This window comes from Uloborus diversus, unplaced genomic scaffold (genome assembly GCF_026930045.1).
Source record: "Uloborus diversus isolate 005 unplaced genomic scaffold, Udiv.v.3.1 scaffold_403, whole genome shotgun sequence".
In the NCBI taxonomy this organism is placed as follows: Eukaryota; Metazoa; Arthropoda; class Arachnida; order Araneae; family Uloboridae; genus Uloborus; species Uloborus diversus.
Window position 1 is genome coordinate 6,798 of NW_026558575.1, and position 144,179 is coordinate 150,976.

Here is a 144,179-nt window from a genome sequence, read left to right on the forward strand (position 1 = left end):
AGTTAATTTATCATTAGCTGTTTTATTTACATTTAGCTGTTTATTTTTCTTCTGTTAGCTACTTTTACCATTATATAATTCAAAAATAAATAATATACATTAGTCAGTGCACAGTCATAAGACATTTTCTTTTTTCGGAACAATGTTTAATATTTAACTGGGTACTTTTTAATATGAATTAAAATTGTTGCATTACCAATAATTTTATGAATATAAAATACAAGTAAAATAGGAATATTATATTAGTGTTATATTAATGATGTATTAATGCATCATAAAAATATAGTACATAACTTTTTGGTTGTTTTTAACAATAAATGAACAATATAACTGATTAGTATGCATATTATATTGAAAATACTGTAATTAAAAAAATGAATATCGAAAATAGCTAAATATTGTGAGATTTTCAAAATAAATATTGGATATATATCGTGATATATATCATGATACATATCAACGAACCCTGGTGAGAACATAGCAAAAGGTGTAAATACTCAATTAAAATTGCTAAATTTTCTCTCCCTCCGAAAAAGTCATAATCCCTTCCAAACATAAATCTTGGAGGGGAGTATCTTCTTCACTCATAAATTTGAATTTAAACCAAAGTTGTAGATACTTACCAATTTTAAGTTGAAGGTAATTTATAATCTCTTTGATAACCAGGAATGTACTAAATGTGAAAAAAACATAATTTTTTTGCGGAAAACCTACCCACAGTAAACTTCCGATTATCGGCGGTCGGATTATCCACGGGTCTTTCCACATTTTTTTTTACTTATGGTTATGTTGTTTGTTTTTAGATTTTACATATAATTTCTATATTCAATGTTAGAGGATGCAATGATTTTAGTTATAACTTAAATGTATCTGAGAGTATTATTAAGATTTTTTAGCTATTGTATACACTAAATATCGTTTTTACCTATTATTCGGATTATCCGTGGTTCTCGTGCCACCCTATTCCGCGAACAATCAGAAGTCTACTGCATATGTATTTTCAGATTACTAAGGAGCCCTCTTATCAATGCAAAACTTGTGAGTGTTAAGTAAAAAGCAATTAAATTCAACTGAATACTTAGCAATGAACAATTGCTGTGCCCTAGTAAGTTAGTCTGTGATTTCCTTGCAGGTTTTCTGGTCCGAAAGTGGTGAGCTGGTCAGCATTGCAAACTGATGAATATTTTTTATATTTTGAAATATAATGCTGAGGCAGTAAGCAAAGCAAAAACATTTCAAAACAGAAGTTCCAGAAGAATGGTATTGAAGAAGCATTTGATGTATGTTTGTTTTTTTAAAACATTTTAATATCTTGTATGTATATGCATTAATATTTCTTTTACAAAACCGATTTTCATCGGGCTACATTCACTTTCAAAGGTTGACACATTAACGCTCTTGCTCCATAAAACTCAATAGAATCATTTTAAAAACGAAAAAGAAAAAAAGTATATACTGTATTTAGAAAAGTCTTGCTCTAACACTTTTCTAAACAATGTAAACTAACACAAGCTTGCTCTAAAACAATGTTGGAATATAATTTTTAGAAAATTATACAAACCTATTTTGAGTTGCATTTTCAGCCTTTTTTTTTTCCTAAATTATTTATTGCATTCATATTCTGTAAAAGATACTTCCAGACCTTGTAAGTTTTGTGTTTAGGAAAACACATATTGGTGTATAAATATGGATATACAATCGGGCCCGCTTATTAGAATATCAGTTAAAAGAATATCCCATTTAATGTAATATATTTTCAATGTACCAAGCCGTTGATGTATGTATTTTTAATCCTGTTTAATGGAATATTCCTGCTTATTAGGATAATTTTTTGCATGGAAAATTGGCTATTCCATTAAGCGGACCTCGACTATATATACATTGAAATGCTGAAATATTTACCATATGCAATCTCCAACCTGATCTGCATGGACGCCTGATGTCTTTTTGAAGATGGGCCAATGGTAAAATTGTACCAAGTGTTCAATTAGTGGTCCAACACCAGGATATTCCAAGACAATGACGTTTTAGTTTTGAGCTCCCAGTCTATAGAATCCCTAATCTACTCAGTAGGATTAAGATCCAACTAATTTAGAGGCTTGCTGGCATCAAAATGAAAAATTTTTCCCACACTTATTCTCATATACCCACTGGCTTAAGAAACCAGAATGTAAATTATAAATAGAAATACACTTCTATGATACATTCAAAATGTCCCCATGTTTGTTGTGTGTAAATGATGGTGATCATGATTGTAATTGACATAAAGAAAACATTTTAAATGGCGTCTTTTGCGACCAGGAGAGGCAGAATGTACTCTGCTTAGAAACACTTCATTTACTCTTCCATCAGTGATGTTTCCATCAATATTTCTGAGGGTATACTCTCAGTAATCCATTATGCACAATATGTGTATGCAATCATATACTATGTCCATAAATTCTTGAGGATAAGAACCCAAGGATGATAAGAGTTCCAGGTTTTCCATGGAGAAGAAAAAAAACTGGTAAAATTTAAAGTTTCATATTTTTCGAAAATTAACTTTAACTACCGCTGTAACGATTATTAACAACTCTTGATGTGCAGCTATAAGGGTCCCTCAGTAAAAACTTTTAACCAGTAGCTTAATAATTTTATTGTTTTAAGAAAATTTTTAAAATGTGATGATAGGATTTGAATTACAGATGAAAGTTTTTGAAGCTTGATGGTATATGCTATGTGTCTAAAAAATGTTTGAGAGTTTTCAGTGTATATGGTGTATAAACCGGGAATACACCTGTCTTCCATTTTATTCAAGTATTAATTTTTTTGCCTATAGTTGATTTTATTTCAGCTAGTGGAGCTCACCTGATTTTCTTTTCTTGTACATGCTTGCATGGATGTTCCACTCTGTGACATCTATCACTGGTATTTGTCATCAGTCATCCGCGATGCAGTGGTACTTGCTATGATAGATTGCAAAAAAAGAAATTGTACAGTGGTACTTAGTCTCAGGATCTCCCCCCCCCCCCTAACAGTCACATGTAATTTTGGCGTGGTGACCTGATCGGTAAGGTATCGGACTTGTGACTGGAGGGTCTCGGGTTTGATGCTAGCTGGTAGAAAATCCTCAGGCTTCGTTAATGGTGATTGGGGGACGTTAAATTTGCTCATGGTCACAAAGTCCTCCAAGTGGAACGATACCTCTGGGGGTGCTGAACCAGGGGGTGATCTGGATCAAAAAATCAGAGCTGTCTTTAGGGGGAACCCTGGAGTAAAAAGTGAAAAGTCACATGTAATTAACAAACTGCATTGTTATCCACACCAGAAACTAGTGCTATTCTCACCTGATCATGTGCATTTCACTTTATCCTGGTGAGTGCATCAAACAGAATGGGAATGGTCATAATAGTTTAGCTGTTCAATATAGCAGTATTAATGCATGTTTTATTATTGGTTTAATTTTTTGTTTTAAATTTCTAGGTTCTTGGTATGCATCTGGAATGTGTTAAAACTGGATTGTGGATTGGCGATTGTTTCATATACACAAATTCTGTTAATAGGCTGAATTATTATGTTGGTGGTGAAATAGTTACCATATCTCATCTTGACAGGTAAATATCATATTATTGTAATTTAGTGTTTGCTCGATGAATCAAATATTTTTAAATAATTGGCTATAACTCAATTGTTAACAACTTTAATAATGTGTCCATTCTTTAGTGTGTTATATCTTTTTTTTTTTTTTTTTTTGCAATTTCATATTTAAGTTTGTTTTTTGACTAGCTACAGTAAAATCTAGTGGTGTAATGTTAAATTTTGTATTCCTAAGTGGAGATGAAATCAAATTTTCGCAAGAATTTAGGCTAAACGTTTTTTTTTTACATTATATTCTATTTTCCTTAATTTTTGTTAAAGGTAGTTATGATAAATATTGCATGGATTGATAATTGTCTCATGTTTCCTTGGTTTATTAGTGGGTTTTTTTTTTCTTTCTTTCTTTTTATTTATTATTTAATTATTTTTTGGAAGAAAGATTTTTGACCCCTTACAGAGTAGTAACTAAACTCAGATATTATGGAATCATGAAAAAAATTGTAATGTTCTAGAAAAGATTAAAAATTTAAAGAAAAAAATTAGCAAATTTGAAAGAATTTTCGATGAGTTTTTCCTCTTTCATCATTTTCAGCTAATCCTTAAATTTCAACAGTCATCTTGTTTAATATTAATCATTGTTGCTTTATTAAAATGTGATGCTAATGTTACTATACCTAAAAGTGCATTTGTCAAATGTTGAAATATTCAATTCTTTGCTTCCCTTCTGTTAGGTGACAAGTGAATTTAAAAAAAAAAAAAAAAATGTTTCTTCTTATTTGAAATATCATATTTAAATAATATTCTATGACCATTTTTGTGCAAACTTTTAGATGTCATCAAGTTAAACACTGAATTGCTGGTTTAAGTTTTTTTTTTTTCACTTTTTTCATGTTGTATGGAATAAATATTCTAGTTCTTCAAAAACTAAACTTAGTAAAGCATGAAAACATGAAAATGTAGTTAGATTTACTAAGACTGGAAACAAAAAATGGTTGACTATACACAAATTGCACTACTGTATTATAGAAAAGGGCCATTCTACACCCAAAACAGTTTCTTCATCACAATTAACTAGTGTGTCGAAAACCTATGTTGAATATCTCAAAGCAGTTGTGTAGTGCTTTTTCAATAAATAGACTAGGAAATTTTTGCTGTTTTAAGATTTTTTTTGGTGTGTTTAAAGGCATTTTTAGAGATTTAATAAGGCATCAAAATCTGCTTTGTTACTGATTATTACTTTTTCTTTTTTTTATGTGTATATATTTTAACATAGTGTATACATAGTAATTTGCAAAATATACTTATGAATTCTTATGTGAGAAAAATCTGCCATTTTGAGTGATGTGTTTTGTTTACATTTGTAGTTAGGGCAATTTTATGTTTTATTAGGGTGATGTATTTACTCGGGTACATTCCAAAAGACAGCAGATTATATCTTGGAGACAAGGAATTGAATGTTGTTTCTTATTCTCTTCTGCTTCCTGTTCTGGAGTACCAGACAGCAGTTATGCGCCGAGATTTTGAAACTGCTCACAATGTTCTGCCCTCAATTCCTTGGGAGCAACGTAACACGTGTTGCTCACTTTTTAGAAAAACAAGTAAGTTTGAATGTTTGTTTGATAGCTAGAATCCCAGTTTTTTTTTTTTTTTTTTTTTGTGATTGTTATTCTGGAAATTTTTTACTCATTTTGTCTTTAATTGCAATCAGAGCTGTAATTGAAAAAAATATTTGGGGGGGATGCACCTTTTTATTGGGTAGGTGTCATGATTGGTGATTTTTGTTTGGCCAAAAAGCACTGTTTAAATTACTTGTACAACATTTAATTCAAAAAGTAGACATTATTTTTTTATTAAAAAAAAAGTTGGTTTGACACTCCATTTACATTAAATTAGCAGTATTCTGACAATAATATGCAAATATTTTGGGGAATGTTATCCCCTTTCCCCTTTTCCAACTACAGCAAGAATTACAGCAATTTAATATGAAAAGATTAATCTTACACTGCTTTATCAGGTTAATTAAATTTTAATACAAGGCTCAATTGCATATATGGAACCAACACAAAGTGCATCTGTTTCTTAGTATTTGTAACTTGGCATCAGTGTCTAAATTATTTCCCTTAACAATCAACCATTATTTTATTTTTATAGAATGTTTTACAAGACTTGTATAACTGTATATTTTCTGAACTGCTGGGGTAATTGTTTTGTGATTGTTACATGCCGGAATTCTGTTCCTAGCCCCCCCCCCCCCTTTACCCTTGAAGCCAGGATTCCAGTTTTGCTGATAAATTTTTCAAATTTGCCTCAATATAGTATATCTTTTGACAGACTGATGTAAAAGTAAGAAACCAATTTTTCTTATTTTTTTTTTAAATGGTTATGTTCACATAATGAGCAAGTTCATTTAAAGAAGCTTAAATAGATTCTCTGCCAGTGAAACAATCCATTTACTATTTTGCATTGTTAATCTCAATAGTTGAAGAAATGGCATTACAGTAAGTTTTCTTCATTGAGAGTGGAGATTAGATATTAATGTACCCCCTTTTGAAAAGCTGAAAAATCAGTTTTTACAAACATATGCACACAAGTTTTATACCAAGGGTGAATTGGTGCTGGAATATCAGTCCAACACTGCTTTTGTGGATAATAATTTCTTTTCAAATAAATGTTTCATTTAGTTTTTGCATTGATTTCAAGTTTTATACTGAGCATTGCCTTCAAATCAAGAACTCTAGGAGCCTCCCCCCCCCCCCTAATGCTGAAAAAAAATAGACATTGCTCGTTGGCATTCTGATACCGTAAACTTTCTGAATTTCATCACTGGCAAGCACAAATTTTAATACTTTGCAACTATTACAGATGTTTTTTTATCAAATTAACCATCCCCCCTGAAACTTCATTTTGTCATATAAAGATGGGTTAATATGTGATATATTCGGACACATCATTTAGTAGTTTTTGTAATTCATGTGTTGTGACTAGGGTTCGCATGCTCCTTACAAACTCCTTATAAACTCCTGCTTTTTAAGAAATGAAAATCCCTTAGTCTAAATTTCTGACGATTATGTCAATAATTAATAATAATATACATCTTGTAGACTTGTTAAAGTACCATTCTAATATTTTTTTGCTTTAATAAATTCTATTACTTGCCGTTTTTGGACTTTTGAGGCTTTCATTTTGATTAAAGCAATTTGTTTGCATCCAATTTGAGAATCAAATTTTTCTGATTGTTGATGATTATTATGCTTTTTCATAAATGAAATTTCTTTTTATTCATGTAAAAATCACTAAGTTAAAATTTTTCTAAACGAAATTCTGTGTCCTTTATGAGAGTCAAAAAGTTAAAATCTAGAATCGCTGGTTTAATTTGATTTTTCCTTCGTTCTTTTTACTTTTAACATGTTCACTTAAAATATCCCAATCTCTTTGCATCCGCTATGGGAATAAAATTTTTTGCATTTATAACGCTTACTATCCCTTGTGAAGAGGCAAAGTAATTAAGTTGTTTATATTTTTATTAAAATCATTAAATGAAATTTTTTTAACAAAATTCATGCTCTTTAAGAGTGTTGAATGTCAGAAAGTTAAGTACGGAATCGCTATCTGAAATTAGTTTTTGTTCTAGCTATTTCAAGTGTTTTAATTCATAAGTAATATCTGTAGTTGACAGAGTTTGTGATTTTTTTAATTAAAAAATTGGGATTTTTGAAAAAATTTAAATCAAATTTTAATTTTTTTTTTATTATGTAGATATTAAAAACTTAACATTTATAAATTAACCTGTTATACAATAGATCAAAGAGCAACTTAATAGCTAAACAGTGGTTCCACTATTTCCTAGAATTAAATTTTTATACTTTTTAGAAGAAAAATTCTTAAAATTTGGCAGTTTTCTATGTTTATCAGCTTAGAGTCACATAAAGTTTTGAAATGGTCTACAAAATTTTGATCTACTTTGAAGATTAATATAATTTATACAATTTTTTCAAAAGGATCCTTAATATATAAATTAAATATTCTGTTTTCAGTCTCGTATGAGTAACCTTATGTTTTTAAAATATGCCAACATCTAACACAAGCTTTGCCAAAAATTGTTTGTTGTGTTTGAAGTTTGTCCTTCTGTGTATTGTAAATATTTTCAATTATTTTGATAGCTGGAAGTTATTTTGGCCTCTTCTACTTTCAGTGGACTTATTATAGTTTTTATTTTAACAGTTATTTGTTTTTTGGTTCAGAAATTGTTAGTAAGTGCTTTGTTTTTGAGCAAATACTCATTTTTAATCAATTTTACTTATTTTTTATTCAATTTCAAAATAAAATATGTTTCAATGGGTACCCCCCCCCCCCCTCTCATTTGAATTTAATTCTGAGTTGGCTCAAGTCTAAGAAGCAGTAAATGCATATTTTACTATAAATTTAGTATGTTTGTGCATTAAATGTTTGGTACAAAATAAATAGTATAAGAGTTGTACATAACTTTTTTGAAATTTTTAAAACATGCGTTTTTAAACAAGAAACTATTCTTTAAAAAGTAAATAAACTCCTGCAAAACTCCTTACTTTTAATTTTCAAAGGTGAGTATGAACCCTGTTGTGACATGTTTAATACAGAGAATGGTATCATTATCAATGAGACAACACACTTAGTATGGAACCTCTTTACAGCTGAAGCTACTCTTGGTTTTTGAGCTAGCATCCGTTTTATTCATTTATCAGTAATCATCTTAAACAATTCAATCTTAAAATATGAGAAAGATAACATTTTTTTTGCTAAAATTTTAGATGAATATCTTAATTTTCTTAAATGTGCAATTTATCTGTTTCAATACTGTTAATGAGATTCAACTGTTTTATGTGTATATATTTTCTTAGGGGTTCAAATCTCAAGCTTTAGTGGTTTCTAACGGATCCAGATCATAAATTTGAACTTTCTCTTCAACTTGGAAATTTGAAAGTTGCATATGGTTTGGCAAAAGAAGCAATGGTAAGCTTTGTTAAAAACATACTAAGAAATTAAGTGTAGATTTTTTTTTAATCAAATTACATGCTTAAAATAATGGAAGTGCTGTATTTTGAAAAACGTTATTATCTGCTTTTGCATTTTAATGTTTTTAAACTAAAGTTGGAATATCCTACAGTCTGAACAGAAATGGAAGCAGCTTGCAGAACTTGCCATGGCAAAATGTGAATTCCAATTGGCCGAAGAATGCTTACATTACGCTAAAGATTATGGAGGGTTGCTTTTGCTTGCTACATCATCTGGAAATGCGAGTATGGTGGAAAAACTGGGTCAAAGTTCTGAGTTAGGTGGCATCAATAATGTTGCATTCATATCATATTTTTTACTTGGAAAGTAAGTTTCATTTGAATTAAAATGTACAAAATTTTTCTTATCTCTCTTATGTAGATTATTGCATAAATGAGTAAACTTGGCTATGTAAATGATACAGATTTTTTCTTATTCAAAAAGTTATTTAATTCAACAGTTTTTCGAAATAGGCATTAGGCAAACTTATTACCAGGCTTCTAGTTGTAGTTGTCCCAGTGCTTTAAAAATAGTAAATTTAAGATGACTACTTTAAAAATAGTTATGCCTACCTAGTTTGCATGTACTATTCTGTTTCTGTTAAATTCCATTATAGTAATTGTTTCCTTAATTTAACCTGAAAAGCTTTTGCCAATGATTGTCACATTATTTTTTTGCATAGTATATTTTATTCACAAATGAAAACATAGTATTTGAAATTTAATTATTACTTGAGTATTAAGTATTGGGAACAGTTTTTGACTTGAATGTTTGTTAATTCTTCCTGAGTCCAAGTTTTGCTATTTTTTTTTTTTTTTACAAACTTTAATTTTGCGCATTTTTCTGATATTTTATTTTTTAAATTTTGTTCTGTATGTAGGAAAGAAAAGGCTTTAAATATGTTAATACAAACTAACCGGCTACCAGAAGCTGCTTTTTTTGCACGCACCTATTTGCCAAGTCAAGTTTCAAGGTAATTATTGATGACATGGATATTTATATTTATTGCTTATCACCAAAGCTGTTGACATAACAAATACAAAAACCAACAACAGGTTCTGGGCCCAACTAGGCTAGTTTTATGAATCCCCAATGAAGATTAATGGCCCTCTTAAAGCAATCTACCCTCTTGCTCTTAACAGCTTCTTGGGATAAGCTGTTCCAAGTGCCCATTACCATAATAAAGGAGTAATTTTTCCTAATTTTTCAGGTTAGCCTGACATATGAATAGCTTGAAACAATGACCTCTCACCATGCTTTCCATGAAAAATTTAATCCATTAGCATCTTTCATTTTGATAACTGTAAACAACTGAATCATGTCCTGTCTGACCCTCTTTCGCTCAATCTATACATATTCAGCCTGGTATCATAAGCCATATTCTGGTATCATAATCTGAATCTGAAAGTCCCCTTACTAGCCCAGTAGCCCTTCTTTGAACCCTCTCCAATAAACAAGTACAGAAAATAAGTAAAGAACAGAAAGTAAATAAACAAATACAAAATTATGTACATATATATTTTTTGTTTATGAGAAATATTTTTAATTTGCTCAGAAAGCTAATACAGTACAACCTCGTTATCTCGAATCTCTTGGGAAGAGAAAATAACTTGAGATATTGAGTTTTCCTATTATCAAGGTTTTGAAAAAATTACACATGCATTACCATTACACACCCATATGATAAATATATTTATATATGTACTATGAGACCACTGTGCATGACAATTAACTAGTTATTTTGTAATGAGTTGCAGTTTTGACTTTTCTCCTTTCATCTACTGACTTCAAGCCCATTCAAATTAAGCTTTTCACTAGCCATTTTGTGGAGTTAAAAATTCGGAATGATAAGGAACACGTTTTCCCATTTTCACTTGGGCTATGAAAAATTCACCTCTTGTCATCAAAGTGGTGAAACAAAGGAGTGTTCCAAAGAAAAGTACAAAGAGTCTAAGGTTTTGGGAAAACACTGAGATAAAAGTGAGTAGAGCACCCCCCCCCCCCCCCGACCATACCTACACAGATCTAGAGAGGGGCTATGACCCCTCCGAAAACCTTGTGAGTATAGGAATTTTTTTATGAAGAAAAAAAGAAAGAAAACATGAGAAAATACCAAAATTTAACTCCTTTTTTTCATTTTCATAGAAATTTAGGTTTTAATTGGGAAGGAAATTACATCCCTCTCCTCAAAACAAAAATATTTTTTTGTGTGTACATTTCTTGCTGCAACTATAGACACATGGACGGTTTATAAATGCTGCTGTCCTCTAAGTGCACTTATTGCTCACAAGGGCAAAGAGAGTCTAAACTTGCGTTTTATGGCTTTAATTTCGAAACTTTTTTTGAGGAGAAGGCTTATTATCATGCTCCTCCATAAATGCCACGAAAGGGAACTAAACATTGATATCTTTCAAAGCAATAAATTATGCATAAAGTATTTTTCGGTACTAATATCATAATTTTAAAAAATTCATTAATATTTCTGTTGTTATTTTAATATTCAAACTTGGTGTTAAAATTTCAAGATGGGTAGAAACGATGATTTTTCGGAAAAAATCAATGATCCGGCACTGTTTAACAGGTGACCATTAGAACAAACAACCAAAGAAAATTTTTTTAAAAAATACTGATGGCCCCTCCCAAAATGCAGCTAGATCCACCACTGCCTCATACCCACACTCCCCTATTATCTCGTCCAAAACCCCTATTCTTTTACTTTCCAGGAAAAGGGGAAAAAACTGCAAGCAGATGTCTCTGAAACTAGTTCTACTACAAAAATTGCCAAGGAAAAACAGCAATTAAAAGTTGCTTCTTTGCAAAAGTTTCGACATATCAAATTTCAAAAGAAAAGAGGTTTTAAAAAAAAAAAAATTTCGAGATAACTGAAAAATTCATACAATTTCTATGTAAATTGCAGGGGGAAAGTTTTCTTTCGAGATATCTAGAGTTTCAAGATGAGGAGGTTTGAGCTATCAAGGTTTTGCTAAATAGTTTGTTCCCAAATACCCAAGCTAATCACTGGAAATAATGGCATGGAAAATCTGAATCGTTCTTTCATAATTTAAATTTTACACCTTCCTTTTACATTGTGTGTAGGATGTCTCCCCCCCCCACCTGTCCTCCAAAGGCAATTGCTAACCCTCTCAAACACTACAAAGCACCCTGAATAAGAGATTCCCTAAAAAAGATGAACCCTTCACCCCTCCCCCTTAAAAATGCTATTCAATATGCTATGAAACAGCACAATGACTGAAGAGAATCACCATAATTTTTGTGATTAAAGTAAATTTATCTGAAATAAGTGTTAAAAATATATTAATGTATGAAGTAAATTTACTATGTTCTGCAAAATGTAAAATCTTTTAGGATATTGTTTACGTCAATACAATGCAATTTCAATTTTCTGAAATATGTCTGAAAGTTTACTAATAAAGCATTAATGTTTCTCTTTGAAATCTTAATCCAAGTAAATTGCTGTAAAACATTTTTATCATATTGTTTTACAGGGTTGTTAAATTATGGAAGGAAAGTTTGAAAAAAGTGAATGAAAAAGCTTCTACTGCCCTAGCTGATCCTGATGAGTATGAGAATCTTTTCCCTGCTCTGAATGAAGCAGTAAAAGCAGAACAATTTTTAAAACAAAGTCAAGTTCGACAACCTGCATCAAGCTATCCATCAACAACGGTAGTTTTTAAAACATTCTTCTTCATTTATTTATTTTTAAATCAAGGAATAATTTTAGGATGTGGCAATCAAAACATAAAAGTTGAACTATTATGAGAGTGCTAGCAAAATGTTGTAATTCATTTCTATTTTTTAGTTAAATAGCCATGAAACAGTTTTGTCATTTTTACAGAAATTGCTTTCAACTCTTTGAATCTCAGAACCAATATTTTTAAGTATTATTGCGTGTTCTATTCAATGGTAGTCAAAAATGGTTCATGTATTTATAAAGTGTGTAAAAGAACTTTTTCAAAAAAACAATTTTGTTTGTGTATGAAATTAACATTGCTCTTCTATTCTATTTATATTTTGTCTAAATCTAATAAATTTATGTTTTAAAACTTAAAAAATAAATAAAATTTCTGATTTTCTATCAAAGGTTTGATATTAAAAAAAAATAATAATAATAACTTCAATTGCATATGAAATATAGCTACTTGAGAGCTTCTTTTGAATACAAATCATTTGTATTGTAGATTATTGTATTTTTACTGCATTAACTAGTCCTAATGTTGATATTACTTAAGATCTATTCGTGTATATAAAAGCAACCCCCTCACAAAATATGCAATGTGCGTTGTTTTGCAATGTACATTATACATTACCATTAAGCAGTCTGCTTAAATGTCTAAATCACATTATGTCGTTTACATATAATTTACTTTTTGTCAGAAATATTTCCATTTTATTTAACTTTGTTACTTGATCAGTCATTGTTGTTCAGTATTCTCATCCGAAAATTTGTTGACACAACTGTACCTTTTTACTATTATTTTATTAAAATTTTTAAGCAAAATAATCTGCCCCCATGAAGAAATCTCTTAATGTCTTTGTCACCCCTTGGATTTCATATTTTTACAGTCTAACTATGAAAGGAATCCTGTTGAGGAAATGAAAGAAGCTGAAGCATCTGGTAAATTTGTATATATTGCTGAAGATGATGCTACAGGAAGTCTTCATTCACTGTCAGAAGTATGTACACATTTGCTTTAAAAAAAAATTTATATTTTACTTTCTAAAATTGCCTTTGATTTTGCCATACATAAATGTGTGCATCAAAAGAAATATGCTAGTTTTAATCCAATATTTAATTACTGTCTGTAAGCTGTTTTCTCTTTTTTATGAAGTAGATTCTTTTTTTTTTTTTTTCTAATGCCTGCATAATTTTTTTCTCTCTGTTCAACTATGAAAATAAAGCATAAGAAATTAGCTGTGACAGTTGTAGTAGGCTGTGGTTGATTAGTAAGTCGTTTAATTAGTAAATAAAGTGTTTCGGGGTTTATGTTAGCCAATCAAAGATCCCTTGTGCTCACTAATGATGATTTCTGCAGTTATATAAGCCACCCTGCTGAAATTCTGGAGTTTACTTTAGTAAATCTTATATCTGCCAACTCTTCCGAATTTCCCGGAAGTTTTACGCATTTTCATGTTGTTTTCCAGTTACAAGTAAAATCTTCCGGATTTTTCATGTTTTCTAGGGAAAAACTGTATAAACCCAATTTTGGCGCTAAATATACTTTTGCAGAACTAAGCACCACGTGAGAGGCCAAGGAGAGGTTGCCATAGGAGAATGACACGAGAAGATGTTAGGCGAGATCATGACGTCACACTCAGTGGTACAGTGCATGACCATATCGCTATCCAATCAAAGTAAGCGTTGTGGCGGGCAACTAGGGTAACAACTTCGGCACTGTTTATCGTTTTTGGTTTTCCGCTCAGTTCACGTTGCGTTTGCTTTGTTCTTTTTTTAAGATGAGTAAATGTTATATCCAAATGTTTGTAAAGAAAGCTATACGAGTAATTTTTACTAATTGAAAGTAAGTTCAAATACAATGAAGTTCATTAATTTATGTTATTAAATGTAAAGAGGTTAAGCTAATGTTTGAAAAATGTCTTGTTTGATTTTATTTTGAGTTAAAAATATTCTGGAAAAAAGAAAAAAAATCTTTCGGATTTTTGTCTTTCAGAGGTTAGCTGGTATGTTATATTTCTTGAACCATTTCATTTTTCAAAAGATTAATGTAATCAGGGCCCAGTATATTATTATCATCTATCAACATTTCTTAAATTGGGTTCCACAGAGCCCCAGGGGTTCCATGAAGGACATTTAAGAGTTCCACGTAACTTGCAATCTTTAAATATCAATGGAATAAGGTTTGATATTAAAATGATGATGGTAAGTATCAAAGTCAATTATGGAATAAAACCCATTTATTGCCAACATAAATTGTACAACCTTAGACTATGTTAGTACAAGAACTTTAGTGGAAGGACATCTGCTTCATTCTTGCAAAAGGAATTTAATTTTATGCCATTATCGGATTTCTGATGCACTTTAGAAGAATCTTTTAGTGTCAAGAAAGCGGTGTTGGCACTTTTTTCATAATACATATATGTGTGAAACAGGATTCTTAACTTCTGTATCAACAACAAATAGATACCTCAAGATACTTAAAAATGACCTAACATAAGAATTAAACTTTCATTGTTTAAAGACTAACATTAAGTATAATTGCAATAATAGAGTAAATACCAATCATCTAATTACAATTTAAACTTTGTTAAAAACAAAATTTTGTTTGAACTACTTTTTTTCAAGTTATTTTAAGAAATATTGTTGCATTAATCTTTGATATTACTTTTGGATTATATGAATATTATCAAAACAATTTTCATTTCTATTGCAAGTGAACCAGTTTCGGAATATTGCTCTCAAACTATACAAAAAAAAAAAAAAAAAAAAACAGGGATTCCACAAAACATAAGTGGACATTAAAATAGGTTCCACATCTGATTTTATATGGATTAACTTTAGATTCCTGCTGTTGCTAGTATAATGTGAACCTTTAAAAAAATGTTGATTAATAGTTATTATAATGGTTTTAGAAAAGTCTAAACATTTGGGTGAAATAATTTTCTCCTTTCTTTTCTTTTTATTATTTTATCAATCAATTGTTCATCATTATTATAGATCTTGTAGCCTGCTGTCAGTTCTGCCTGTTTTAATTAAATCATAGTGTGCTTAGTGTAAACAAACATCTTTGGGGTTTAATGTTAATTAATGATAAATCTCCTTGTAGATATGTTGCAAATGAATGCTTTTCTTACTTCATTATTGGTATGAAAATATTTTGATCTACCAATAGGTTACCTTTAAAATTATATAGTCAAAAAAAAAAAACCATCAATGATTAAAGTGTACTGAGGTAAACCCCAGTCAGTCAGGAAATGGAATAACGATAAAGTATGCTTTTTGAATAGTCTTTGTATAAAATCCTGTAAGTCAACTGAAATGTTTGTTTGGAAATAGGTGGTATTGGGAGAAAATCCCATCAGGCATTGGGATTTTAGCACATTTTCATGTGCTTTCTCTGTGGAGGTTTTCCCCCCCTGTACCAGGGGGTGCACAGAAATTTTGGGGCCCATCACAAATGACTTTTCCTGGCCCCCTCTGTATTGTTTACCCTTATATTTCACCCATACTTTAAAAAATATTGGGCCAACAGGTGAGTGTTTGTGTCCGTCCCCCCTTGTGCACTCCCCAGCCCTGTACCCTTCAATTTATTAAGTAAACGTTATACGAAAGTAAACTGAAGTACAGTCAATTTGAGGCAACTCCAATCTAAAGGGACCGCCGAAAAACTTCAACTTATCGGAAGTTCAGCTTACCCCTACTTTTGGTTTTTGACATTTTAATATTAAAAAACATCAAATATTTTGATTAATATGTACATTTAACAGACAAAGTAACAGAACTTAAAGTTTTTTCGCACAATATGTAGTTTCTCCTCAAAGAGTTCTGAAGACAAAGTTGTGTCTCGTTTTGAACTTCTCCAGCCATCCAACACTGGTGTGGAAATTTTCTATGTTCAGTAATATAGCTAAATTCGCTGCTTTCTCACACAGCAAAGAACCACTAATAGGAATGGCATGGTCTTGATTTCGATACTGTTGGAACCACTTGAATGGAGCTGATTCTACTTTTCAGGAAAGGTGCAAATCTTCATTCTTTTCAAATTCAGATTCATAGACTCTTACCGCTTTTGAAGAATCTTTCTTTTTGATTGTTGAATTCCTTTCAATGTCATAAGTAAGATTTACTTTACTTTCTAAATCTAAGGTTTTTAGCTTCAGCATCTTTAATAGTAAAGACAAATCGTTTCTCTCTCTCTCGGGAACTCATCAGCAAATAATTGAAGATCAAACTAAAGAATGAAGGTGAACGCATCTTAACTTAGGTCAGCCTTTGAATGAAGGTGCAATCAGTTGAGTTGACAAAACTTGACAGCTTAAAGGCAGATTCGTAGTCCAGCAACATGTCAAAGTGTAAACAGTGCTGTGCAACAAAAGAAAATAAACTATACTCATTCCATTTATTATCCAAAGTAAAGTTGGATGTGTTTTAAGTTTTTTTTATTTGTTCTTGTTACTGATAAAAAATTGTGTCACCTGAAATGATTTGTTGGATTCTTCTTTTAGAGTGGAGGAGATGCATTTTCGGAACAGTTCATATCTGCATATAAAGGCTCTGAAAGTATAGCAGTTGAGCAACAATATTCTCAAGTAATCAAGCCTGAAGCTGTGGTTTATACAAAAGAATCTGCTCCTACAGAATCAGTATGATAGAAATTTATCTGTATTCATTTATTTTCCTACTGTATAATATGTTCGTGTTGCTTTCAGCTTAAAAAAAGAAGTTCATTAATATGTATGAATGTGTCTGTCATATTTGTCATAAACTGGAAAAGCATACTTCATACTTTTAGTTCTATGTGTTACCAATGATGATTTGCATAGTTATCTCTTAACCATTTTTCATTCAATTCATTGATGCCCAACTTCATTTAAAGCATGAAATTAAAATGCTTTAAAATTATGTTCAAGGCATCGAAGTTAAGGTAAATATGAAGTGATAGTGCAATCCGGCTGGTAGATAATTGCTTTTCCATGAAGTATTCATTATATGTATTCGCACATGAAACATTTACTATGCTTTTTTTTAGTCTTTAAAATAAAATAAAGAGAATGCTTAGATTTACAAAAAAAAAAAAAATGTGTTAACTCAAAAACTGTTGATGAACTGTGCTTATGAGTCTTATTTACATGTAATCATGACTGAGAAAAACAATTTGTCCGAAATATGTTACATTGCTTGTTGCCAAAAATGCATGAAGTTGCCCCAACAACTAGAACTGATGCTCTCTGTTTGTCTCTTTTGCCAATTATGTGACCTTTCCAACTAATCTGACTGCATCATCATTTTCGTGTTGTTATTATAGTATGACTCTGGCAACAAGACTTTTGTCTGTGTATGAGTTCATTTCCCCTTAAAGAAAAAAGGAACTATTTTATTGGCATAAGGTCAATAGCTATCATATGTTGTGATAACTCTTTATCTATTGGAGTTCAAGTTATCAGAACCTAACTATATTATTGTTATTACATTGTTGAATGTGTTTTACTACGGTTGTTCTTCATTTATTGACTTATGCAATTGCAATACATAACCTCACAATATCTTTCATGCTTTTATTGTGATTGATAACTTGTAAGTGAAGTAGTTTTAATTAATAGCAAAAATACACTTAATATGATAGAAAAAAATCTAAAGAAGTATGTATCAATAAAACTGCTACTTGATTTAAAAAAAAAATAAATAAATAACTTTTAAAAAAATACACACACAGAGAAATGTCATTTCTTAAGAAAAGAATACTTCAAGCACTTAAATGTAAAGAAAATTCCATCTTGATGACTGAGTAGCATTAACGTAATAAATCACACTGTTGATAAAAACTTATGCTTAGAAAAAATGTGGTGGGGATATTCTTGAATACATCTGTTTTTAGAATCCACTGATGTTTTCTCCCCAAATCTTGCTTTAAAACTTGCTATTAATATTGCAAGTCAAATCTATCCATTAATGGTTAGACGACTGTAACTAATCATTTACCCTAATGTTTGATAATCTGAACAAATTAACATTATCTTCATTTAAATCATGTAATAAGTGGTTAATTGATTTATAAATTTTTCAGTTGCTTTAACATTGTCTCCAAAACAAATATATAAATATATTTTATTTTTTTTCGTTTTATCAATGTTTTCTCTGCTATTTTAGGCCAAAGAAGAATCATTTGCGGAGTTAAGTATTGATGAAAATGAAATGGAGTTGGAACTTGATATAAAAAATCTTATTCTGGATGAAACTATTGAAAATGTAAGTTCATTAAATTTGTTCTTGCAACTAATTTTCATGTTAAACTTTTAAGATGGCAAAATATTATAGTCATTATTATTATTTTATAGGAAATAAATATTGATGAAGACTTACTCAGTGAAGATTAAATACATTTTGTGCAAATTTTTAAATCTGTTATTTTTCTTATAAATGATGATTCTGCCATCAAGAATGAACATCAATTTGAATCTTCTTGGAAGCAGTTTGACAAGTATACAACTTGGAACTGTCTTGAACACCCATTCTTCATTTTTCACTTTTCACATACAAATGAAATAGAACTTTAGAAAAATGAAATTAATATTTATGTGTTGTTTTTTAAATCATAGTTTTTATGTGTAAGTATGTAAACATTACATTTATGAGGTGGAAAAATAAAGTCTATTGCTATTTATATATGGGGATGATTTACAAATGAGCCTAATTTTTCATTCACAGTATAACTACAATTTCAGTTCATAACTCGCATGTACATAAGATACATATTATAAATTATAAGTGCTTTGTACTGACAATATAACTGAAGAAATGCATACCTACAGTATAAATTGCTTTTTTTTTTTTTAAGAAATTTCAAGCAAAAGAAACAATGTGGCAAACATAGATAAACTTCATTTTTGAACATTGACAAAAAGATTTATAACTTTTAAGCCCATTTATCCATAGGCGGATTTAGACTGTGAATTCTGGGGGTGCAACAGTACAGGGGATATGGAGGATGGGATGCACCGCTGCCCATGGCGACTAAAATTAGTATTTTGACGTCAAAAGTGACTATTTTAGTCAAAATATGAGGAACAGTCACTATTCTACAATCAGTTGTTAAAAACGGCGATTATTTTAATAAGTAACTAAAATGCGTAAAAAAGCTAGATTTTTGTTTTTCTTTTTTCTCTAGGAGAAAAGCATTGTAAAAAAAAAAGAAATGAAAAATCGCTTTTTTAAGTTTACCCCCTAATTACCGGGGGGGGGAGAGAAAAGTTTTACCGTGTTTAATTTTTGAAAACAATCGTTTTAAAAAGTGGGAAAATGAAATGTAATAAAACATTCAAGACCAGAAATGTGATGTTTATATTTCTGTATGAAAAAAGTTTCGCTTTTACCCCCGATCGCAATTTTCGTAAAGGTATCGTTTTTGTGAGTGCGATTTTTGTAAAGGATTAGTTTTTGATAGTTTTTGCAATCTCAATTTCTGAAAAAAGTTGTTTCCGCTCTTCTTCTTCTTCTTTTTTTTTTATTTTACTGTTTTTTGTTTTTCAATTTCTTGCATCCGTAAGGAACTATACATTCATGTTTTTAAAACCAGAGCTAATTTTCTTCCGATCGGAAATATCACGAATGCAGCTCTTCGAGCTCTTTTTATACAGTCTTTTGCTGTTGTCTTTAATTATCAATCAAACAATGATAAATTATATTTGAATGTGTCAGTACTGGTTTCTCTAGTGCTTATTCAGAATCGGGCTAAAGTTTGAAAAATGTTTTTTAAAGTTTTCCTTTTCAAAGGTTTTTTAGAGAAAATTTGCCCAACGTAGGTCTATCCCACTTCATGGTAATAGTTATTATTATTTTTTTTAATGAGAAACTATTTTAGAAACTATAATCTGTATCAAGAAACGATTTTGGAGACTATTTTTCATATTAAAGGCAACTATTTTTAGTTGCGAAACTCAGTGACAGCCCTGGAGGGGGGGGGGGGGGAGATCTTCCTTCAGAAAATTTTGAAATTTTACAGTGGAAATGTTGATTTTTAGTTGATTTCAGAGTGATTTTATTGCACTGTTTACAGGAATGATGAGTAAGGACTTTATATCGTTTTTGAGGAAGTATATTACAATAGTCATATTCTTTGACATTGTCAGCCATGGTTGTGTCAAAGAAAAAGAAAATTGTAATGTTATACCAATACATACCCAGTTACAGAGCATAAAATTATTATATAATGCAGCACTGAAAATAATTAAAGGTATCTTTTTATTGATTTATGTAAATATTTATTGTCTTTTTGTTTGTTTTTTTTTAATGTAGAAATACTTATTTTTAATTTGTGTAGCACAATTTCAAATACAAATACAAATGTAACGACCAGCAACAGGCTCTTGGCCCAGCTAGGCTGGTCCTAGTCATTTTATTAGTCCCCAATGAAGATCAATGGCCCTCTTAAAGTTATCCACCCCCTTGCTCATTACCACTTCTTTTGGTAAGCTGTTCCAAGTGCCCACAACCCTACTCAAGTAGTAGTTTTTTCTTATCCAGGTTAGCCTAAGATTTGAATAGCTTAAAACAATGCCCCCTCGTCCTGCTTTCCGTGCAAAAATTTAATCCATTAACATCGTTCATTTTGATAAATTTTAACAACTGAATCATGTCCCCTCTGACCCTCCTTTGCTCCAGGCTATACATATTAAGGCTATTAAGTCTGGTATCATAATCTAAGTCTAAAAGTCCCCTAACTAATCTAGTAACCCTTCTTTGAACCCTTTCAATACAAAAATATCTTTCCTCAGATAAGGAGAACAAAACTGCACAGCATACTCCAAATAGAGTCTTACTAAACTCCTATATAAAGGCAGAAGAACCTTCTTAGATTTGTTTGAAATCATGGGCGTCGCGGCCAGGGGGTCCGGACCCCCCCCCCCCCCCCAATATTTGAGGACTGGACCCCCTCAATATTTGAAAATCGAACCCCCTCGATAATTGTCAAGATGAAATTCATTATTTTGGGGAAATTATTTTTGCTTTGAAGACTTTAAACAGTTGCATAATACATAATTTACCATTTTTAATTCCTATCAAATAAAACGAAATGAACATCGAAAAAAAATGAACTAAAAAAAGCAAAATAGGTGATGTGTATAGTGAACGGAAAGTTGGAAAGTGAACTCCAATGACAAACCATTGCTCTGCTCTCTGCGCTCACTAGCTTCAGTGGAGGATGCTAGAAAGGGGACACTTTCTCTTTAGTGCAATGTCAACCATCCATAGTTGTGTCGCCGCCCCCCCCCCCCCCCTTTTTACGACTCTCGTGCTAATAAGTCAGCAGAAGTCAGACAGGGATCTAAATTTTTGTCCCTTTCTTTCTTATCTCGTTTCTCGGCTCTTCCAGGTTTCTGTTTCGAGTTTTGCAGTGTTCGTTTCTCCTATTCGTTTCAATTCATAGCGACCCCGATGTTACCCAAACAAAATGAGACACCAGACCTCTTTGACGGTTTTTTGCAGCTGGCAACAACACCCTGGCCAAAGGATGCACAAAAATTTAGAAGACCACTTAGCTGGTCAAAGGTTAAATTTGGGATAGAAAGGGAAAGGAGAGACGTGTCATGTGTTTGACATTATTCGACACGTGGCTTCAAAGTACCTTACCGAAGCGCGGTTTTTCAAATGTGTTTGCGGCATCTCAAATTTGACCAAAAAAGTGTTACGTTACAAAAAAAAAAAGGAGTAGTCAAAAAATTAACGTGCAATTTGAAAAGCAAATCGTAAGCCAGCATAACGATGGATACTGTGATGTCACTTCTGATAGACCAACGTAAAAAGAAGCGCAAGATGACCAGAAAAAAAAAAGACAAATAAAAGGAGCTTCCCTATTGGGAAACGTTCCAACAAAAACAAAGATAATTTCTTGTGGTCTTTTGGTCTCCTTGACAGTAGGTGACCTGAAGAGCGCTCCTATTTTGGTAAAAATACTTTTTTTACATATTCGATTACGGCTATGGAGAGGTGGCTTGAAACGGGAAAACGTAGCAAACCTTCTACATCAATGGAACCTGAGCAATTTTTAACTACTGAATCATCATCAACATTCACGGAACCGTCTTCAAAAAGTCAAAAGACCGTGATGGGTAAGCACCATTCTGTTTAGTGTAATACATGCGGGGCTCCCCGATTTTATACTATTCAGATGGGGGTTACTTCTCGATTTTCCGAATGAAATTCCTAATTACCCACATCACTACATCTAATGAGAATATCTTTTCAATGCAATATTTCACAAAAAAACTACTCGAAATTTGAAGACTCGTCAGACAAAATTTTCTGGGAAAGGAAAGTTTATGAAAGTTCACAGTGACCTCTCATCGAGTAGCCCCTGAATGCATGCTAATCAGGTATGCTTTACAGTCAATATTTTGACATTATGAGTCCTATCGGAGCTAATGAGTTCAACTTTCTCTCTCTCTCTCTCTTTTTTTTTTAAATGTTTCATCTTTTATAAATTTTAATGGAATAAATAATACTCCTTTTAGTTATTAAAGCTTAAGAGAAAATTATCCATTAATAATCCTACTTTACTGAACAAATTTTATTGAAATAACCATTTTAAAACTTATTGTCACGTGCCAGAAAAAAGCAGTTCATTTCTCTATCTCTTTCCCGTCGTCCGCTGATCAGAGTTCAATTATACACCAAATGCTGTTTGTTCTCTGTGTAGGGCAGTACTTTTCAATCTGTGGGATGTGCCTCTTAAGGCAGGCCTGTCACTTAAAGAGGATCAGGAGGGGCGCTTTCCCTGCTGACTTTTGAGAAATCAGAAATTAATGTATTTACATGGGCATGGTTTTTGCTGTTTTTTGGTTTCATATGCATTGAGTGTATGGAGGATTCAACAAAAAAGCAAAATTTTGGTGCATTTGTTACAAAAAACCTGAAAAAATTAAGAAAATACTTTAAAAGGTTGCATTATTAAAATATGATATCATGAGAGCTCAATTACTAGTGTCTTATTTTATTTTTGTAGTTGTGTTTTTCGTTGGTTTGTGAATGTCATAACGGAGAATTATATACTTTACTTTTTTAATTAAAATACATCAAATCATAGGCGGATTCAGGCCGAAAGATTTGGGGGTGCAACAATAACAGGAATCTGGGGAGGGGGGGATTCCCGGAATAACAAGGCAGTGGCGAAATCAGAAAATAATTTTAGGGCAAGGCTCACTTTTAAGTCTAAAAAACGCGATGTAAACCATATTTAGTAAATTTAAGGGGATGGGTAATTCTTAACATTTCAAACTGCAGAAAAAGTCTTAAACGAAAGTCGATATTAGAAGCAATGGGTGAATCCAGCTACTGGTTTGGAATGGGATTCACACCCAAGAAAAAATTTTAAATAGTAGTTTTGAAAACGCAGTTTTACAGTTCTTGGTGATATTTTAGGGGCAAGAAAGGTACGTGTGGCTCCAAGGCTATTCTTAGACATTTTAGTCTTATGAATGATTATAGTCCATATTTATAGTTTGGGTTAGGAATGAAACTCATAGACTGTCTCCATTCGATTTTTTGAAAAGCAGATAGACATACGTACCCCCCCCCCCCCCCCTCCCTCCCCCACGCTACCTCTTTAATTTTTCGTAATTGAAGTTCCAAAAATACTACGGAGGACAATTTTTGATGCTGTTACGGGACAGGGTGTTCTGGAGCTCTCCCCTGGAAAATTTTCGAAATTGAAGTCCTAAAAATGAAGTTCTGCAATACTCCATGGTATTAAAAAAGGATTCTCCCACTTAAATATTTCGAAACAGTAGTTTTCAAAACCAAAATATTAACACTCTTTGGTAAAATTAGAGGAAGGGGTCGGAGGCCCTTGTTCGAATATTTTCCAAAATTAAAGTCTTAAACACATGAGTGTAAGACCATATTTGGTAACGTTAGGCACACTGCAGTTTTTCAAAACTGAAGCTCCAAAAACGCAATTTTAAATGATTTTCGATGTATTTAGGTGATTAGAAGATCTTCCTTGGAAATTTTGCGAAAGTGAAAAATAAAGAAACGAAATTTGAGGTACTCTGTAATAACTTTGGCTGGGAAAGGGCTTTGGAGAAGAAACATTTTGAGGAATAATAGAAAAAATGAAAACATAATAGAAAAAATGGAAAAAAAGAGAGGGGGGAGATATGAAAGAAAGAGCACTGTGCGAGGAGGGGGGAGGAGGCACACAATTCGCCGCCAATAATTTGAAGCTGTTGAAAAATTTAAATGTCAATATTTCTTTTTGAAAGAAATTAAGAATTTTTCCCAACATTATTTTTTTTCGTAAAATAACTGCGTTTTCCCAAAATGAAATATTTTCTTCTCTTCAATAATAAAGAATATTAAAAAAAAAAATCTACTCAACATTTTGTGGGGAGGGTCACCAGTCTTGTGCCCCCTCCCCCCTGGATGCACCACTGCAGCAAAATGTCTGGGAGTCTTCCTTCAAAAATTTTTGAAAATTTACCTTAAAAATGTTGGTTTTCGGTTGATTTCTATGTAGATTTTCTTGATAAAGTTTCTTGCAATACCCATGGGTTTTTTTTGGATTTTATTAGACATTGTTGTTTAAAAATAGAAGAATTGATATTGATATACGAATAAATACCCACTTACAGAACATACATTTATTCTATACAATAACACAGCACTGAACAATAAATTGTTTGTGAAGTTTCTTTATTTGCATGAAATTATTTATTAGTTTTTTTTCCAAATGGATAAAATTACTTTAATTCTTAATATCAGCACAGTTATGTTTTTCTTGCACTAGCGACGTGTGGTGATACACTGGATTCAAGTAAATTTACTAGTATAGCAGCTATGAAAATTTTCCCCCAACTGCGTTTCTGAGTGAAATATACTAAACTATTTTTTTTCAAAACCCAACCAAAAATTTTGGGGGTGCGATGCACCCCCTGGCACCCCCGTAAATCCGCCTATGCATTTATCATGGCCCCCACATTTATTTACCCTTGTCAGAGCATTTTATGGACCCCTCACAGTTTTGTCAATCTTCAAAGTATTGTATAAAGATTTGATAAGCCACCATCTATAGAGTTATAAATATTTCTTACTCATTCAAAACTGCTTGTTTGCAAACCACAAACATACCTGAACTAGTGATGAAATTATAGTCTGTTGTTAGCAATAGGGATAAAAACCATTTTGAACTAAAAGCAAACAAAAGCTATTACTGTTCTTTAGGTAGTCTTAGTGATTACAGCAATACATCAGCAGTACATCAGGTATTAACTTATTTTTTTGTTTGTTGTTTCATTTCTTTTTCATTTATTCCTTATATCTTTTACTTTCTCACTTATTTGATCAAAAATATCTTTATCAATCAAATAAAAAATATTTCATTAGAAAAAAAAAATAATTTTTTGCTTTTTCCCCACAAAAAAGTGAAAAATTTTGAAGGTACAAATTTACACTCGATGTTAAATCCCGGTTATCACAAATTTGCCATTTCAACTGCGCTTGCGCGCAGACTTTGCTGATTTCGAAACTCTTGCTCAAACTAATGAAAAACATTTAAATTTGTTAATATGAGATAAGAACAGATAAAAATTAGAAATTACAAAACTTGCTTTGATTTAGTTTTTACGCCTCTGTACAGATTGAGTTTTGCGTCTTAATTATTAATGGATTCGGAGTCTGATTTTTCTATCAAACAAAGGCCCTTTTCAGGGCCAAATTTTTAACCTCAGAAGAGCGTACTAGATCTGCAGCATCACTTCCAATATAAAGCCGAACCCTCAACCTAAATACAAATGTATAATACTAAGCTGTTTACGCCTAACGTAAAATATCCGCAAAAGACGGATATTTGTAATATTCCGATCATTTTTGAAGTACATAACGTGTTTTACGTTTACGTTAAATAAATATTTCCAAACCAATAAATATTGAAGTGTATTTTTCTCTTTTCCTTATAAAGATTTTCAGTTATTCATATCCATAGTTTCATATAATGTATCCCGAAATTGCTGTGAAAATACTCTAATCGCATTCATTAATTTGTTGGGACTCTAGCACAGCCTAAATATAAACAAGCAACACGAAATCTTAAAACAGAAAGCCCAAAAAGCTAAGTCCGTGCGCAAGCGCAGTTGAAATGGCAAATTTGTGATAACCGGGATTTAACATCGAGTCAAATTTACTGCCAGAAATAAAAAAAAATGTTTCAGTGCAAGTTTTATTTTTAAACACATTAATTTCTTTGTATACCGCGATTTTGAGAACAAATTTCCAATTTGTTCATTTTGAAAACAGTAAGTTATCTTAACTATTTTACTTTGTTAACATTCCCCAGAGAAAAAAGTGTCTTAAGAGTTGATAAAAATATTAAAATTTAATTTTCAAAAAACTGCATATAATCAGTATAATCTTGACCACACATACATGCATCCATTTCTTTAAAAATATTTTTGAAAAAGTTTTTTTAGCACATTATCTACTGGCTGCCATGCATACCTGCATCTATTTTGTTTGAAATATAAAACAAAATATAACTTATTTGATACATTATTTGCCGGATACTACTGATGTTAAGTAAGGAAATTTCCTCTGGTGCCGGGTGAAATTCGAACTAATCACAAATAACACATCGACATGGTGTGAAGTTAAATAAAATGCACATGTGTGGTCACGGCAGGTAATGTGTAAATCAACATACAATTTTTTTTTTTGTTCAGCCAATAAATTGTTGCTCCTGAAAATGAGCTGCTTAATAAAGTCAAAAGTAATCTTAATCTAATCCTGAAAATCAAAAGTGAACTCTCTTTTCCACTTTCTTCTATATCTAATGTATAGAAGAAAGTATTGGATTCGTGCAAATTTTCTAATTTTGACGGATTTGAACGTTTTGAGGTGTGCTGAGTCCATTTCGACAATTTTTGAAAAATGTTGTGTGTGTGTGTCATGTTTGTGTGTGACCAGTTTTTGTGGCCGCTCTACAGCGAAAACTGCGGCATGAAATCGAACGAAATTTGGTACACATATGTGCCCCTATCTGAACTTTTGCCTATTGTTTCTTGGCGCGAAATCCTCCAAGGATGGTGGAGCAATGAGACGTTTCTTGAGTCATGCGTGCCTGCTATTCCCCAGGAAATAACTGGCGGAATCAAACAAAATTTGATTCATATGTTGCCCCTAACAGGTACAGGTGCTGATTCAATTTTGGCGTCGATAGCTCAAACGGGGGTTGAGCTATAGAACGATTTTCGTCATCAATTGTGACTGCTGTATCTTAAGAAATAATGAACAGAGTCAGACAAAAATTCATCGACAAGTTGCCCTTAGAGGGTATAAGAGCTGATTCTATTTTGGCGTCAATAACTGAAAATAGGGTGGTGCAATCCAAGGTTTTTTTTTCCTCATTGTGAGTGCAATATCTCATGAAATAATGCTACGTTTTGGATCAAATTTGGAACAGATGTGAATCCATATGTAAACAGGCATTGGTTCAATTTTCGTGCCAATTACTCCATGGAGGAGCTTTTTTTTTTTTTTTTTTGAATAAAAGTAGCTTTATAATTGCAACAATAAGAAAGATAAATCGTAATAAACTGTTGTCTGCATATTTCGCATGATTTCAACTTTTGGAAAAACGTTTTAACTGTTGCCGTCTTGTGTTTGTTAACAAATAAATGTTTGTAACTATTTCAAGCAAGGCTATTAAAATAATTTTCATTCTTTGCTTTGCTTTTGAGATAATTCGGGAATTGGGATGGTCGTCAAGTTTTGGCGTGTGTAATTTTGTTTTTGTTGGGAATATTGCTTCCTCGTCAAGTATGGGGAGGGATCAGAATTATAAGAAAGATATAGAAGAAAGTTTCGTGATAGCCACAACATATTAGTTTTAAATGTTAATGAATAATTTCTTCAGTAGTTAATAAAAATTTTGAACCAATTTTAGTTTCTTTTTAAAATGTTCAAAGGGCTAAGTACTGAAAAAGTCTTTAAAGTTTGAGGAATTTTTATATATTTATTTTTATTTATTTATTCAAGATTTTATTTGTTAGGGCAAGGGGAACCTATTAATAATTCAAGTATTAAAAGTAAAATTTCAGATACGTGTGCAAGATGAGAGGGTTTACACAAGGTTTATAAGTTTGGTTGTGTATGTATGAATAACTTATCAATGTAATGGTTTTTAAATTATACATGTTGAGGTATTTAACATGTTAAAGTATAAAAACTTTTACTTCTAAGTAAATTAATTCATGCAATTAAAAAATGCAATTAAATTTTTTTTGTTCAATTCTTTCTTTTGAAGAAATGTTTTCTGCACCCAAAAACTTTACTTTTTAAGTCAGCTAATCAATTCCAAAAAAAGTTTTCTTTTTACCAAGGTAAAAAAGAATCACACATCTTTATATTAGAATCTCCTCCCCTCCCCCTCTCTCTCTTTTTTTTTTTTTTTTTGTAATAATTAGAAACTGCTAATCAATATATTTTTTAAAGGTTTCTTTTTTCTCTTTAGCTTTGAATGTAATAAATATACAAAAGGCATTTTTAAACTGGATATACTATAGACGTTGTCTGTGTCATGTAATGCTATGTAAATAAATATATGACAATTATTTGCAACAACTGCTATGAAATAACTAAATTAAGTTTCTAATTAGGTATGTATTATGATTAATCATACATATACTAAAAGTAGTTTTTACACTTTTTTTAAATGACAGTGTTGCTATGAAATTAGGTTTTAAAAATTATTTATGTACTTTGTTGCTACAAATGTTTTGTATTTGCTTCAAACTGTGTAGTGACAGTGTACAAAATTAAAAATTTTGTTACCAAACCGTGAATTTACCTGATACAAAACTGTGTTTTTACTGTTCGTACTGATACAAAATTGGCATTTTTGCTGACACAGAAATGATTTTTTAATTATCCACCCCTATGATTGATATGATGAATAAATTATAGTTCAATAATTTTTTAGCATCAGGAAATCATATGGGTTCATACAAATATCACTATGTAATGATTGTATTTTACAATAATATCAGTTTTTGACAGGTTTTAGACATCAAGAATCCAACCTTGGTTCTGTTTGAGTTGAATGTGCACCTTTAATTTGAAAGTTTATGTAGCAGCAGATTGCTTTCTTGCATTCAATGCTCAGGCGTGGTTACTAAAAATTTTTGATAAATTTTCATATGACACTTACCACTATTTTCATCTTACCAGAAGTCAATGTTTCATTTTATTAATCAGAAATCCCTCAGAATTCTTGAAAGGAAGAAATAATTCCATTAGACTTCGACAGTTTGTACCAATTCATGATTTCATAGAGAAAAATACTTTTTCCAAGAAGAAATCTACCTAGAGAAAAAAGGTAGTGTTTTATGAAAAAAACACTTTTTAGCATTGTTCTATAAGTTATACAATATGGAACGTAAGAGATACATTTCAATTTTTCATGTAATTGTCTTCATAAAATGTGTTGAATTCACTTTAAAATCATATTGCCCCAAAGTTTATTTCTAAAGCTTTTTTTTTATTTTGATGTTTTTTAGCGCCCAAAAAATGAATAATCAAAAGCAGTTGTGAAATTCATGTTAAAATTTAGTAAAAGATTAGATGATGCTAAATGAAGTAAACGCAAGATATTTTATCAAATAATTAAACTAAAGACGTTAAATAATTGCACTCTCTACGGTCATCATAACTACATTTTACCATAAATAACATCAACACTGATTTCATTTTTAAAAAAAAATGCTCCTACTACTGGCTTTTCATGCACGCTTTAAGTTCTTGATTATTATGGTTGAAGAGCTCGGTGCAAGAAATGGAAAGCTTCACTTTTTGCTGGTTTTGTGTTTCAAATTTAAATATATGAAAAAAAAATTGTTACATTCTATAACAGAAAGAGGCAAATATTCCATTAGATATTAAAGAAAAAGAGCTAACCCAGACTAACTTTCAGGAGAAGGAAGAAAAACTTCTATATTTTGTTGTATTATTTTGAAATGAAGTGGTTTTTATCTCTAAGTTCTCATGTTTTCTTATTACGTATAACAAAATGTATTTGAAATATTAGTAAAAAATCTCTTTTTCATTGTTATATGTGTATGAAACAAAAACAAGACAGCTTCACTACATAGCATATAAGTATAAACAAATACTTTTGTGCTGAAAAGTAAAAGATAATAATACCATGTTAATATGCACAAATTTGCAGGAATCTGTGGACACTGCTTCTGGGGGGGGGGGGGAGTATGGTTTTGTGACTAAGTGTCAAAATTGCTAAATAAGCATTGTATAAGTCTTTGAAAGCCCTGGTATTTAAAATACTAACTTAGGAACAAACTATTTAACAGTTATTGTCATTGTTATTAAATGTTTCATACAGTCGAACTAGCTTATAACGAGCCCTGATTTAATGAGAACCTGGATTTAGCAAGGAAATCAGAAAGATTTGGTTGGTATAATGTTAATGCCTACTCAGCTTAACCTATGTTATACAAATTCCTTTGACACACTGGAGTCAAGTGCGTTTGCGACGAGTTATGAATCCTGAGAAAAAATGAGGATGGCTCTTTTTTTAAATTTGTGGAGTGAAGAAACATTTGAAAGTCATATATTTATTGACACCAATGTTGTCATTTCTGAAATATACTTCTGAGGAAATTGTAGCTTGGATTCAATCAAATGCAGATAAAAAAAATTATGAAAGCAACATCGATAATGATAATGTAAAGAATTTGAAGCTGAATCTCCTTCAACTTAATCAAGGGCTTTTAATGTGCAGAAAAATATTATCCCTTTTTTGAAGCTAGAGGAATTAGTGTCAGTTTTTTTTTTTTTTTTTTTGATGCACAAAATAGATACAATAAGGCAATTCAAAGCAAATTAACCAGCAATAATAATCTTTATTAATAATAAAACTGAAAGTCTCTCTATCCGGAGGATGTCTGGATGTCTGTGACACGCATAGCGCCTAAACCGTTCAGACGATTTTCATGAAATTTGACACAAAGTTAGTATGTAGCATGAGGGTGTGCACCTCCAAGCGATTTTTCGAAAATTCGATGTGGTTCTTTTTCTATTCCAATTTTAAGAAAAAAAATATAAGATGGACGAGTAAATTACGAAATTATCAAAACGTGGAACAGTAACATGGGCACAAGCCAATTGGCGAGGTACGAAATTATCATAACGTGGAACCGTAAGATGGGTACAAGCCAACTGGCGAGAAAATTCACCATACATTATTTGTAAATATACAAGCGAACCAAAAGACCTTTTGATTTTTCTATTAGGGGCAAAGTCAAGCGGGTATCACTAGTGATAAATAAAGATAACAGCAAATGTGTATAGTATTTCCTGACTTTTCCCCAAACATGTTTCGCACCAGCACTGTTATGGCGAGCAAACATCGTGGTCACTTCATGCTCGTTATAAGCAAGTTCAACTGTATCTTTTAAATTTCACACAATATTCGATATTTATGATTCCATGCGACAAACTGATTTTTATATTCATTGCAGGATACATTAAAATACAGATTAAGAACTGATCCAATCTGAAAATCTTTTGTAAAGACAAACATTGTGCCAATTGGATTATAAATGGCGGGGGGGGGGGGGTAGCTAAAAAGAGGGCCATTGATCTGCATTTGGGGACTAATGCACTGACTAGGACCAGTCTAACTGGCTCCGGAGCTGTTACTGGTCGTAACATCTGTATTGCAATTGTATTGTATACCATGTCGCAATTGTGGGGAACTCCCCACGATCATAGGTACCCCAAAGTGAATACAAAGAGGCTAATAATAAATGTTTTACCTAGCTCTGTAATAGACAAAAGAGCCCCAAAACCTGTAAATTGATTTTCGGTTACGTCCTTGCATTCTGGATTTTTCTGTGAAGAGCTTTGCATTGACTCATCAAAAAGCTCAAATTCATCTAAAGGCTTGTCAAATCAGTCTAATTTCCGGATAAAAGGCAGTAGGTTTCTCTTTTACACGTATTATCCCGACGAAATTACAAGTGTAGGAGAGCTGTTCTCGATTATCCACTGGGATATCAAAATGATTTTTTTTTTCCTTCTTTATGTGGAGGGAAGTTGTTAAAAGGGGACGCTTAGGTCAGACGCTTGCGTTTTTAAAATTTAATTTAAATAAAAAATTTTGGGGGTAAAATTGCCATAAAAACTTATTTCATTTGCTTTGAATCGAAAATAAGCGACAACAAACAAAAAAGCATATAGGATATTGAGGGAGGCCATTCTTTTTGTCTTTATTTATTTATTGAGCAATCACGATTGCTTATTGCTTTCATTTGACTGTTTTTGGCCTGCTATCATTTTATTTTCCCACCGTCACCCTCCGCACCATCACCGTCGACGGGCTCCTCACGATGCTGCTCCTATAGCGAAAGTCTTCTCCAGGTTGCATCCATGTCCTACACACGCGCGCATACATACACACACGCATACATACAGACACCTACACCTATACACACGCATGCATACAGACACACAACTACCCGCACATTCATGCCTGCACACAGACACAAACACATATGCCTACATACACATACCCCCCCACACACTTACACACAACTACCCACACTTATGCCAGCACACAGACACAAACACACATGCCTACTCACACATACACATACCCCCTACACACAAACACACATACCCCCACACACAAACACACACGCCTGCATACACACACTTGTGATTGCGAAAAACATAATTTGAATTCAAGATGTCAAAATTCAAATTAATTTTTTTTTTATTTATTTAGAAGCTAAACAGCTTCATATACATAGAAAACTGTGTGCCAAGTGCCTTGCCTCTGGACACACACAGGAAAGATTTACAACACAAAAGAAGGAAATAACACCTTAAAGAAGGAAATAACACCTTAAGCACTGGCGGGAATCGAACCCACGACCTACGAAGCTTCTGCCACGGAGTCCCCTTGTAATCTTTTGCTGTGTAAAAGACAAACTATTCGTACTGAAGAGTAGAGACTCTGTATCCATTTTCTCATCTAATTACTGCGCTTAAGAGTCTAATGAAATGAAAAGCCGAACAAATTAAAGTTATATAATGGCAACACCTTTCTGTTTGGTTTCATATTTACAATTACACGTCGGTCAATGCAGGAACGATCCTGGGTCCATGGTTACCATATTGGCGACTTCATCTATTTCGAGGCGAGTTCTTATCAAAATGACGAACATGATGCCAAAAAAAAAGTGCGATACCATAAGCAGTACAGTTGCAGTTTATTTTTCCTTTTTGGAAACACTTCCTGAAGGAGTATATTCTTTCCGATTTTAAGTGTACTTTTTTACATGCATTTGGTATTTTCAAGAATGGTAAACATCATTTAATGCAAATTAGTTTAAGAAAATAAACCGGTTCGTTCTGTATTCCAAAGTTATATATTTTGAATTATAATAAAACAAACTGAATGACGTTACAGTTTTTCCGCATTTTTTATGAAATTCCATTTGCACCAGAAAAAATCTTTCCTAAATCAGAGATGCTCCTCCTCCCCCTCAAAAACAATGACGTACCCTCCCCTCAAATGCATCCCCAAAATGAGATCCCCTAAAAAAAGCAAAGACAACTTTTAGCAAACCCTCCTCTCCCTAAAAATTTCAATCACGCTGTGTGCTCTGAAGTCCCACTCGTTGCACTTTATTTATCTATTTATTTAGAAGCTAAGCAGCTTCACATAGATAGAGGACTGCGTGCCAAGCGCCTTGCCTCCGGACACACACAGGAAAGATTTACAATAGAGAAGGAAATAACACTCAGGGCACAGGCGGGAATAGAACCCACGATCTCCGGCTTGGAAGACAAAGCTTCTACCACAGAGCTACGGAGGCCCCCTCGTTGTACTAACTACCTTAATTGTGATAACATATTAATTGACCCACTTGAGTGCCCACCCAAGGGGGATCGTAGCACGAACCGTACCATAGAAATTTTAAGGGGTATCCTGAGTGCTGCTCCCGATTGCGGGGGGGGGGGGGGGTAACTACGAAAAACGTAGATGCAGAGGGGTGCCCACCTTGGGGAGGTCATGGCGCACTGCACCATCGAAACTGTTACGGGGGGGGGGGGTGTATTTCGAGTGGTATTTTCCCTGTAATGGGGGTCTTATTTTGGAGGGGGTGCACCCTTGCTCTTAATAGGAGGGGGAAAACCCTAGATGCAGTAATTAAATGAATGCAGTATGAAAATACGAAGATTGCTAATGAACCACCAGTAAGTCCGTCGTCATTTAGGGGGTTCGGGGTATGGGCGCCCATAAGCAAAATTTTAAGGGGGGAGGAGGTCAGATATTTTCCCCATGGTTTAGCAAGATACTTTCCGCATAGAAACCGATTTCAGTACAGATTAGAGTTATTAAAATTTGACAGTTTTAATAACTAATTCATTAATGGGTGGAGAAATGTTTTTACTTTCTTGCTAGAAAAAAAAGCACTAAAAGCAAGGAAGTTCTAATTTTCAAGGTGGGGCTTGAGCCCCCCCCCCCCCTCATGTGGACGAAAGGGAGGAAGATCGAAAGTCCCCCTTGCTTTGGAAAAATGCTTTTTATTAGTTATAAGTGGCAAGCGGGCGTGTTTTTCGGTGTTTCCCCGAGTCAATTCCCATTGAGTGCACACCCCCCCCCTCCATGTCAAATTTCAAAATGAAGGACCGCAGAAAAATATTTCTAGTTGTGCTGCCCCCTAATAGGGAATATGTTGGAATTTTTTCCCCCTTCCACTTCAAAGAAAACGCAAACCTACCTGGACTTAAGGCTACCCACCGATTTGTAACGTTAAACTATTATTTATTAATTTATTGCAGCGAAAAGGTAAGGAGCAAGTTACTAACTACTTCATTAAGTTATTTACTTAGCCCAATTTATATAATATGTGCATATAAGTATACAAAGGGCAAATGTATGTTCAAACTAACAAACTAAAAAACTTCCTATCCTCTCCTACTCCATGATTAACAGACATTAAATTAACGTGACTAGGTGCGCACCCCCCCTTCCCCCCTTAGTTTAAAAATTCCCTACTCTTGATTTTCTCCTGCAATAGAAACTGAGTATTTTCCGCATCGTTCCCTTGGTTCTTTTTGAAATGACGAGCCTGTCAGGTGTTTGTACACTCAAAACAGCCTTCATTTAAAAAAAAAAAACTATTTATGACTTTTTAGTAATTAAAAAAAAAGTTTAATACAGAAAAATGTTCATATAAGCAAACGGATTAAGGAGAAAAAAAAGAAATAAAATAAACGATAACACTTGTTTAAAATAGAAAAGAATTTTCCAAGTAATGTGTTTCATATAATATACATGATAGAATTCTGAATAGATTAAAATTTGACAAACTCTTAATGAAACTCGATGTGAAACATAAGGTTAAATAACAATTCTTAATAAAACTATGTAATATATAAAGCTGAATAATTTTCTTGTAAATATACAGGCGTCTCTCGTATTCGTTCCGTGTAGTATCGAAATCGTTTATACGACACTTTTTTAAACATATTAACATATTTTTTACACTAATTAATCATGTACATAGTAAAAATAATGTAAATATGTATCGCGTTGTACCGAAACCGTGTTATATGAGACTTAGAAATAATGTAAATCAAAGCATATCTATCGTGTTATATCGAAACCAAGTTTCATGAAAAACAAAGTATAACCTCGAGTTATCAAACATTTACAGAATGTATTAAAGAAAAAAGAAATTTCTTCTTTATTAAAGATAACTTTCGTGTTATATCAAAACTATGAAGTATTAAATTGAAATTCCGTACCGTGTAATATCGAAACCGTGCTGTGCAAGTAGTGTTATACGAGGGACGAATGTACTACAGTAAATTTGTTAAAATCGAAGGTCAATTACATTGATTGTATTATAAAATAAAACCTGTTAAGTGTGAAGCATATGCAAAATATAATGCTGTGGTTTTATTTTAATTTAGAAGCAAAATTACCCACTTATAATTGTAATGTGTGTTGTTAAAATGCTAACACTAAAAAAGAGAGCAAAAAGGAAATAATTCATTTATTTTAATGTAAGATATAGCTCACATTGTAAGACAATTATTAAAAAGCCTGCAATTACAGCATATAACCAAATCCAGAATAAAACATTCTTAAAAATTTGTTAGTGTGATAAATTGAGGAATGTCTCCACATGGTTTTCAGCACTTACATTCACATGGTGCGAATATTTTTAATGCTCTTGCTCAAATGTTCTTGACATTGAAATATGAATATAGCTTAAAACTACTCCTCTGTTAATTTGAAAGAATGATATTTTTAAAACCCCCACGGAAAATACATGCCGAAATGACTGTCATGCTAAACATGTTACCAAACTATGTATATTTTTTCACCTTAATCATATGTATATTATTTTCACGATTACTACTAATATAGTGCTTTTGTAAAAAACAATCAATGTACAAGAAAAATATATTTGACCCAAAGAAAGACAATCATTTTCTTTTTTAAGTATAGCTCTGAAATGTAATATTAAGTACATAATTGAAAGAACTATATATGTTATTGCTTTGATGGGATTTTTGAAACATATCAATAACATAAGCATATATACCACTACTAATATACACTTAAGTTTTTGCTGATACCTTTTATTTAAAATGCAATGTTGATTCAATTCTCATTTTCTTTTGATTCCCCTCACTTGAATACTTTGCTTAATTCCAGCATGCCAAAGAACGTTTTGTAAATGTTTTCTTTTGACATTGATGAAACTTTTGCACCAGGAAAAACTTCAGACTACTGAGCTAACTACAGAAATAGCTTAGAGAAGCGTATTCATTCTTGGTGTGATAAAAGCAAGAATTTGTTTTAAAATAGAATAATACAGTTTTTTTTAAAAACCGGCTGTGTTACAATTCTAAGCAAAATAATTGTACCAGAAACCAGAAATAAAATATATCTGCGATCGAGTAAAAATGTTCAAACCAAACTTTTTATCTCGAGGGAAAATTAGCTTTAAAAATGTTAGCATTCATAAAGAGGGTTTTAGTCACAAATTAAGTGACAACATCCCTTTATATTAATTCCGTAAATGCTTTTTATTACATCAGCCACAGGAATCATATATTTACAGTCTACACTATACTATGAATGATGTTGAATGCACTTGAATTTTAAAAAGTCAGTTTTAAAGCATAATTGCCAGCAAAATTAAGACTTCACAGCAGACTTTAATATAGTAACTGTCATGCAAGGTCTAAATTCAACTAGTATTGTGCCTTAAGTTTCCATAAAATCATCCATCTTTTCACCATTCAGGATCAAACAATTGACATCTTGGTAAACTAACATGGAGGAACCCTTCTGAAAAATAGATACAATAAGCAAAAAAATGTATTCATAATTCACAGTACAAATTTTACATTCAACTTTGGGCACAATGAAATAATTATTTTTATACTTATCCCACAGGAAGTTTGTGCATCAGATTAACTTAATACTGATTTCTGACTGCAAAGCATAGACCCAGCATTTCAAAGATTCTAATGGTTGTTCTTGTTCATTGCAAGGTCCAGTTAAAGCATTATTACCAGCAAAATTAAGACTTTGCAGCAGACTTTAATAAAGTAACTGTCATGCAAAATCTAAATTCAACTAGTGTCGTGCTTTAAGTTTCCATGAAATCATCCATCTTCTCGCCATTCAGGATCAAACAATTGACATCTTGGTAAACTAACATGGAGGAACCCTTCTGAAAAATATACAATAAGCAAAAAATGTATTCATAATTCACAATACAAATTGAACATTCAACTTTGGGCACATTGAAATAATTATTTTTATACTTATCCCACAGGAAGTTTGTGCATCAGATGAACTTAATACTGATTTCTGACTGCAAAGCATAGACCCACCATTTCAAAGATTCTAATGGTTGTTCTTGTTCATTGAAAGGTCCAGTTAAAGCATTATTACCAGCAAAATTAAGACTTTGCAGCAGACTTTAATAAAGTAACTGTCATGCAAAGTCTAAATTCAACTAGTGTTGTGCTTTAAGTTTCCTTGAAATCATCCATCTTCTCGCTATTCAGGATCAAACAATTGACATCTTGGTAAACTAACATGGAGGAACCCTTCTGAAAAATATACAATAAGCGAAAAATGTATTCATAATACAAATAGAACATTAAACTTTGGGCGCACTGAAATAAAGCATTTTTATACACATGTCCGCAGGAATTTTGTGCATCAGATGAACTTGGAACTGATGACTGACCAGTGAAAAACCCACAATCTCAAAGATTTCAATCATTGCTCTAACAATGACTGCTCACTGAAAGGTGAACTTATACTTCAGGTTCTATTGACAAATGTACCAGGTGCCCTACTTATTTAATAGAATAGTGTTTCATGCTTAAATAATTTAGCTCTTAGCAAACTACAAAAATCTTTCATTTGTTACTAGACAAAGTTAAAGTTCAGTAGAAATTAAAAATCTGGCATATAATTTTAAGTAATGAATTAAGCAGCTAAATAGTTTAATTATGTACGGATTAGGAAATAAGTATTTTACTCATGATAAACACCTATTTGTTACACATCTATAATGCTGGATAAGAATAATACCTAAAATGCATGAATTTTGACAGTAAATTAAACAGCATACTGATTTCTGACACCAAGAATATGAAAATTAATAAATGTTAATTTTTGGAACACCCGGGAAGGCTAATAGGGAGAATATTCAACAAGAAGACAAGATATGATGGTTGAAGGGAAGGGGACTTAACAGGAAGAACCTTTACAGAGTTAATTTTTGAAGGAAATATTTTGCCGGGAAATTGAACAGTTAAAGGCTATTCCACGGAAAACGGTAATTTTTTTCCTGCACGTGACGCTTCATATATTTCATAAAAAATAATAATTTAAAAGGGTAATGAACAAAATTTTGTTGCTTAAGACATCACAAACGCATATGTGACTTCTTTAGCCAAAACCTCCTTCAAAAATTATTTCTTTTTTATGAAATACAGAAACCGTCACGTGCGGGACAAAATGACCATTTTCAATGGAATAGGCATAGACATATTTTTTTTTTCAATGGTTTAAATAATTATTTCTAAACTTATGAGATATGTTTCCTTTACATTGGAACCATAGCTTTCAAAATCTGCAATTTGTTTCGTCATTGCTGTATTAATAGAGCAAAAATATTAGATTATCCACAAGCAAGTTACCAGAGGTTGACTTTAGATGTCACGCACGTGACGCATGTAAATAAATTTTAATTTAAATAACAAAATTGTTTCAGAAGTATCTTTGTATCAAATTTAAAGATTAAAAAAAATTGCTTACCCCAGTTTCATTAAAATATTAAGAGATATAACGAAATGTTAATGAAATTTAAGCGTATTTTTGTCCCACATGTGACGGAAGAATGGCCCTAAATAGTTTCAACTATGCAACAGGAAAAGAAAATAAATGTCAGAATGAAGTTATTTGATGCTCAACTACACAGGAGACAGAAAGAATCCTTACTTAAGACTTGATATCTGAAAGAAAGTTAATTTTGGCAGAAAATTAAATTTGCTGCTAAATATTCCTAATTGTTCAAGGAACAGAAATGCTTTACAGTACAATTTTCAATGGCGTTCATTAGAAACACATCTTTGCACGCTAATGGCTAACAGGAGGAATCTGCCCTTAAGAATAGATGACAGGAATAAATTTAATTCTGGCAGTAATTAAATTAATTATACATCAAATTTACTAAATGAAGGAAATTAAACAATTTACTCACGATAACAGATTTCTAGTTGACGCAGATCTACGCACGCTAAAGGCTGACAGGAACAATTCTGACAAAAGTCAACACGTCTGAGAAAAATGATTGTTGATTTTGGATAATTAAGCAACTCAGTAGCTTTAATTATGCAAGGAAAAGGAAACATCTAAATGTTTCACAAAGGATAAACGTTTAATGATGTGAATACATGCACGCTTACAGGAAGAATCCTTAAGGATGTCTTAAAGAAATGTACGTTAATTTAGGCGGGAAATTAAAAGAAGCCTAATAGTTTCGATTATTCAAGGGGGGGGGGGGAAGCAAAAATCTCAAACACACGAGAAACGTTTATTTAATGCACACTTATGTAAGCTAACGTCTAACAACAATTCCCATATTATATTAGATATCTGAAAGACGTCTAATTATAGCATAAATAAATATAAATTTTGTCCGGATAGAAAGTACAGATGCACAGAATGATAATCTAGAAAAAAACCTAAGGCCTACCATAATAAATCTTAATACATGCTTTTAATTTCATGACCGTTGTACTGTCCAACTACAGATTGCATGGAATTTTCAAACACCCAGATCAACGAATCTATGTGAATAAGGGGGAAAAGTAAAAATTTGAGGCGCGTATTCCGCTCATTTGAATGAGACTCTGCTTCTGCAAAAGCTGACATCGGTAAAAAAATAATAAATTTATCCATTTCCGGCTGTAAAACGGTGTTTGTCATTCCATACAATCCGTGGTCAGACAGTAAGCATAAATAAAGGAACATGTTCTTTTTCAAAATAAAAAAAAAACAAAAAGATACAACTTACTATAGTCACATCCAAGAAAATGTTTCACTTACTTTCATGCATATTTAATTGTAAAAATCTCATCATAATAAATACATTAACACATTACTCATTACTATATTCTTCAAGCCATTTTTTAAACCAAGCACGAGGTACAGGAAGAATCCTTGTCGCCAAGTCTTAGAATGATATCATTTAGCGCCAAAGTATAGGGTTGCCTCCCGTTTATCTGTCAGGATCGTTCCTGCATTGACCGATTTCCTTTACAATTTTCCTTTTTGCTTGTAAGATTGTGTAATCATCACGCTTTCGTAAATGTTACGGAACAATAGAAATTTATCGGCGGAAAGGAATGAAAATTGTGCTGAAGTCATAACCAGCTAAGCGGCTCTTTTGCCAAACCTTTTCCGCTCCCGAGCATCAGTTTGTTCGTGATAATGAATCATGGTGTTAAGGGGCGTTCAAGATTTTTGAATTCTTTTGAAATATTATCTTTTTAAAACCAGCGATGGATAAGATCTGCTCATCAAAGTATTGGGTTAGTCAAATAATTCGTCTTTAATTTCATATCACATCATGTATCCGGCTTTAAAATTTTCCTTTTATAAGAATTTCAAATTCCAATCCCATATAAAGGATGAAAATTTTCTTTTGTTTAAAGTAACGACATTTATTATTTTTTTTTTTCTAATTGTGTTCCATATGGTAGTGTAAGGTGCATATAATATCAGATTTTTCGTTGTTACTGTTATCGAGTAATAAGATTTATGTTAAATTTTCTAGACTTAAATGTTGAACAGATGAAATCCGTCTGACATTTCAAAGTTTCCTTAGAAATCAACAGCATGATATTTTTTTTGTTTAGTAATATTCTATTAAGGTTGTCTACTGTCATTCGATTTTGCAGAGAATGAAAATCTGGCTTATTATTCTTTTGTTTTTAAAAACTTCCAATTCCAAAGCTATGAGTTATTACAAGATAATAATGAAATATTGAATATTAAATAAAAGTAAACTATATAGAATTTAAAACAGTTCCATCAAGAAATAAAAATAGATGATATCATTTTTTATTCACAGGCTATCCCTAAATGATATCACGCTTTTTTCAACATTTTTGACCTGCCTCCCCCCTGTATCACAAAGTGTCGTACTTAACACTTCCCCCTCCCCCCCCCCCCCCCTTTTCACACATCATACTTCATTTCTCGAAAATACTGTTTTAAACATGCGTGATTTTTGTTGCTCCCTCCCCCTTGTCCCGATTTCACGAATCTAACTCCCTCCCCTCTCAATGCCTGACATCATTTGTAGACAACCCTTTAGATGTCTTATGACTATACATTAATCTTCTTAAACAGTCCTTGTTTTCAATTGTAATTAAAGGGAAACATTCAGTAATGCATTATTTTATGAACTCCAAGAACTTTTAATTACTGTTATCTATGTTTATAAAGCACTTAAAAACTAAAAAAGGAAAAACATTGTCAAAATATGTATAAAATGTTTTTTAAGTTTGAATTTTCTACAGTTGAATAAAATCTTGGTTACCTAGATCACAAAACATTCACTTGTTTAAAGTTATCTTATTTTATCCTGGGTTGTGTTAGTTTTTTAGTCAAAAAGTTTAACTTTTAATGTCACCATTTGCAAACTTTTCATACTTGGTTGTGCCAAAATTATTTTTATTTATTAATTTTTTAAATGTTGCAATGAAGCTGCAAAAAATAAAAAAATATCTGATTGCAGACCTACCAACTCTTCTGTTTTCCAAGTTAGCCTCTTATTTTAACTTTTATTTTCTATCTCCCCCCCTCCCCTCTTGATTTATTGAGATTTTTATTTGTAAAATGTTGCTCATTTGGTGCCGGGTTTTAAACAAGATTTTTTTTTTTTTTTTTTTTGCAAGATTTCATATGCTTTACTGTTACAATCTGCACTGCTTTAAGAACTGCAAATCGCAACCTGCTTTTTTGTTATTTTGCAAATTATTCATAAATAAAATTTTTCTTTCCTGGCCCGAGTAGTAGACCGTGTGAGCGTAAAATATGTACATATAACTATGCAGTTTCATAATTTTAATTTATTGATATAGAAATGTAAAAACCTGCATCAAACGACTTCTGATTGAAGCATTTACAATGTTCAGATGTTTCTCTTTAGAAAACAGGACATTTGAACATTGCAAGGACAACAGGACGGGCTAACTTAAAATTAGGACTGTCCCTTTTGAAACAGGACGTATGGTCACATTAAGTATAATATCCTTGAACTCCTGCAAAAAAAAGTTGAAATGATGGGCTCTTTTAATGTAAATAAATTACTTACTATACAATACTGATAAAATATTTTTGAAGCTTAAATTGCATGAAATAACTCATTAAAAAGAGATGGGTCAGTGGTCCCGTTCAGGGACATGCACAGAAATTTTGGGGCCCATCCAGGGCTGGCAAGTTTCTGCCGAGGCGGTTAAAACCAATGTTAGAAACCGGTTAAAACCGGAATGGCAAAAACCACTTTCTGCCATATTTTCGGCAGAAACTAGCAAAAACTCTCAAAATGAGGGAAAAAAAACTATTGACAGACAGTAGAAAATGCATGGAAAAAGTAATTAATTGTTAACCAAAGCACAGTTTAATTCACAATATTATGACAATTTAAAATCAAATGTTACATTGTTTGGACCCGACAGTTGCTTCTTGGAAAAGGTGGTTCCAAAAATCTAAATAGTTTCTTAATTTAATATGCACGAATAAAAGAAACTTTAGAATATTCTTGCAACAGAAAAGCTAGCAGGCAATGCATCAAGGAACAAGCAATATTCATGAACCTTTCAAATTGTATATTTTTTTTAACTGGTTCATCATGTAGTAACTAGGGTAGTGGTAAAAATTCAAGTAGAAAAATTAGTTTCAAGAAGTGGGGCCAATTTGTTTTGCAAAGCTGTGATATTAGGAAAAAAATCTAGATTAATATTGGCAAGTAAAATTTGACACTTTCTTCTTGAAGCACATGATAATTTCAATTACAAGCAATTTAGATGAAGCTTATTTGCCAGCAAATTACTAACAGTAATGCTAGTTTAACTCTGTATGTCACTCCTCTATCCTAAGCACCCATATGATTTTCGTCCTTTGTTAGATTAATCCAAATATTACGAGCATCAGCAATTGAAAAGTTCCCTTTCTGAACAAAATCAAGGGCACTAGCATAACATTTTATTTTTTACAATAATGAAATGAAGTTTAATTTTTTAGTTTACCTAAACAAATATCATTTAGTAATTACTTCAGTTTTTTAAGACAATTTTAAGTTTTTGCCACTTTTTGCCGGTTTTAACCAGTTAAAACCAGTTTCTGCCACTGGCATGGCAAAAACTAGTTTCTGCCGGCAGAAAGCCAACCCTGGGCCCATCACGAATGACTTTTCCGGCCCCCTCTCCATATTGTTTATTCCTATATTTCACACCTAGTTTTAAAAATATTGGGCCCCTTTCAGGCTTGGGCTCATGCCAACAGGTATCCCCCCCCCCTGCACACCCCTGGTCCCATTCACAGAGTACAAGATTTTGTTGTGAATCAGTGTCAGTAGCCCCAGATTAGCAGACCCCCAATTACAGTAAACTCCTCCTAACGGGCACCCCTCAAATGTGGAAACCCTTCTTATGCATAAAATTTTTAATACCCCTATTCCAAAGAGAATAACATCATAAATTATAAACCCCTTTCCTACGGACAAACCCTCTATTGCAGATAAAAAAATTTGTCCCGTTAGTGTCCCCATTAGAGGGGTTTTACTGTACTTCAAGCACTGCTTGTTTATACATATGCATTACTTTTGCAATTTATGTTGTCTATGTTGTTGTTGTGTCATAGCTAATAATCACTGTAAAGGTATAAAGTGCTGTTGCTTTGTGAGATAAGACTTCTTCAGGGGTGCTCACCCACCCCCTAAGAGCAAGGGCACACACCCCTAAATTTTGCAAAAACCCACCAAAAACAAGGCCCCTCCCCCCCCAAAAAAATTGAAAAAGTACCTCTCAAAACATCCCCTCTAAAAATTTCAATGCTGCAGTCTGCGCCATGACTCCCACTTGGTGGGTACCTACCCCTGGACTACTTTATTCACATAATAAGACAACACAAGAAAGAATTGGAGCACAATGATGAAATAGCACCCAGGACTCCAGTGGGAATTGAATCCACAACTGCAGCATTCAAAGAGAAGCTTCTATTTATGAGCCACAGAAACCCTAATATATATTACCTATATTTCATAAAAGAGTTAGCTTTCTTAAATATTTTTATCATTTAATGTGTAATGTTTTTGCTTAATTCATTTTTAAATTCTAGGACCGAAACCTTACTTGGAACACTTCAACTCCAATTTTCACTTCCTGCTTTCTCAAAGTTGCTTTAATATGGGGTCCAGTTATATTTTTTTGGATATTTTTTCCTGTGGAAATCTACCAATTGATGAGAAACTCAAAAGCAAGATTACCATGGTCAACTTTAAATATTACAAAATTGGTAAGCTTTAGATGCTAGAATGAATCTATTCATTTAATTTTATTGATAGTTTATTTATTCTAATGTGATATTTTACCTTACAGGTGATAAGTGTTCTTTTAATGATTCTGTCAGTTGTGGACATGTCTTATCAAATGGTTTTATACACAACCACAGAAGTCCCACCAGTTGAATATTACACTCCTTTTTTGGTTTTCATCACTTCAGTACGTATTTTCTAGTTATCGTCACATGTATCTTGAATCATTGTAGTTTACTTCATAGGAAAACTTTCTTTTAAAATTGTACAAAGCTTATCATTTTGAATACTTTTTCAACAATTAAAAGCATTTATGTCAATTTTAGTTAACATTGTTCATTTTTGCTCTTCTTATGCCAATAGTTGCATTATTTTTAGGATTTTTGTTACTAATGAGCAAATTGGTCAAATGCATATTTACCAGCAACTGATTACTTTTAATCACAATGATTTTTAGTGTGCAGTTTTCCATTTCCTTTTTTTTTTTTTTTTTTTTGAATAAAGATTTTAGCTTTTTAGAATTTGTTTATTGTATATTTACTTTTGTGAGCAATGATTTATTTTCCTTCATTTTCATTTTTTTTTTTTTTTTTTGAAAAAGTAATTAATTTTAGTATTGAGTTCACGAAGGGGTTTTTCATTGCTTTCTTATCCTATGTGTAAGTTACCCAGGCCCATCATTTGGGCGATCTTGGCAGGTAAATTATATTTTAGAACAAATGTTATTGTGTAATTTTTGTATGGATTTTGCTGTTTTTTTAAAAATAAAATGCATTAATTACAAACCCTTTGCCCCCCCTCCCCACCTTTTTTTTAATGACAAGCCTGATGTTACCATTACTCTGACTAGCATTATTATGACTGTATACCTACCATTACTGCAAAACTTTAATGACTATTTTATTTTCAGCTGGCTTATGCAATTTCTTTGATACTGATGAGAAAGAAGGGGATTATCACTTCTGGCATTTTTTTCCTATTCTGGTTTTTCTTGAGTATTGGAACTGGTGCCTCATTTTATACTGCATTGCAAAAGACTTTCAATTCAGTATGTTTTTGCTATTTTACTTAAGTTATAATATGATGTGAACTGTAATTGTAGTATTTACTTGTCACGTAATGAGCTAGTAGTATCTACATATTGTGTAATGAGCTATTACTTATATTCTGAATGTTATTTTTCTACGCTTCTCTCTTTTTATTAATTTGTTTGCAAACTTAAAAACACTAAATGTGGTTTCTTCTTCAAAATTAACATTTAACTTATTGTTACATCTGCAGTACACTCTCGATATCTCAAAAATCTTGATATGACAAAAAAATATTATCTCCCTTGATTTTTCGTATTTATCTAATATTATTTTTTATTCTTATGTCGAAGAGTTTTTAATCAAAATCTTGTTATGTCAAATATAATTTTTCCAGAAAAATCGCAGTTGATTGTCTTGAAACAACTCGAGGAATGTTTCGAAAAATTTCTCAGACCCTTCATTATTTCTCTCAGGGTTTAGGAATGATGTGGAAAAGCTTTTCTACTGTCGCTTTCATTCTAGAGCCCGGGGGTGTCAGAAAATGTAAGTCCTGAGAAACCCAAAAAACGTCCCTGAAACTTTTCGCCCCCTTCTCACACCACTTCCTTGAACCTTTTGACTCTACTTTCACCTCTGTAAAAAGGGGAGATGAATGGGAAACCCCTTTAGAGACACAATTAATGATGCAAATCTTTTTGCAACTTCTTTTGTTCAGTGGCGCTCGAAACTCATTTGAAACTGTTCTACAATTTGATAACTCAAATCTTTGATAAGTTTAGTCGTGATAAACGCTACATTTTGCTACATCTCTAGAGTGCTCCTTTTTATTCTCTTTTCTCTATTATTGTTGGATTTTTTTTTCAAATTTTTTTAAAAATTGTATTAAGATTTCTTTTCAACTTTCATTACATGTTTCCACTTATTTTTAACTATAGTGACTAATTTTTAGAACATTATTTTATTATAATTATGACCTTGTTATTTTGAAAACTGGATATCTCGATTTTTTATCATCCGTTCGATTTCGTGATATCAAGAGTATACTGTATAAAGAAAATCTTTCATTTTCATAGCTTCAATTTTATTATTACTACTCATGGCTAAAGGGAAAGGGGGTACAACTCCTGAAGATCAGAGATCTGGAGCACCTGGAGGGCAGAAGGCTGAATTCAGCTTCATGTGCCTGTGCCGTAGGCCCTTGCTCTTGGCGCGGATAGAACCATCCAGATCAAGATCAGTAGACTCAAGAGTGGGCATACTGAGAACCTTTTTTTTTACGAGCAGAGCGAAAAGCTTTCAGACTTGCACTAAATGTGCTTCAGCTGAGGCCTCTCTTTCTCAATTTCTTGCGTATTTGGGGTGGGAATGACATATGAAGATCTAATGACTAATTCGCTTTTAGTGTACGACTTCTTATTGATTCATAAAATCTTGGATCTGGTCTAGCATCAACTAGATCATGGGGAATAAGCCACGATAACAACAACACAACATTTTATTATGGTTTTCACTTTCGTAAATGTAGATTTTATAATTATTTTTTGTCATAGTTAATATTTGCAAACAAAAACTTCTAAATCATTTGTTTATAGTTAATAACTAAATGAATGTACCAAATTAAAACTGCATATTATTTTTCAAACAATCCAATTGCAACTTGTTATGATATCTTTGTGTTTGTTTATTTTCATTTAAATGTTTTTTTTTTTTTTTTTTTGATAAATTTTAGAATGTTCTAGTTTAATTGCAAATATTTTAGAATAGACATAGGTAGTAATCACTATAAGTAGATACTAATAGTTTAAAAAAAATGTATAATAACATCTAAAGTTTTAAAATAAGTTTTTTTTTTGAATAAATTTAAAAATAAATCAAATCATCACAATAATAGCTAATCCCCATTCCAGTATATAACTTGCTTTCTTTCCTTTGTAACTCAAATTGAGGTAGGTCTCTGTTTTTCCACAAAGAATGCTTATACCTCTATTAATCCACAATGTTTTTCCAATTTTTTTAATTCTCAGAACAATGCACATGAAAGATTTACAAATACATATGAAGGATAGGAGAACATCAAGAGCTACAGGGGGGATCGAACTTGTGCCTCTCTGCTTACAAAGCAGTTGGCAAAACCACAGGGGCACTGAAGCCCTATAACTTGCTGGTAGTGTACTTTGAAATGTTGAAAAAATATTGGAGATCATTCAGAGTGACATATAATTGAAAACAGGGCTTTACTATCACTCAAAGCCTGCTCCTTAAATTGGAAGGGATTCAAAAATCCCTGCTGGTAAAATTATTTTAACATTTTTTATTGTTATTTTTTTTAACAAAAGCTCAAAAGCATTGTGAATGGAAAATCCAGATCCAAATTTTTGATTGCCATCTACAAAAAGTAAAAAATTGAACAAACCAACCATAAGTCAAGATGTTGGGTTAGGGGAGGGGGGAGCAAAAGAGGAGGCTCAGACTTTTGTTTTGCATAGGTTTAAGTTCATCATAGTTGGGACCTCATTGCAGATAATGGGTCTTATGCAATGTAAGACATGCCATGCTAGTCAAGAACTGAATGTTGTTTATACTATAAAACAGCTTTGTGCTTTTGCTGAATGGACTTAATAATATGTACTATTTAAAAAATGACAAAATATGTCAATAACCAAAAGTGATGCTAAAAAATTGTTGCACACTTCCAGCTAAATGCTATTAATTGGCTGCCTGATTGTTTGCTGCTGCAAAGGAATATACCAAAGTTTGGGGATATTGTGGTTAAAGTTTTACAATCAAAACAATATAAAAAATAATGCTTCAAAAAATATAAAAAGTTGTAAAAATTTTGCAATAATTTTTATTAAATTCAACTAAATATTTACTTATTTGCAGTAAGTACGAGCTCAGAATTTTTACTACTTCAAACAAAATGTTACTCTTCCAGTCAGAAGTGTTATTTAGAATGAAATGTTTCTTCATTTTCATAAAAAAATAAGTATTTAAAACATCAGCATGTCTCCTAATGGTGATCTTGGAAAATTACTGAGTTACTTACTTAAAAAAGAAAAAGTTTTATCACATATAATTCACAACAGAATATACACTCCACAATTTTCAACTTCTTTCATACCTTATACCTGTATTATACAGTGGCTCCCAAAAGTGTTCGTACACCTACGATTTTCAATGAAATAGGCCATTATCCATTGGTTAGAATTAATATTTCGGAATAGGTATTTTATTATAAGATCTATGATCTATATTTAACAAAACTACATGAAAATTTTTAATAAAAAATTAAAACATAATTTTTAAAAAATCAAAAACCAAAAATTGCCGGAAATTTTATCTCACAAAAGTCTTCGTACACTTTGAAAAAATGTCAAAAAATTAGTAAATAATCTAACTTTTTACAAAGTTATTATTTAGTAGAATATCATGCAGTATCAACAACAGCTTTTAAACGTCTGAGAATAGATTTCATTGTTTTTTCTTTCTTTTTTTGCGTAATTTCTGAGTAAGTGTTCAACCCCAGTTCGAGTCTTACTGTTTCTAGCTCTATTTTCGTTTTAAAGCTGCATTTTCATAATCTAGCCCCCAGATATCTCTAAATATGTTACATTAAGTTCAAATCTGGAGATTGAGGGGGTATTTCTAAACTTAAGGACAATTTTTGAGGCACCAAACGCAAACGTGTGCTTCTTATCGTTATCTCGATAAAAAACAAAGTTGTTTCCGATTACCAAATTTTGGGCTAATAGTTTAAAATTGCTTTTTAAAATATTTAAATGAACAGCATGATTCATTATTTAGTCAAAAATTTCCAAATTTCCAAGTCCTGATGCTGTAATGCACCCTCACATTAAAACACTTTCACCGTCCTGATTAACTGATCCAACTAAGTTCTTCAGATTAAATTCCTCATTTTTTTCTTTTATTTACAATTATACAACAATTTAACCCAAAATGTTAAATTTATTTTCATCTATAAGTAAGACGTTGTTCCAAAAGGTTTTGAGCTTATTTATCATTGATTTTGCGACGGAAAGCGTAAGCTTACTGTTATTCGCACGAACAAGAAAATTTCTGCAGGAAGAGGTCCCATTTAATCCAGTTAATCAGAGAACTTGGCGAACAATTTTAGGTGAAAATTAAACGTAAAATGTTTCATTCAATTCTGCAGAAATTTTTTCAGCACTCAAATGTGTATTTTTCATAATTTTTTTAACTGTAAACCTCCGATCACGCATTGTTAACTTTGCCAGTTGACCTTTTCTTACCGTGTTTTCGATCCTATTCTTGTCTTTAAAGCATTTTATCAAGCACTTCACTATAGAATGGTATAAATTACCTAATTTAGAGACATTTCAAACCAATTTACCGCTACTGTGAGTAAACAATTCAAATTTCGAATGGTGTTTGTGGTGTTTTTCAAATACCAGTCATTTTAAAGTAATAATCACAATATTAAGGAATAAATAAACAAAAAATTAAATTCAAATGACTTTTAAGGGTCAACACAATGCAAAAATAATAAAAAAATGACATATGGTAGTTTTAATCATGAATTTATTCGAAAAAATTTGAGTGTACGACGACTTTTGTGGCGTATTATTTCTCCGTCTCTTCATTTTTTGACAAATTTCAAAAATAAAATCTGGCAATATTTTGAAAAAAACTACTGAGTTTTATTCAGAATGGCATAAGAATGGTGTGAAAAAAAATTGGACTTCATATTCAAATTCAGTTTTGCGTTATTTTGGTTTTACTACAAAATTTCAAGGTGTACGAACACTTTTGGGAGCCACTGTAGTTTTTAAAAAAATGGAATGCATGGAAAATGTTGAATACAAGATTTATTAAACTGGTAGTTTAGTATATATCAAGTATAGATGGCTGGTTTACATTGGTTACGAAGCAGTGCATCCTTTTATGGAAAGCTTAATTATGTTTTCATATGTTGCTCGTAAATACTTTTTTAATAATTCTTTTATTTTTAGGCTTTTCCCTATGATGAAGAATATGAAAATTTTCAGTACTCAACAATAGTTCTATATTTTACATTGTCCTTTACTCAGTTTTTCTTGAATTGTTTCTCAGATAGAAGAGTCAATCCTGATGATATTCCTAAAGTATGTGTTAATATCATTTTGTATATCTATTTTTTTCTGTATAGAAATGTATAATTTTTGTATTGCTACAAAAATTCTTTAATGATAAAAAAAAAGAAAGAAAAAGAAAATCACATGCATTTTTTTTTTTTTTTGTTTCCAGTAAATCTTGTTTGGGCTAGACATTTTTACATTATTTTAAGAAGTAAAACTCTTAGATGTTTTATAAAGTGGTTAGCTTGGATAAAACTTTTGATTTTTTTTCATTATTATTATTATTAAGTGGTTTGTTTGAAGGAATCCTTTTTATGAAAAATAAATGATGCTTATTTTATGCCTAATGCCAGCTGTGACCAACCTGTTTTGACCCCATAGCTGCATTTTATGCTAAGATGAATCTTGCAGGCCAGAACAAATATAAATTTAAGTATATTGTTCAATTTTTTTTTTTAGATAGCTAGGAGAACAAAGGAAAAGAAAGAGTTACAAACCAAAAACTGTTGTTAACATTACTAACCTGCTTATTTTGTTGGTACGAAGTTTCCATCTTTTATTTAGAAAACAATTTTTGACTGCTTGGCTTCAAATTTGCGATTATCATTCGTGATATCGAATGAAGATAACACTAGTCAACACCAAGAATGCATCTGGCTCAACAATAGCTATTTCCAAAGTATTTTGCCTCGCTGAACACGAAAATCACCATAAAAAGTTGAGATTAGCTCTAGTTTTCAAGATACAGGGCCAAATAGGATAGTGAATTCTTGCTAATGCTCCTTTTTCCTGGCAGATAGAAACGCACCCCATGGGACTGACTCCTCTAAACTTCAACCCTAGGTTGGGATAGAAAATCTCACTACATGAAAACCGAACTGGATTACAAGAAATTTAAATTCTGGGAAGAGAAATGCATAAAATCGGCCAAAATTTGCAGTTCTAGGTAGATCCACTCATTTCTGCTTCCATCCATGCTCATTCTGCTGAGAATAATGAAGAACTTCGTGAAAGCTGTGAACAAAGACACTTTTCCAATACCTTGAGGAAAATTTCCAAGATGTATTAAAGCTAAGGTTAAGGAGAGAATTTTTAACGGCCCTTCAAATACGCGCAATTATGAAAGTCACTGTTTTTGAAAGAACAAAAAAGCGAGGGGAGAATAAAACACCCAGGAAGTCATTAAGAGTATATTACAAGTATTTCTAAGCAGCAGAGAAGACAAGAACTGAAAACAGTTGGTCAAACAATCCTTGTAAAAGTTCTGTGACCATTGATGAATGATGCGTCTCTGAAACTATTTTGTTCACTTCTTCTAGGGTATTTTGTCTAAAAACTAAAGCTATAAGCAGTGAGCATGAGGAAGGGTTTCACCAAGGTATCTTTACAATGGAACACAGATGTCAGGGTCATTAGGCTGAGTTAATGCTCACCAAATGCTGCTGAACTGTTACAAGAGATGGTCCTTCTTTGACGTACAAAAAGCAATAAAAAATGAAGTGTTTACAGCAATAAGCCAAAAACAACTACTGCTTTCCAAAAAATAAGCATTGTTTAATAAAACAGGACCTATTTAATAACATTTATTGCATAGTATTTTTTCCCCTTTTTAACATTACATTTAAATCAATGTGTGGTTGCCATGCATCTTTCTCCAGTGGGCTTTTATGTGGCTTGAAAACAAGAGCTAATAAAAAAAATCCACTACCATATTCGTTTTTCTTAACCCAAAATTAGTAGGAATTGACTATTTAAAACTAGGATGCAGACAAAAAGTTATTTTTCGTTGGCCAGTGTAATCAGGTATTTTGGTAGGTTCCATAATATATTTTTCAGTAATTGAATGCCTGCAAGCAGTAGATTGGGTACCACTGCCTTATGCAGATGAAATATACTCTAGTGAGTTTGTTAAAAGTAGAAACACACTTTCTATCACAAGTGAATGTTTTTGTAAAAAGTATTTTCTAAAAATGATTACAACTTCAGAAAAAATTTAATCAAAGAACTGAATGGTTTTATTTTTCTTTCTTTTTTCAAATCAAAGGTTGCTTTGTCCAGGACGGCAGAGAGGCCGTGTCAGCTTAGTAGGAAAGTAAGGGCCTGGCTAGATATTGGAGTAGTGGGGGCAGGGAGGGAGGATACCCCTTCGATCAAACTGATAAAAGGCTCAATTTGGCTCTAGATGACCCTGCCGTTGTCCAGATTTCTTTTTTTTTTTTTTTGCATGAAAATGTACAGGTGCATTTTTGTGTTTTGTGGCTCAAATACCTCAACAGGCTATGCTACTCTAGACAATGTTCATTTTGATACAGAGCACCTGAGAGAAAACTCTCTTCTAAGGACTTTTATGAGTAGCTGCCCTATATTTGTATATTGAATCTGATATAAAGCAGGAAAATTCTTATTGAGAACTAAACTGCAACAAAACAACCTCCTGTTCGCCTTATTTTGCGACTGTAACGCTGGGACTTGGAACCAAGAGCCTTCTGGTCAAAACTAAATGTGCTTCCTCTAGGCCACAAGTTAGGCAAGGCTTGTTTCGCAAACTGTAGCTAGCAACCTCACTAACAATTGAAGGGATCAGTGAATAAAGGTGTTAACTGACATTTTTTTAAAAAACGAGTTTTGTTGATGGATGAAAGTTTTAAATGATTATATTTCATATAAGCTAGCATTGAAAGTCCTATTCTGTGTATTTCCAGAGATTCTAAATGATAAAGGTGTTATCTAACATAAAACCGTAAATTTTCTAGTGGTTAAAAGTGTTTACGTATGTTAACACCTTCATCCACTAGAGGGTACCGTTTTTCATAGAGTTAGCATCGTTTTTGATTCGAACGTTGGCAGCAAACAGCTCTTAATGAAGAATTAGCAATAGTGAAGAATTAGAAAAGACAGACTCATCTGATGAACATATCAAGATAAGTCCTACCAAGAAAGCAAGAAGAAAGGTTTGTGAAAGTCCTGATATTTTTGATATTCAACATGAGGTATGTGAAAATTTTATTACCGATGGAAAAGTAGACATATCACCTTCTCCTGAACAATTTCAAGAGTTGACTGAAATGCCCTGCTCTAAAAAAACATCCAGAAAAAGAAAAAACTCCACATGCATGGAAGCGAAAAAAAGCAGCACGGCTAGGCAGAAAGGAGAAGCTTATGTTTCCCAGGCAGGCAAATTAGTACCAGCAAAATCAGTATGTACAGGTACTCTGTGCCATGTTAAATGTCGTTTACAGTGTTCCTCTAAATTCAGTATTGATGACAGGGCTTCCATACTAACTGAATTCAATAAAGTAGATGTGAATGCTAAAAATTGTACACTTTTTAATAGTACTGAAATTAATAGCAGTAAAAGACAGAGCACAAGTGCTAGGAAAAGTAGGGCAGCTTCATACAAATATTATGTCATTTTCGACTGTCAAACTATACATATTTTCAAGACAGCTATGTGCTGTCTATGTGCTCTTGTATGGTATTGGAAGAAAAAAGCTTGATATCATAAAAAACAGTATTTCAAAAGGATTGTCAGCATCACTATCAGATAAAAGGGGCCATCACAGTTCAAGACCACACAAAGTGGAAAATGATATGAAAGCATATGTAATGGAGCATATAAAGTTTTTCAGCAGAAAGTTCACATTATTCCAGGTGCAACAATCCTCACAGAAAATACCTTTACCCTCTTCTTAGTATCTCAAAAATGTATGCTTTATATATTGAACGATGTGAACCAAAAGGTTTCACGAACGTGAAACCTTTTTTGTCAAAGAGTGGACATACAGAAGTTATTTTAATAGCGAATTTAACTTGTTCTTTTCACAATCAAGAAGCGATACATGTAGCACATGTGATTCCGGGAATAATGATGAACCTGAAGAGAATTTCAAAGCTGCTTTCGAGTCATTCAAATTTGATAGGGAATATGCAAAAAGTAATAATGGTACTGCTTTCATTGCCGTTGACTTACAACAGACTGTGCCGCTGCCAAAATTAATAACATCAAAAGCCTTTTACTTGCGTCAAATGTAGTTCTACAATCCAGGAATACATATCTTAATATATAAAAATCAATGTCCTTAGGTAACATATATATATCAACGCACAGCCAAAACCACTGAAGCTTCAGACTTGAAATTTGGCAGGCAAGTCCGCATGATTACGAAAGTAACCACTAAGAAAGGATTTTTCGAAATCTCAATTAGTTCGGGAGACATTAATTAAAACCCATTAATTTCTGCAAAATTAAAACCTGTCATTGAAATTCAAATCCCTTATTTTCGAAGGCTTTCCTCCATTCAAATCATTATTCAATACTTCATCTCAACTTTTGGTCGATAGCGAACTATAAATTTGATATTGTTTTTGTTTCTCACGTGATTCTTCGAGGCTTTTCACAAGTCAAATCATAATGTTTCTGTCTTATTGCTTTCATTTTTTCAAAACTAGAAACGAAGTTTTTAAGAACATCATCACAGGCGGACTATCCTTTTGAATTTAGAAGAGTGCAGTTTCCTGTTAAAGTTTGCTTTGCAATAACCATTAATAAGTCACAAGGACAGACATTAAAAGTAGCAGGGATCGATTTAAGAGAAGACTTTTTTCACACGGCCAATGTTATGTAGCTTGCTCCAAAGTCAGTTCATCAAGCAGCTTAATAATTTTAGCACCAGAAAAAAAAAACTAAAAATGTTGTATGCAAAGAAGTTTTTGCTTAAACATAGGTATATCAATAAAATGTGGATGGCCTGTGTTTGCAAAGATAATCAATACTTTAAAAGGATAGTTAATAACAGTTAAAGATCGGTTAAGGACAAGGGCATATATGTAAGGAGTCTAGGGGCCCCGGGATCCTCCCCAAAATAGAAAAAGTTATAGGTAATAAGTAAGTATTATAGGGGATTTTCGAAACTAGGTGCACCAAGCACTGTTAACTCCTGCTAATTCCATTACCCCAGCAATGCTGGGTACGGGAATGCTAGTAATTTATAAAAATGTAGCCAAAGCCACATTTTGTACATGGACTGAAGACGTTGCCCATCCAGGAAGCTCAGAAGTCTGTAGTTCAATTTTAACGGCAATAAAAAAAAAAAGGATGATGAGCTGAAAACAAAAGACGGTTTAATAGTAAGGAGTGACTCTTGTGCTGGCCAGAACAAAAACTTTGCAATGATCTGCCTCTATCAATTCCTTATATTGAAAGGTTATTTCTAATCAATTGACCACAAATTTCCAGAAGTGGGACATACATATCTAGATTCAGATCGGGATTTTGGCAGAATTGAGAAGGTTCTTAGAAAACACGAAACGATATATATACCAGACCCGTATCGGGATATCATCCGGAGTGTATCTCGAAAAAACAAAGTGATTGATATGACAAACAATTTCCACCATACTGAAATGCTTGCAACAATGTTAAATTTGACAAACAGGAGGAAAAATTGTCTACAAGACAATGTTAGGTTTAGGGATGGGATCAGATGGATTCGGGTTGAAGAATATGGATCTTATCTATATAAGGAAAGTTATGATCAGTCTTTGCCATTTAAAAGAGTAGATTTACTACAAAACAAGAAAATAGCAAATCCACTAAATACTAGCATTCATCTTATTAGAAAAATGGGTAAAACAAGAACTATAACAAAGGAAAAAGCTCAAAATCTTAAAGAGCAGAGTTTGTTCCAGAGGAACATCAATGGTTTTACAGCACTTTTATAAATAGAAATGATATGTAACTGACAGTAAAGCTTATAAAAAAGTTTTTTTACTTTATTTGGTTATTAAATGCAGAATATTGCGGTGTTTTCTTATATTTATAATTCAAAAAATGTGATTCAGATAGATGTTAGTGTATTTTATTACCATCATCCATTGACATGGTATGAAAAGTTTGATCCAAAATTTAGTGGATGAAGGTGTTGTTCTTACCTCTAGGTAAGATTATCTTTTTCTATTAGCTGGTTTCTTGCGGTTGGCTCTACTCTGCAACGCAACACAACCATTGAACTACAACAAAAGTGGACTGTATAACTTTTATTATGATTAATTTCATACACTTGAGAGCAACATTCTTTCAGCCGCTGTGACCTTAAACTCCCTGAATTGGTTGCAGCCAGAGGTTTTTAACTAAACATAGGTGGCGCTTTAACATACCGGGCCACGTTGAAACATATATGGTTTCAAAAATTATATGATAAACTATAGAAAAAAAAACAATTGAGAACTAACTACTATCAAGTATACATTACTGGCAACAAATATGAAATACACATTATTAAAGTTTGTAGAATAATAAAACAGATGTAAAGAAGCCTTTTTACAAAACAATTATTTACCAATCCATTAGTAACAGTCACCTAAAGTTCATCAGTCCATATTAGGCAAAACTGCTACTTTATGAATTGGTCGGCGAAAAATTCCAGTATCGGTCTTTATGTTAACAACTCGCACATTCTGATCCGAACCAGGGAAAACTTCCATTACTCTACCTAACCTCCACCTTAGAGGAGGAACGTTGTCCTCTTTAATTAAAACTAAATCATTTACTTTAATATTTGATTGTTCTCGTACCCATTTGGATCGCTGTTGCAACGCGGAAACATATTCATTTAACCATCGTTTCCAGAAACTCTGAAAAATCTGTTGAGTTAATTTCCAGCGATAAGAAGGGGGAATTTTTTCGTTGAGAAGATTTTCTTCTGGTATTGAAGAAAGCGATGTACCAACCAAGAAATGCCCAGGAGTAAGAGCAGACATTTCGGATGGATCCTCTGACAAAGGGCTCAACGGTCGGGAATTTAAACAAGATTCAATTTGTGTCGTAGCGTTGAAAATTCTTCCAAAGTCAATTTTTGGTCTGCTATTGTACGTTTTAGGTGAGATTTAGCGGATTTGACAGCTGCCTCCCAAATTCCTCCAAAATGAGGGGCGGAAGGTGGATTAAAGTTCCATTTAATTCCCTCGTTGGCGAAATAATTATGAACGGGTTCTTCCTTCTGGAGAAGTGCAATAACTCTATCAGTGTTCGCGCTGAACTATCCGTAACTTGGGTCCCAAGGACCCATTAATGAAATAGATTTGGGTCCTTTGGCGGAAAAAATGAGTCCCTTAAATTTTAAACAGAAAATCTTAGCACATAATTGAATAATATACAACTATTTATACTTAGGGAAAAGAAACTATCCACATAGTTATTTGAAAAAGGTATGAAATAAACTAAATTGGTTAATTTTGCCCTTTTTTTCTGTGATTATCATATGTTCAAATAATACACTTGCAAGATTTAGTTATTTGAGAAACTATTTAGTCAGTTACAATGAGGTAAACTCAAAATTTACTTTAAAGTTGGATTTTACCATGAGATAAAAAATAAATACCTTTGATTGATCAAGCAGAAAGCACTCCCTTAACCTTTGCTTTCATAAACATTTTTCTAGGTGAAAAAAAGCAACCAGCCCCCCCCCCCCCCCCATCAATTATCAATGGCAATTTCATAGAAATAGAAAAAAGTCGCAAGCGAATTAACACAAAGCAAAAATCGCGATCCCAAAAACGAAACATTTTCTCACATGAGTATGAAAATTGCTCATTTGCAATCTTAAATTAGAAAATTTGACTTCATTATGACTCTTTTAAAATATCTGTGTTGGCTTTGGTGCTACTTTTAAAATTTCGCCATTTTCAAAATGGCGCGATCGATTAATACGTGACTTTTGCAAGTCCAAATAAAAATAGCCCCTCAGAAATAGGTGAATTACTAGAAAATGAACAAGGTTAAAGTGCTTTTGTATAAAATTCATATTCATAAGTAATTTAACAAGAAAAATTTTAAGTTCGGAACTTTGTGTTTTGCGCGATCGGGAAAATGTTCGCCATTTTTTTTTCACCCATCCTTTTATCGAGGATGCAAGATAATAATTTTCAAAAGTAATTCTGGTTAGGTGAATGCAAAATAGATAAGCTTTTACTTCTCAGTTGTCCTGTATCAATCCTGAAGATTGCATTGAAACCACTCTTACTTTTGATCTTTATTGTTGTTTTCAGGAATTTCCCCCAGATAAAAGTTGAGGGAGAACTTATTCTTAGAATAGAGTACAATGGGCTATTTATGAACTTGCAATATTTTGCTCCTTGAGCTCTGCCCAGGAGGTCACTGTAAGCTCCAGTCTTATCACTAAAATTCCATTGACTGGTCAACAGTAGGGGTGTGTTTGAATAGCTGATACAGAGATAGGGTCATTTTAATCCTTTTCTGTTGATTCTCCTGGTCGTTGAAGCTTAAAAGCATTCACTAGATAGATCTTCAGCATTTTCCACAATTTTTTTTCTGGTTTTTATCTTTTGGGTGTTCTGGGTCCCTAGGACCCGAATTTTCGCGGAAGTTGCGTCCCTTTCCCGCGAATTTGCGTAAAAAACCCGCTATAGCGCGTAAACGCGAACCCTGCTCTATTCAATTCTTTATTTGCAGCAACAAAATTTGACCCACAATCCGAAAATACCTCACTTGGTTTTCCTCGTCTCGCCACAAATCGTTTTAGTGCAGCTATAAAACAGTCTGCAGATAATTTGCCAACAATTTCAATGTGCACAGCCTTTACGGCTAAACACACAAAAATACAAATGTAAACTTTTAAGGTTCTAACCCCGCGACCAGATCGCGGTTTTACTAGAAAGGGTCCTGCAAAGTCTAGACCGGTTTTTGAAAACACTCGTGATGGCATTACTCTAGCACGCGGCAAATCAGCCATCACCTGAGTTGCTGTTTTTCCCTTGAGTTTGAAACACTTAATGCATTTCCAAATTTCCTTTTTAATGGCCGACTTAGCGTTAATTGTCCAAAACTCCTTACGTATAACAGATAACAAAAGAATAGTACCCGCATGTAAATATGTTTCATGATAGGAGCGAATGATAATGGTAGTTAAGTGGTGATTCTTTGGCAGGAGAATGGGATGTCTTCTTTCATTTGAAAAAGGAGCATTTTCCAGTCTACCACCAACACGTATTACACCATCTTCATTTATAAATGGCTTTAAGGAAAGTAATTTACTATTGGCAGGAAGTGGTTTTTTATTCTCCAAATGAAGATACTCAGTGGAAAACTCTTGCTTTTGAACTATCTTCACCAAAATATTTCTAGCGGCTTTCATTTCATCACTAGTCAGATAGCCAATGTTTCGATTTTTGGGATATCGAACATTTTTAATGAAACGTAGGCACCATGCTATCATGTGGCGTAATTTAACATATGATGAAACTTTAACAATTATTGGAAAATCAACAGACAATGTTCCATATAAACACGAAGCCTTTTTTCGCTCTTCTTTTAGAGCGTCCGTTGACAATGGTACTTCTACATGTGGAATTTCCTCGTGTCTAAGCCAATGAGGACCAGACCACCATAATTCAAACTTAAGCAGTTCAGAGGGTAAAAGTCCTCTACTTGCACAGTCTGCTGGATTTTGGTCTGAAGGAATCCAGCGCCAGTGTTGAATAGGAAGGATCCCTTGTATTTCAGAAACCCGGTTAGCAACAAATATTTGCCAACGTGACGGCTCAGATCTTAACCATGCTAAAACGATTGTGGAATCTGTGAAGGCGTGTATTGCATCAATTTGAATATGTAATGACGAAAGAACGATTTGTAGTAAATGCACTAACAACACAGCTGAGCAAAGTTCAAGGCGCGGAATCGATATTGTTTTCAATGGTGAAACACGAGTCTTCGATGTCAACAGGCTAACTTGATGACTGGACGTATCAGAAGATTTTAAGTAAATAACTGCAGCGTATGCCTTCTCAGAGCCATCACAAAAACAATACAGTTCATTATTAGACGCTTCGTGCAAAAGAACTCTTCGAGGCACAGTTACAGGTTCAAGTTGAGAAATATCGTTGCTATAGTTAATCCATCGCTCCTTAAGCTCCGGAGGCACAGGATCATCCCACGATAACTGACATTTCCACAAATCTTGAATCAAAATTTTTGCAGTTATAATAAATGGCGACAACCACCCAAGGGGGTCGAAAATGCTTGACACACTAGACAAAATAGATCTTTTTGTAGGGAAGGCTCTGTGCTTATCCGAAAAATGAATGTTATACGTAAAGTCGTCGAGCGTTGGGTTCCATCTCAATCCCAATACTTTAATAAATTTAGAATCAGCGGTACTAGAAGAACATGCGGACAAGCCCTCTGATTTGCGTAGTCTTTCCAACACAAACGAATTGTTAGTACACCACTTGTGCAATTTAAATTGTCCTCTTCTAAGGAGATCATTCAGTTCATGGATAAGATCAATCGCCTCCTCTTGCGTTTTAGCGCCAAACAGGCAGTCATCAACGTAAAAATTATGCATGATTAGATCAACTGCCTTCGGAAATCTCGCTGCCTCATCAATTGCCAGCTGTTTAAGTACTCGCGTAGCTATATATCTAGCAGATGCGGTACCATACGTGACAGTACACAACCTATAAGTCGAAATTGGTTTAGTGGAGTCATCCCTCCACAGAATTTTTTGAAAATCTCTATCTGCATCATGAATCTCTATCTGGCGATACATTTTTTGTAAATCACTTGTAATTGCAATGTTATGACATCTAAACCTCAATAAAATAGCGAAAAAATCGTCCTGCACCTTTGGACCATTCATAAGCGTATCATTTAATGATACACCAGATGTAGTTTTTGCACTAGCATTAAAAACAACTCTTAATTTTGTGGTGGAACTAGACTCATTAATTACATGATGGTGCGGAATACAATAATGAGCATTTTCTTTGCATACCGTATTGTCGATTTCCATATGCCCAAGATCGAGATACTCTGTCATGAACTTTTTGTATTGCAAATAAATGTCAGGTATTTTTAGAAGTCTTTTTTCTAGACTATGAAACATTTTAAATGCGGTGGCCTTGGAGTTACCTAACAGTTTTCTATTAGGTTTAAACGGAAGTCTAACAGAATACCTTCCTTCTTTATTGCACGTATAATTTTCTAAGAAATGCGTTTCACAAAGTCTTTCTTCCCTTGTAAGCGATTGTGTTAACGGAATTTGTTCTAATTCCCAAAACGACTTGACTAGCTCATCTGTAGTAACACTTAAACTATTAACAGACCTAGATTCTAAGTCACAACAGCTGAGCGTTGTGGCTCCTGCGATTATCCACCCTAATCTAGAACATACTGCAAACGGAAGATTTTCACCCCGTTTTATTACCTCTCCGTTTACAAGCGAAAAAAATACATTTACCCCAAATAGAATGTCTATGCTTTCCTTCTTAAAATAAGAGGGATCTGCTAACAATAAATCCTTATACTCATTAAAACATTTCACAGGCGTAGTTGAATTGGGCAATTCCCCACAAATTTTATCAATGACGTAAGCAGAGGTTACTATCTTAAATTCAGTGTCAAAATGAGAGGAAAATACTAACTCGACTGCTCCATTGCTTAGCATATTATAACTTCCTAAACAGGAAACTGAAATTTGAGCAGGGTTAATTTTCAATCCCAATTGCTTGGCACATTCTTTCCTAATGAAATTTTTTTCTGATCCCGTATCCAGCAAACATTTACAACTTATCCACTCATTTTTAGAATTTCTAATCTTAATTACAGCAGTGCATAAAAGAACAGATGAATTGCTATTATTCATACTAGTTCCCAATTGATTACCATATGAATTATTTGCACATACTATAGACGTAACTTCATTTTTGCGATTTAAATCTAAACTCGTATCTACTGAACAAGGAATAAATTCTTTAGCTCTTACAGAAGGAAACCTAGGTATCGACCTATTTTCATTTTCTTGATGTAACATACTGTGGTGCCTCTTCCCACATTTGAAACAAGTATTACCACTTTTACATTTTCTAATTAGATGCACATTAGAGAGGCAATTAAAACACAGTTTATTTTTTTTACAAAATCAAATCTTTGCGGTACGGATAAACTGCGAAATTTTACACACTTTGATAAGTAATGATTATCTTTACAATATGAACATACAGAAACCGCAACCAAAGCGTTAACTTTAGAACTTGTGGGCTTTTGAACTTTACCGACTGAACCCTTACTGTTTTGAATTGTTCTAGCGTAACTTTTTAGAAACTCTATTAAATCCCTAAGTTTCGGAATTTTATAATTCTTTGACTGGCGTTCCCACCATAATTTAGTGGAAGTATCTAATTTTTGTAATATTAAATACAACATTGAGGTATCCCCAAATTTATCGACCGATTGACCCAGCGTTTCTAATGAACGAATTATTTCATTGACATTATCTACTAAAGTCGACAAAGCAGAAGCGGATTCATTTTGAATGCTTTGAAGATCCAAAAAGCGTTTAATGTGAGCAAAAGTTTGCTCTCTTGTATTTGAGTATCGTTCATCTAACAAATTATACGCAATTTTAAAATTACTATCAGATATTGGAATAGAATTTACAATTTTCGCAGCATCACCTTTTAACGAGGTTTTTAAATATTGAAGCTTTTGAGCATCAGATAGAGATTCATTTTTTGTTACTGTTGCATTAAAAAGATCTTTAAACGTTAGCCAGTCGATAATATTGCCACTGAAATTGGGCAAGGAAAGTTTCGGCAGCTTTATTGTTTCACTTCCGTAATTTGTTTTATCTGCGCTATTTAAACTGGAGACGTTTAATTCTGGTTTCTTCTGTTCGTTTAGTTTTTTCTCAGCACGAAATTTAATTAGTATTACTTTTTCGTTATACGCAAAAACACTTTCTAACTCGCTATCTAATTCTTCAAGATTTTCAATTAGCGCTTCAACCTTATAGTCAATATCTTTCAATTCAGCCTCTTTTTGCTTTAACAGTTCTAAATTTTCAGATATTTCCTCAAAGTTAACGTCTTGTTCTTTTAGATTGCCTTCAATTTTCTTTACGTAATTTGTCACTGCTCTTCTTACGATAGAACGTTTTGCTTTCACGCGCGTCAACTCAATTTCACTTTCCTTCGCGTCTTTAAACATTTTCTGGTTATTTAGCAGTCACTAATTTCAAACTTGAAATTGCTACTCACCTCCTTTCATGTACAGGATTTGAATCGTAATGCATAAGTTATTTCACTCCATGCGTCTTCAACTTGCGTTACATTTCTTCACGAGCCATTCTTTTTAATATCCGGCTCGACTGACCATGTTCTTACCTCTAGGTAAGATTATCTTTTTCTATTAGCTGGTTTCTTGCGGTTGGCTCTACTCTGCAACGCAACACAACCATTGAACTACAACAAAAGTGGACTGTATAACTTTTATTATGATTAATTTCATACACTTGAGAGCAGCATTCTTTCAGCCGCTGTGACCTTAAACTCCCTGAATTGGTTGCAGCCAGAGGTTTTTGACTAAACATAGGTGGCGCTTTAACAGGTGTTAACTAAATAAAAGTGATAAAAAACTCATTAATTGAGGGTTTTCACAGCTGATCATTTTGTAATAGACATTTCAAACAAAAAACTAACATTTGCTACCAAAAGAGAAACAGTTTATCCATTGCATAAAAAATACTAGCCTTTGAACTTCGACTGCGTTTTTCTCAAAACAAATGATTTGTCAGTTAACACCTTTATCCACTGAACCCTTCAATTCATAATTCACTTCCATGGTGATTCTTGGAAGATTGTTTTGCAACTTTTAATTTCTAAAATTATGTCTCAGATCAGAAAGATGATCGATACAATCATGGAAAAGTGAATTTTAAAAGTTCAATAACTAAATGCTAGCCTAATTGTTCATTATTGCTATTATAGAGAGAAAGTCCTGAAGAAAGAGCTTCTTTCCTGTCAAAGATCACATTTTGGTGGTTTAATCCGTAAGTATTCATCTTTCATGTGCTTTTTTTAAATATTTTTTTTAACAATTTTCTACTTTAGAATTGTATCCATAATGTTTGATGAAAACAATAAATTAATGTCCTTCAAACCGAGCCAGGACCCGATCAACTAAAAGTGAGGCCCTAGATCAATAATTGAAGCAAGGTCAATAATTTGGAGGCAATAGCGGAATGCAGTGGTTGATTTACAGGTTTAGGGCTGGCAGAACGCATTTTTGGGAGCCTCTTCGTCTATCATAGAACTACATTTGTCACTTATCATGTGTATTTGAACTGCTTTCAGAGATCCTCATAATTGTAACATGGTTAATTCGCTCCTGGCAGAATGAATAAATTCTCCAAAAAGGAAGTTTTTTTCCAATTATTAATTTATTTTTTTTTAATGCATGTATGTTTTGTATAGTTGTAATATTATGCATAATTTTTATTTACTGAAAAGTTATTGAAAAAAAAATTTAAACTATTTCAAATGAGACACTCATTTAACTAAATAAGTCTGCTACCGTGTATATCAATGTCCATCAGTTATTTTCGGGCTTCAACTCCAAAGTATTTCCAACTATACTTTTCAATAATAAAGACAAATGCAAATTAAACTTTCCAAATTTTTTAAGAAAGAAGCTCTTGCCTGTGTGAAAAATATATCAAATTTATTCTTTAAAAGTTTTCGACGTGTTTCAGTAAAGTATGAAAGTTTTTTGATTGGATAATATGAAATATGCAAATAAGCAACATGCTTCAACATGTAAAAGCATAAGTGAAAAAAATATTTTTTACAAGAAAAGATTCAAAATTGTATTGGTTTGACAACTATAATGAATAAATAATGCGAGAGCATTGTTATGCAAAAGTTTTCACAAGCGCTCAATTAAAAGCATCAAATAACAAAAATCGTGCTTATTTAGTATAAGAGAAACAAATTATAATTGTGCAATAACTGTGTTGAGATGGCTGCCAAAGGTGGCTAATCTAGCCGCCCTTGTGGCTAGTTTAAAAATAATGTTAAATTGTTGATCTACCTCGCATCACAAAATTTGCAGTGTCCTTTGAGTAAAATAGGTTGGAGATCATTGGCTGTGCTTAGCTTTCCTGAAATCTTGATTAAACCTTAAGTATGTTGATTAAGCAATGACAGCTTTAATTTGATCAATGGGAATTCTGCTGTTGTGGAAAAAGGAGATGGCATTTGGGGGGGGGGAAATACCATGTCAACAGGCATTTTTGTTTTGAAGGCGATTTTTTTTGGGGGGGGGGGGGCAATGGGCATTTTTGTTTTGAAATTTTAGTCTGCAAAAAGCCATTAAGTTTAAAAGCGAGGTTTGAAAAAATGTTTGGCAATCATTGCTAATTCTTTACCACTTGTTCATCAATCTGATATTTTTTATGAATTTTCTAAAATTTTTTTTCTTTTACTTTTTATATGTACTTCTAGGAAACAGCTGCTATAAGTAAAAAAAAAAATCCTTATACAGTGAAACTTCAATAAGTCGAAGTTGCAGAGAATGCGAAAAAAATTTTAGTTATTGAAAATTTGTCTTATCGGATACAAAAACAAAACTATGGAAAAAAAATAAGATACAATCACTGACACTCATTTAATTTATAATACGAGCAAAAAAGTAATAGAATAATGTATCATCAAAGATAATACATATATATCGTCGCCTCAAAGCAACACAGTTATTCCTAGGATTAGATGTCTTACTGTTGTTCTGAGGTGACAATAGAACTTGACATAATTAATGTATAATATGATGCTATGAATTCAAGAGCTTGAATAGATTGGAAAACAAATTTATAACTTTATGTTGAATTTAGGAAGCACCACCAATCGAACGTTTTTTTTTTTATTTTTAAAAATTGTTGAAAATTTAGAGGCACATCACATTTTAATGAAATGTCCCTCTTCTTTGCTACGCTACAATCGAATAAATTCAGCTTTTTCTTGGTAGTTTAAAATTTTAAATGTTCCCATAGTCTATTTTAAAGTTCCATCCTAAAGGTTAAGGAATCAGTGAAACGGCACAACAAATATGAGCCTCCTATAACAACTAAAGAAAAAAGCTAGTATTGGAAAGACCAGCGGTTTCGTAAAATACCACAAAATCCCTAAAATAGTTCATGACCCTCTCTCCCCCGTTTTCACTAAAAGTCGAATAATTCGAATAATTCCACAATTCCAAATATACGCACCCCTCCCTATCATTTTTTAAGTCCCATTTTCGAGCTGTCCTTAATCAAAGCCTTGGTTTCCCCCATGAGTAGGTTTTTCTTTTCTATGGCAGGAAATAAAGTAAAGAATAATTTAAAACGAAAAAGAAACTTGCCAAATTATGTGCTAATAATCGGCTTCAGAGATTTATTTGATCCACTTTGCATAGATGTGCCTTTTGATGCAATGCAATGACACCGATTTCTTTCTTTTTGTTCATACTTTTTGGAGAGAAGAAAAAAAAGATTTCGATTTATAGAGTTACGTTAACAAAGAAACTTTGACGACAGTCATGAAATAAAATTTGACTTATCGAATATTTCAACTCAACAAAATTCGGCTTATCAAAAATAGATAACATTAGTTCTCCATTCAGTTAGATAAGAAAAAAATATGTCCTTTGGCTTTTCTAAGTTTTCGGCTAATCGAAGTTAGACTTACCAAAGTTTCACTGTATTTTGTTTTGGTTCATTTTTTAGATTAGCCATATTAGGATATAAGAAACCTCTAGCATCAGCAGACATGTGGGAATTGAGTGAAATTAACCAGTCTGAGTACCTACAAGCCTTGTTTGAAAAATATTGGCAACCTCTAGTAAATACTTTAAGCAAGTAAGGAATTTATCTACCTTCATGTATTTAACAAGAAACATTGCTGTTTTTATATTTTCACTCTTTTTTCTTTTTTTTTTTTGTTATTATTATAGTCATCGTCACAAACTCAAAAATCAGCTGTCTAGGAGATATTCTAGGAAGGATGGAGAACTGCATGCAGACTCTGTTGAGGTTGTAATATCTCCAAGTGATATTGAAAAAGACATTTCTAAATTGAGTATATTGAAGCCTATTCTGAAAAGCTTTGGTTGTGAACTGTTCATTGCTGGGCTGTTAAAATTTGGAGCCAGTACCATTACTTTTGTTAATCCTATTTTACTAGAGTGAGTCCTTTAAAATGTTTAAATCTTTGTGTGTTTGCCTCTTATTATGTTTTGAATCTTTCTATGCTCATTAAAAAATATAATAATAAATAAGTTGCTTGCTTTTTGCTATAATTGTTCTAACTGTGCATGACAATGCATCTTAAATTTAAATTTAGTTTACTTATGTGTACAAATATTATGTATTGCTTAATAATTTGTAGTTATTGTTAGTTGTTTTAACTTTGAAATATTGGAGCCTGGAAAACCAGTGGTTCTCAAACTTTTCCAATCTTTATGCCCCTTTTTTGTGCATCATTAGTTAAACAACAAAAATGCTTCATTATAATTAAAATGTATTATATTAGTTAAAGATTAGCTGAAAGTTCAAATACATAAAAATTTAAGTAAAAAACAAGAAATTTTATTTTAATGAATATTTTATTGTGAAGTTTTTATTAAGGTCAAACATAAAATGAATATAAGTCTATGAAAATAATTAGTGGGGATGTTGGGCTTCAAAAAAAAAAAAAAAAACGCATTTTGTATATTTTTTAAAGTTTATCTATATTTGGCTCTGGCATTGTTAAATACAGCTGAAAATCACCCTTAAATTTGTGAAAGTAAATTATCGTAACCCACAAAAGGTACTGCATAACAATGTCTGCTAGCTGTTTTATACTACACTTGTTTGTAAAGTTTTTGACTATGACGACACGACGCTCGGAATAAAAAACGAGTTACGAAATCTAACGTCACGCTCACTAGTTACCTACTTCCGGAATTATTAGAGATCAGCAACTGTTTTTGAGCTCTTATCAGCTGGCGTGTTTGATTTAAATGGATGTGCTGCTCTGCGTTGGAACACCTCATAAAGTTGAAAATATTTAACAATGTACTGAAATTATGACAAAATAAAACCGACATATGCGTGTATTTAAAAAACTAATCCGATTTCTAAAGCCAAATGCTGAACTTCAGCAAAAGTTCAGATATCACTTAGGGAACTACTTCCTTTCCTTGATCTGAGCTCTTATTTATTAATAAATTTTTATGTACCCTTTGGCAGTTAATCGTATAGCCCTTCCAGATTTTCATTTACCCCAAAAAGTACTCGTATCACCGATTGAGAACCTCTGTGCTAAGCGACAGTCAAAAATGGAATGTTAAAAAATTCTGCTTAAGGGGCATTCCACGGTATTTTTGACATTTATGTAGAGTCCATAACGTGACCTTTTTTGCCATAGCTTTTTAATTTACTGTTTGATTAGCATATTATTTTATTTTGATCTTTTCCTACCAACACACCAGCTCAAATTAAAATAATTTTCAAATCAAACGGTAAATTAAAAAGTTATGGCAAAAAAGGTCACTTTACGGACTTGACATAAATGTCAAAAATACCGTGGATTGCCCCTTAACGACTGGAAACTCAAAACTGTTCCTGGATTGAGAAAAAAGAGTTCCTTGTAAGCCCAAAACACATGATGATGTTGATCATTATTTGTTTGAAACTTTAGTTTTAAAATTAGGGCAATGATATTTTAATCCCCTTCATTGACTTAATGATCTTTTGAAATAACATGTAATTTGCTTGATAAGTTCTTTTTTTAATTTCGGAAACTGAGCAATACAAGTTTTTATGTGTGTTTTTAATGCTGGCAATACAAAACAAGAAAGCCTATGTGTTTCTCGTTGACCATTAATAAAAATTAACAATTTCTAACTAATTTATGGCTGTTATAAACACAGAAAAAAATTCTTAACAACAAAAGCAAAAACAAATGACCTCAATTGATTTGTTGTTGTAATAGTTTACTTTGGTGTCAATTATTATTGATATTTCTTTCTTTCTAGTTTGCTTATTGCATTTGTTGGAACCAATGAACCATTTTGGAAAGGATTGAGCTATGCTGCGGGTATGTTTTTTGCAGCGATGCTTGAATCTTTTCTAAATAGTCAGTATGAGTATCGCATATATGTGATTGCAATGCGCATACGTTCCTGCATTATTTCTGTTGTGTATAAAAAAGTAAGAATCTTTTAAAATTAATTCTATCCTTACCATTAACAGCATATATATTTATGTATAATTTGAAACAATGCTTGTTGAATTCATTTTTGCAATGATGTTGCATTCATTTTTTATCCTCATATGTAGCAGTTAGATTGTAACCTTTTTTGTATCCAAAAATCATGAAGAAATTTGTTGTGAAAGTAATTTTTAATGCACAATTATAAAACTACTTATTTGAAATGTTTCATTTACATCATGCATTAATGCACATTAAATTACATCATGCATGTTTTTTCTCTGTACGTGAACACAAAGACATGATATTTCAAAAAATTACTTTACTTTAGGGCAAGAACAATCAATATGAAAAATATCAGTTTTGAGAAAAGTCGTTGTTAAGTTTATTAATTTTTTTGGCTCTATTTAATTTTCCCACTAGAATATTTCAAGAGCTTATTGTCTTATGCTTTGTTAGGGATGCACATATAAATTTAAATTATTTTAATGAGACTTCACTCACTAGTGAAAGTGATTGATTTTGATCTAAATAAAAACTCTGATCATTGAATAAACAAATATTATAAGACGTAGGTAGTAAAGAAAAGTAGGTAAATGTGATTGCTACACTGCCATGCTAAGCACAAAAGCTAAATCTGCAGCCGAGTTCAAAATGATAAATTGCCATTTAAAGTTCTGATTCAAATGCAATTTTTTCAGTTCTTTAAAAATATTTTCCATTGACAAATTAAAATGACCATAAAACAATATATTAGGTGAAATATGTGACAAAGAATCACCTAGTGACCAAAACTCAATTTTTATTTTTAAAAAATGCAGATGACTTTTGTGCTTATCACGGCAGTATAACAGCACTAGGGCACTATTGGGAGGCTCTGAGAAGTTGAGCTCCGACTCTGACAATGTTTATCTCTGTTTCAGTAAATAGGGAGGGGTAACGGGTGCTAAGTTGAGTTGAGAAACTTTCTTAGTAGTTTTTCAAAAATATTCCAACTAAAATCCAAGCCAATAACGCGTCTATTTTTCACTAAACTCCCTTAAAACAGGTAAACATAGTCAAAGTCACAACTCAACTAACCAGAGCTGCACTATACATCACACTGGTTGTTGCACCAAAAAGTTAACTACTTTGTTTACATGGGCGCTCATGTAGGGGGAGGGGGCAAATAGGGCTCAAGCCCCCCCCCCCCCCTTAGAAATACAAACTGCCTTGCTTTTAATACATTTTTTCTCTGCAGAAATGTAAAAACATTTCTTCTCCAGCCATTAATGAAGAAATTAAAAATGTCAAATTTTAAAAACTCAGATCTGTACTGAAATTGGTTTCCATGTGGAAAATATCCTGCTAAACCATTTCGCATATGGGCGCCCATGTTTGTTTGTGGAAAGATTTCTATCATAAACTAAATTTGGTCAAAATCTAACATTGAATGTTTTTGCTTCAATGTACAGATACTAGATTAATATAATTACTTAGAATTTGATGTTAATTCTTTGACTTATTAGCTCAGGTATCAAAATGTTTTCTGCTGAGTTCAGTACACTTGCTTGCGTACACCTTACAATTCACAAAGTATATGTTAGTGATGTTCAGTTTCATCCAACATGTGACCTGTTACGGATACTAGTTGATAAGATTGCTGCTAAATTTTTATTTTTATAATAAATTTATGAAATATCTGTTGAATTTTGTTATGTTAAACATATGTGAATTTGTAAACTAACAAATAATAGAATATTTTATCTCTCAAATGCGGGGTCAATTGATCATTTGGTTATTAGACCACAGGCTTTCCAATACCTCTCGATGACACAACTAAAAATATTTAGTGCATTGCATTTGTGCTGATGAGTAGCGTCCATGACTTGTCCAGATTTACATTCAATACAGGTTGGAGAATCCATTAGGGAAGATGCGGTAACAGATTCTGGGTTATCCAGGGTGCACCACAAGGAGGTCTGTTTCATTATATTCCTAATAAGGGAATATTATTGACTTCTTTTAGGCTTTCAAAGATCTTATATTCATACATGGAGTGAGTAAAGAATTGGATTGGCACACTTCAAAACATTATTCACAAATAAAAGATTTTTTAAATGAAGTTTTAAAGTGTGTCAGTCCATTTCTATACTCACTCCATTGGAATAGTTTTCAAGAATGTTTCATTGTCCTGAAACATAAATTCTATTTCCTCTTTTTTTAATTAAACAAAAGGGGTAGGGAGGGAGAGTTAAATGTAGTCATGTTTCCTTATTGAAGTATGCAGCATGTGTAACAAATAGCTCTCTGCTTAGGTAATTTATTTTTTGAAGATTGCTCATTTGTTTTGACATTATTTTTAAAGTGTTATGATTTATTTGTATTTTTCTTTTGTATGATACTTAATGTGGGTGAAAATTTTGAAAATATAGTTTGAAATTGAAATTTATGCAAAACTATAACTTTTAGAAACATAAGTGATACAACTGTAAACCATAACAATTCAAAAAAAGGTAAAATAACATTGAAATGTTTCAAAACCTGGCTTTAAATCTTGGTTGCAAAAAATTTTCAGAAATAAATGCTTATTATATGTCCCTGGCAATGCATAAAATATCTGGTATTCTATGAAATGCCAATATTTCATATTGTACTGGTAACATGTAAATAGTTTGTCTGCTTTTTAAAATTATTGATTTGCTAAAATTATCTATAAAATTTTATGCAATTATAAAGAGGTTCACTTTGCTAAACTTGCTTGTAAATTTTTAAAACTTAAAGTATTGCAGCTATTGAAATTACATCTGACAAATTGAAATCAAGTTGCTTTTCTTGAGACCTGTTTATTATAAACACTTATATGTAACTATTAACTCAGAAAATAATTTTATTTTTACTCTCATAGGCTCTTGTACTCTCAAACGCTGCAAGAAAGAACTTTACGGTTGGGGAAATAGTAAATCTCATGTCTGTTGATACACAGAGAGTCATGGATTATGTTCAATTGGTGAATCTGTTATGGTCAGCTCCCCTTCAAATTGTTATTGCTGTGTATCTATTGTGGCAACAGTTGGGTTATGCAACACTTGGAGGACTAGGTGTGATGATTTTAATGATTCCTCTCAATGCTGTTATCAGCGTTCTCATTCGAAAATTTCAGGTAACTCTTATCTTCATTAGCTCTTTACACTATCACAGTTTTTCTTTCTTCTTAAAAGTGCTGTAAATGCTTCTTATTTTGAATAACTAAGAATTTCATACTCGGCAACTGTCTTAAGAAATATTAATTAAAGTAGAGTATACTCTTAATATCTTGAACTTGGACGTCTCAAAAAACTTGGTATGATGCACCTTGATTTTGCATATTTCTTTAATGTGATTTTTAATTCTTATGTTGAAGAGTTCATTTAAAACCTTGTTTGTTGAAACATAGCATATTATTTCAAAATAAAAATTGGAAAAGGAAAAATCACAGTCCATTAGGTTGATGCAAATTGAGATATATTTTCAAGAATCTTTCACACCCTTCTCTGAAGAGCCAGAAATAATTCAAAGAAGCCTACCTGCTGTCCCTTTGACTTTGAGACCCATGGGGCATCAAGAAAGAAAGTGCTGTGATGCAAAACAAATCATTCAGATCAAGCACAAATTTTTCTTCCTTCTCAAGACATTTCCTCTAACATAGAGTGCTTGAGAAACATAGAAAACTGATTTTGCCATTATTTGTCAAATTAGAAAAATTGGTAGAAGAATCATTTTAAAAAAGATGTTGCCAAGCCCCGATACTAGACTTTTTTAAAGAAATTCTAACAACGTTAGATCACTGTATTTTCTAATTCTTTCCAATTTAATTTTGACTCATTTAAAAATTGAAATCATTCAACTATTACGTATTACGTTTTACGTACCTATCAAAAAATAATTTTTTCAAATTTTTTTTAGCATCCCTCCAACTTTGTGGTACATAGAGTATACCGTAGTTTGAAGTGTTTACATTTTTACTTGAAAAGTTTTCAGTAATGATTGTTCATTGTAGTTTATGCTTTTCAGTCATTTGTTTTTTGTCCTTATTACTTGCTTTTGAACCTTATTACACAGTTATACTATTTAAATAGGTTTTTTGTTGTTAACTATATAATTTTTACTCATGTGTTTCTGCTGTGTTTTATTTATTTATCTTTTCTAAAATCCATTTTAAATGAATAATTTACTTTTAATTAAGGTCAAAGATATGAAACATTTAACCTGACTTTTCAATTGTTTCTTTTACTTTAGGTTCTTCTCATGAGAGACAAAGATAAAAGAACTAAACTAATGAATGAAGTTTTAAATGGCATCAAAGTTTTGAAATTGTATGCATGGGAAAATTCATTTATAAAAGAAGTATTGAATGTAAGAAATTCAGAAGTAAAAAGTCTCAGAAGCCAGGCCTATTTAAATGCAGCTATAACTTTCGTATTTACTTCAGCTCCTTTTCTTGTAAGTACTCACATATTTTTTTTTTAAATTTTCAAGATGTGCTATTTTTTTTTCTTTTGTAACAGCAAAGACAAATTTGATAGAATAGTGGAGATGTTTTGATGGAGTATGAATAGGTATTGCAATACCAGACCAAAAATTCAATACAGGTATTCAGTATTTTTTAAATGTGATACGGAATACCGGTATTAATATTGGTATTTGAAATTTCTCAGAAATTGCCTGAAAACATTTGTTTTGTTGCGACATTTCTTAATTTTGTACAAAAATTGTATCATTATGGAAAACTATTGTGAACAAATATAAAATGAAGGAACAAATGTCATAATAAAAAACCAATACTAGTAAAAAACATAATACATCTATTGAATTGTCTCTAAGCCTGGAACTCATTTTAATGATCAACTTATACAGATCCTACAGTTGGGACTGCTCTTTCTGAATTCACTCAGGTCAGTGGTACTGTTAAAAATGCTTGATACGCATTCTCTAGTTTAATTGCCTAACAGTATTTTATCTTCAAAAAAATTCGGTCTGTTGCATGTCATTTTTGGATAAACCTTTTTGTGTGTATGTTTCTTTTGTATTGTGTGTATTTCTATTATTTTTTCAATTTAAAGCTAGTTGAAATTTCTTTCATAAGAGACGATACTTTTCCAATATTAACATCATTTTCTCTTGAACAGGAGGGGTTTGTGTTTCCTTTTTATTAGCCCTTTGGTTTGAAATTTACGATAAACTTTACTAAATTTGACTTTGTTAGTTTCTCTTATTCGTTTTAGCTTTCTTTTCGAAATTCTTCCTTATTATAATTGTGTAAATATCTGAAAATATCTTTGAATTTGTGGAACATATTTATGCCTTTCCTCTATGCAAATTTTCAAGGAAATATATAATTTCTAAATATTATCTTGCCAAGTATGAAGCCAAATAGTGAGACAGCACAACAAACCAATGCTAGTGCCAACAGATTGTCATTTGTAATGCTAACAAGAAACAGTTTTTGTCAAAATTTAGTACAGTTGAGACAAATATTTAAGAAAAATATCATAAAGCATTCCTGCAATTGATGGTTTGAATAAATTGTTCATTGGATAAGGGGAGGGGGGGGCATTCAAATTTACACTCGAAATTAACTTTCCCAAAAGGGAAAATGAGCGATCAGGGAAATGAAAAAAAAAAAAAAAAAAATACATGGTGCACAAAATTCTTTTGTTTAATGAAATTCTATTTATTTCATGCTTTTGAAGCTACATTTTTACACCAATAGATTGATTTCAGTTCTGTATCATGGGTGAAAGAAATGTACATTTAAAATAGAAGTAAATATTTAATAAGTTATATTGAAAATTCTTTAATTAAAACTATTTATTATTTTCAGCTAATACCGAAAATACTGGTATTACATAAATGCAAAATTGCTCGAAATACCGGTATTTGGTATACCGGTATTGCAATCCCTAAGTTTGAATTTTATTTTTCTCGCCTGTTGTAGGCAAAAAATATTACTGAATATTTTTTCTTCAACATATGTTTTAACTTTATTTATTTCTAATTAATTCAAAAGTTTTCTCAGCAAAAATATATAGGAAAGCTGATCCCTATTATTTGATTGTCCAGGGAAATTATTCGATTAAGCAGGAATCTTTAACATTGCGTCTATAAGTAAATATTCGATTCCGGGAGGTTTTATTCAAATAAGCAGGGTATTTGTTTATCCATTACCCGATTAAGCGGGGCATACAGTATCTTAAAACATGTGTCAATTGGACAGTAAAACACACCCTAGTCATGAACCGATAAGGAGGAAGGATGACAGCCAGTATTCTTTGCTGGAAACTAGTGTAAACATCCGCCCCCCCCCCCCCCATTATTGAATTAAAGGCGATGCAAACCCTGAGGCAAGGAGTAAGGAAGAAGTGATCCTGGGAATTCAGTAGTGGCTTATCAGTAGTGTTCCCAAAGTGAAAAGTCCTTGGGAAAACATTGTTTAGTCTCTACAGTGCCCAGGCCACTTTTTATCCCTTCTGGTAACTGATAATGAAAAGCATGCTTTTCTCATAGTTAACTCAATGGCAGTCTAAGTTGAGAGGAGAGGGGCAAATATTTGCTATTTTCACTTAGAAGAAAGACATTGTAGGAAAACAAGGTGAGGGGATACTGGCTCCCTTCCTTTCCCTGGTAAGAATCTTAAATCAAAAAGGTGCCAGTAAAAAAACATGAACAAAAAGGCAATCAGGGCACCATTTTACCGATGAAACAGCCAGTTGGGCGCATTCTAAGAATCAAAGGGCAAGTTGGGCACGGCGTCCTCCCGCCCAAGTTTAAGGGTTAGTCTGCTAATTCTTCAGTTTAGCTGATAAATTTAAGGTTTTAAACACAAATATAATTGATGTCAAATTTGTGTGTACAATTATAAAATTGTTTCTATTGTACAAACTTTTCTCTTATCTGAATTGTATCAGTCTTCAACTTTAATCATAATTTTTATTGATTTTTTTTTTCTTCCAGATTGCATTAGCTAGTTTTGCTACCTATGTACTTATGGATTCTAACAATGTACTAGATGCCAACAAGGCTTTCGTATCTCTGTCTTTGTTCAACATTCTTAGAATTCCTACTGCACTTCTTCCTATGATAGTAACTTACACTGCTATGGTAAAATTATAATTTTGCTTAATTCTTGTTTGTTTGTTGTAATGTCACTATGGGATATAACAGTGGGTTATACACTAAAATGTGAATTTTGACAGATATTGCAGTTAAACTAATTGTAATGTTTTCAAAATATTTTTTTGTTTTGTTCGTTTTTATTTTCTGAACTTTCATAATACAGACTTATCATCTCTCCCGTTTTAATGACAACTGTCCTATCAACCAGATTGTTTTCCTCATTCTTTCTGCTTTTTGCCTGCCTACCACATAGGTCGCGCAAAAAAGAGCAATGTTTCACAATTAATTTTCCCAGCTATTTCACTTTGCCCCACATTCTCCTCCTTTTATTTATTTGAATGTCATTTAAGAATGTAAACATTCAGTGATTTTTACTGTTTCTCTTATTTCTCTTCCCTTTCTTTTACTGTGTCCTGTGTGGAGTGAAAAATAGAAAATTTTTGAAGTGTAATAATGCTTAGCAAGCAAGGTGCTCCGGCAAAACTTGTAAAGAACTGCTAATCTAGATTTTGAGAATAAGTGCCTTTTTTTATTACATTATTATTATTATTATTATTATTATTTGCATAGTTATATTTTGTTTTATTTTCTTTATTTTTACTTACTGATTATTATTTTGCAATCAATTTTAAGGTATATTTTTCTTAACTGATTTTGTCTAATATTAAAATCTTTCCACTTCTTATCTATTTTCAAATTCTTTTTAAAAACTCAGTTAATGTGTTTAAGTAATGATCTTATTATGTATTGATTAATACTTTCTGTTGAAAAAGTTCATCTTTTGGTTTTTAATTACAGTTTGTTGTTGCCTTAAAGCGCATAAATAAATATCTACAAAGTGATGAACTAGATCTTGACGTTGTGAAACATGATCCCTCTGAAAGTAAGTCAACTGTTTTGTTTCATGTGATATATATATTAATGCAGACTTTCCCAAACTGTGATCTGCGAACCCTCGGGGGTCTGCTAGCCCATGCCAGGGGGTCCGCGTTGTTATCCAGCTAAAACGTTAAATGTAATTGAGATTGGCGGACAGGTAACGGTACTTTAATTTAAAAAGAAAGCACTTTTATGAGGAATAAAAAGTTCTTGTTTAAGTACATGCAAGAGGTAACAGCCTCCCCACCTCCTCCTCCGAACTCACAGTAATAAATGCACTGCACATTAGTTAGTTTTGTCTACATGACGAAACTCATATTGTTACAAAACTATATTAAATAAAATGCGAAAATTGAGGCACATTTTTACAGCCGAGGTATTATACTTCAAATAAAACATTTTTACTTCTAATTAAATTTCAAATATAATTCTACTTGCATAACTCAAGATAATACTGTAAGACTGAAAACCACAGAAGAACTCTGAAAAATATATAGAACAATCAGGGATGAAAATCTTCCGCAGATCCTTGATTTTCCGCTTTTTGTATTTTTTTCCTTTCCCGGCCGCCAAGCATTTTCAAGCGATCGATCGTGATAACATTCTTCCTGTCAGGATTTTTGCTAACTCACGTGTTCTTTCTATGGTAGAAAGAAGAAAGGAACTTCGTTTCGTCTATGGGGAGGGAAAAAAGCTCGAGAATTACGTAGAAAGTGTCAGCATTTATGCCTTTCGAAATCCGATTGCATCCGTTTCCATAACACTCTCTCATTTTAGTCTACTATGCCATCCTATCACTTAAACCTTTATAACTTTTTGTAGACTATTATTTTCAACTTTTCTTGTATGTTTTTTTTTTTTTTTTGCTGAAGACTTGTACTCTCATTGTTTTGAAACACCACTTTCTAGCGATTGATTGTGCAAATACCCCTCACCTCCCTTCTGCCTCCACCTTCCCATCAGGATTCATGCTAAGGCTTTTGTTCGTTCTTGAGTAGAAAGAAGTATGGAACTTTTTTCTGTTGGTGAAGAGGGTGAAATAGATGCGAAAGGGGAAATGCTGGAGAGTGACAGTAGGTGCAATCGTTAGATGTAGCTTTTGAAATCCAATTGCATCTGCTTCTGTAACACTCTAATTTTTATCTGCTATGCCATTCTACTGCTTAGACATTAATACCTTTTAGTTGACTAATATTTTCAACCCTTCTTATACTTTATTTATTTATTATTTTTTTATAAAGACTGCCACAGCCATTCAAAAATGTTTATCTTATTCCATCCGAGTTTATTTAAGCCAACATCATTCTTCAAATCTAGTTTTAATGCTTATCAGATTTACCAAAGATATAGCTCTTAAAAATATTAATAAATTCAAATTCATTTTAATTATACTGTGCTGTTTTATTATGACAGACATGCAAATATAGTAAATGTAAGATGCTTATAGTCTCAAATCATGGCATAGTGTTTAAAACTTTTTTATCAGTTTAAAAATAATCATTTTTATGCTAGTTCTTAAAATGACCATAAACGCTCGAAAAGTTTTAGATTGGGTTTAGTTTTGAGTGATTTTTATAGAATATACCCAGTTGCTCCAGTGGGGCAATCGCCCCGGACGCCGCAAGGCACCCCTCGTTTCGACGGAACACAACGACATTCACATGAAAACGACATTTTCACGAGGAGCGCCTTGGGGTACCCCCTCATTTTGTGTATCATAGATACACAGTCATAGACACACAAAATAGAGAATCATTGCAATGAATCTCTATTTTTCCTAGGGCACGAAAATATTCTTCTCTCTGAGTCTTCGTTTCCTTTGTATCATAGAAGCAAATACAATTTCTGAAAATATAACTGTTTAGAATCAAACGAAAGACATTTCTCTTTTGTCTAGCTCTCACCAAATGTGCTTGAATTCTGCCCCTGCGTGCAGTGACATAACCATAAAAAAGTTTTAAAGGAGCACATTCTAAAATCAGAAGAAAAAAAATCTTTTTGATTGGATAGGAAAAAAGGTCCAGGCTGAAAAAGCTGTCCGGTCCAGATTTTGAAACTTTTAGTTTTAATAAATGTAATTTTAGTCTTAAAAACGTGATTATAGTCCATGTTTATTGGCATTACAGTAAGGGAGGGAGCTGCTCAGAAACTTTCCGATCGATTATTTTTTTAAATAAATTGAAATCAGTTCCTTCTCCCCCCGCAAGTTTTCGAAATTGAAGTTTTAAAAACACAACTTTTTAGTCAAACTTTGAAGATTTTATGAATAGGAGGATCTGGAGCATTTCCCAGGAAAATTGTTTAAAATTATCGTTAAAAAAATTTAAACAGTGTTTTACTTTCAGGGGCTATTCAACTTACATTTTTTGTAAGTGTCATTTAAAAAACCCATTGCATGTGATATTAAAGAAAGGTATCATGAGCACCGTTGCTCGAATATTTTCTTAAACTCAAGTCTTAAAATGCAATTTGTAAGGCCATATTTTGTAATATTAGGGGCATTGATTTTTCGAAATTAGAGCTCCAAAAACGCTATTCTGTGTGATTTTTGATGTTGTTGAGTATTTTTGGGCTTCTTCCTAAAACCTTTACAACAAATATTTGATGCAAAAGAATAACATTTTTATTTATAACATATATGAAAGCTGGTATTAAGTTGGTACAAGTAAAACCAAAAAAACTCTTGAAAAGAATCATTGGAAAAGTCCAGATCGAAATTTATTTTAACTTACTTTGATAAATACATTTCTATTGATAATCAGCAAATTATTTATTTGCGTTCTTAATTTGATCAATGTGAATAACCAGTTTTAATTGTTTGTTTTTTATCTAATGGGATAAGATTTTACTAGATAAATATTTGGATTTTTAACATTTCCATTTTTCGAAAAGTTTTTGGGGCATTAATGTTTCACAAATATTCAAAACAGATTCATTGCTTGTGTTTCAATTTGTATTATGCATAGCCCTCTGATTGTTCTGTTCATTAATAGGAAAAAAAATAAGTATGGGTCATTCCATGTCGTGATCCAAAGTTTTTTCCCTCACCTTTTTGTATTTCTCTGAAATTTGGCTCATCGATTGTACCCTTTGAGGTAATCAAAAGTCCAAATTTTTAGATTTTTATCTTTATTATTTTTTTATTTATGACACTTTGATTTTTCGAAAAACCCGCTTTTTTTCATGGATGCTTGAACATAAAATGGACGATAACTCAGCACCAAATATAGATAGAAAGATTTGGTAAAAAGCATTTTAAAGTACATTAGTTGCTGTTTAATGGGATATGCAACATAACTAATTTCAAAAACATTTTGATTTTTAAAAAATAAAATTTAAATTTTAAATTTATATTTGTCAGAAAAGGTATAATGAATATTTTTTTAAAAAACTCTCAAAAATTTGTGTGTATTTTATCTTTATTTGTGCAAAGTTTCAAGTTGGGATCTCAATAAGATCATATTTTTATGAATTTTTAAATAAAATTTGACTTATGAAATAATGACATTTTTCAGATTCTAACTAGTTAAATATGGGGTTCTTTTACTGGGGATGGTCTAGTAAGTAGTAATCAATCATGATTATGCTTGAAATGAACTAACATGACTTTGTAGATTGGTACCCCACCCCCCCCCCCCCCCTGATGTTTAGCACACTGCTAAACATCAGTAGTGACTAAAGCTTATAAATGGGGGGGGGGTCATAAAAGCTAAAAGTCAGAAAAACTGAAGAGAGCCACTCATTTGCAGCTTTATTTTCTTTCGGAAAGTGGGACGGTAGGGGTAGAGTGCCTTGAATGATCAGAGTGGCGACAGCACATCCCCCCTGAGAAGCGGGAAAGCGCGTCTGTCCGCCGGAGGCATCTTGACGAAAATGTCGTAGACTTAACATAGGAAGATTGGATGGGTCTCAGAAAAACGCTTTTTTTGTGAGTAATTAGTTTTGTACTGGCATTTCACCTTATGTCTCAAGTGCATAAATGTATAGGCTATCACTTTTTATCATTTTTGGAACTCTAAGCGAGATATTGATTTAATTATAGAGCATTTATCTTGGGATTTTGGATTCCGGATAGTGTTGGCGAGCTTTTTGGCTTCACTAACGTTGCGGCAACCATTCTCCGCTTCAGGAGTGTTTGATTTTCGGGTTTTAGAAGTTAGTTTTGCTTGTAAATGGGTTTCATCCCGTAATATTTTTACTCAAAGGAAATAATTATGTGAGAATAAAATGCATCTTTATTGAAAGAAAAAGAAATATATATTAGTTATTATATGGAAACTATTTAAAGTTTATTCTATGAAGCTGCTTATTATTTATGATTCATTATAGAGAAAATTGAAACTGACCTAAACAGATAGACCGATTTTGAAAAAAAAAAAAAAAAAAAAATTGTTCGAAAGGAGAGCTGATCGAGAGTATTCTTAGCTAGGTTGCATCTTTAGATGGCATTCATTTACGAAGATATTAATTAAACCCGTCTAAAAGGTTTTTCGCAATTTTTGCAGTGAAAACATAGTTAAATCTTTTTAAACTTAACATCAAAATTTAGAGAATTTTTTTCCGTGTCTGATAGAATGTGTTTGGAACTTCCATATTTCATAGAATTCGAATTATAACATTTTAAAAACGCAGATTTTAATAACGACTAAGCCTTTATTCACGCGATTGATAAACGAATTTATTGTTGGACGAAAAGGAAATTAAAAGCAATGATTTAAAATGATATTTCAATATGTTGCCAGTTTCTATTCAATAGCAAATAAAATACTTGACATTGATTTTTAATAATGTAAGTCTTTTAAAAGGATTTTCAATTTTTCCTCTTGGTTCTACAGTTGCGACTCAGTCGTTTTTTTTTTTTTAATATTCATTTTTAAAGTAATGGTCTTCTTCCCTGATTTGTTTCTCTTGTGAAAGTTAAAATTTGTCATTTACTTTGTGTTTTTCACTTTGTCATTTACTATTCACGCACACTTAACACATAATATCTAAAGAAAATGGTGATGTCGCTTATCACTTTCAAATTCGTTTTTCTTAGAAATCTTATATATGTATTTGTTTTTGGCGGATGAGTGAAAAGAAAGAATGGAGATAAACTCAGTAGCCTGTGCGAAATGCTTCAGAAGCTGAAGTCACGTCTGCTGCCAAAACCGCGATAACGATTCACACTTGGTGGCAAATCGCCAAACAGTCAAAATTTTCTCTCGTCGCCTGGACGAAAGTTGCAGCCACGCTTGTCCGGGGGGGGGGGGGGAAACACCGCTGTTGTCGCCACTCTGTTCTCAAGGCACTCTAGGTAGGGGGAGGGGGGGCAATCTGGAATGAAACATAACAACATGGAAGGTTATGCTCAAATTAGCAAAATTTGTTTGTTCTATAACTGCTTTTAATATATGTATTAATAGATCTCGCTGCATTGCTCTCGTTTACAAGTGAAATTAAAAGAAAACTAGCATTAAAGAAAAGAAAAAACAGCTGTACTCCAAATGTTGTAGAAAGACAGTTAGTTTTATGCGGACAGACATATGACCTGACACTTAGATTTATTTTTAGTTTAGTGTAAAAAGAATGAAACAACACGGGGGGAAACACTCCTATTTTGCTGTGATCTTGGGGCAAACTATTTCTTTCCTCCATCCAAAATTGAAAGTTGGTGCAGGGGTAAGGGACGAAATGAATCATAACTTTCCTTATCAGATAGTGAAATAATCAAGTACATTTTGTGAAGTTCGGATTGAAGAAGAAACACTTGGTCTGAAAAAAAAAAGCATCAGGTGAAGCGTGATACTAGTATAGTGTTAATCGTATGTGTGAGTGAGTGTAGGGAGGGGGGGTAATATACTTTGTCTTGCTTTAAAGATGAACATCTACCGGCTTTTTATATGTTTACTATTCATTTTGGTTTTTTATTCATTTATTTATTTTTTACATTTTGAAAATAGTTTTGAAAAAAAAATAATAAAAGTGGTGGTGCGGGGGGGGGGGGGGGGGGGGGGGGGGGGGGTGCTTGCCAATTTACAAATTCACGTCAGCTCATTTCAAGCATAGTTATGATCAATTACTACTTACTAGACCATCCCCAGTGAGAGAATCGCATATTTAACTAGTTAGAATCTGAAAAATATCATTATTTCATAAGTCAAATTTTATTTAAAAATTCATAAAAATATGATCCCATTGAGATCCCAACTTGAAACTTTGCACAAATAAAGATAAAATACACAAAAAGTTTTGAGAATTTTTAAAAAAAATTCATTTTACCTTTTTTGAGAAATTTAAATTTAAAATTTAAATTTCATTTTTTAAAAATTAAATTTTTTTTGAAATTAGTCATGTTGCATATCCCATTAAACAGCAACTAATGTACTTTAAAATGTTTTTTACCAAATCTTTCTATCTATATTTGGTGCTGAGTTATCGTCCATTTTATGTTCAAGCATCCATGAAAAAAAGCGGGTTTTTCGAAAAATCAAAGTGTCATAAATAAAAAAATAATAAAGATAAAAATCTAAAAATTTGGACTTTTGATTACCTCAAAGGGTACAATCGATGAGCCAAATTTCAAAGAAATACAAAAGGGTGAGGGAAAAAATTTCCCAAATTTTGGATCACTTGACATGGAATTACCCGTATGTATTATGCATTGATGTTATAACTAACTTGATTTTTCTGTGTGTATAGGGCTGGGGGGCACCAGGAAACTTTCGTCTGGGCGCCGTCAGCTCTTCGGACGGACCCGGCCACACTGATAATGTCATTTTGTAATTATGATGTCCAATGATTTTAGCTTGTATTAAGTATTTAATTAAATGGAAGTTTTATAGCATTAGATGTCACATTATAAAGTTTTAATTTCACCTGATTTGTGGGCTATGGGAAATTGAAAATGGTAAATGGAATTGATATAGCTCTTAAAATCTTAAATAAATGCAAGCTTATTTTATTCATTCATTTGTTAGCATTTCTACTAGTAAAAAAAAATATTTAAACGCCAGTGTAGTATCAATATAATTTCGCGTAATGTAAAAAAATATATATATATATATATACAGGGTGTTCTGTTTTAACCTGCAAGACCTTTATTTTCGTAACCGTTCGCCCTAGATGTATACTTCCAATTGCAAAAATTTTCAAAATCAGATGCAGAGTTAAGATATTGAAGGTTTGAAATAAAAATAAAAATAAGTCACAAAATACAAAATTTAACTTTTTACACCAACACTAGGTCCCCTAACTTACATTTAGGGAAATGATCTCCATTAAAAAATAATTCCAACCCAAGAAGTTTAAAATTACTACGACCATTATTCATCGAGATGTGAAACATAGTGTTTTGTGACTTACACAACTTTTCACTCAGCGTCAATAACATATTTTGGGGGGAAATATAGTGGTTAACAAGTGCTTAAAATTGTATGTGTGTTTAGAGTGTGGTTTTTCAAACAGTTCAAGATTTTGTAGTGTGTTTTTGCACGTCATGGCTTACATTTATTTTTGAATAGCAATGAAAAATATGAATACCTTGTTTTTCTTACTTTGACGACCTGTCATTCTTCTGAAAGGGCGTTAAGTTCCAATCTCATCTCCTGTATGGTCCCTTTAGACTGGAATATCTTCATGAGTTTTGGTCGCACAAATGTCAAGTTTTTTGTGTCAGTAATATTTTTCAATGGAGATTATTTCTCTAAATATTAGTTAGGGGACCTAGGGCCCGTATAAAAAGTTAAGTTTTATATTTTTTGACTCATTTTTATTTTTGCTTCAAACTTTCAATATCTTAAGTACGCATCTGTTTTTGAACATTTTTGCAATTGGAAGGACTAACGGTTAACATCTAACATCTAGGACTAACGGTTGTGAAAATAAAGGTTTTGCAGTTTAAAACGAAGCACCCTGTATATTAAAATTTTAAGTCTCGCAATCTTGCCTCTTTTTTGACTTAGGGCTGTTTTCATCCCTGAACAATGAATAAATAAATTTAAAGAGAAAAAAGCAAAAAATGTTTAACTGTGTCAAAATTTTTTTTTTTTGCACGTGCCGTCGGAAGTGGAGGGGGGGTCCCGAAGTTTGTAATTTTTCCAGAGGGGATCTGCTGAGGTCTGAAGGTTGGGAACCTCTGCATTAATGTAAACAGTAAAGTTTTGCTTACACTTTCATGCTTGATGAATGAAAATTCAAAAGTTTAAGTATTTATTCATTCATCTAGCCGCCTACGGTGACCAGCTGGTCCGCCTTTTTATGCCATTCGCCTTTTTGCGACAGGGTTGCCGCCTTTGGCTGCTGCTTAGACAATTTAGCGATGGTATTAATCAATGTTTTTCTCTATATATTAATATTATCATTCGCCTTTTTACGCCAATGTTGCCATTTTTGGCGGCTGCTTGAATAAATTTCGTCACGGTATCAATCAATCTATATCTATCTATATCATTAGTAATTTGAATAAAGTATCTTCTAGATATATCTCCAGTTCCGTCGTTTGAAATATTTTTAAAGGAGGGGGAGGGGAGACACAAACGGCGTACTCTTCATGCAAATTCTGTTGAAAAATAATAGCACTTCCACTTTTATGTGAAAGCATTGTTTTTACAAAGTCATGGTGTGTGTGTGGGGGGAGCATTGACACTCCGTTGAAGTTCCTTAAATGACGGGCATGTCTCTTTCTTGCTGTCCATCTACTATATCGACCTCTATATTTGTCTATCTATCCATCTAAATGATCTATGCATATCTACCTCTGACAGCAATTAAGAATCTTTTTTTATTTATATACATATTAATTCCAAAAAAACACTTTTGTCCACTCAATCTCTATCTATCTCTGTATCTACCTAAGCTAACCGCCAATCCGTAACAGAAACAAAGATCTTGCAAAAAAACCGTGGGCTTTATTTATTTAATTAAAATAGCCCGCAATAAGAAGGCTCTATGTTCCCCGTAGTTTGCAAAAAGTAACACTTGCAAAAAGATAAAAAACTATTTTAAAAAAAAAGGTGAAGAGAAGGCAAACGATTTCAGTTGGATCACGTGATGAGGTAAGTTCGGAACTCAGCCGGCAAGCGAACAGCTTGCATTGTGTTCTGCATTAAAAAAATTGTAAAAAAAATCAATTGCGTATTTTTAAAAGCTTTTTTCTTCTGAAGGGGGCGGAATGTTTTTACTATTACCAACTAAAATTTTAGAATTGAGGGTTCAATATTTTTCACGGAATGTGTTTAGAAAAAAATCTTACCCAGAAAAAGATGCAAAATAAAGGTCTTTTCAAAAATTCATAAAAAATACAAAAATTGCTCTATCTTCAAAATTTTTTTGTTCATCACATTTAAAATTAAATTTCCAGCACTATAGTACAAAAAATGTTTGTCTGGCGCGATTGGTTCGGGGTCCATGTGGTTAAAAGTACTAAAAAGTGGTAAAAATCACATAAAACATTAAATAACTTTTTTTCTAATTAAGATATCAAAAATCGAAGCCCGAGATGCACATCTTCAGCAAAAACTGCACCTGTATACCAAATTTCATCTTTCTAGGCCTTACCGTTTTCCCGGGATGTGGGCCACACACACACAAACATCTTATTTTATTATATGTATAGAAGACATTTGTGTGTCTTAAGCAAGACTTATGAAATGCAAACGACAACCATGTTTTCAGCTTGCTAACATGAAATACTTTAAAAAATTCAATGCTTTAAACATTTTTTTTTTTTAAATCCCAAATCAGCATGCTCAGGGCCAGCACTGCATTTTATTTTGGAACAAAACCAAACATGGCGGTCCAAAATGGCCGGCACTACATTTTATTTTGGAACAAAACCAAACATGGCGGATTTGAGGCGTTCCAAAATGGCAGTACTATGGAAACATCAATGCTGATACACACCTTTATTGAAAAATTGCTATGTTTTCTCAATTAATAGTCAAATAACTTTTTTGTTTAGAAAGTTTTTGATTCATTCAATGTGTTGCTGGTAGCTGTATTTTGCTGTTTATGCATTAATGCATTAATTAGGCACATATTCAGCGGTATAAGAATAGTGAAATCAAGCAAAAACATAAGTTATTTGTGCAGATTGCAAGGTTATTGGGTGAAATTTATGATCATGGGTGAAAATAATCACAGAATTTATTTCTAAAAGAAAAATGGAGTAAAATTTGAAAAACAACATTTTAGGACTTAAGGTTTTAAAAAAAGAACTTTTTGAGAAAAATGAGTTTGATTGAGAGACTTGAATATTGATTTTTTACAAAATTATCGAAATAATAGCTTCTTGGGTGATATTCTTTGGAATTAAAAAAAGGGAGAAAGAAAAAAACCTGGAATTTTGGAAAAAAAAGGCTGATTTTAAAGATTTTCCGAATTTAGAGATCCTAAATTAGGGGTCGGTATTGTGTTTTTGTAAAAAAATTTAATCTTTACATGTTGGTCCTGATTTTTTTAGCACTCAAAATGGTATTGCATCCTAATAAATATTTTTTCCGGTTACCACTTTTTTTGAATTCCTGGAGCCATGGGTCTTAAGTGTATGGAAAATTTCTCACTAATGTTTTCTATAAATTTCACACTTAAGGTTGCTAAGCAGGCTGAATGTTGTCTGTAATGAATTCTCTATGTTGCCATTTTCCCTCAGTTCATCTAATTGCATACAAAACTGCTTTTGCTGTTTCAGAAGATCCTGTGGTCATTGAAAATGGGAACTTTTCCTGGACAAAAGATGAGCCTCCTGTGTTGACTGATTTGAATTTCGTTGCAAAAGAAGGATCCTTGGTTGCAGTTGTTGGACAAGTTGGATCAGGAAAATCATCTTTACTTTCTGCATTGCTGGGAGATATGGTTAAGTGGTCTGGAAAAGTCAATGTAAAAGTATGAACATGTATGAAATACACAAAAATTATTATTGTTTTTAAAGTTTAAACTTGTTTAAGTTCAATGACAGAAGCAGTTGTTTTTTCTTTTTATTTCTGTTGTCTATCACTCAGTTTTTGCTTGTTAAATGGTAGAGCATATTTTGTTTTGGTATAGTCAGAAATCAAATTTGCTAAAGTTTTGTACAAAGTGTAGGAAAGTAAAAAATGAACAAGAAAATGAAATAAAACACGGGTTAAATTGCTGATTCCATAATAGTTGTGATGTGCAAAGTTAATACAATGTTTAAATGACGGTAGTCATTAAAAATAAATATGCAATTTAAGTTAATTGCATCATGTTTGAGAGATTGTATTATTTTTATTTTAAAAATTTTTCTCTTTTTTCCTTCGCAGTAGAGTATAAAAATATGAAATTTAAAGTTATTTTATCTTTCAGAGAAGGATCTCCATCTTTTGGCTGTGGTAGGCATTTGACAGTATTTTAGCATTTGAAATACCATCCAACGGCAAAAAAGAGGTGGTTAGAAGTTAAACTAGAGTGAATAGCACTTTTTCATATTACAGAAGGAGAAAGGAAAAATGTGTTTTAATTCTACAATACCTTAGAGGCTACAGTGGTCTCCCCCCCCCTCGTATTTCTAGATAGAAAATTCAATATTTTTTCTGTTCTGAGGTTAATGACTAGATGATTCAATATGATCCCAAAGGGGTTTTTTTTTTAAATAAAAAGTCAGAAAGTCCCACATTAGGTTCAATTAGTAATAATTAGATTTATTGAACAACAAACAATGAGATGGACTACACAGATCCCATCTATCTTTCTAAGGGGCTGTCCATAAATGATGTCACACTTTTTTTCAACAAAATTTGACTCTCTTCTCTCCTTGTGTCACAAAGTGTCACACTTTGCCTTCCCCCTTCCCCTCATCCATTACATGTCATGCTGTTTTTCATAAGCTTATTGTAATGCATGATGTCATATTTCTTGTTACCCCCTCCTTTTTTCTGCAAACTGTCATAGTTTCATGAACTCTCTTCCCCCCCTCAAAGCATGACATCATTTAAAGACAACCTTAATATTAACAAGTGTTTTCTTGTATGCTTGTTTTATAATGTTAAATGCAAAATACATTAATTAATTTTGATAAAAATCATATACTTCTAGATATGTTTTCATGTTAAAACTATTTTTGTTTAATTTAAAGGGATCTGTTGCATACGTTCCCCAACAAGCATGGATACAGAATGCTACCTTAAGAAAGAATGTACTATTTACTAAGCCTTTCGAGTCTAAGAGGTATGAAAGTGTTTTAGATGCATGTGCTTTAACACCAGATCTGGAGATTTTGCCTGGAGGTGATCAAACTGAAATTGGAGAGAAGGTGCTTATTTATTTTGCTCTGTGTTTGCAATGAATTTGAAATTTGTTAAGTTTGATGTCTAAATTAGTGAAATAATTTTTCATACAGTAAAACCTGTCCACAACATCTAAAACAATATTGTTATAGACAGGTTATCGTTATATACAAATTGATTATTTATGCTGACATACTGTTGGGACCAAAGGAAATATGTTATAGACAGTATTGTGTTACACACAGGTTTCACTGTATATTGAAGTTTTTGAATAGAGAAAAACACTTGATAAATTTATCAAATATTTTTTTTTGCTGTTCACTAAATATATTTATGGTAATAAACTTTGTCTTGAAACTTATAGCCCAATAGAAAAATAAAATTGAGTGAAGTACAGTAAACTTTTGATTATCCGAGGAATTGGGTAGCACAAATGCCACGGATAACAAAAATCTCAGATAAAGCGCAAAAGACTAAAATGAGGGACTAATAAGGTAAAAATTGTTCTTTCTCAAAAACTTGGTTGTATTCATGCACAATGATATCTAGAAACAGTGGAAGTATGTCCAGTACAGTAAAAGTATTTCGTATCTTTGCACAACAGTGCTTAACATAAAAAAAGAACAAGTGTATGTACAATGAAGAAAGCACAATAAGTAAATTAGCAAATAAGTATATAAAACAAATACAACTGAGCTAAAAATTACAATTTTTTGACAACAAAAGCAGCCATTTCTTTTTGTTTCAGAAATACATGTTCCTGATTGTTGATTGATGTAATGATAATCTGTTATCTGATAAATTGGAGTTTACTGTAATGCTGCCTTTGTCTATTGTTTTTTAAAAGTTAGTGGTCAGAACAAAGCTAGCAACTCACAGTGCTTTGCAGCAGCTGTATTTTTAATTGAAAATTGTTTTTTACTTGATTTCTGATGCATGTTGGTCTAATTTTATCAGGGTTGCCAGAGTTAAGAACAGTAAATACGGGACACACATCTAGGAGAGAAAAAGGAGGGGGGAGGGGAGTGGGGATTTTTTGAGACATCTATTCAAGATAAATCTGAAAAATTCAATCGCAACAAAGCATTAAACTTCCCAAAATGTCGCCTATCAAAGTATAAAAATCATTTTCATTGCGATTGACGACGCATGTGCAGATATATATTGGCAACATTAGTCAATGAGCAAACAAGAATACATTTCATTCCTCATGGTCTGCCGCCAAAGCAAAAACATACCAACCAAATCAAAACAAAAACAATTTTTGCGTTTGCTGCCACATGATTTTCTTATTTCTCATTATTTCACATTTTTTGTTTTACTTTATGTTTTTCCCTTGAAGCAGGGGTCGAAGTGGTCCTATATATCCTATATTTCCTATATTTTCAAAAAAAGTATGAAAATCGTCCTATATTTTCTATATTTTTGGAAAATGTCCTATATTTCCTATATTCCTGTTTTTTATCCAATTTATTTCTTTAAAACAACAGTAGACAAATTATCTGACTTCGGATTTTTCGTCGAAAGTACGTGTGCAACGAATTTCAAATTAAAAAACACAACTCACTAAATCCTGCAACAGGCATCTTCTCTCATTGGCCACAGCAATATGATGTCACTGTAGTGGGTGGAGTTTCGAGAACGAATTCTGAAGTTGGTTTTAGAATTTTGCGTTTGGCAACAGCAGTTTGTTTTGTTTTCCAGCGTGGTTTTTTTTGGTTTTGTTTTCGTGGTTTTTTTTTTTTTTTTCGCGGGTATATTTTCGTGTTCAGTGCATTTTCTGTTTGGAATGTTATAATAGTCTTTTTGCAATCTTTTCTTTTCGTGGAATTTTATAGAACAAAATATCTATGTTTGTGCTACAAAGCATTGGTTATTTCCTGTTAGTTCTCAATACAAAGACTGTTTTTATTTATTTATATAAGTTATGTTTGAGACACTTCTATCCCTGCAAAAATTGTGAGTTGCTGTGTTAATTATCAATAAATTTCACTTTTTTTTTTTTGTCTACAAAGTACACTTTTTTCAAAAATTATCCTTTCAACTACAGGAAAGTCATTTCAGGTGTAAGTTATAATTTTTTTTGAAGGTTTTTTTTAAAACAAAATCATTGATAAGAATAAATAAATAATATGTATGTATTATTTTATTTTTCATAGCAAAACTATTCATATAATGTGTCCTATATTTGTCCTATATTTTTTGTGGAAAATGTCCTATATGTGACAAGTCGATCACTTCTACCCCTGCTTGAAGTAATGTCTCGTTCTGTAAAATATTGTTATCAGCTAGAATACAGGACTTTAGCTGTCCTGTATGGAAGTTCCCCGGGATGCGGGACAATTTTTCATAATATGGGACTGCCCCTTGATATCCAGTACATCTGATAACCCTGAATTTTATCCCAGTTATTAAACTTGTTTTTTTTTTTTTTTTTTTTCAATTTTAAGTTTACATTTATTTCTTCTGTAGGGTATAAATCTTAGTGGTGGACAGAAACAAAGAGTTAGTCTTGCCAGGGCTGTGTACAATGATGCTGATATATACTATTTGGATGATCCTTTGAGTGCGGTTGATGCTCATGTTGGAAAGCATATTTTTGAAAGAGTAATTGGGCCTCAAGGTTTGCTGAAAAAGAAAGTAAGTTAGTTGCTAAAACATAAAATCTTGCTGTTGAATGTGTTGGGCTGATGAAATATTTTAACTTTAGTTGAACTTTAATAAAATACCGTCTGATCACCAATAATATGGAAAGGCAAACTTCCAGTTTATTGGTGGAAATGGGTGCATATATTAGTTTATGTGGCTGGCAGTTTGTTCGTTACAGATGTGCGCTTTTGCCTCTTAATTATTTAGATGCAGTTTTGTAAAAATGACAATTTCTTCATAGCACTTTTTTTTAAATCTAAACTATATTCAATCTGTATTCTCATAACAAAAATTTATTGATTTATAATTTTACAACATAATTTTGGTCTTACCATTTTGCTTTTACATTTCCGAATGAAATGAAATCATTTTCTTTTCTTTTTTTTTTGTTTCCCCCAATTTTATTTTAGAGAATGCAATAAACTAATAAGGTGCTAGTGACATTACAAAATCCTTGCATAAAAATCCTATTACTATTTTGTTTTTCCCCTACTAGATTCATTCAGATGGAATTATCTTAACTTGGCCAATTGCCAAATTACATATAATTTGTGGTCAAACTGATCTATGTATTTAACTCAATCTTTGAATAATCTGTTTTAAAACATTGCAAACTAAGTCTCTTACTAATCAAGTTAAAGTCGTAAAAGGGCGAGTCCTTGCTTTTATGAGGAGTTTTGACTTGAGTTTTAAAAATTGAGCAAGAAAAGGCTGCCTTAAAACTTTTTGAGTGAATTAAGAAGCATAGGGTAAATGCTCCAGTAGTCGGCCACAAAGACATAAAACTGCTTATAAATAGAATATGTATAACTCAAAATGGGATATGATGCATTCCCACATTCCTTTACCTGTCCCCAATTATCATCCAACAACAGTGAAGTTATAAGTATGTTTTATTAAGTAGTAATGTAGTCATTTTATTTTAAATGGTGTGCCCATCATCCTAGTTTGATTCTGCTTATTTTTTTCTTAAGAAGACACATCTTTAAATGTTAAGTACCCTTATTTTTTTCATTCTGATGTAAATTTACTTTTACTTATGTTTTAATGGATAGTACAACATTAAGTTTCAATTAAAAATTAAACTCCTTCTTCGATTCAATTATTTTTACAGGGGTGGTCGACCACTGGGTACTGAATTCTTATGCATTTCCAATAGTCGGCCATGGCAGATTGACCACTGGTTCTGTACTGTTTTGTTGATCTACCCAGTAGTCAATTGCGTACCTAATATGAATTTTCTAATGGTTATCAAATACTAATTAAAATAAAGTATTGACACCGCGGCAATTTAGCTATTTTGAGAAAAAATTCCCTTTCTAACATTATTTCTTCTAAAGAAAATGTTTAAACTTCCTGCCTAAACTTTTTTTGACAAAAGGGGGTTATTTCGTCATTTTATTGCCTCTAATGTTGATTTTAACTTAGAATTCTGGAAAACTGGGGTTGTAAATTTAGTCCACTGTTGCGTTTAGAATAAATGTTCTATTACTTAACATGTCATTACCAAATGGTGAATTATTGTCTTTCTTATCAAACTATCTTAAGTTTATGGTTTGATTTTACTAAGGCTAATCATTTCAAATGTTAGTAACACTTTTTATTACTGCTTCCGTAATCAAATATTTATTTCCTTGGGTTTTCTTCTCTAGGGAATCAAAATTTATTTCCTGTTTAAAATAATGCTGACTTAACTTCAAAATTGCATTATGTAGCTAAGCTACTAATTCTATTCTAGTTTATTCATTGTTTACTAATATTCTTGTTGAAGGATGTATGATTATTTTCATTACACCCCAAATGTCTGGATTTCAATTTACCTACATACAGGCCAATCATTTGGGCAATCACTGGGGGGGAGGGCAATTGACCCCTCTGGATTTTCATGATATAATGCAATTATGCATTTATGCTTGTATTTTGATGCCGTTTTCCTTTCAAATGAATTGAATTCATACCCTTTGCCCCCCCCCCAGCCGAAAAACTTTGAAAATACTAATGAGCCTACATAATTCATCTTACTGCAGTTCGTTCACAACGAAGTACCATTGTTTTTTTATGAAAAATTTAGCTTTAGACGTGACCTTGATTGCTAATCTTTTAAATAAAAGGATTTTTATTTAAAAGATTAGCCCCCTCCCCCCAAAAAAAATCTTTCTTAACTCAGGTCTTTTTCATTCATCAAATTTCTTCTTTTGCAGCATATGATATCATTTTAGTTAATGACGTAGAACAGGGGTTTTGAGACTTTCAAGCTCTTCAGCCCCTTTGAAGACTGACATTAGGTCACCCCCCTGTCCCTCCGTAGGTGCTAAATACAAGCAATCTAATTGGAAACTGAAGCTAATATGGATAGCTGAAAACAAGTAAATAAGAAAAAATCTAGATAGTTTCACACACAAAATTTAACTTAACTGTTCAAAACTTTATTTTGAACAGCTTATTACTAGAACATATACAATCCAAGGTGAAAAGAGGTAAATACAATTTTTTGAGGTAATTTAGGATCCAAGTGAGGTTGGCGTACACATTAGTCACTTTCACAACATTAATGAAAGGGTTGATTTTATTTTATCTGATATAGCCTAACGCTCCCGCCCTGCCTTGAGATTCTTTTGAACCCCTCCCCCCTCCCCATGAATTGAGAACTGCTGATGTAGTAAATGAATAATAAAAATAATAAAATATTGCATGAGATGCATATTCAAACTGATTGCAATTTAGAAGATATAATATAAAGATAAACTTTATGTATGAAGACATCCAGAATGCAAATTTCTTTCCTAATTACTGGAATAATTAATTTTTTAACTACACTGCTCTGCTGTAAGTTTTGCATTCAATTTTGTTCAAATTTATTCACCTTCACCTCATAAGAGTAACGAAAATGAAACGGCAGACTACTGGGCTCATGCATGGGCGAGCACTGGGTTTCTAAATGGCCGACTACTGGAGCATTTTCTCGTATTAACAATAGCTTGGATTTTAAAATAGATATATTTTTATTCCAGAAACAAGTTATGAATCACACACATTATCAGAAAGGTAGAGCCTAAAGGTTTACATTGTTTTTGTTGTTGTATTGATAGCTGAAATTTATAGGTTTACAAAACTCAACAACTGCTCTCTTAAATAGCCGACTGCTGGAGCTTTTACCCTGTTTTGTTACATAATTTACTGAAATGAAATGCAACAGTTCCGCAAATCAGAGTTATGTAAATCTGAGCTTCACTTCATTCAAGGTAGCTTAAATAATATACTTTTCCCCCTCTTGCTAGTTCTCAAAATTTGATCCCCCCTCCCCCCTCTCCCGTTAGTCTGGTGTTTTTTTTTCACTAGCTATTTTAGTTTGAGATAATCCAAAAAGAAACAACTTTAGAATCATTTTATAAACGTTAAACCAAGTTTGTCTAGTGATATATTTAATACTTACATTTTTATATTCACAAATCTCTGTACTCGTTATTTTTTGCTATTTAATCTCTATTTTTAGTGGTATAGAAAGTTTTATTGTTCTCTGATTTTATTACTTAATCTGCAAAATCCCACACTTCAGTGATTGGAGTTTGTGTCGGTTCCAATCAACTCAGATTATCAGAACTAGAGTGTATTATAGGTTTTATGTTGGAAATTCTTTTCTGAAACTTTATATAATATGTTTAAAAATTTGTTACTTACTTTGAATATTGTATTATGTCTATTTTATTTTAAGGGCTTTAATGTGGCAATTTTAATGTAGTTTTTACAATATTTTCTTTTTTAATGCATGTAAGCCAATTTTTACTTTATGAAACTTTGTTTCTATATCCCTGTTGACCCCATTTGTAAAATTTCTTCCAATGTTTTATTAGTTAGATGCATTTTTCCTAAACTTTTCTAAATATTTTATATTTTTTTTATTATTCAATGCCGTCTCTTTCTTCTCAAAGACTAGGATTTTGGTTACCCATAGAATAAGTAAGCCGATTTTTACTTTATAAAACTTTCTTTCTCTGTCCCTATTGACCCCATTTAGAACATTTCTTCCAGTGTTTTATTAGTTAGATGCATTTTTCCTAACCTTTTCTAAATATTTTCTATTTTTTTATTATTTAATGCCGTCTTTTTCTTCTCAAAGACTAGGATTTTGGTTACCCATAGAATAAGTGTTCTCCCTGAAGTTAATAGCATAGTAGTTCTTCAAGATGGCAAAGTGACGGAAACGGGATCTTACCATGAACTTCTTGCTAAAAAAGGTGCCTTTGCCGACTTCCTTATTCAGTACCTTCAGGAAAATGCAAGTGAAGTATCTGAATCGGTTCTTCCTGACGAGTTAAATTTAATTCAGGAAATTGCAGCTAGTGTTGGAGCACCTCCAGAAATTGCTAGGTTTGTTAGCTCTATTGCCAATTATTGATTATTTCTTTAGGGCTTAATGTTTTGCTAGTGCTCTTTGTTTAGATTTTGTTGTATGAAATGATTTAAGTAGTTTTTTCAAGGTTTTTATTATTATTATTGTTTTTTTTTTAAATTTCGTAAACCAATTGGTGTAACTTGGTGCTATTCAATATAAGCTATGCAATACACCATTGTCACCAAATGGTTTGTGTTTTTAGCCTGGAGCTCTTTCTTTTATGGAGTAGTAATATCAGAATTTTAAAATTTTCAGAAATGTATAGTCAGTCTTCTGATTTATAATAATGTTAATGAGGAATCATCAAAGATTCAGAATAATGATCTTCAAAATTTAAACTGTTGTTCCGTTTTGTATTAAAGTTAAAGTAATGAAATAAATACATTTCTTAGATCATAGCAGTGATGCACACAGGAATTTTGCAAGGGGAGGGTCCAAGATTGAAAGCCTCATTCTCATATCATACCACAATACGGCGTCAAACATATTGACTTGATTTTATCGTTTCTCGAGAACGAAAAACAGTAAAAAATAAACTATTGAATAAATAATTAGCATTAATTAATGAACTATACTTAAATACATTACCAGAAAGCAAAATAATATACGCATTAACTTTTCTCATAATTAAAAAAAATGATTCAGCAAAGCAAATTCATCGTTGCATAAGCACCATATGATTAAAGAAGTTCATAAAATGTCACTTTATATGATCTGTTATTACAAAACTAAAAACATGGTTATTACAGTGTATTCATTTATAGTCATCATTCTGCTTGTTATAGGCAATTTGTTATAGGAAAAATGCTCAATATTTTTTTTAAATCTTTTAACATGAGGATTTTATTTTTTCACTTATTAAAACTGAAATTATTGTTATCTTTTGTTTGAAATTATTTTAGGCACAAAATACATAGAATCATAATCAATTGGGGGGAAAAAAGCAAGCCTATGGGAGGGGTCCGGACCCCCTGGACCCCTCCCTTGTGTGCGCCACTGGATCATAGTATATGTTTGTTGCACTTCTAACTCAAAAAAAAAAAAAATCAAGATGGCATTTAAAAATATTCCGTATCTTGCAAACAAATCTTTCTTCATGTTCATACATTTTGATTTTTTTAATAGTAGTAAAGCTTCAAAGTAATCTCAAAAAATTACTTGTTAAACAAAATTTTTAAATGACCAAAAAACAAAAAATAAAATAAATAAATAAAAAAAAAGTTGTACTAATGTAATGTTGAAAGTTTGTTGCGAAATACTTTCATTGCATTTAAAATTTGATTATTTCCTGTAAACATAAAATTTTTAATTATTAAATCAAGTATTTGCTATGCCTTAAAAACATTAAAAATGGTATCAAGCATAGGGGGCTTGTACGAGGGGAAGGGGGCACTCCCCCTATGAAAGTTTTACTTAAATAAAATAAATCAATCCACCCTAAAAATTCCAAATAAATGAACATTTCTTATCTTTTTTCACAAGAATGGAACTTTTAAATGGACGGGGAAAGTATGCTGTGCCGTCTGTCCCAATTTTTGATGCCGTATTTCACATTTTTAGAAGTTATTTAATCAATAATATTAAAAGCCAATAATATAGCTCAATTTTACAAAAAAAAAAAAAAAATAGCTTCAATGGGCCACGCTTCCAAATCCCCACACTTCATTTGACCTCCCAATGTTTTTGGGGCTCCAGCTGCCTGTAGTATCAAGGCAACAATTCACTACCTTTGTAAAAAGTTATGTGTGGTAAATGCTTTTCAATAAGAAAACCCTTGTACTAACAATAAGTATCGGTGTGTTGTTATTCATAGGCAGTTATCTAAATTAAGTGATCCTGAAAGTGAAACTGACAGAGATTCTAAACGAGCTACGTCACCAACTACTCCTGAAGGTGGTGAAGGTATTCGGAAAAGAACACCAAGCGTCAGGAATTCTGTTAGCAAAGAAGATGTTCGTAAACGTGATTCTATCAAGGAAGTTCAGTTAAGCAAAGGGAGCAAACTAACTGAAAAGGAAACAATGGAAGTTGGATCAGTAGGTTTTTCTTTAAAATTAATACGTTTGAATTCTCTCAACATGACCACAGTTAATATAAAATCATGTCTAAAACATACATTTTGTTGTTAGTTTGGTTTGTTATTTAATTATGCTTAAAATCTCATTATTAATACTTTAAGTTAGCTAAAATAAGCAAAAATTTTTCACCCTTGCATGGATTACTTTTGCGGTGAAATACTATTACTTTCTTTTTAAAATTATTCATAAATTGGTGTGGTTGTAGAAAGCCCATCATGTAACCAGAGGCATATGAGTTACTGAGAATAGAGATGTGCAATGTGGATCATTTTAACGTCTATTCATCAGAGGACCTTTCATGTTTTTGACACATACACTGGAACTTGTTCGTTCATTTAAAATGTTGCAGATATCTCTATAAAAAAAAGACTTACTCTTGGTCGCCAAAAATGTATCATTAGTTTTGTTATATTCTTTTAAAGAAAAGGGACTGAAAATACTTACTATTTAGAAAATATATCTATAGCTATTTAATCAAGAAATATTTTATTTATATTTAGATGTATAAAGCAATTATAGTCCATTTTGTTTGCTATTTCTTGGTAACCGAGTGGTAAGACACTTTATTCCAAAAGTGGCAGGTTCGATTCCTGCATGGTGCAAAATTAAATAGTTAAGTTTTATTTTATAAAAAAATAAATAAAATTGACATTAGGGCAAAAAATTTGCAAAATTGATCTTAAATCAAAAAATTAATTAATAATTGCCAAGTACCCTTATACAGAATATTTTGAAGGAGAAAGTTAAGCAAAAAGGGATTTTGAATGTGTAAAATGAAAATACAGTAGAAGACCGTTATAACGCCGACCTGTATAACGCAATTCTCTATAAACCGCACAACTTTTCAGAAGTAAACAATAGGTTTTTATGTTTAAAATATCCCTTTGTTTTGCCTTGCTAAAATAAAAATTGTTAGGAAAATTAAATTTTGAAACAGTTTTTCATCTTTCCAGCTTAATTCAAAGCTTTTAAATTGAAAATTAGTACTCATAGTAAATAGAAAATACCAGATGGCTCTTGAAAATGCAGCTGTTATGCAAACCATGAAGCTAGCAGAAATGCAGGATTTTGATTGTGAAACATATTTATTTTTGAATAACTATTTGTAATATTGGTGCTTTAATACTCATTGCAGATAAAATTCATTCTAAAGTGCTAATATATAGATATATTTTGAATATTAGCTTCAAAATTTGTGAAATGATCTATATAACGCAAAAACTTGTATAATGCAAAAGCTCTGGTCCCGAGGTGTGCGTTATAACGGTCTTCTACTGTAATATCAAAAGACAAAAAATTTAATTAATTAAGAAATCAAACAAGGCAGAGAGAACTAAAAAAAAAAATCCCCTTTCAAAAGAACAACCTTTCATTTTTAGGAGATCCTGCTGCACTGTTCATTTTAAACCTGTTCGTTCATGAACGACACACCCCTAGTTGAGAGTACTGTAAACAAATTTTTTGTAACTTGTATTTACCCCATCCGAAATGAGTTTTAATCTCATTCTGCTTCATGCCAAAATGGTGCCAGTGTGAGCTCAGCCATTTGCCGATAGAAGGTAATCGTAAACAGAATGGCAGTAATGTTTTGTGCAAAAGTGGCTATGAAAGCCCGTCAGTTAATTACTCAATATGTTGTTTTATTGGCCGTCAGTTGTGATCTCAACAACTCATTTATTGAACTTTTTAAATAGAGGATAAAGCCTGTAGAATTGTTTGCTTCTGAAATTTTCAATTTGCTCGGAGATAAAACTATTTTTTATTGCAGATCCTCACCTGTCCCTCCATTGTTTCGATTATTTTTTTCGGAAGCCACAACATTTTTTTTAAACTCAATTTTACCTATAGCAAAATAAGTTATATTTGAATAAACTATAAAATTTGTCAAACAAATAAAAAAATTTGAAAAAAAAATTAACAATGTATACAAAAAAGAGAAAAGTTTTCTTTATTATCATTGTTATGTAAAAATGGGGAAAAGGATAAAGAGAAAAAAAATCTCTTATTTATATTCTTTCAATTTAAATAAATAAAATTTGCCTGTGTTTTTCATTTATGTAATTATTTTTCTATATTTTTCAGGTAAAAAGCTCTGTGTATTTGGACTATATTAGAGCACTAGGCTACTGGACTGCTTTTGGGATTGTTATTTGCTATGCCATTTCTACAGCATTCAACCTTGGTTCCAGTTTATGGCTGACTGCTTGGAGTGATGACTCTTTAGATCGTTCCAATGCAAAAGATATAAATTTACGAAATCTGCGACTTGGGGTGTATGGTGGATTAGGTGGGGCTGAAAGTAAGTTGTATTTTATACGATTTCTGATTAGCATTAAATGCAGTTTTCTCTGTTAGTTTAAGTTTTCAGTCAATTAATCTTTTGTAATAAAATTCCTTCTTTTTTTAAATCAAGGATTGTCATCAGATAAATTATTTCATGCATACTTGCTCCCCAAAATAAAAGCATCATTGTAATATTATTAGTCCATGGTCTTTTAAAAAGCACTATAAAGATGCATCATCTGTAAAGGGAGTAACAAAACTTACACCAAAAATATTTTAATTGTGTTTTTTTTTTTTTTTTACTTTAAATGTAGCATATTGTGTTCTGCAGAAAGCAGGAATTTATACCAATGAGCACATAAAATCTTTCCTTACTTGTTCATCAATATTATATGAAAAATAATCATGCAATGTATCACATAATGGAATTATAGACTCATGGATAACATTCAGATTTTAATTCTATTGATTGTTCACAAAGAATTATTTGTGGTATCATTCTTAAATTTATGAATTAATGTTTTCTTTTTCCAGCATTGTTTACCTTAATAACAGCAGTATCATTGAACTTGGCATGCTTAAAGGCAGCAACTATGCTTCATGATGGAATGCTATGTCATATTATGCATGCACCTATGTCCTTTTTTGATACAACACCCCTGGGAAGAATCTTGAACAGATTTTCAAAAGACATAGATACAGCTGACATGACTATTCGCTTCAATATGCGGATGCTTCTAATCCAGTCTTTCAGAGCTTTATCAACTGTTATAATTATCTCCATGGAGACCCCATTTTTTATTGTGATATGCTTGCCCTTGGCTGTTCTGTACTATTTCTTGCAGGTACTATTTGAATTTTCTGCTTAAATTTTAATGAATTTTTAAATATTTTTTTTAAAAATCCTACGTTAACTAGGCTGTGACGTTATCCGCCGTAAGCTTTTTAGCAGCCCAATAAAATTTAGCCTTGGTAAAGTTGTCAGGAGTAAAATTCATAAAACTAGTTAGTGCAGAGCAATTTGTCAAATGTTTTTTTACACTTGACTTATGAACTTTTTGTTCATAGTTTTGTCTGAGAAACATAATGGGCAGTTACTGTCCTTTGCTACACCGATACAGTGAAGGTGTACATATAAAAAGTCATGTCCTGTAGTTGTTCTAAAATTTGCGAGAAAAATTGATCTTGTTAGGTCCATTGGGACAGGGGAAATGATGGGGGTTTTCTGTATTTATACTTTTAAAAGGTTGTTTGTAATCCTCTTGCGAGGTTTTCCCCATTGTTGATTTTTCTAATGTGAAAATTGTTTATAAAATTCAGTGCAGTGATCTTAGTATAGCAATTACTTTTCTGACTATCTTAAACATTGAAAAAGAAATGATCACATTAAGTTCAGATAGAAGTAATAGTATTTAAAATATGTTTGAAGGTTAAGTTTAAAGCATATTATTAAAAAAAAAAATATTTATTAAAACTTGTAATACATTTTGTTGCTTGCAAATTTTTAATCACTTTGGTGTTTAGTGCTGTTTTATACTTAAATCCTTCAAACTCAAATTCACTCTTCTAATATGTTGAGTGTTTTCCATTCTACAAAAAGAAAAAAAAAGAAAAGAAATATAATTGTCTCTGTCAAGATTAACCAAATGATAGCTTTGAAATTAACTGGACAATTAAGTTTTTGCTAAAGCCAAGAAAATAACATTGCAAAAATTATACCAGGGATTTACCCATTTTTTTAACCTGGGTCTTATTTTGAGAGTTTTACGAAATAACATGGGTTTTTGTAAAAACAAGTTTTGTCATGAAATGTGGAGATATTTTTGCAAATTTTAAAACTGCATTGGATATAAATGTGAAGTTTTAAATACAGTCAATTCACGATAACTTGAAGTCCGATAACTCGAACATTACTATAACTCAAAGTTTTATCAAGTCCGACCCCTTTGTCTTTAATTCCATGCTAATTATTCTCAATATCTCAAAGGTAACTTCCTTTAACTTGAAATTTTTTCCAAGATGACTCGAAATTGATTTGGAAAGAACGCAAAAAAAAGAAAGAAAGAAGTGACTAGGAGAGAATAATTAATTCACCTTCACTTGCTATTCCTGTGCAATAAACCTCTATAGCAAGAACAGCACCTGTTGAGCCGATGTGCAATAAAGGAGTTATACGTGTGGAAATGAGTTAGCTTGTTTTTGTTTGTTGTGGTGTACTGTTTACATTCTGACATGTTGCTGGACTATGAATTTGCTTTTAAGCTGTCAAGTTGTCAAGTCAACTGATTGTACCTTTATTCAAAGATTGACCTAAGTTAAGATGCGTTCCCCTTCATTCTTTAGTTTGATTATTTGCTGATAAGTTCCTGAGAGACAGAGTGAGTTTTCTGTACTATTAAAGATGTCTAAGCAAGTACTCTGTCAACGATATTAAAAGAAAAAGAGGAACTTCTAAAGTGGTAGAATCCATGAATCCGAATTTGAAACGAATGAAAGTGTGCACTTTTCCTGAAGTAGAATCAGCTGAAGTAGCTCATTCTACTAATATCTCTACTAGTACTCATTATCTAAATAGAAAGTAACTCAGTTTATTCAAGTGGTTCCAGTACTATCGAAATCAAAACCATGCTTTTCATTTTTTTTTCTCTCGATATTTTTTATTAAACTGAGCATATTGTACTTAAAAATTTTTAAGTTCTGTAAGTTAGTTTGTTATATGTACATATTAATTAAAATATTCAATGGTTTTTAATCTTAAAAATGTCAAAAACCTAAACTAGCTGTAAGTCGAACTTCCAATAAGTCAAAGTTTTTTGTCAGTCCCTTTAGCTTCGAGTTATTGCGAAATGACTGTACATAAGAATCACTCTTGGACAGGAATTTGAAGTAGAAAAATACAAAACAAAACATTTTTGGTGCTTTAAATTTTAAAAAAAGGAATGCACTTCTTTACTCTATCCCTCAAATGAAATCGTTGTCCTCTAAAATTGAGTTCCCCAAAAATGTGGGATCACATGGGAATGAATCTGGACTATAAGGAATGTGGTTCAAGATTTCCCACTTAAATTACCTTTAAAGCTCGTTTTTTTTTTTTTTTTTGCATAGGTTATGTGTGGTCCTGGTAAATTTTCATACTGTCATCCTGTTCCACAATAACACTAAACCACAGAGACCACAGACAGCCAATGCAACAGTGAATACTTTTCTAGGAAATTTAAGTTGGAAGTCTAAAACTACCTCCCTTATACTGTCGTGTGCAGGTAAACGGCAGTATCTGCAGAAATGAGTTTTCCAGATATTTGGAGAAATGTGTGGTGGATTCAATACTAACAATAGGAAAATGTTGAAAGTAGACTTTTTTTTCGCGCCTTTTTTTCTGTGGAAACCAAATAAGCGCTCTTGTACAATAAAGATGACATACAGTAGATGCAAAAAAAAAGGGAAAATGAAAAATTTACAATTACTGCCCTTTACCTGCACACGGCAGTATAGTCTAGATCTATCCCCATGTGATCCCTCATCTTTGGGGAGCTCAAGTAGGCACTTCAGGGACAATGATTTCATTCGAACAATGAAGTAAAGGAGTGCATGCGTAATTGGTTCCAGCTGCGGACAAAGAACTTTAATGAGCAAGGAATTACGCGACTAATTTCTCAGTGGGATATGTGTTTAAACAACTTTTGTCAATATTTTTGGAGAATGTCTAATAACATCTGTTTTATAGCTTCTGTCTCGTTATTTATTGACTGCTCCTAATATTAAATTGTGTAGCATATTTCTGACGCTTGCATATGCTCTCTATTCTTTGCTAGACAGCATGTTACGCACATGTACTTCATTCTGTTTCCTTTTTTTTTTAAATTTATTTTCTAGAAATTTTATATACCTACATCGCGGCAGCTGAAAAGACTTGAATCTACAACACGTTCTCCCATTTATTCTCATTTCTCGGAAACTGTTACTGGTGCTTCTTGCATAAGAGCTTATGGAGCCCAAAAAATATTTATGTGCCAATCCAATGAGCTTGTTGATGGTAATAATGAAACATACTACCCCAGTTTAGGAGCAAGCAGGTTAGTTATGTTCTTAAATAATGTAAGTCTTTTAAAAATGTTTCTTTTAGCATTCTAACCTTCTTGTGAGCTAGAAAATTTATTCATACATACTTTTTTAAAATGTTTTTAACATTTATTGTTTTCTATTTTGTGGGCTGAATGATCTAACTGTACTTGCTGCTTCTTCTTTTTCTTTTTTGAAAATTATAAGTAAACTTGCTTTATAGAGAGTTGAAACGTTGATATTTATTTCATTTTGATGATTATCTTAGAAAATATTTTGTATGCAAATAATAAGTATAAACATGTATTGTGAGGGTCTGAGAAGTTGAGCTCCGACTGACAGTTTACCTCTGTTTCGGTAAATAGGGAAGGGTAATTGACGCTAAGTGGAGCTGAGATACTTTCTTAGTAGTTTTTCAAAAAATTCCAACTAAAATCCAGAGCCAATAACATGTCTATTTTTCACTAAACTCCCCTAAAACAGGTAAACATAGTCAGGGGCGGCATTTCAGCATTTCATTTGGGGGGTCGAGATTCTTAAATATGTACTACCACAGTGCGGTACCAAGCACACATTAGCTAACACGAAGTGGTCATAAAATCGGGTTAATATGAATAAAAATAAGTGTTTAGAAATAATTAAAATTTTGATTCATTTTCTAATAAGTTATACAAAACATCTCGATACTAAAGTTTTTATACCTTTTGGAAAAGTTTTAATGCATGATTTTTGGAATTCGGAAGAGCAGGGAATCGTGTTACTAATATATCAATGCCCAGTGTCGTGCTGTTTTGCCAGTACAGCTAAATATAAAAGATGGTGGAAAAGTTCATCCCCTTTAGCATGTATGACTTCGTTTGAATATTTTGCCCATTGTGCTTCGAAAATAATTCTCTAACCTCCTGAGACATAAAAAAATCTTTCTCTACTAGCTAAGATAATTGAAGTAACAAAGTGATGTATGAAAACACTTTTTATATCTTGCTCTTCAAAATCACCCAGGACAACTTTAAAAATTGTGAGTTGCTTAATTTTTCATCAGTAAATAATCTAGTCTCGTCATCGCTCTCAGCTTCAATGAGATGTCATCTGCCTCCAGCTCTGTTATTCACTATTCAAGAATGATGAGCCCATAACAAGGACGAAACTGCAGTCTCTGGATGTGATAACCAGTCTGTCGCTATATTGCTTGTAATTTTTCATGCCTCGTGCTAAAAATTTTACTCATAACTGAAACATTTTATTTATCGTTTCAAAAATCCAATCTAGATAATATAGAGCCAACCATACAGAAAAATAATTATCATTAAATCTTGTGTTAATTTCATTCGAAACTGAATCTATTACTTCATACAAAATTTAAAAAATCAATATTTGACTTCACATCATCAGGTGGATTTTGGTCTTTTCTTTTTCTTTTTTTTTTTTTTTTTTTTAAGTTTCACGCTTGATTGAAACACACATCTATGTAAAATCTATTTTCTGTTTCAATTGTAAATTGAACTATGGTAATGTGGTGCACAGATCAGTTGTAGATTGAAGTGTGACTTGAATAGTTCAAAAATTAAGGGTAACGGATTGAAGATGTTTTAATAGAGTAAAGTATTTTTCAAAAACTTTCCTCAGTACAAAAAAATTGAATAAAAATTCAAGCAAAGTCAAACATGCTAAAAGGCATGAGTTTTTTCATCAATGAAAGAATCGTTTTGTAATAATTCTTCCAGTCGTCAAATCACTGCTTTGAAGTTATAGAGAAATATTTTTATGGATTTAACTCTTGAAAACCATTTTGTGTCACTCCGAGCTTGCATAATTATACGCATAACAGGTATTTTTTGATAAGTTTTTTTTTTTTTTAATTCATTAATCACATGCATTTTTAAGAAGTTTTTTTGAAAGCATATAATGCATTGAGCAGCTGAACCATGTTTCTAGCAGAAGAAAGCGGTGGACACTCATTAAATAAATATACATTAAAAGATGAGCGTAAAGTGAATGTAAAATATCAAGAAATTTTCTTGTGAAAACCATGCAGCCACACCACTTTGCACGAGCCTCTTATATTGGACATACCATCGTTACACTGGGCACACAAGTATGAAATATTTAGCCTATATGAGAAAATGTCTTCTTTAGTTAATAAAATTAGCCATGGTTCTCTATCAGTTTTCTATGTTCTGAAAAGGCCTTAAAATACTTCAAGAATTCCTAAGTCATTATCCAAATAACGAAAAATGCTTTTTATAGTCTGGGAATGTGTCGAGTTTCATCAAATAGTTACTGAGAACCAGCGAAATTTCTTTTAATGAACATTGATTTCCGACTTACATGAATTGAATTCACCCATTTTCTATCATTCCGCGCAAAAAATTTGGGGGTGCGACCGCCCCCTCTTGACCCCCCTATTTGCCGCCCCTGTGTAACATAGTCAAGGTCACAGCTCAACTAACCAGAGCTGCACTTGATTTTGACTCACCTAATGTTGCAATGATTATCTTATTCTTAAAAAGCTTTTCTGTGACAATTTAAATATTAGTTATCCCTCTAACTTTAATATTATTTTCTCTTGCAAGTAATTTTTAGACAAAAATCTTAGCCAATGTTTTTTTTTTTTAATTGTAACTCAAGCTGTACTTGAGAACTGTCTGTGCCATGTACTAGTTTTTTAAGATCAATTTATTTATAAAATACTTTTAAATAAAAATATAAGCTGAAATACTTTGGTCAATGAGCTTTGCATTTATACCAAAAATGTAAATATTGTTTTCAAATAATTGTTGGTCTGAAATATCGGGTTGAAGAATATTTATAAGAATTTTAAAAGTTTCTCTGTGTGTTTCATTTTTATTTAAGAACTGTTTTTAAATTTGTTCCTTTAAAATAACATTTTTATATTACAATATTCAAGTTTAAGTAGTTTAACATCAAACAGACCTGTCTTCTCTGGATCTACTAAGAAATTTTATTTAAATTATAAGTTTCCTTTTAATTTTTTGCTGGTGTAAAATTATGTTTATGCATTTTTCCAGGTGGCTTTCTATTCGTCTTGAGTTTCTAGGATATACTATAGTATTCTTGGCTGCATTGTTTGCTGTTCTTGCCCAAGATACAGTAACCCCCGGAGTTGCAGGTCTTTCCGTCAGTTATGCTTTAATGGTAATGTTTATGTCTATCTTATTTTACGATTAATTCTCTTATCAAGTTGTTAGTAAAGTAAGAAAAGCTAATGGTTAATCTGGGGTTTAAATTCAATTTTTCAAGTCTAAGGGAGACTTTGCTCCTAGCTTTATGTTATAGCAGGGTCACGACTTTTGGAGGGAGAAACAGCAGCAATGTTATTCAACATTTAATACCTTCAGTGTGTTTTCACATTGTAAAAGCTTGTGTGTTGTGTTGTGTTTTTTTTTTTTTTTTTTCACAACTTCATTTGATTTTTAATAGTCATTCTTTTTTACAAAAAATTTTGAAATCTTCCATGGACAAATGTTATTCACCTGGACTATTTTCAAGGAGGAGAACTGAGAAATTCAGTGAGAATTACACCATCTTGTTTTGTTAACGAAAGCAAAGAGAAAAAAAACTATTAATATAAAATATCTAGATGATATGAACTTAGAGAAAATATTTCTGAAAATATATTATTTCTATATTTCTATATTAGAATAATTTCCCACAGAAATGCAGATTTGATCAAGTATCTTTGGTCAAGAATTCTCCTTTAAATATAAAGTATTATGAATTTAATCTGTATAAATAAAACAGAGAGTATATATGTGTGTGTGTATGTTCCCTATACAAATCCACAGTTTACGTCCGATCTTGACCAAATTTGGCACAGAGGTACTTGGATACCCGAGAAGGAACGTAGGGTTTTCGAATGCCTAAAAGAACCCAGCGATTCGAATTTCAATTTTAGGGCCCGAAAATGGCATTAAATGGCTCTTTCTACCTCAAATAATTATCCAATCAGTTCGATTTTAAGGCCATTCGAAAGCCTGCAAAAAATACCCAGAGAGTTCATTCACTTCCTTTGAATTTCAAAGAAAAAAAGGCTGTAAAATCACCAGGAAATATTTTAAAAGCACTTTTAAGCCCTAATGGAAATTCATTTTTGTATCAGAAAAACTATCCTTTGTGTGGTCTCATTTTAAATTAGCGTCCAGAAGGTTGCCAATTTTTTTTTCTTGGCTGTGACAAAATAAAATTTTGTTTTGTTTTGAGGTAAAAATTTTCCTTTTTGATTATTAATTCGACGATTTATCTTCTTTTTTTTTAAGGATTTTAGTTGTATTTATGGAAAATTGTGTCTAATTTATTCGAGAATTTTTGATTTGCCGTTTTCTATTTTTAAGAATGATTATTTTACAGTATTTTTTTTCTCTAATTGAAGCCTGGTTGTTGAACATGCGTCACTTGACCTAACTTTTGTCTTCGAGGTTGACCGTGCAAAGCCGGACAACGCAGCTAGTGTTTAATAAATACTTTAGCAAATTGTTGTTTTCTGTAATTTTGCTATTTGTTTTTTATGGAAGTTTAGTTTTTCTTACAAAAGATGCTGCAAGTCTAATTTTAGTTCCTAGTTGTAGAATGTTTTAGGTTTCTTATATTTTCTTCCATTTTTTTATGTATGTATGTATAAATATATATACTTTTTCTTTTTTAATTTTTTCACCTTTACTTTTTTGAATATTACAATTGATAGTAAATAAGTTTTCTTGCTGCAGATAACTCAAATTCTGAATATGCTTGTGAGGGCTACAGCTGATGTCGAAACAAATATAGTTGCTGTTGAACGATGCTTAGAATATACCAAAACTCCAACAGAGGTAATCATTTAAAATGTTTTCTTAATTGTGACTCGGGGAACAATTTCTAACACATTTTCTATTGAGCTCACTTTTTGGTTTCTTTTTGTTTAAATAATTTCAAAAGTATAGTTGTTTTTTTATACCACATCCGAGTTGATCACTACTACCACGATAGAGAGTGTCTCACAAGAAGTACTACTGCTCTGCTGATATAAACCTTTTCAAATTGTTATATAGTCTTTCTTTTCCGAACTGTTATCATTATTATTATTTATGACAAGTTTCAATTCACCTTATTGTCACCACGTAAATTAAATATTCAACAAGGAATGTAGTATACATTAATGGAATGTTTAGTAGTAATACAAATAGATCATTTTTTTCATGTTGGGTATGCAAAATTTAATGATTGTCATTTACATTGAAGACATTTTTGACCTATATTTTTTCAAAAATTCCCTATGTTTTTTAATTTGTTCCTTTAATGCCTATGTAGCTTCAAAACTTGACATAATATACTAAAACTGGGATTATTTCTGGACTTGGATGCCAGGAGTTAGTGAAATACAAGTCACAGGTCTGAGACAAGCAATCTCTTAGTTGTATTTATCCTTATTTTTTTAACAATTTTAAAATCATAGTTTTATAAGAGAAAAAATGTTATCCAGTGTGCAGAAATAGTTCATTAATGATGAATTTCCCTGATTTGTCTTGATTTTTAACGTTTTGTCCTAATGTTCCTGATTATTTTTATTAATTTTAAAAAATACTGATTGTAATGGTAGTACCAATTCTGAGCTAAAAATAATTAACATAGCTGAAATCGCAACTCCCTCTGGATTGGAGAGAACATCTTAATGTATAAAAATCTTCTGTGCGGACGTTTGTCACCATAAGGCTTTTAAACGGCTGGTTCGATTTTGATCAAATATTTTGTGTGTAATTAAGTTGTGGCAAGCATGGTTTTGAAGCGGGATTGATCGAATTGGAAACGTTTTTGATAAGTAATTAATTAATTTAAACATTAGATGGTTATATCTCCCAAATGATTAATATTTATTTTAACCTATTATTGAGGGAGAACTGAAATGAGTATTTAACTCGTTGCCAAAGGACAATAAGAAAGCTAACTCTGCTTTTTGTAATGAAATTTCCTACTGTGATATGTGAATTGAGAATAGATAAAACGTAAAAAGAGAGAAAGAGAGTGAAGCCTTCATTTCTTGAAAGCAATTATTTTAGATCCCGAGTATTTTAAAGTAAAGTACTGGAAGGTTCACGCAAAACGTGTGCTCTGTCGTCGTAGTTGAACCTTATGACTGGATCGGTGCTATAGGTTTTCCTAAACAAATGATCGGAAAGTACCGAACCTAGCAACATTTGTTTCTCGGCTCAAATCCATCTGAATTTCAGAACCAACGTCAAGAATACTTTAAGGATTATCTAACTTACTAACATTATTAATGGAAAAGATGATGGAATTTAAAGATAAAACAAATTTTATTTTTGTCCAGATAAATACCAACAGGGTAGTTCTGTACACAAAAGATCAGTGCAGTTGAAGATCTTTATCTTTGGTGGAAAGAACAAATTAGGCAATATGTGAAGTTTTGAAAGTTTTTCGTTCAAAAGATCGGACCGCTAATCGGTCAGAGTTAGTTTCGCTCACTGATCGGCTGGATTACAGTAATGTAGTGGCTTGGCGACTTTGGATATAAACAATAGAGTTGCATGATCATTTGTTTACATTTTAAAGCTACTGTTAATGTAATTTATTGTATTTTTTGTTTATTTGGCAAAATATTTCAAATTGCAAAGAATTGTTTTTCTTTTTAAAAAAGTTTTTAGCCATTTTAGTTGAAGAATGTTTATTTTACATCTTTAGGGATGAGTGATTTTCGCTTATTCAGAGAACTGTTTTTACCTTTATCATTTTTTTTAACGATATCCTTTCGATTGTTTTATTCTTTTTCATATGGGGGATGTTGCAGCGGGTTTTCCCGTTTGTTCTAGATGGGTAGTTAGTTTTTTTACACTTAAAATCTGAGGGCGTGTTTTATCCTTTGAGTATGGCTGAAAGAACAAACCATCAAGTAGGGGAGAAAAAATGGATTCAGAAATTGGTAGTTATCAATGTGGGTTTAGAAGTGGAAAATCTACAGTAGACCAAATTTTCTGTCTACGTCAAATTATTGAAAAATCAATTGAGTTTAATATTGACACTCATCACTTGTTTATAGACTTTAAGTCTGCATTTGACAGTGTGGATAGAAAACATTTAATGGATGCAATGTATGAATTCAAGATCCCAAGCAAATTAATTAGACTTGTAATGTGCACTATGAACAACACTAAATGCAAGGTAAAATTCAAGGGTGTCCTCTCTGAGGATTTAAATGTTAATAATGGTGTTCGACAGGGCGACTCATTGTCTTGCCTTCTTTTTAATATTGCTTTGGAAAAAGCTATTCGTGACTCAAATATCAACACTAGGGGCACCATCTTTTACAAATCAGTTCAGATCTTAGCCTATGCTGATGATATTGATATAGTTGCTAGGACTGTACCAGCCTTGAAAGAGGCTTTTTCATCTTTGGAGATAGCTGCTGGTCGAATAGGACTAAATATAAAGGACTCCAAGACCAAGTATATGCCTGTACAAAAAATTCCGCCAAATGACAGGAACACATGTTTAGAAATTGGTACTCATTCATTTGATATCGTTAGCAGTTTTACGTACCTTGGGTCCTGTGTTAACAACAAAAATGACACAATCTCAGAAATACAGAACCGAATAACGTTGGCAAACAAGGCCTTTTTTGGACTACGAACCATCTTCAGATCGTCTTTGATTTCAAGAAAAACAAAGATCTTGGTTTATAAGACTCTTATTAGGCCATTTCTAAGTTATACTTCTGAAACATGGCCTTTGACTAAAGCCGGAGAGTACAAGATATTAATTTTTGAGAGAAAGGTTTTAAGAAGCATTTTTGGAGGCATCAATGAGAACGGTGTCTGGAGACGACGATTCAATTTTGAAATTTACAGATTGTTTACAGAACCTGACGTAATAAAATGCATAAAAATTAGGAGAATGAACTGGGCGGCCAATGTCTCTCGAATGAACGAAGAAAACCCAGTAAAAAAAGTTTTTGCTGCAAAACCTGTGACAATTCGAGGAAGGGGACGACCAAAAATGAGATGGTTGGATTCTGTTGAATCTGACTTCGATATTCTCAAGGTTAAAAATTGGAAAACCCAGGCAAAAAGTAGGATGTCTTGGAAGATTCTCCAAAGGAAGGCCTTGGCCCACCCTGGGCTGTCGAGCCAACTATGATGATGATGATGAGGGGAGAAAAAATAGTTAATAAAACAACCGCTCAGTGGGCATTAGATAAATCAAGTTGTAATAAATGTACGCATTCTGACACCAATCAGCTTAAAACATTTTCTTTTTACTTATTTTTTCCAACAAAATGATTCAAACACTTGATAGTTTATTGAAATTTCTTTTCAATTTACAAAGTTTGAACAGAACAACGTCTGTCGGGTCCTCTAGTGGATACATGATTCTCTGAAAATTTTGTGCTATTTTGTAGATTTCTGTCCTTATCCATCCTTAAAATATTTCAAGCATTTTAAAAGTTGGAAGTTACTTTAACATATACTCTGCCTAAGCTACTGTTTTTTTTTCTTAAGTAATTCATTTATATTTTATCCCAATTTTTCACAACCATCAAATTACTGCTAATTAATAGTTTTTTAAATGAATACTAAGCTTTAAAGGAATAAGCATTTAATTGTTTAACTTTTCATTTCTTCATAATAGAAGATTTATCACAAAGTTTTTTAACCATATTTTGACTTCATTTTGATACCCGCTGAAGCTTAAGTACTATGATGTGGAATTCATTAGTTTTGTTTTAATTTTCAGGCGGAATGGACAAATGAAAAGACCAAGCCAGACCCATCATGGCCTACTGATGGAGCAATAAAATTTGATTCTTATTCCACACGTTATAGAGAAGGTTTAGAACTAGTTCTTAGAGGCATATCTTGTAATATTAATCCAAATGAGAGAGTAAGATATATTTTGCCTGTAATGTATGAAAAATGTTTATGTGCATTTTTGTTCCCTGTATATAGATGCTTTATTTAGTTCCCTTTGTTTATAGATGCTTTATTTCAAAAGTTAAATATCAAACAAAAAACATGTAACATTTTATCACCTGTAGCAATTTTCAGTCTTAGGATCACTTTTCAATAATCTTTGCATTTTATTTTATTGTTTATTTTTATTTATTTATTTATTTATTTTTAAGTTTTAGAACAGTCCATTTTTTTTTAAATTGTGTCACAAAATTCAGAAGGAAAAATAACTTTTGTTACTTATTAGTTTTAAGTGCTCTGTCTACCTTGTTTGGGAACTTGAAATTTATTTCATTTTTCTTAAAGTACAGAAATGTAGGGCAAAGTGAACTAATTAAGATGACGTACCTTTTTCAAAATGAACAAATAGGAAATTTGTTTTGAAAATCGCAGTATATAAAGAAAGAATAATGTATTTTGTAAGGAAACTTACATTGAGGCATTTTTATTTCTAGCTGTAAATTTGTAACTTCAAAAAAAAAAAAAAAAACTTTGGCTCATGCCAAACAAATTCTGAGGGAAGCTTTCCTTGGATGACTTTTCATCCAAAAGCTCACACTTCTTTGCATTGAAAAAGGGGTTCCTTGTAAACCCCAAACACGTGTCTGCAGTAATTTGCAATTTTTGTGCATTAAAACATTGGTAATTTGTTCATTAACTTATGAAGCTTATTCTCTTAATGACCCCAAATGATGAATGTGCCATCTGTGTATCTTAACCTAACTGTTGGCTTTAAATTAGCTGTTAACGAACTCTAACTACAAACTTTTCCTTGTAATAATTGGAAAACACGAGGCTTAAAGGGCCTCCGTTTGGATATTCCATCAATCTGTTCATAATGTTACTTATACCAGTGAAAGTGAATTCAGGTAAGGCAGTTTTGAAATTTCCAATTGATATCTTACGGGAATATTTACCCATTTATGACATCATTTTTGGAAGCTTTCATAAAGAGAGACACAAACCTCAAAATGTACTTGTTTGGAAGAAACTTCTTACCCAAATAATCATATTACCTAAATGAGGCCTCTTTTCATATACAATGCTCTGCAGATTTCAGTTACGAAACAAAAGTAGCAGATCCAATCTTTGCCCCCCCCCCCTGAAAGTTCAAAATGTCAAGCCCAAAAGAAAGCTGGATTTTTTTGACCAGAAAATCAATCACACAAATATAAATATTTATTAAGTCCCAAAATTCAGCATCTTTAAAGGTTTATGCAGTGTGTGAAAAGTTTCACATAATCAAGGCCAAAATATTTTCTTTAGTTCGCAACATCTAGAAACTTTTGTGTGCAATTTAAGAGCAGTTTTTCATAAAAATAAAAATGTAAACTTGGTTACAATTGTATTACTGTATGTACTTATGACATTAAGAAAAACATTATAATCCAGCCCAAGTTTTCAATATAAAGTAGAACTTTTTTAATATGCAATAAAGATTAATTGCTTTCTATTCGCAAAATGTTTGGCTCTTTAATCTGTCTTCTACTTCAAGTTTCACTTTTTAATATCATGTATTTAAATTCAACTTCTCAGTCTTGATGCTTAGGTGTTACTTTATTTCCTTTTTTTAGTGTGGCATTGTGGGTAGAACAGGTGCTGGAAAGTCATCGCTTACTCTTGCCTTATTTCGTATAATTGAAGCTGCTGGTGGTAAAATATTGATTGATGGACTCGAGATTTCTAAGTTGGGTCTGCATGAGCTTCGTTCTAAGCTCACAATTATTCCACAGGTAAGAAAATTTTCAGGTGTTTACTAGCTTTCACTATAAATAATATATGCGCGTCTTTCATTTGAAATGATAAAAAATCTTACATTTATTTAATTATGTTAAGTTTAGAGATTATTGGATATTTGCTTGTTAAACAACCATTATTGATTTTGAAACTTTTTATGTTATTGAAATTTTTCTGATGATCCTCATACTTAATTGCTTAAACTAATTTATTTTGCTGAAAATACTGATAAATCATTTCATTTTAAAAATAGGATCCAGTCCTTTTTACCGGCTCACTACGAATGAATTTGGATCCATTCCAAACATATTCTGATGATGCACTATGGCTAGCTTTAGAACAAGCTCATTTAAAAAAGTTTGTCTTGACATTAGAAAAAGGTTTAGACCATGTAATAAGTGAAGGAGGTGAAAATTTAAGGTATGTACTTAAACTCATAACTTCATAATCAGAAAAGTTTTTCCTGTTGTTGTTTTTTTTAATTTATGATTATGTTTTCTTCTAGTATATATAAACATTTTCTCTGTGATTATGCAGTAGTTTTTATTCACATTTATATAGTCATAGGAACTGAAAATATTTTTTTTTTCTAATTAATACCACTAAGACTTAGAAAAAATCTACTGCTTAGGGTAGACTGACCAGTGAATGAACAATCCTACATGAAAGAACAATTCGTGATTTAAAAAATCAAGTTTCAGAAAAAAAATGTCTTTAATGAATTGGCAGTTGTAACTGCTATTCCAAGAAGGAATCAACTAGAAAATGCTGTGTTTGTTCACTGGTTGGGGGTGTTCATTCTTTGGGTTGCTTTACCTTTTTTCCTTTCAGCTCCCAAAAAACTTCACTCTGAATTGTAAAAGTTCTCTCTATTTTAAATAATTAAATGTGTCAATTAAATAGTTTTTATTGTCATGTGCCAAATCTATTCAGTTTTCAGATTTGATTGAAATGATTAAAGTAAAAGTCAAGGGCGCCCATATGCAAAATTGTAAGGGCGGGGGTCAGATATTTTCCCCATGGGTTAAGAGGGTATTTTCTTCATGGAGACCGATTTCAGGACAGATAAGAGTCATCAAAAGATTTCATTTTTAATAACTTATTCATTAATGGCTGGAGAATAAATGTTTTTACATTTTTGCAAAGAAAAAAGTACTAAAAGCAAGGAAGTTCTAATTTCAAAGAGGGAGGGGGCTCGAGCCCCCTCTTTGAAATTAGAACTTCCTTGCTTTTAGTACTTTTTTCTTCTTTAGTACTTTAGTACTTTTCTCTATATGGGCGCCCTTGGTAAAAGTATTTTTTATCCATTTCCAGATTTTGTAGTAGATGGTCATTATTTATAAAGTGCATTTGTAAGAGTTATATCATTTTAAAGATGTATTGTTTTAAGATCTGTATCCTTTTTTTCAACATGTAAGAAGTTCAGAACACACCTGAAAACTATTGTGAGGAATACTGGTAAAAGGATTTTCAAACTCAAAGTCAAGTGTTCACTGACTGAATTTAATGGGTGGACCAAAAATAAAATTTACACAAGGCGGTTCAATTTTATTCTTGTTGCAAACAATTGAAGAGAGCACCTCTGTTGTTATATTTAGGGAGAGGGTTGGAATCGTTTCATAATGTCGTGCGAGCCAGTAAGATGCCCCATTTTAATGAGATGTTTATCCTAATCATAAATGAAGGCAAAGCATGCCTTTCAAGTGGATTAGTTTGTCTTGGAAATCCCCAGTTTTTTAAGCATTTCTCCTGATCCCCTGGTTTTATTTAAGGTTTCCAGGTTTTTATAAATTTCAGAAAACATCTCTTTATTTAAGGAACGTTGAAAAAAAAAAAAGTGTACAATAAACTAAAAAGATTGTCCCACATTTTATCTACAATCCTTGCTGTTCTCTAAACAAATTCTAATTGTGCATTTAATATAAATTTAACTTTTATTCTTCCATTTCATATTTCAGTTAATTGTTACATGTGTATATGATTTGTACTTTGCGGGGATGGTAAAAAAATCCCTATATTTCCCCCCACTTATTAAGAAAAATATCATATTACAGTGCGTCACAACTATCTACTCTTTTTTTTTTTTCTTGAAATGTTGACAGATTTGATGAAGTACTATTTGAAGCGTACAAATGACTGTTCTTTCCATCACTTTTTTATCCATAAAATTCTAATATAATAATATTTATTTTTGACTTTTATTCATCGAGAAATCAGAGGAAGAATCTGAGTATTTTTTCTATGACTTAGAGTAATTACATTTAATTAGATCTTTAATTTAAGGTGAATTGAATGTTGTAAAAAAGAGTTGTTTCTAGAACTTTTAATAATTATTTTTCCCCGTAGCGTTGGTCAAAGGCAGTTGGTGTGTTTGGCCAGGGCCTTGCTGAGGAAATCTAAAGTTTTAGTTCTTGATGAAGCTACAGCAGCGGTAGATGTTGAAACAGATGATCTCATACAGTCTACAATTCGTACAGAGTTTAGTGATTGCACTGTTTTGACTATTGCTCATAGATTAAATACAATTTTAGATTATAATAAGTAAGTATCTAATTTCATAAACTGGAGAAATTTGAATAATATGGTTCAAATAATAGTGAACAGATGATTGGATGAAATAGTTTAAATACTGTATCCATTGCACTATGTTTGTACAAAATTATTTAATTAGGGAGATGTTTCCATGCGCTCTTCAATTTCTGAAAAAAAAATCTGTCAACTCCATTTAGTTGTTGTTGAAAAAAGTGTATTCCTTCATAATGGGTCTGTCATCTTTGCACTGCTTTAAAAAGTTATTCAGATGTATTTTGTCTCCTTCGAAAATTCTTTCAAAGGGTTTTAACATATTTTTCTTGAGATGGTTTGTCAATTTCAACATTGTGATCATTTGAATCTTCATTAGTATTAGACAGAACATTTAATTTATGTTTTACTAGTGGTACCCGCACGGCTTTGCCCGTAGTAGAAAATTAAAAGGTCTTTTGGTTTGCCTGTATATTTAAATAATGTATATGATGAATTTCTCGCCAATTGGCTTGCCCATGTTACGGTTCCATGTTATGATAACTTGGTAATTTACTCGTCCATCTGATGATAATTTTGTTTGGGAAAATGTTCTTAAAACTGGAATAGAAAAAGAACAAAATCGAGTTTTCGAAAAATCGCTTCGAGGTGCACACGCCCATGCTACAAACTAATTCTGTGCCAAATTTCATGAAAATGCGCCAAACAATCTAGGCCCTATTCACGTCACAGAGATCCGGACAGAGAGACTTTCAGCTTTTTTATTAGTAATGACATCATAAGTTGCAAAATATTTTATTATCTTTTTTTTAAAAATTGTCACCTTTTTCCGAGATTGGTTAAGCTCCTGGGCCATTTTCATTGGCATCATCATGAAAACTCTCAACAAAACTTGTTGTCTCCTAATCTTTATTTATTTATTTATTTATTTTTTTTTTTGAAAGACTTTCTCATACCATTAAGATATCTAAAAAATGTCAAGTGTGGTACAATGTACCACACTTAACTATTTGGTTCTTTGACCAACTCTGGCAGACAATAATGATTGCATCGTTAATACTAAATGCCTGTATCTTTCTCGCTTTTAACATAGAGCAAAAGTGATCCCAATAAGTAAATTTTGCTACATCTGCTACTGTCATCTGTTGAAGGTCGACGGTATTAGAAATTAATAGCGGAGAATGCAATTGGTTAACTTCTAAATTTAAATTTTGAAACTAACCAATTAAGAATTTTATTTGAATTATTTGGATCCATCGGTGTAGCAACTCCATCCTTGTATTGCCGCCAAGTAGCGTACCAGTTGTACCGGCAGAGGATCACTTTTTGAGGCAAATGTGATAGATATTTAATAGTAAGGAGCTTTTGAGCAAATTTGAAAACAGTTTATAGTTTCAGTTGTTTAGAAAGTAGTGTGATTAAATCTGATGCAATTTTTAGTTTTTTACTTGTTGCATTTGTATTTTAAGTTTCATTTTATTCACGCTATTTTGTTTTATTATTTGATTTTTTAGGGTGATAGTTTTAAGCAATGGAGAAATTGCAGAACTGGACAGCCCAGAAAACCTCCTAAAGAATGAAAATTCTATATTTTATGCAATGGCCAAAGATGCAGGATTAGTATGAAAAAAATTTAGACTATTTTAATTATAAAAGTGGACATACCTACAGTTGCAACTGCAATGCTCATTCTAATGTAATAAAAAATATTGTAAAATGTGCAGTTATTTTCTGAAGTCAAAGTGATTTTATTTTGAATAAAATTCTTACTTTGTAAAGACTAGTATTATTATACTGTGTATTTTTCCTCTAGTATGAAATAACATTATACATAATGTAAAGATTATTAAAATTGAATATTGCAAGTTGAAAAATGTTTTTACTTGTGGTACTACTCTGTAACAATATTTAAAAATACAATTTAAAGTGTTAAATTTTAATATATTTTTCCCCACCACACATTTTTTGCCCATCATTGAAAATTCTATTTATATATGTTGCTTTGCATCAATGAAAAAATATACCCTGGATAGGAAGATATTCCTCATTTATTGTGCACGTCAGTTTTATTTTAAACTTCAGCTGTCTTGAGTAAACATTGCAGTATTAAATGAGATGTGATAAAATTTTAGTTGGACATCTTTTGCACAAAACAAATGAATGTTATATGACATTTTATGAAATCTACAGGCTAAAATGAAGCTCTTTCTAGTTGCAAAATTTGTTTAGTTTTGTGCCAGTATTTTTATTGATATAAAAAGGCTGGCACAAGCTTGTAAGTTTTGGTGTAGTTTTTTTTTTTTTTTTTTTTTTCTATGACTGTATCCTTTTTTACTTTGAAACGAATTTTGAATTTGAAAAGAAAAATAATTAATTCTGTAAATTTTCAAAGAAAAATGTTTTGCAGCTAAATATTTTTGATTGTTTTGATTTGGAATGTGTGCCATAACTTGCATGGTGTTTTTGAAAAAATGCAGCTAAAACTCAATATTGTAATTAACAAGCTCAGATAAATATTCAAAAATGTAAATTTTTCTGAAATATTTTCTTTTCAAATTATTTTTTCTGATTTTCCTGCACTGCTCTTTGTCCTAGATAGAATGTTTCCAACTTTTGGATTAAGTATAGTGCAAAAAATTTATTATTATTCTTTTTTAGCGCTCAGTTTGTACACTATCATACATACTTTTACATACTTGACTAAAATTTTAATGAATTTTAATTTCTAAGTATAAATTATGCCTAGTCATTTTATGCATTTGGAAATGTTCCCCCCTTTTCATCTTCTTTTTTCTTTCTTTTTTTTTTTCTTTTCTGTATTAAAATGTGCTGGTGTCAATTAACTTGGACTAAAATGCTCTAAGTCAAAATTATCTTCAAAATATTTGATTTAAACTTTTGAAAAGTAAATTTCTCCTAATCAGCACTTATCGTAATATAAAAATCATATGATTTTCATAATTGTTTTTGCAAACATTTATAACTAAAAAGTAAATTTCTGCATAATAATCAGCACATTTTGTTAAATAGAAATCACATCTTTTCATAAGATTCTAAAAACACATTAAATATTTATACTGTAAAAATTAAGGTTTAGAATGCTAAGAAAGTTATTCTATTTGATAAACGAAAAATTCAGTTTTGTATAAGTTCCTCTATAAAAGCATGAAAATTATATTCCCGAATTCTTATTACGGCTAATTTTCAGACAAATAATTTTTATTTTTTTTTAAATCTTTTAATCTAACAGTTTGTTGGCATTCTCAGCTTCAACGAGACGACATCTGCCTCCAGCTTGGTTATTCACTAATTCAGACTGATGAGTTCGAATAAGAACGAAACTGTAGTGTCTGAATGTGATAACCAGGCTGTACATGTAGATCTGCCCTAGCCCTGGCTTAAGGGCAGTAACTTACTGCTAAATAAAGTATGTTATTTTATTCTAACACATAAGGGGAATTCCAAATAAATTATCCATTCATCATGGTGTTGCATTTATCATGATTGCAATATATTTAATAGTAAATTGTAATTTATTAAACCTTTTCAAAAGACATTTATCGAAAAACCTCTTGATTTTCTCTAATTTTAATGTTTATTCATCCAGTTTCCAACTCACTTTTCTTAAATACTCAAATTTGCTTCAGTATGCATCTATTGTAAGTGATAGTACTTTATGTGTGGATAAGTTTTGAGGTTATTTAGTATATGTTTTTCATTGCATCTGAGAGCAATTCATTTTGTACAATGTGATTATCTTTCTTTTTTTGCTACTTTTGATTCTATTGTTTGTGTAAATAAACTTTTGCAATATGTTTCATGTGTAAAATACTGATCAAAGTTGTTATTTATTTATTATTACTGTTTTAAATTATTTTTTCTTCGGGAATAAATAACTTTTAGCTTTCTATTTTCTTTTAGCCACATCTTGCATATTTCATTTTCTTGCACGTAGGATGGAAATTTTAGTTTATAAATGGATGTATAATTTCTTTTTTCATCTATTTTACTACTATTTAGGTGTTGAGACATTGAGAAGCAAAGGAATGTAAGTGGCAAAATTAAAAATTTGGAGATAACCAGTACAAATGAGAGGTGAATCCCTCCTCTGTCTTGAGGCAAGAGATAATACTGGAAGTCCTGGTAGGTGCTGCTGTACAGCATGATTTCGAAAAAATATTGAATGAAAGCCTACCTGGGACATTATCTTTATAGTCGTTTTATTCATAACTTGAAAATTTCCACTTACATCCCTTTTCTCACTGCCTCAATTATCCTTTTTAAAAAAAAGTAGTGAAACAAATGGATATTTTGATTGTTACTGAATCTGATTAACTCAAATAATATTTTCTGTTTCCAACTGTTTGAACTCCGAAACATCATGTACCTTTAAGAATTAAAGGTACATGATGTCTCTTTGTATAAAAGAGTAAAAGAAAATAAAAGAACCTGATTTGGTAACAAATTTGCAGGTAACTAATTGCGCACAATGTGCAAATTTGTAGCGATTTTACATTCATTTCCTTTTATTTTTTTCTTTTATCATGTAGCAGTATTTCAAAATCATACATTTCTATTCATTGGTGGTGGTTTTCCACTAAGGTTGGTGCAAACTGATAGTCATAATTTAAAAACTAATGCTGCTTTGAAAAGCTGATGCTGCCTAAGTGTTGCGACAAACTTCATAGGCTTGCTTAGTGAATGTTGACATCCAAGTGATTTAAAGATCGTTACTTCTAGTCTACAAGAGTGTTGTTACCAATGGTATTGAATGAGTGTAAAAAATGGTAAAGCTTTCCCATTCTTATGCCATTGTTGAATGTTTGTGGTAAATTTTAAAGTAAAAAACAAAATAGCAGACTAAGGGTTTCATATTTTATCGAGGGTAAAGTTAATTCTAACTCTAATTTCATGAAATATTTAATTAAAGTTAACAATATTATGCAGTGTCTATAACGTTTTACAGTTTTTCCTTTTTCTTGCACTTCAGTATTAACTTTTTTTCGTTTTGTTTTGGTTAATAATGTATTAATGTTTTTTTTTTATCATTTAAAAGGTTTTGCTAATTCATTTCCATTTTGAAAATTTTATTGGTTTATTACTAGTGGAGTTTAAAATTAATATCATGTTTGAAATTCAAAATATTTTGTTTTGTTTCTATTTATCTAACGTTTTGTACTCCTTTTAGGAACAATGTTATTTTGAATTCATTAAACCCATTTTATGCATTTAATTTATATGTAAACCACAAGGATGCTGCAAAAAATATGTTTAAATTTGTTACATTCTGAAATTGAAGCAAAGTTATAGCTAATAAATTCATTTATTTATATTGCCAAATTGTTTTATCAAGTTCAGTGTTTCATTTGTAATGAATTATTCATCTTTTTATTATGCATTGTGTGTGTTATATATTTTTCAACTTAAATGATATCTTAAAAATATATGCTGTATGTAAAAATTTGTTCCAATTTGTAAGTACAGTCAGACCTCCATCTATTGAAGTGGCAAATTGCCAGAAAAAAAATCGATCTATAGAATTTTCAATTCATAGAAACGATCTTAGTTTGGAATTAAAAGCTTGTAAAACATTAAAATTAAAGCTAATTTTTGTGTATTAAACTTAATTTCTAATTCATAAGTGAATTGGATTAAATGAAAATTAATAATTAAATTAAATGTGAAACATTTACTGTGTGAGCACTGCGTAGTTTCTAAAAAACCAACTGTATTGCTAGTTTCAGTTTTTTGAGTGAAAGTTTTCTGTAAATTTCAATACTTTCATTACAGCTTTCTGATTTCTCATAATAGCAGGCAATCTGCTTGCAAAAATGCTAAATTTACCAAAAATTACGTTTTTTTCACCTTCAAATATCTTCATTCTTCAGCAATTCAGCTTGATCCGCAACATTAGGGGATTTGTGTTTTGACTGTAATAGAGAGAAAAGTAAACAATCAATCTACCTAAATTGAATGATTTTCACTGAAACTTAAAAAAAAAAAAAAAAAAAAAAAAAAAAAAAAAACTAGGAATGGTAATCAACAGACAAAAGGGGTCTTGAAATCGATTTTTTTTTTTTTTTTTTTTTGTATTACTGGTTACAACTAAGATTTGAAATAAACTTTACTGGATTTAAGAGCTCCAGAACGAACAACGACCTTTCTACACACCCCTCAACTCCAGATTCCTTATGAGTTTTGTAGCAATAGTTAGTGAACATACTTTTCTCCCCTAACCATCATTTTTTATGAGGCAAACAGTCTAAAGTGGAAAAACTCTTTGAATGTCTCGAAAAAGATTTCGATGTATAGAGATTTTTTCGATGTGTAGAAACATTTTTTCTATGTAATGGACAAGGAAATTTGCTGCATTTTCGTATGTGTAAAAATTTCTATGAGTGGAAGTTCGATGTATGGAGGTTTGACTGCATTCAGTTCTTCATATATGTGTACTCTTAATATTTATTTCTTCATTCTGTTCTAAATTAAAGTGAATAATTAAAGTTTTGAATTACCCACATTGCAGTTATTCCATCCATTTTAAAGAAAAGCACTTATTTTCGCAGTACCTCACTAATATTTTGTACTTTTCATAAATTTTATAAATTGAAATAAAAATCCTTTTTGAAGTTATTTAATTTCCTTATCTGAATTTTCTTATATTTTCAAAACGAAGAAAAACAATAAAATTTCATAAACATATTGAAATTTGCCATTCAAAGGATTTAGAAAAGAAAAGAAATACAGTTGGCTCTCTGTTTAACGACTCTCTATTTTACAATTTTCTCTATTTAAAGACAACATTTCATGGTCCCCGGATTCTCCACTGCATTTTTAAAAGCATTCTGTTTAAGGACGCATTCTACTCAAGGACGATTTTTTTTTGGTCCCTTGAAAATCGTTAAACAGAGAGTCAACTGTATCTGGTTCTGGAAAGAAATAATTTAAATTAGGCGGTACTTTAATTTTTGATACGAAGAAAGTTTTTAAACATTTTCCAAAAAGAAAAACAATTTTCACTTGTTATGAGAGTTAAAGGGGGGAGACTTGTTGCTAAAATTAAGTTACTGATTTTACATTGAGTATAAAATTTTTGATACAAGACACTTGTTTTCCTTGTTAGCTATATTAGCTATAGAATTTTATGTTTTCTATTTGCCTAAAGTCCTAACAGACTTAGGACGAATGGAAAGCCCACTCTTGGCAGCACAAATCATTTTAGTTTTCATTTCTTAGTTCAATTTTTTTTTCTATGCAATGTACAATAACATAGTGCAGTACTTGTTGGCTCTTGTGCCACAACTCATAATTGATATAATGAAGCTGCTGTAGTTAGTAAAGCATTTTTGGAAGTACTAGGGGGGGGGGGAATGCCTTGGAATCCAGTTATGCATGTTTATTTACTGTTTAGTATTAGCAAACGTAAAAGTTGAATAGTTGAATACTTCTTTCTCTATCTGAATTTTGACATGTTTTTGCTAAAGAGAAAATCTTCCATATTATTAGAAAGGGATTTAATTTATAAGATGAACTTTGGTTGAAATTTCGTTAAATATGCTGTAGCGTATAGCCAGACCTGGTTGGGGGTCATAAAAGCACAAAAAGCAGAGCAAGCCTGTTATTTGTGCAATCAATGTGTGTGTGGGAGAGGGGAAGGGGGGGGGGGGCTGTCAATTGACCTCTCTCCCTGAATTTCAACAGCATAGTGCAAATGAGCATTTTGCATGTACTTAGGTGCTTTTTTTCTTAAAAAAGCATTGAGTAACCCTTTGCCATCACTGGAAAACTTGGAAATGACGAGCCTACATAGAAATCCTAAGAGGCATATCAAATACCATGTAAAGATTGACAATATGGCTTAAAACCAAAGATTCTGGGAGATTGACCCTTCTTGCTGGTTTTATCATTCCTTTGCAAGTTAAAACATTTTAGATTATTTTATTTAAAATTTATCAGATTTAATTTATGTAATAATCTAATAGAATGGCACATTCTTGGTTAAACCTTCCTATCCCAGATAATAACTAAAAGTGTAGCAGAAGGGTTACATAGGGAAACTATACATTAGTTAAGGGCACCTTGAACTTAAATTTTTGGGAGGTGGGAATTTTCCATTCACTGAATGAAACTCTGAATTTTACCGAATGATATACAAGTATGATGCACACCTATCCCATCAAAAGAAATTTATAAAAATATAAAGCAATATGACAGTATTGTCTCCAAATTTGCTGAGGCGCAGGCATGGGCGCCCATATGCAAAGTTGCAAGGGGGGCTCAAATATTTTCCCCATGGTTTAGATGAATATTTTCCCCGTGGAAACTGATTTCAGGACAGATTAGAGTTATTAAAATTTGACATTTTTAGAAACTTATTCATTAATAGCTGGAGAATAAATGTTTTTACATTTTTACAAAGAAAAAAGTACTAAAAGCAAGAAAGTTCTAATTTCAAAGGGGGGGGGGGGGGCTCTAGCCCCCCTATATGGGCGCCCTTGGGCGTGGGGACAAAATTTGAAAACTAAGGACACATTTTCAGGAGGTCATAGTGACCTCCCATCAAGGCTCCCTTGACGTTTCTGGTTTCTCAATAAAATCTCATCTTTTTGTCAATTTTACTATTTTTCCTTCACTAAATTTTCTGAAAATTCTTTTCAAAAAATTCTATAACTTTATACATAATCATTTTTTAATGAAACGAATGGTTTTACATTTTCATAAAAATTTTTCTTCTGAAAATAATATTTTGGAAATATAATAAAGAGAGAGCGAGTAGCAAAAGGTAAAACTATTTTTAAAAATGGGCATTAGGTTACTTTTGGTTTGGCGAAAAAAAAAATTGAGTTTTTGTTTTTTCAAAGCATTTATATTTTTAAAAAATCTTTAAATGAAATATAATGAATTTAAATGAATAGGTTTTGTACTTTTTTCTAGCAGTTAAATTTTAATAAATGTGAATAAAATGGAAAATGCCTCATCATTTTTACTATTTCTAGATTAAAATATGAGTAGATAATTTGCAATCCTTTTCATGCACTTTCATTTCAAATGAAAATAAGAAGCAGTAAGTTATGAGTGTTTCCTCTATCTTTATGGAAGAATGGATAGGAACAATAAGACCAAGGGTGGCCCACAGGAGGGGGGGGGGGGCTCTTCGCGATATTTCCATAAGGTGCGCCCTTGCTCTTAGGGGGGGGGCATCCCTGAATAGGACACTTATTACATGCATGCCGTACCATAAAAAATAAATGGCATGCGAGTTTCCTGGAAGATTTGGGATTATCATCCATTTTTCAAATGGACGCCAAATCAAAGGAATTTTCGCGATATGCTTTGCCTATTTCCCGAACGAAATCATTGATTCATTGTTGCCAAACTTTGGCAGTTACGTAATATCCCAACTATCGAGATATCCCCGTTTCCATTTTTAAATTATCATAAAGATCTCTTCTGAAGTGACAGTTCAAAAAAAAAGTAAGTTTTTTTAGAAAAATTTGAGTTAAGATAGCGATAAAGAGCTAAAAAGAGTTTACAATTTTCTTTTGTTATGATCAGCTGAAAAGCAAATCCGTCCCTCCTCAATGGTCCGTCCTCAAAGATTTTTTAACTGATAAAATTTTAGCGTTGATTCTGGCAACTTCAACAATTTTGTTTATAATTGAATGATTGCGTCATTCTTCTGTTGCCTCGTGCTTTCGGCGTTCATTTGTGTATTGACAGAAAAAAAACTTGGAGCGCATTGCTTTTTCTTTTTCTCACCTGTGCCACTGTGTTGAGACAATGGAATGTAATCTTTATATAAACACTAATGAAAGTCGTTGCGTAACCAGAGGCTATCTCAAACCGGCTTTACAGTTTTTATTTTTATGTATCGTTTGCTTGATAGCGGCAGCCATCAAGTTTGGGAACTCTTATGATTTTTGTGGGAGGGTAACGAAATTGGGAAAAATAAAAGTTATTGAAGTTTTAAGACTAAATTATGGCAATAGATGGAATTTGCTCAACGGAATATTGGGTTTGTTATTACTTTTATTAATTTACAGTTTGTTCCTTTTTTTGCAATTGTCAATCGTTCTATAACTTATAATGTAATCATCAGTGACGGCTCGTGCCTTAATTTGGCGGGTGGGCTTGCTCTGTAAAGCTTTCACAATAATATTTATACATATAAAATGAAGAGAGCTATAGTTAGTAATGCTGAGCAACAAAATATGGTCCTTTTGCTGTTTTTTTATTTCGAGCTTCTCTTCAAGCGTCAAAGTTGAAATTGGTGTTTTAGTAAATAATTCACTTGATTATTATTTTTTTTTAATTTCAAGGTAAACAACCTAAATTTAAAGACAACCAACCCATGCAACTAGTAATAAACAACACACAGCATTAATCAAATTACTATTACACTCTTTATACCAAAAACAATCAAGTTGATCACGCAGTAGCATTAATTTCGATTTAGCCATGCTTCCTTAAATCAAATTACGAAATCAGCAACAATATTTTATCCAGAAACAGTTTCCTTAATTGGCAATTTATTCTTCTTGATTACAAAAACCTTGAGTTTTTATTGTGTGAAACCACATCACAATACCTACGGGCCACAGCACCATTCATAGTTCAATTCATTTTTTTTTTTTTTTACATTTAAATAAAATGTGTAATTCTTTGAAATCTTTGCATGCGCTTACTGATTAATCAATAAATTTTTTTAATGTCATTAAAAAATTCAAAACACTTAAGAATATTTCAATTTATAAAAGTTATAAGGCTTTTTTTGTTTTTGCACATACTTTCAGAAATCGTTTTTGCTAAATGATCATAATAATCATTTCTTAAAAGCTGTGCATTCGTTTGCTTATCCCATTAAAAATATTCTGTCGTTAATTATGTAAAAAATCATAAAACTTCCATAGTAAATTTTGTTTACAAGGATATAAAAAACTCTCAACATTTTAGTAATTTATAAAGTGCTTATCCAATGCACAATTTTGTTAAATAGTATATTGTACTGACAGCAAAACGTATTACTTTGAAGCTGTATCTTCAATATATAAAAAAAAAATCCTTAACTATTTCAATAACATGGAAATGCACAAAAAAAGGTTGAATTTTGGGATTTTGAATTCAAATTATGCTTTTCGCAATCGCGAATGGCGATAGGACCCTGATGCTCGTTGGGTTTCTTGTTTCTACTAATGGCTTTTATCGCAACCGTAATTTGAGTTCAAGACATCAAAATTCAAATGAATGTCGGGGGCTGGATGTTGTGTGCTGTTTACTGCTTTCATGTAAAAAGGATTGTGTGATTTCGAGAAGGGTCGATTATAAGTAATTTGATTCCGAAGCACATGGACACCTACCTTATAAGAATAGAAAAATAAAATCAAACGACAGATGTAATCCAACGGTCAAGTGAAAACAATAAGCAGTTCGTGATTGCTCAAAAAGAAGTTCATCGAGAAAACGCACACCTAGCGTGAGTTACCTACAGTCAATATTTTTTTAAATAATTAAGCTAGTGCGTTGAAACTCCCATAATTTTTGAAACAATCTGAAGTTTTCAAATAAACAAAACTCAATAGTTTTGTCATTTTTGAGGTAATGTAGTTGCTATGTCTTTTAAGGACTGAAAGCGATGTATCGGGTCTAACAGAAATAATTAAAGTTTGTTCCGCGATAGAATACTTTAACATAGAAAATAAGTTAATAAAGCCTATTTTACGATTAGTACTTATTAACTTTAGCCAATTATCAGAACAAAGAAGAAAATTGAATATATCTCTCCAAATAAAAGCTGTTTTATAAAAGTTTCGGACAAATTCAGAGCTTTTATTAGCACCACACTTAAAACCGACTGATCTGTGCTACTCGAAAATAAACCGTCCATTCAGAAATTCCGCTCATATTAGTTCCAAGCAGAAAAATAAATTAATAAAAATCTGCATGTGATGCGATAAATCCATAAAATTATAAATCCTTTTCCGAATTCAAGACAAAAGAGGGACGGAGGAAAAGAAACCTTTTTTTCATTCACGTGGGCTCCCTTTCTTCTGCACTCTGAGTTGTTTTTTTCGTACAAGTGACGAGCTTAAAATCTTTCCCCCACCTTCTGCAGCCCTTCCATGGGCTAGAGAATTCTTGCCCATGAAGGATTAATTGGGCTGGTGCGTCTTGCGGTTTTGGTTTGTCTGGTAGAGTCGTCGTGATTGGTTAGGAGCGGAGGTGTGGCTGGGGCAAACCAGTCGAAGCCCCAAGAATCATTCTCAAAGCTTGCAAGCGCGAACGCTAACAGATGGAAAACTTCTAATATTTTATTAGTCATATGAAAAATGTTTTAGAGATTTAAAATCTGTTTCACGCCCCCAATTCTTTGTTCTCTGTTGTTTTTTTAACTGAAATACAAAACGTTATTTATGAATAATTTATTTTTCGGTGCACAATTTTTCTGGGGGGGCCAAACCCACCCGGCCCATAGTGACGAGCCGCCCCTGGTAATCATCTTAAATACACCTGTAGAGAAGCTTTTGTTTTTTGAATATTTTAATGAATTACTTGTAAAGCTGTCTTTTAAAATTGAAATTACAGTAGAAACTCGAAAATCCGAGTCTCGAAATTTCGAGGTTATCCTACCTGCTTAATTCGAGATGCTAACTTAATGTGTTCAGAAACATTTATTATTTCTTTAAAAAAAAAAAGATTTTTATTAAAATCTATAAACAAAAAAAAAAAAAAACTTTTGCTACTGTTAAATGTATTTAACTACATACAGCAAATAATAAAAAATGCATTGAGAGGTAGGTGTCAACAACACTCCTCAAGTGCCACGTAATATCCAGTAATATCCACCAACTGTAAAATATGGATTAAGAGATTCCTTGTTGAAAATAACTTGATATGTAAAATTTACATTTAATGTTCCACAAAGAATGTCTAAACAGGTCTTTTGAAATAACTGATTGGAGTCAAAACAGAAGTAAGAATGATGGCTCTCACGGCCTGTGTTAACAATAATTTTGTAATATTGTGGGCTGTTGTGCCGTGGTCTGAGTGTTGTTACTCCAGACGTTTCGGCCACATCAGCGGCGGCCATCTTCAGTGTTTATTGAATTAAGATCAACAACCTCTGGCATATTACACCTAGACGGATTACCCCCGAGAGATACTTCTTGCCAACTAGAAACAGTGAGGGATGTCCATCAGCTAATCCCCAAACAGAATGAAGAGAGCTCAAGTTTCAACCAACCAGAAACAAGGACGAACTTTCTGCGAGTTTTCAATAATCCGAGAGGGAGTGAGCCCTAATTACCTCGGATTTCCGGGACTCCACTGTACATTGATGTGCATTCATTTATTTTGTCATATATGCTGCTCATTAAGTTGTGTTAAGTCATTAATTAGAGGTATTTAATGATTTTACACTACTTCATGCAGGTATTTTAAGCCTTGTTGAGTCCTTCCATTTACAGTAAGTTCTTGTAGAAATTAAGGTAGCTATGCTCACATTCCTCTTGTAGAAATTAAGGTAGCTATGCTCACATTCCTGTTAAATCTTCAAAATGTTGTTTGAAAAAACTGCTTACTATGATCTCAAAATGTGTCTTTTTTCACAAAATTTCATTTGTGCAAACAGCTCTTTCATATCATTATAACTTCATATCAGCCAATATAGTTCAATCAACTTGCCTAAAAACTAGAGACGTACCGAGTAGCACTTTCACTGAGTACCGAGTACTCGGCCCTTCACTACTCTGCCGAGTTACCAAGTACCAATTATGTTTTATGAAGAACCACTGACACATATGTGATGAATTTTGAACTTATTGGAATAGTAGTATAGACCTCCTTGTCCGTATAATAGTTTTTAAAACTAAATTCCTGCTGAAATTCAATTTACACATTATATAAACAATTTTGTTTGCATCAAAATTTTACAAAAAAATTATTTTTAAAATTAAAAATAAATAAATAAAAGGTATGATTAATCAACTTGGAATTAAAACAAATTTATACCAATCAATTATAATTTGTCCGCAAAACATAAATAATTTTAATACAACAAATGTGCAGGAACACTGCAGACATGTGTTTCTGCCCCCCCCCCCCCCCCCCCCGTTACAAGGAACGTCTTTTTCAGTGCATAACATGTGAGCTAAAGAATGTTAAGACATTCGACAAAAAAATCTGATTTTTGTCGGATGCCTTTAAATCCACGAGCTCCCATGTTGTGCATTGAAAAAGAATTCCTTGCAATGCCAAAACACATGTCTGCACTGTGCTTTTAACGTTGTTTTATTTCCTTTTATTTTTTAAGCAAAGGTATTTTCATAATTTTTCATAATTAATTTTTGTTTGTAACAAAAATCCATTTTTAACATAAAAATTCCATATTTTCTATACCTTTTTTTTGCATAATTTTACATAAATAATTTTTATCAACTTTGGGGACATTAAAATAAAGATTTATTCCATTGAAGCATTACAAACTTTATTATTCTCAAAATTTAAAATTTGACTTACAAATTTTAATTGTAAATGTTTGCAGAATATAATGCTTGCTCTTTTTTCTATAAATTTTAGTATCTGCCTTGGACAGTATTCAATATTTTGCATCTACTTGGTATTGGCCGAGTACCGAGTATTCGGCAAATTGGCCGAGTACCGAGTACTCGGTACGTCTCTACTAAAAACTAAACATTTAGTATTAAACTAAAAAAAACAAAAAAACTTCAAGCTGCCAAGTTATTCCCAACAAAATATTTGGTACCAAAGGGATTTCAGATTAAAAGTGACAGTTAAAAATTTTCTTTATGAAATGACAAGATTTGTTTTCATAAAAAAGAAGAGGGTAAAAGAAGAAACCGTCTAAAAATACAATTGGACCTCGATACAAGGTCACACCTGGGGACTTCCCAAAACCTAATAAGAAGAGGGACCTTATAACCGATACAAACAATAATCAAATTTACATAAAATACACCGCCAGCTCAGTCAATTCCAGCCGAGGACTGCAGTTTTGTGCTTATTAGCACTCATCAACCCCACATAGGAGTGACAGAACTGGAGTGGAAAACCTCTTAAGGAAGCCAATAGTGCCAAACAAACTGGTAGCTAATACAGAATTAGCACTGACCAGACGAGTGATCGAAACAATGGTTCGGTTCAACTCGAATATTGAAGGCAAGACAGGTATATTCAGTAAGGAACCTGCCTTACTTGCTTCTTACTGAATATACCTGCCAAGGCAGGTATATGCCACGACTTACTGAATATACCTGCCAAGGCAGGTATATTTAGTAAGTCCAACTGGCAGTCCTCGGCTGGCAGTGTATTTTATATATTTCTGCCTTAACCTTGGCTGTAGGGCAGTAACTTACTGAATAATCAAATTTGTAAATAGTATAAATCTCAGTACATTTTAATACCTTAAAAACTATCAGTTTAATATAACTTTTAATCATATTGAACCAATTCAAATTTAAAAATTGGCTTGCGACATTCATGCTCCCTGGGAGTGCAACACTTCATTATTTCTGTATGTATCCATCTTCTGATAAGTTGTCTGCATTTTATACTACGTTAGTTGAAAAGAAAATAACTTATCACAAATAAAAGATCGTGCACCACGGAAAATTCTTGGAATTCAAACTGTGTGACATTGAAATCACCCAAAGGAATTCCGACAAAAGTGACCTTATAAGCAATTACGGTATTAAAGACCTGACAATACAGTAGACCCTCGATTTACATGGGTTCATTTTATGCGGTTTCGATTATACGCGGTTTAAGATTTGACACCTTTATTTTATTTTACACGGATTTATTTTATTTCGGTTTTACGTCGATGCGGTAATGCAAACAGATAACACTTCCCCCCTCTTTCAAAATCCAAACTCCTAAAGATTGCAGATTACGCATAATAGATTGCATTTTGGAGTGCTAATAATCGAGCTTGGGCCACTGGAGACATTTTATGCGATTGGATCCAGAGCTCTTTTTAGAAATAAAGTTATTAAACTCACACAGTTCAGAACTCACTAGGAAAAAGAGCTTTTAGGAGTGACAAAGGAGGTCAAAACCAACGAGGATACCAACGTCAGTGACGCACAATCAAAAACGTTCTCATTGAAAATTTTGAGCCATTCCTAGACAATTGAAATGTTCTTTCTGATATGTTAGTGAAGAGAGATTCTATCATGGAAATGACGGAAGTGGTCATGGATGCGTTAATGCTTTGGAAAGAATTACAGAGAAAAAATTCTTAATGACTGCCAAAAGACTATCATAGCCAGCTCCTCTGTATAGACAGAGCACGAATTTAATTTATGTTTTCTTCATGCATCAAAATCGATATAAGTATACATTAAACTTATTATACAATTAGTCATCTCTAGAATTAAGTTTTTTTTTTAGTCTACAGAACCTAACTCCTATTTTAACACTAATATTAGCTCTCAATTTATGCGGTTTTGATTTATGCGGCATTTCCGTGGAGCGTAAGCCCTGCGTAAAACGAGGATCTACTGTATATTGATAATTCATAACTTAGAATTCCTGTATAATGAACAGGGGCTAAAGAAAATTGCCTTATATGTGGGTGACCTTGTACCGAAGTTTGATTGTAGCTCTTTTCATGAAATCAAAGAAAGTTAAAAAAAAAAAAGGTTCTTCTCACAAAATGCAGACCTAAACCTAAAAGCTTGTATTGACCCCTGTTTAATTTTAAAAGAGTGTCATGTGTGGTACATTTAGTGATGTAAAATACCTGGGTATTTATTTTTAGGGGTAAATACCCAAAATGGGTATTTACCTGGGTATTTATTTCAAAAATTTATATTCAACTAAAATACTTTTCTGTCTATTCCACTATGTATATATATAACCAACCATATACAAAACAATAAATTTTTTCCCAAAAGTTGTATTTTGATCACATATTTAAAGAATTATTGTGTGAAACAACTTAGCAATCTAATATGATTTTCACATTAAATGTGTTGGATATGCCTAATCAAAGTCCCCATCTTTCTTTTTGTTTTTTCACTTTTCAAAGCAAAATTTAAAGTTTTACCAGTACAAATACAAAGTGAGTGACAAACTAACGCCTCCTAAATTCTAAATGCCTATCACATTCTCCCCTTTTAACATAGAACAAAATGATCCCAGTAAGCATATTTTCGGTCTTCTGACTACTGCCAACTATCGAAGGTCAAAAGCATTAGAAATTAAAAACGGAGAAAACAATTATTTAACTTTTAAACTTAAATTTTAAAATTAACCAATTAACGATTTGATTTGAATTGTTTGGATCCATTGTCATAGCAACACCATCCATGTATTGCCTTCATGTAGTAGCGTTGTTTGTGTAAACTTAAACCCCTTTGCTTTACCCTATAAAAAATTTAATTATCCTGCCATCTTAGTTAAGTTTTAGAATAGTTCATTCTAAATTCTGACAGTTTTTTTGATAAGATTTCGTTATGCCTTTAATGAAAGAAATTATAATATATCAATTTTTATATTTTTAAATTTTCATTTTACAGTTTATGTTTTTAAAAAGAAAATCATCACCTTTTGATACCACCTAAAGTCTTTTTTTTGGCAAAATTCGCAATTACGAAGGGATTTACCCTGCCTTCGGATAAAACCCAAAAAAATGTTTACCTTCCCACCCGACATCACTAATTGCATGTATTAAAAATAGTTTGAATACATTTTCATCATGAAGTACCGGGGAGCAAATGCAAATGAGCAAGGCAACAGAAAACAATATTTTGTTGTTGTTTTTTCTTATTAATGTGAAAACGGTTTCTATATTTGCCACGTTATCACTTAAACAGCAATAAAATAAATAAATAAATATCATCATAGTCTTAATAACTTCTCAGTAAATTCTTCCAAGCATCCCTCATGCTTCCTTTTTTTTCATTTTGGATGTGACTAACCTAGATTGTGATTTTGAAATCCTGAAGTTCATTATTGAATTGCTTACACTTATCCAATTATGACATTGAAAAGAAAGATTCTTTGGTTCATGATATGTTTATTTCATAATTTCATCAAGTCTTGCAATAAAGAATATTATAAACTGTGTAATACATATGTATGTATCAGTTTTACCAGTTATTTCATATTTAGATTTTTAAAAAAAATTCAGACTCACTTTTTGCATTTTTTGTAAAATATCCAGTTTTGGGTATTTACCCAGGCCTTGGGTAAATACCCAAAAAATATTTACCTACCCATTGGGTATTTACCCCATCCACATCACTAGGTGCATTCAATATGCCTAGTAAAACAATGGTCTGTGTATTGCTTAGATAAGTTTAAAAAAACAGTCTTTTCAATTTGTGAGTCTTCTTTTTATTTCATTGAATATTGTTCAATTTATTTAGGATTAGTCCCATCAATTTTTTCTGAGTGATTGGCATAATACATTTTTTTCTTTACAGAATATAGACCTCACATGGAACACATACTTTCCCATTTTTACTCCATGCTTTCTTAAAATTGCTTTGATATGGGGTCCTGTTGCATTTTTTTGGATTTTTACTCCCACGGAGATATATTACACATCAAAAAGCAAAGAAAAGAAGATTCCTTGGTCTACTTTAAATATTGCAAAATTGGTAAGTTTCAGAAAATTAAAATATTGATCTTTTTTATTCAGCTCTTTTACATTTTCTTCCTTATTTTCAGTTGACATCAGTGCTTCTGCTAATTTTGTCAGCTAGTGACATGTGCTTTCAGATGTTTTTGTATACTAGAACTGCTGTACCACCAGTTGATTACTATACTCCATTTCTGCTATTTGTGACAGTTGTAAGTACTTTAGTTTCTCATTATGAAAATAATTTTGTGCAGTTAAGATGTTATGCATACCGTAAAATCCCGAAAGTAACCCCCCTATCGATTATAGCCCCCCCCCCCCTTTTTGTAAAAAGTGAAATTATTTTAAAATCCTGAATATACCCCCCCCCCCCCCCTTTTTCACCTGAAAAAAAATCTGATCATCTTCATTTTCCACTCCCTCTAAAAAAAAAGGATAACATTTTCTGCTTTACTTGAAAAGCAATTACAGAGGTTTAGTTCTCCCCCCCCCCCCTTCGCCCCCATGTGCAGGTTTTCTTTTATAAAAAAAAAGAAAGAAAGAAAACAGAATGATTTGAACAAAAAAGAAAAAAATGGTCTCCACGGTTTATTCCTTCCAAAATGTTTAGACTCCTTTTGATGCAAGGGCGCCTGTTTTTTTTTTTTTTTTTTTGTTGACAGTATTACAGCAGAAATTTATTTGACTGTACTGCTTTTTATTTATTTTAGAAGGAGCGTTTTTGTTCTGACTTGTGAAAATGAACAATCTTCAACACGACGCCATTTTGAAAACGTGGCGCCATTTTGGAAATGCGTTGCTTAAAAAGTAGCGCGAAACTTAAAAATAACCTTTTTTAAAGGCAGAATAAAATAATTGAACGAGTTAATGATCATCAGAAATGTATATTTCACAAAATCAAATAAGAGATTTGTCTCTGTTTGCGTTCGCGAACTTTGCAAAGCTCAGTTTTCGAAATTACGATCTTCGTAACGAATTGGCGGCCGTGATTGCGATTTTTGCTTTTATTCTGAAACAAGAACGTTAAGATTTTGCTTCTTTTACTGTAACCTTATTACATTCAGTACATGATGAATTTTCAAGCGATAAATTATAGGGATTTTGCCAACTAAGGTACAAAATCCTTTCTTTTGAAAAAGATGGCGCCCACATGCAATTTTTTACTACTTGAAAATTAGGAGAGGTTTTTATTAATTAATTTCTCACTCTTCATTAATATTAACTCTTATTTACTTATTTCTTTTCTGACTCTAAAATTAATTCTACTAAAAACAATTATTTTGGCTCATTTTTCAAAAAAATCTCGATTATAACCCCCCCCTTCTGAAATTAACAAGTTTTGTTTTGAAAATAGGGGGGGGGGGGGGATTACTTTCGGGATTTTACGGTATATTTTTCATACAACAACAGTAAGACCTTGATCCATCCATGTTCTAGGGGTACAGTATAGGAACCTAAATCTTGAATGCTTGGGACCGCAACCACTGTAGATTTTGAAATTTTATGGATTTTAGATTCTGACTCAAAAAAATAGTGAAAACTCTCCTGTCATGTGATATTGTCTCAGTTTTCTTTGGTTTCCCTAATGTTTACGCTAAATTTTTTTCATTTTTAGATCACTCTGAATAAAAGTATACTACATTACGCTAAAACAAAAATCAGAGACAATTTGCCGCTGTCCACGGATCGATTTTGCATTTTATTATTGTGCTGTGTGTTGATCGATACAATAAATAAATCATTTTTACTAAACATAGTTTATACTTTTGCAGGGGCGGACTGGCTGAGTTTGGCCCAGTCGGCAAAAGGAGATTTTGACCTACCTCTGTAAATGAAAAAAGTTAATTGAAAACAGTGCGGAATCTCATTCTTCCGAGATCGAGCAAAGGCATTAAAACTACCGCTAGTCGCTAGTTCTTACTTTCCTTTAAGTTTTTTAAATCAAGTTTTTAAGTTCTAAAAAAAATATATAAAATTGTGGAACGTAAAATGAAGCTAACTTTGACACATTTTTTATATGCCTTGAAGGAAGGATACTAATGGTTACAAGTCTTAAAAGACATCTTTAGGCTTCTATACTGGCAACATTAGAATGACCTGAGAAAAAGGAGGAATTGGGTAAATTGTCCCGGAAATTTTTCGAAATTGGTTGAACTGTATAGGCTTAAGGAGTAAAGAATTGGGAGAAGGGGTTCTATCTATATATGTATATATAGTTCCCTTCCAAGCGATATTTTCAAAATTTGATGTCAAAATCTGCAATTTTACAATTTTTGGTAACATTAGAGGAGAGGGAAAGAGAAGGGGTTCCCAAACTGTAGTGTATATGCTTTGGTTGTGGGTTCATGTTAGGAGGCTCAACAAATAATATCATTATGGATACATCACTATTTATTCTTACTATGTACACTAGGCAAAAAACACAAATCCTATTTACAAATCCATCCACGCTCTGCTGCACTCCTCTAGTCTCGTTCACCCCGAGTCCCCTGTTCTAGTCTCGAACGCAGTTCTATCAGAGATCGGGAAACTCCGATATCCTCGAAAGCAGACACCACATCCCTCCCCACTTATTTAGAGATCTAATCTCTGGGGAGTCTTGCGGATTCGTGTAGATCTCCTCAGTTCAGGTTGGTGTGAGTCCAAGTCCTGATTCACCGGTGGTGTTGGGATTGTGTTTCTGGACACCACCAACGTTCTAGGTCTAGCAGGTGTAGTCGGCGAAACTTCAGTTTCTTTACTAAAGTCATTGACCACAGACCGCGGTTCTGGATTCACATCCTTCGAAGTAGCTGCTACATACGGTTCATAAATCACTGGAGAAGACTGTACCTCACTCCCTACTGCTCTCATTTGGGTCAATATGGCGGCGTATCAATGTTCCTTGCACATCGATAGTGTAATGCAGCACACCGTCCTTGTTTATCACTGTGCCAATTTTCCATCGGCGATTTGCCAATCGGTAATCACGAATAGCGACTCTGTCCCCTATCTCAAAACTTCTGTCCTTGAAATGGTATGAATCCTTTCGGATACGATCTTCAACTCTTTGCTTTAGATTGGGACAAACTAGATCAATCCTAGTTCTAATTTCTCTCTTTAGGAAAAGCATGGCTGGACTTTGCAAGGTTGTCAAATTAGGTACTTTCCTATAATTCATTAGAAATGTGCTAAGTTTTTGATTAATGTTTCCAGGATGACTCTGCATGCCTCTTAGAGCTTTAGTACAGTAAAAATAGGGGTCGGACCCAAACATCCAAAAAAAAAAAGCTAAACCTGGTGCAAATTGTTTATTACCCTCCAATAAGAACAGGTAAAAAGTCCCACCCCACTGTGCGTCGGGTTTTGGAATGGGGGGCATCTAAAAATTGCAGCTTTGGGTATTTTTTCAGAATTTTTAGAATAAATTTAAAGTGAGAATATTATGTAATACTAAATTTAAAAGCATAAAATTAAAGGTGTTTGACCCCCAAGAGGGATGACAAAACCCACAAATGCTACAGAGCCCCCCTAACCCCGTAAAGCGAAGCAGTACCCCCGAACCCCCCTCCTTACATTTCATATGGAAACATTATTTTATGCTAAGAAAATTGTTAGAAATCAAGTGTGTCCATTTTCCAAGAGCGATGGTGCACCTCCTCTCAAAGCTACAACACCCCCCTCTGCCAAATAAAATAAATCCTCACCCCCCCCCCCCACCTTTTATTTCAAGTAGAAGTATTATTTCATGCAAATCTAAAATGCATAAATCAGGACTGTCCACCCCATAAGAACAGTAGCTCACGTCCCAAAACGAAATTATGTACCAAATATTATCCTCCCCCCACCCCCTCTGATGGTGCACATTTGATTAAATGGCCCGAAAAATAACGCTGAAACGGTTTTTTGCTTTCAAATGATTTCTCCTAAGCTTGTAACAAAAAGTCTTCGTTATCAAGATGTTTTTTGGAATATAGATCCTCAGCAAAATCGTTATTGTTGCAGCTATGTCTAACACAGTTTGTGCATATAATTAAGCACTTCAGTCCACTTTCAGACTTTTCAAACATTCACTATATCCAATGAACCCCTCAGAGCAAGCACAAGATTTGAGACGCAGAAAGTCTTCTAGAGCAGAAGGTTTGGCTGTTGTAATAGGACTTCATTTATATTTCTGTGGTGCTTTCTTTACACCCATCAAAAATGACACTAGCTTTCCCATACTTACAAGTGATCTACACGCTGCATTGCTGGCATATTTCCTTGAAACTTACATATCATTACCAAAAATATGTTCAAGCGGTATCTTCCTTCTATTACATATGAGGCAGTGAGAAGCAAAGGGCAAAATTAAAAATTTGGAGATAACCAGTACAAATGGTTGGTGAACCTCTCCTATATCTTGGGGCAAGAAATGGTCCTAGTAGACCTGGTAGTTGCTTCTATACAGCATGATTTAGAGAAAAAAAATCAACGAAAGTCTACCTAGGATCTTATCTTTAAACGCGTTTTATTCAAAACTTGAAAATGTCCACTTACATCCCTTTGCTTCTCACTGCCTCATATATGACATCAGCTGTTCGTTCTGTGATTTTGGATGAACCTTTTGCTTCAGATAATGGTACTTTAACGATACAAGATTTCTTTCCTTCTGAAACCAGATTCATCGAATACTGATGGAGGATCAGCGCATAACTCGTACCAGAAGTTTTTAGCAATTTGTTATTCCATCTTTACTGTTCATACCATTCGGTGTAAAAGATGGTTTGGGCTTACACATCTTTACAGATAGTAACTACTCTCGTAACAGAAGCTAAAGACATAACTGCTTACCTCCTTTACAAAGAAATGCCACAAAATTGTTTGCCTTCAATATGATTTGATGTTACTACCCGAACGTTAAAGGTCTTATCGCAACTCACCTTATCATCAGCGAGCAATACCCATACCAACTTGAGAGGGAAGAAACTTCTGGGGCTTTAGAAACGGATTGAGATTTCCAAACTGGGAGACAAAAAGGTGTAAATATTTAGCATTCTATTGATGTATTGATCATTGCTCTCATCAAGACTTGTTCTATTCGTTGAATCACTACAGGTTCTAGACCATCTGAATTTGTCGCTGCGTTAGATCGATGGATAGCTGATGTTTGATGTGATCAAATTTTTTTTTATCGCATAATGTACTCAAAAGTTTCAGATAGAGTTGCAAGTATATGTCCGCATATTTAGCATAATTCACATAACCAGCTGCGTAAAAGAGAGGTAGCTTGGTGTTTGCAAATGAGAACCCCCACCGACTTAGAGGGTGCAGAATTGCAGCATTGCCCGTCTCACTATTGGCAATTCCGGTTTGTCCCACCCTTACGGTGATGGCAAAAGATCGTAGAAAAGTTGAAGTAAGTTAATCAAGAAGAAGTAGGGAAACTTTGGTCAATTTGGACTTCTTTTATGCGGCACAGGAATTTTTTTTCCAGCGCTCTAAACAGTTTAATAACTCCAGTCACAAATAATTTGGTTACTGAGCTCGCTTAGATCTTTTAGAATTATCATTCTGACATTACCATATCATTGTGAGGCATTTTGTACTTCGGAAAAGTTTAAGTCAGGGAAATTTTTTCGTGAACTTCACTGCAAATGTGCACTCACTGTGATTTTGGAATGTAAATTCAGGGTCCCCCCCCCCCTCAAAGCGATGGCGCACCCCTTAAGTGTGACGGAGTACCCATCAAGAATAAAAGTCCTCAATAAAGAAAGAAATACCCCTTGAAAAAACTGCCTTAAAAATTCCAATGACGCAAAGCTGCTCCATGGACACCCCCCCCCATTCCCCCCCCCCCGCCTGTACACCCCTGTTAATTAGATTTTTTTTTATGTGAGAGTTTATTGTTTTACTATTATAGAGTGGTTTCTGCGAGGTTTCAGAATTTTTTTTAAGTAATAGAAATTATTTTTATTTAAATAGAGGATTATTTCGTCTCCCCCCCTTCCCCCCAAAACCCGACGCGCAAAGTGCTGGGACTTTTTACCCCTTCTTGCTGGAAGGGTAAGAAGTAATTTGCA

General features: G+C 32.2%; 4 protein-coding genes across 4 annotated transcripts in view; 3 read left to right on the plus strand and 1 right to left on the minus strand.

Moving 5' to 3' along the window:
- Positions 1–18,956, plus strand: part of LOC129233423 (coatomer subunit beta'-like) — a gene marked incomplete at its 5' end in the record, with an annotated part of 20,248 nt that extends 1,292 nt beyond the window's left edge. The window contains 15 exon segments of the mRNA XM_054867451.1: positions 1,133–1,174; positions 1,177–1,233; positions 1,236–1,280; positions 3,463–3,593; positions 4,966–5,143; positions 5,145–5,174; positions 8,454–8,483; positions 8,485–8,565; positions 8,720–8,934; positions 9,488–9,580; positions 12,114–12,291; positions 13,192–13,302; positions 16,810–16,947; positions 18,452–18,550; positions 18,640–18,956. Of these exon segments, the coding sequence (XP_054723426.1) occupies positions 1,133–1,174; positions 1,177–1,233; positions 1,236–1,280; positions 3,463–3,593; positions 4,966–5,143; positions 5,145–5,174; positions 8,454–8,483; positions 8,485–8,565; positions 8,720–8,934; positions 9,488–9,580; positions 12,114–12,291; positions 13,192–13,302; positions 16,810–16,947; positions 18,452–18,550; positions 18,640–18,678 (1,467 nt within the window).
- Positions 18,957–58,392: 39,436 nt separating this feature from the next.
- Positions 58,393–64,595, minus strand: LOC129233424 (uncharacterized). Its single transcript, XM_054867453.1, has 3 exons — positions 63,571–64,595; positions 60,094–63,472; positions 58,393–58,590 (listed from the first exon to the last, which is right to left on the minus strand). Exons 1-3 carry the CDS (start codon positions 64,593–64,595, stop codon positions 58,393–58,395), a joined length of 4,602 nt encoding a protein of 1,533 aa, XP_054723428.1.
- Positions 64,596–68,175: 3,580 nt separating this feature from the next.
- LOC129233427 (multidrug resistance-associated protein 1-like) lies at positions 68,176–119,556 on the plus strand. Its single transcript, XM_054867456.1, has 21 exons — positions 68,176–68,280; positions 68,376–68,606; positions 70,443–70,617; positions 73,506–73,760; positions 74,876–75,079; positions 77,591–77,737; positions 78,551–78,635; positions 89,301–89,494; positions 90,705–90,881; positions 93,328–93,495; positions 97,622–97,872; positions 99,711–99,933; positions 102,058–102,274; positions 102,793–103,103; positions 106,132–106,331; positions 109,347–109,473; positions 111,042–111,143; positions 115,060–115,206; positions 116,849–117,007; positions 117,265–117,431; positions 119,358–119,556. The coding sequence occupies exons 1-21, from the start codon at positions 68,192–68,194 to the stop codon at positions 119,554–119,556; spliced, it is 3,828 nt and encodes a 1,275-aa protein (XP_054723431.1). The 5' UTR covers positions 68,176–68,191.
- A 9,921-nt stretch (positions 119,557–129,477) lies between these two features.
- LOC129233425 (ATP-binding cassette sub-family C member 2-like) lies at positions 129,478–140,716 on the plus strand. The gene is made up of 4 exons (XM_054867454.1): positions 129,478–129,549; positions 137,981–138,157; positions 138,228–138,350; positions 140,552–140,716. Exons 1-4 carry the CDS (start codon positions 129,514–129,516, stop codon positions 140,714–140,716), a joined length of 501 nt encoding a protein of 166 aa, XP_054723429.1. The 5' UTR covers positions 129,478–129,513.
- The last annotated feature ends 3,463 nt before the right edge of the window (positions 140,717–144,179 follow it).

Bases quoted from the DNA above. Each gene is read 5' to 3' on its own strand.
- LOC129233424 (XM_054867453.1), bottom strand. From the start codon at position 64,595: ATGTTTAAAGACGCGAAGGAAAGTGAAATTGAGTTGACGCGCGTGAAA. The intron at 63,473-63,570 runs GTGTGTAAAATT...GCATCTAATTAG, and splicing joins GATAATCATTACTTATCAAA to AAAATGTAAAAGTGGTAATA. The intron at 58,591-60,093 runs GTATTTTCGGAT...GCACTTCTCCAG, and splicing joins GACGAGGAAAACCAAGTGAG to AAGGAAGAACCCGTTCATAA.
- LOC129233427 (XM_054867456.1), top strand. From the start codon at position 68,192: ATGTGGGAATTGAGTGAAATTAACCAGTCTGAGTACCTACAAGCCTTG. The intron at 75,080-77,590 runs GTAAGTACTCAC...TTTTTCTTCCAG, and splicing joins TTACTTCAGCTCCTTTTCTT to ATTGCATTAGCTAGTTTTGC. The intron at 102,275-102,792 runs GTAAGTTGTATT...TTCTTTTTCCAG, and splicing joins TGGATTAGGTGGGGCTGAAA to CATTGTTTACCTTAATAACA.
- LOC129233425 (XM_054867454.1), top strand. From the start codon at position 129,514: ATGGCAATAGATGGAATTTGCTCAACGGAATATTGG. The intron at 138,158-138,227 runs GTAAGTTTCAGA...CCTTATTTTCAG, and splicing joins CTTTAAATATTGCAAAATTG to TTGACATCAGTGCTTCTGCT. The intron at 138,351-140,551 runs GTAAGTACTTTA...TATGTACACTAG, and splicing joins TTCTGCTATTTGTGACAGTT to GCAAAAAACACAAATCCTAT.